The 107,824-nt window shown below is 37.7% G+C and overlaps 4 protein-coding genes and 1 non-coding gene across 8 annotated transcripts; 1 reads left to right on the top strand and 4 right to left on the bottom strand.

The window, feature by feature from the left end:
- Positions 1-24,817: 24,817 nt before the first annotated feature.
- Positions 24,818-27,205, bottom strand: LOC130736591 (protein FAR1-RELATED SEQUENCE 5-like). The gene has a single exon (XM_057588405.1). It carries the CDS (start codon positions 27,203-27,205, stop codon positions 24,818-24,820), a length of 2,388 nt encoding a protein of 795 aa, XP_057444388.1.
- Positions 27,206-28,335: 1,130 nt separating this feature from the next.
- Positions 28,336-35,246, bottom strand: LOC130735444 (uncharacterized). The gene is made up of 6 exons (XM_057587427.1): positions 34,970-35,246; positions 32,199-32,758; positions 31,067-31,259; positions 29,524-29,588; positions 29,142-29,352; positions 28,336-28,936 (listed from the first exon to the last, which is right to left on the bottom strand). The coding sequence occupies exons 1-6, from the start codon at positions 35,156-35,158 to the stop codon at positions 28,574-28,576; spliced, it is 1,581 nt and encodes a 526-aa protein (XP_057443410.1). The 5' UTR covers positions 35,159-35,246; the 3' UTR covers positions 28,336-28,573.
- Positions 35,247-40,859: 5,613 nt separating this feature from the next.
- LOC130738272 (50S ribosomal protein L6, chloroplastic) lies at positions 40,860-43,325 on the bottom strand. The gene is made up of 3 exons (XM_057590220.1): positions 43,168-43,325; positions 42,064-42,375; positions 40,860-41,336 (listed from the first exon to the last, which is right to left on the bottom strand). Exons 1-3 carry the CDS (start codon positions 43,200-43,202, stop codon positions 41,000-41,002), a joined length of 684 nt encoding a protein of 227 aa, XP_057446203.1. The 5' UTR covers positions 43,203-43,325; the 3' UTR covers positions 40,860-40,999.
- A 37,534-nt stretch (positions 43,326-80,859) lies between these two features.
- Positions 80,860-83,312, bottom strand: LOC130738273 (uncharacterized). Of its 4 annotated transcripts, none has more exons than XM_057590222.1 (3): positions 82,748-83,312; positions 81,732-82,055; positions 80,860-81,223 (listed from the first exon to the last, which is right to left on the bottom strand). In XM_057590222.1, exons 2-3 carry the CDS (start codon positions 81,960-81,962, stop codon positions 81,125-81,127), a joined length of 330 nt encoding a protein of 109 aa, XP_057446205.1. In that variant the 5' UTR covers positions 81,963-82,055; positions 82,748-83,312; the 3' UTR covers positions 80,860-81,124. The 4 variants fall into 4 exon arrangements, with proteins under 4 accessions (XP_057446205.1, XP_057446204.1, XP_057446207.1 ...); XM_057590221.1 differs by having other exon boundaries at positions 81,732-82,064; positions 82,748-83,311; XM_057590224.1 differs by having other exon boundaries at positions 80,860-81,220; positions 82,748-83,308.
- Positions 83,313-86,855: 3,543 nt separating this feature from the next.
- Positions 86,856-86,962, top strand: LOC130741634 (small nucleolar RNA R71). The gene has a single exon (XR_009020521.1). It is a non-coding gene; the product is annotated as a small nucleolar RNA R71 (small nucleolar RNA).
- The last annotated feature ends 20,862 nt before the right edge of the window (positions 86,963-107,824 follow it).

Here is a 107,824-nt window from a genome sequence, read left to right on the forward strand (position 1 = left end):
TACTTTCTGCGAACAATTCGGAATTCAAGGTTGTCCCAAGAAACCTAAACCCAGAAAGCAAGATCCTCCTCCCAAACAACAATGGAGAAAGAGATCTAGCAGGAATGATCATAGGAAACCCAAGCCTAGATCAAAACCCCAATCTTCGCAAATTCCAAAGAACCCTTCTGAGACTAGACCCTCTCAAGGAAAAGATGTTACCTGCTACAACTGCGGCAAGCCGGGCCATATTAGCAGGTATTGCAGACTCAAAAGGAGAATCTCTGAGCTTCATCTTGAACCTGATATCGAGGATAAGATCAACAATCTCCTCATTCAAACTTCTGATGAAGAAGAATCTAATCCTTCGGATTCTGAGGTCTCTGAAGACCTAAATCAAATTCAGAATGATGATTCTCAATCATCATCTTCCGTCAATACCTTGTCCATCAACACTGTGACCAATGAACAAGATCTTCTATTCAGGGCCATTAATTCTATCCCTGATCCTGAGGAAAAGAAAATCTATTTGGAACGCCTCAGATCTACTCTTGAAGATAGGCCTCCCAAAAGTCCTATAACCACCAATAAATTCAATCTTAGAGATACTTTGAAGCGTCTTGAGAAATCTACGGTCAAACCCGTCACTATTCAAGACCTTCAATCTGAAGTCAATTCCCTCAAGACTGAGGTTAAAAGTCTCAAACAAATCCAAAATAGTCAGCAGCTTATCTTGGAAAAACTGACTAGAAATTATGAGGAAGATGATTCTTCTGTACCTGATTCCAATCCTGCTCCTAACAACAATTGCGAAGACTTTCTGGAAAATATTAACCAGGTCACCATTCAGAAATTCTTCATTCATGTCAAAATCCTCATAGGAGATTTTATTCTCGAAATCCCTGCCCTCTTTGACACAGGGGCAGATTCCAGTTGTATCTCGGAGGGACTCATTCCCACCAGATATTTTGAGAAAACTACTGAGAAGCTCAGCGCTGCTGAAGGATCTAGACTAAAGATCAAGTATAAAATCCCCTCAGCTATCATCAAAAATGGTAGTCTTGAAATCGAAACTCCATTTCTGTTAGTCAGAAATTTGAGTCAAAAAATCATTATAGGGACCCCTTTCATTAAGAAGCTCTTCCCCTATAATACTGACGAAAACGGCATCACTGTTCAGCATCTTGGACAGCCTATCTTGTTCAAATTCTCTGAACCTCCCATAGATAAGACTTTGAACGTCATATCCTACAAGGAGAAGCAGATCAACTTCCTCAGGGAAGAAATCTCTTACAGAACCATTGAGGATCAATTGCAACAACCTTCTGTTAAATCAAGGATTGAAAATATTTTGGAAAATATTCAATCCAACATCTGTTCTGATCTACCCAACGCTTTTTGGGAAAGGAAGAGCCATATGGTGGAACTTCCTTATGAAAAAGATTTTTCAGACAAACAGATTCCAACCAAGGCTAGGCCTATTCAAATGAATGAAGAACTTCTTCATTTCTGCCAAAAGGAAATCAATGATCTCCTTGAAAAGAAACTTATTCGCAGGAGTAAGAGCCCTTGGTCCTGTGCAGCCTTCTATGTCAACAAACAAGCTGAGATAGAACGGGGAACCCCTAGGCTGGTTATTAACTACAAACCTCTCAATCAAGCCCTTTGTTGGATTAGATATCCTATCCCCAACAAGAAAGATCTCTTAGCCAGACTGCATGATGCTAAGGTCTTTTCAAAATTTGACATGAAATCTGGATTCTGGCAAATCCAATTGCAAGAGAAGGATAGGTATAAAACTGCTTTTACTGTTCCTTTTGGGCAGTATGAGTGGAACGTTATGCCTTTTGGGCTAAAGAACGCCCCATCTGAATTCCAAAGGATTATGAACGAAATCTTCAATCCTTATTCCAAATTCACTATTGTCTACATTGACGATGTTCTAATCTTTTCCCAAACTTTAGATCAACATTTCAAACATCTCAATACGTTCATCTCTATAATCAAAAGGAATGGCTTGGCTGTATCCAAGACAAAGGTCAGTTTGTTCCAAACCAAAATCAGATTCCTTGGTCACAACATCCACCAAGGAACCATCATTCCTATCAATAGAGCCATCGAGTTCACGGATAAATTCCCTGATCAAATCATTGACAAAACCCAACTACAAAGATTCCTGGGTTGTCTCGATTATGTTGCGGACTTCTGTCCTCAACTCAGTACCATAATCAAACCCCTTCATGATAGACTCAAGAAGGATCCTCCACCTTGGTCCGATATTCATACCAATGTGGTCAAACAAATCAAACTTCGTGTCAAGGTTGAGTCTGATTCTGATATTCAATCTATGAAGTCTGACGTTCAATCTATCAAAAGTATTCCGGTCAATACTGTCATTCACAATTCTAAGAATCAGTGGAGAAAAGAAACCAAGCTCTACTATCCTAGAGCTACTGCTCCTGATCTTCTTTTAGAAGAATCTTCAAACTTCAAAAGCTTCAGTGCCAACAATGTCTATGAATGGAATATTGATGGTGAAAACGAGTATGGCATCACCAAAATCCTCCAAAATATGACTATGGTAGCCACTGCCTATGTTACCGCCAACAATTGTCCTGAATCTCTTATCGTTGAAGTCTTGGTTGCTGGTTTCTGTGGCCTGCTCAAAGGTTGGTGGGATAATTATCTCACTCAAGACGAGAAGGATCAGATCTTGACCGCTGTCAAGACTGATGAAGAAGGTAATCCTATCATGGAAGATGGCAAATTCATCTCTGATGCTGTCAACTCCTTAATCTTTACCATAGCCCAACATTTTGTTGGAGATCCTTCCCTCATCAAGGACAGATCTGGTGATCTTTTGTCCAATCTTAAGTGCAATTTTCTTATCTCTTAATCTGGATATATATATATATATATATATAGTCATATTTTGGAGGATTTTGGTGATACCATACTCATTTTCACCATCAATGTTCCATTCATAGACATTGTTGGCACTGAAGCTTTTGAAGTTTGAAGATTCTTCTAAAAGAAGATCAGGAGCAGTAGCTCTAGGATAGTAGAGCTTGGTTTCTTTTCTCCACTGATTCTTAGAATTGTGAATGACAGTATTGACAGGAATACTTTTGATAGATTGAACGTCATATATATATATATATATATATATATATATAATTCAAAGCCTAACAATCAAGAGTAGGAGCAATGTGGAGATTTGCGCAACAAAAAGCAACCACCAAGCAATATAGACAGCCCCAAAAAAAAGAAACCTAGATAAGAAGGGCAAAAACCAAGCCCCACGACCTAGGAACAACCCAAAAAGGGTCCTAACCAATCAACTATACCCAACCCTCCGAGATCTAATGTTATCAGCAATGCCTTGCAAGGCAACCTCGTCAGAACAATCATAACACAAACCCATATGTTTCCCTATGGCCCAAGCCGCCCTCGCCCTCGTCATAACACTGGGAGGACCCTTCGAAATAGTAGGTTCAAAGGAGACCAATTGAATACAAAACTAATCTGCCAAAAGACCTGAAGAAGAACACAGCTCAGGCTCCACAACTGTTATCTGTTTCTTCCTCGGCCGCCCACGGGGACGAGAAGACAACGCTGCTTCCCCTGAAACTGGGGCCAATGCACTAACACACGGCCCACTAGAAGATTTGATAGGGCGGCCTCGCCGCTTAGGAAGCTTGGGAGCTTTTCAGACCTGACATCCATACCCTCAGCAACCGTTCCACAGGACATACCGGCAGAAATACACCCATCAGAACCAGAAGAATACACAGAAAATTCAGCAAGGTAAAAGGGGAAGGAAAAAGCCCCAAATACCATGGACCCATCAACCTTCCAACCTCTGATCCTTAAGGAAGAGGCCTCCAAAAACCACGCAGGGACATGATCAAAGGGAAGCAAGAAACCCTTACCAAAGGACAATGCTTGGATAGCCAAAGGAAAGAGCCTAGATTCTCCTGAGCATCCCATCGCGAAGAGGAAGTGGTAGCCCGAATCAGAGACGAACAAAGATCCTCCTCTCCACCCTCCGCCAATACACCATCGAAAAATACATTAGAACAATCAAATTTGGACCATTCCCCCGTAAGCTCAGGAAATAAATCATCATCCTGGCACCTAATGATCTCAGCCCCTAAACTACAAACCTTCAGAGAGCTAACAGAAGAAAGGATTTCAGGGAACAAAACCGCGTCTGGAGTTCTCTTGTCCTCTTCGAAGCACTACTGCACACCTTCAGCCATGAAATCATCCGCCGGCAACAACAGCAGGGGCGGCAGCCAGGAACCTTACCCACCACAACATCACACCACGAGAAAGGGAGCGATTGAGACCCCATACCCTTAGCAATCGGCTTTTGTGGAACAACAGTGTCCCCTCTCTGACTCGTGGTCGAAGCATCTGAGCCAGGATTCCGAAAAGACAGAGTTCTCGCCAAAGGGAACCTTGCCACTGCCACGGAAAGGTGCGTCCCTCCTACCTTGACACCGTTGAGTCTCACCACTGCCACCTCAGCATGATCCCTAGCAGTGAATAGCCAGAACCCGAAGCGAAATCTCCTACCAATCTTGCGCTAACGCTGCACAAACACCTTCCCTATCCTCCCAATTTGAGAGAACATGGCCCTTATCTGATAATAGCCAATCATACTAGAAATGCCGTCGACAAGCAACGCAGAGCACTCCGAGGAAAGCTATCCACTCCTTCTCGACGCATCCTCTTCCTCCTCCTCCGCTCTGTCTTCGTCCGCTTCTCCACATTCAGGCGCGTTGCTCCAGCCACCGTCGCTTGAAGCTGCTAGTGGAGGAGAGACAAGGCATCGAGAAACCTTAGTAGAGGAGTCAAAACGCGTTTCCATATCGATACCTTGTTTTGGAGCGTGGGTATTTTATGGTGGGTGTTTGCTGTGGTGCCCGCAATTTTCAACATGGGTAGATACAGGAATTTGACTGACCACTAGTATTTAAGCACATGATCTGAACTTACATAGTGTTTTAATATATCCTTATACTTTCATTAATTGTGAAATAGCCCCAATTTTATTTTACTAATTAATACATGACCCTAGTAAAATTGAGGTTACCTCAGTTAAAATCATTTTCACCATTTGCTTCTGGAATCAACTCGCGAGCACGGAGAAGATGAACATGGCTGTGAACCATTAGCGAGCTGACTCGATCCTCCACCTCTGTTCTCTTCTTCATCTTATTTCCTCCTCATTCGTTCGCTGAGTTAAGGTAAGATTACTTTTGTTTTCTTTGTTAGACAGTTTGAGTGTTGTCAGTTAGTATATGTGAGATGTCTCGTTCGTCTCCGTTTGGGAATTTTGGATCTAGCTCCCCTAAATTAACGATTAATTTGTTTAGTAGTAGCTTCCATATTATGTTGGTGTTGATTGTCATTTTTAGAGACATTTGAACCCTAATTTTACTGTTATCCGAAACCTTAATTTGTCGGTTGGGGAACATTTGGGATTTATTGGAACCCTAATTTTTTTAGATGACAAATTAGAAATGGTAGGGTTGAATTGGATCGTTATTGGTAAAGCATAAGTCACGATTTGTCCAATGCGTACAAATTGGGGCTGATTTTACTGTTATCCGAAACCCCAATTTGTCAATTGGGGAACATTTGGGATTTATTGGAACCCTAATTTGTTGAGATGAAAAATTAGAGACGGTAGGGTTGAATTGGATCGCTATTGGTAAAGCATAAGTCATGATTTGTCGAATGCGTACAAATTGGGGCTAATTGTACCCAGATTTGCGAAATTGGGAAATTAAGGTTTATAATTTATCGAATTGGGTGTTTTGGATTTTTAAATTCCCAAATTTTAATCTGAAAAGGCATATTATTGGCATGCTAGAACTTATGTGTGGTATCCTATTTTTAGTAGGTGTTACATGAAGATCATGACATCCCAATCACATAGCTCCCCAGGACCTTGTAGTCATGTTGATTATGAAAGGTTATGCAAATGTGGTCTGTTAACTTCGTTTAGGACATCCTGGACAGATTTGAACTATGGACGTCGTTTCTATAATTGTCCTGCAATGGTAATCATCGTTTCTGGTTGCTAACACGAATTCTTGATTCAAGTTGTTTGAATAACATATTTTTTCTTTTCTTTCTTCATTTTTACAGAAGTGTGACTATTTTGTCTGGGTTGATCCTCCTCGACGCATCCAACAACGAACTAGTAAACAACCAAGGAATCAAGCGAGTACATGTTTTGTTAATCCAGTAGCTGAAGAAGAAGAGAATAGTGGCCATGAGAATGAAGATGCCAAAATTCAAAAACTGGTGGATGGAATGAAGTCCAGGGACCAAATGTTGTTGACCGTAGTTATTGGAATTTTTGTGGTGGTCCTAATTACGTTATTGCTTGTTATTTTGAAGTTGTAATTGTTGTGTTTATTGTCTTCGAATTCTTGTATTAGACTAAGTGTGGATTATGCTAAATTTTAGCATTTTGGTGGTTAAGTACATTTTGGTGGCTATAAGTTAAGTACATTTTTTTGGTTATAAGTACATTGCTAAAGTAATATGTTTATCATTGTTAGCCCTAGATGTAAATGAAACTTCATGGAAAGGTTATTCATCTTCAGCAATGAATGAAAACATGGTACAATTTTTCACAAGCTTCATGGAAAAAGATTTATCTTATCTCCACAGTTAATCTTGAATCTTAAACAGAAAACCTGGATACAGTGAAATGAAGTGGAATGAAAACTAAACCGAAAAAAAAAGAACTTGGGCCAGGCCCATTTCCTATGACTATGAGTGAGCGAGTCTACCCAAAAACTTCAAAAAAATCCTAACCTTTGCTCTGTTTTTATAGGACAATAGCATGTGGTGAGTTGTATCTGTATGACCCCATACATATCAATAAGGATAAGCATTTCACAAGTAAAGAACTTAAAGATGTAAAATCAGCCATTAAAACATTTTCCAATCTTAACAAAATGCAAATCAAACCGAAATTTGTCATAAAGGCCCAAAATGATTGTCAGCAATGCCCAAAAATTACAAACCATGACATAAGTAGCCATAAAATTGTCATAGTCATAATGATAACAACAGAAATAAACTTAATTTGGTTATGAAGGTGATCCAGGAAAAATTCTCTTCCTCTTCCTTGTACTGAGACATGAAAAAGGACTACCAGAGGTTGAAGTAGGGTCAGATAAATTAACAACGCTGGATGTGCTTTCATTGTCCCCACTGTTATCATCTGGATCAACAACATGTTCATCTTCAGCATCTCCAGCACCATCATGATCATCTTCAGCATGTGCAGCAGCAGCATCCAATGCAAAATCATCATCATCATCATCATCATCTGCATCCCTTTCAGACTCTGGGCGCTCCTCAGTGCCAACACCTCTGCATTCAAGAAAGGCAGATGACATCTGCCGTGCTTCTTGTCGAGCAAATTGGTTCCACCCAGCAAAGTGCATCGGTTCCATATATCGCAGGTATAGAGTTATCAGAAATCCATAAGGAATGCCCATGGAGTTATTTGCTTGGACACGCCTCAAATGTTGGTAGACGAGATTAACAGGGTCTAACTTAATTTTCTTCAAGATGTGATAAATGATGAACACATCCAGATCTGTGATATAGTTATGTTGAGATACCCTTAGACAGAAGACGTTGACAGCCATAAGGAAAACAAGGCTGGCAGCAGGGGTCAGATATATGACGCGGGTAGCATTTGCATTGGAGATTTTCTGAGCGCCATACACAGTTTGGCGAATATCATCCATGTCCTTCCCACGTTTCCAGTCCTTATCATATATTTCCCCTCCAGTTGGGATTTGTAGAAGATCGGAGATTCTGTCAATGTCAAATGACAAATCATAGTCCAGAACCTGCCCTTTCAAAGTCCCTGTTTCATCGAACCGAGCATCGCCCCAGAATTCTCTCACAAGCTCTGGAAAGATGGTTTCCTCAGCAGCAACATAATTTATGTGCATAAGCGAACTAGAATGAATACATTTGGCGCCTGGTATGTTCCACTCCAATAAGTCATGGGTGTCAATAAAATATGGCTTGCAGATGGGTCTATTTGCCATTTGAGCCTGGAATCAGAAATGTGAGAATTTACAAGGGATCAGAAAATGTAGATAATTCACAAAAAACCGCCATCTATATTCATATATAAGAAGCATTAATAGGAAGCAATTATGATTTATTTGGGAAAAAAACTCTGAAAAGGGGTAAACATTGAAAAACATACATATACTGGTTTTTGTGAATCTAACACACATAAAACAGGTTTCCTCATTACAAACTACTCAAACATGTTAATAATAACAATGTTAAATAAACGAAATCATCAAACTCATAAAACATTAAACAGGTTGAACTCGAAGATGAAGCAGTTTTGAAGATTATAGCCCTAATCTATTATAAATAGAGTAGAAGAACAATTGACAATACCCATAATCGTTTGTAATCCAAATCACACAGAAAGCATTATACTTCATGATAGAGAACGAGAAATAAAGCCCTAATTTCTAAATTGAGTAATTGACAAAACTCTTACAAGATTCTAACCGAAACCACAAAGAAAGCAATCGACATGATGATAGATGAGGAAAATTAAAACCCTAACTTCTAATTTGAGAAAAAAATGGAAAAAAATGGTGTGTACCTTGAAATTCCGCAGGTGTCGAAAAACCTTTGCAGTGGTTGTGGAAATCTCTTCATATATTCAAGGGGTAAGGCATCGTGTGTTGATATTGCACCGGTTGAGATGCTCGAGTATGGTTTCAATTCTCGTGTCCGCAGCCATTTGGCAGAGTGCTAAAGAGAAAATTGAATACCTTGATGGTTTCCAATGCAGTGATGATTAGGGTGGCTGATGCGTTTTGGGAAGAAAGGGGCTAGGTTTGATTTTTGATTTCCCAATTTCAATGAAAGCTCGAGAAAGGGATACCAGAGGACCAATTTGTGAGTGTGTGTATTTTGTTAGTGAGGAGAATAATATTTTTTGATTTTCATAAAATAAAAAATAAGCATGTTTGGAAAAATAATAAAATAATCGCTTTAATTTTTTATTAATTAATTTAGTTAGAAAAAAAAGTAATGTATGCTTCTTTTGTTTTAAAAATTTAATTATGCAAAAATTTTATGCTAAAAGTCAATTAATTTATGCTAAAATTTGAACTGCATAATTAATAATAAATCAATTGTTAATTTGAAAAATAAACGGAATATTTTGGGGAAATATTCAATAGGAAAAGTAAACGCTAAAATTTTAATTTCAAAAGCTAAAATTTTATTTTGGCGTTTCCTCATAAATTTTAATCTGACAAATTTTCCTATCAATTAGTAATGTGAAAAATATATGGAAAAATTATGAGGAAATACTTGATAGTAAAATAAAACGCTAAAATTAAAATTGATACATCATATAATTGATATATCAATTGTTAATGTGGAAAATATATGGAAAATTTATAAGGAAATACGTTATAGAAAAATTATACGCTAACATTGTATTTTCATACTTGAAATATCAATTGTTTGGAAAAAATAAGGGAACATTTTGAGGAAAAAATTAATTTTACGAACTATATGATGAATGCTTCGGGAAAATTATTTGAAACAGTACAGGTTTTTTTTTGTGACTGAAATAGTAATATAACCTAACACCTAAATTCCTTTGAAAACATTTTGATACTCAAATTTTTTTTTTCTAAAATAAATGAATGGTTCGGCAATAACGCATAGCAATATTTAGTTCAACCATTCACAGGAAATAGTAGATATAAAAAGACTACATAGCAAAATTATAGTCATTTAACCACCAGCAGTCACAATATTTAGTTGTCCAAACAAAATAACCGGGATAAAAAGTCGAAAATGATCAAGAACAGAAACAGGACAAGATTCAACACACGATCAAGCAGTTAAATGTCAGAAAGTAGGTGCCCAGAAAGTAATGAAAAATCTCAAGTTGTTGACACAGCTGCATCCTTGCATATGTCCATGCAGGTCAAAGCTTTTTTGGTAAGGACATCATACTTGTTGTTAAATTGACTCATTGTCAAGTCCAGAGCTAGCCTCAACCTGGAACCTTCATCAACCTGCGTAAATACCGATAAATAATTAAAAATTTGAAGCAAGTAATTTATAAAATATTTAAGTATGAAATTCTTATTTACCTCAATCTTGTAGTCAATGAATCCATGGTGTGACATCCATTTAGCCACAAAGATTCCACAATCATTCCTACAGGCACAACAAGAAGTTAGTTTTATAGCTAAGTAAACATTTTTAATCAGAGATGGAGCACTTGAAATCTAACTTACGTTTTATCCTTCTGCATGCTCAGCCCTTCTGGAATAACAATCTTAAATTCCGATACTTTAGGCCTTGCCATTCCCATTGCATAGAATGATTGATCCATTAACATTCTTTCGATAAAAAGAGCCTGAGAAAATGATTGAGTGATATAAAGAGGTAAATATATTAACAATATGTTGGTATCTAATACAATGTAGTTGATAGTTATTTACTAACCATGTGCTTTATGTCCAACACTCTAAAATCAAGCCTGTGTGGATCTGGGCAGGAGTCAAGCAGCACCAAGTTCTTGTTGACAAAGTCAACAACAAGTAAATACCAGTGGCAGCCAATGTCATTCATAGGGATGTATATCTACAAGAGTAAAACACACATTGAGACTACATGTAATGGATATTTTTGTTAATTAATTTCATACAGCATCATTGTACCTTGGTAACATAGTTGATTTTTCCCATAAAATCCTTCTGGTAAAACTCGATCATGTCAGCTGATTCTACGGTCCAGGACTGGACAAATTGCTGACATGATAACAGTGCAAATAGTATGTCAAATTTTAGTTATGAATCACTATAAACAAAACCTAATATCGGTTCTTCATATATATGAAAAAAACTCATTGCAAATGCAGTAGGCATGAACCATATAGATGGGTAGAAGGTCATTGCTCGCTCTTTCAGTGTAAGTATGTTGGCATGTAAGGTCAATATTTGGACAAACTATATAATCAGATTAAATTAATTTATCCCCATTTATAATCTTTAGATTATAACTCACCTCATCCTGAAGCTTCCCTCTTGGTTGAAGACATAACATATCCTTTCGAAGGGCATAAGCATCCCTGCATTCAAGTTTCACAATCTCTTCTTCCCTTGAAAAAATATAAAGTCTATAATTAAGGGCATGCAAATGATGTTGGTCTAAATACAACCACAAACCACATAGTATTAAACTTACAGTGGAGCCCCTGTTTTATGTTTTGGGTTGAAGATGTAATTTGCAACAGCAACCTCAAGATGATTCAAATGCATCACATTTGTATTCCCAAACATGGAAGGAAGCCACTAATAAAAAAATGTTGAATGACAATGTAAATTAATGAACTGATTTAAGTGTATCAATTAATGACAATGTTCAGGTTAGAAAAAAAATGACTCTAACAAAATATAGCAGTAACATGAAGCAGTAATATTATATTTCACAATAAAAATGACAACAAAGTCATGCAACTAAGACATAACCTGAAAGAACTTAACTTATGCAAACTAGCCTAAAACTTCAAACTAGATTCATTAATCATCATTGATTTTCCCCTTCATCCTTTTAATTTCATTTTTGTCATCATAGTATCTTAATTATTTCTACCAGTAGTGCTTCAAGAGCATATTGGTTTTGGATCACTGGAAAATTAAAAAATAAGTTTTAAGAAACCTCATAATCAATCAGCCAATTTGAGTTATTTTTAAAATTCGTTAATTTAATCTCCATAAATATTTGGAAAGGTTATAGAGGACATATTATGACTGTCATTTTAGGGTTTAGGGAAACTACTGTTGTGTTGTTGAATTAAAGCTATAAAAGATATGTAAGCTAAGCACACAATATATCGTAGAAATGCAAAAGGAAACATCTCATTGCAGGGACCTTAAGATTCTTCATCAGTCAAAATTTAAATGTATCAATTCATGACAATATTCAGATGAATTAATACTTACATCTGGAACCGAGAATGGTGATGCAGGAGGGGTGCATACTATAGGTCGATGTCCAGGTACAAAGTTATTGTCTTCATCCATTGCATGTCGGTTAAAAAGCTTCTTCACCAATCCCTTTGCCTTGGCCCTTACACGTTCTTAATTGTCATTCGGAGCTTCTTCATCAGGTTGCATAAACTTTTTCAGGATCGTTTCAGTAGCAATCATTTGTTCAGACACTGTGCAATTGTTTGGTGAAGTAACACAAAGGGGCAACAGAGATGATGAAGCCAACTGAGTATATTGTTGAGGGCTATGAAGGGCCTGGCTAAGCATGCCTACTGCTAGAAAAACCTTTTCCAATTTTTCATCTAAAGCAGAGAACTGTGAATTAAGACATGAAGAAAAATAAAATTATTGTTTTGTACTGAACAAAACATGGTATCGTGATAACAATAAACAAAAGAAACAGAATCAAAAAAGGCAACTTGTTCGACCTTATCTTCTTGATTCACATTGGCATCCTTCTCTTGACAGTCTTTCATGGTAGGAGACTCATCGCATAATACACCTACTTGTTTGGTATGGAGCTCGGTTTCTTGGTTACTGGAAATAAAAGACAATTTTGGTGAGGTGGGTTTCTTGTAAACATTAAAACATTGAAAAATTTTGGATTTCAAATGTTAAATTGAAAAAACATTGAGCAGAACTTGTATTGCAAAAAATGTGAACAACTAAACTAATCAGATCATAAACCTTTTTTGCACCGCATTATCGATTACATAACAAATACCTTGAGGATAGTATTATCAAAGACGGCAGCTTCTCCTTTTTGCCAGCATTGGCTCGAAGGGCTTTTTCAACCCTAGGACTGAACAAAGGACCGGACACGGATTGACTGTCGTCAATTCCCCATGGACGCTTTCTGAGATGATTTCGTCGAGGGTTCTTTCCCTTGCGAGCCATGACTCATTCAAATTGGTGTTCGAGGTTTGATGGTAGGAGGGAAATTTGGGGAAAAAAAGTTTCAAACGAAACCCTAAAATCAGCATTTTATATCTCTTTGGATATGTGATGCCCATTAGGAATGTGTTGAAGAGAATAATCGACACCACTACATTGCATGCGTCTGGAAAGAAGGAAGAAGAAAGAGAGTCATTTAGGCATCGAACCCTAGGGCTTGCAGAACAGACGTGGGTGTGGGATTTAATTCGCAGCCTTTGAACAAAGTGCAACTTTTTCCTTTTTTGATGGTGACACATTTATTAGGGTCTATTTAGGTGGGATTTCTATTGAAGGAAGGAAACGAAGATGCAGTCATTGTTTGTGAGCTGCGAAGTGGAGGAGCTTGATGAATTGTGTGTTACAACACCGTGTAACAATTAATATTTATTATATTGAATTTTGTTGAGGAAGAAGACAATGATCATGCGTTGTCTAAGTGGCCAAGTGATTTTGTTTGTGGTTTAAGGTAGAAGGTTCAAATCCTAACTGAACCTTTTTTTAATAATATTAATCATATTTTATTTTTCTACCTTGTAATGAATTAAAAATATCTCACCATTGTCACCAAATTATACGTTGCTTATAAAAAAAAAATCGGATCATACGTTATTTTATTTCATCATCCTTTTTGCATAAAACGTATATTATAAATGCTCATATTATGGTTCATTTATAAATATAGTAAAACGTATATTATAAATGCTGATATTATGGTTCAATGGAAACTCTTATAACCCAAATCTATACAGTCTTGGGTTCAACTCCTGCCCAAAGCTTTTTTTCTTTTTTTTTTGTTATAAAAACGGAAAAAAAAAATAGAAACATGGAATCGAACCCAGGCAAGGATGGATATAGGGTTAACTAAACAAAACAACCAACGAACCAGTACTTAAGTATGTTACTTTTTGACCCGTTTTAATTTAATAAACTAAGTATGTAGTTTATTTTTAAAAAAAAATAAGTGCATATAATCAAACTGGGAAAAATCATCAAATCAATTTAGCCAACTGTAACTTTGCTTCCAAGTACACAACCACTATCTGCAAAAATCAATTTATAACACCCACAACCACCACTTATAATGAAAGTAAAATCATAAAACCATAATCAAAATGATTAAGCAATTTAGCACACAAAACACTTGCATAAATTGAAACCTAACATAAAACCATTGTCAAAATATACAATACTAGCTTCCATCTGGTTGACTATTGCCTCACCAGAGGAAAATGAAACATAAATTTGTCCAAACACTTGTTAAGTTACAGACCAGAATTTTAAATTATACTAAAAACAACAACAGAACACATCAGCATCAACCCTACTCGTCCCCATCCTCTGAATCCATACCAGCATCCTCATCATCTTCATTGTCATCATCAGGAAGTGTGATACCGTTCCACAGAAAGATATCCTTGTTCATAACCTCACAACTTAGGGGATTGAAGTGGCTCCAACCTGGAAAGGGGTGAGACATCATTGCATTCAGAGACCGTGTGATGAGATAGCCGTATGGAATTGCATGTGCAGTGTTGGCATGCACACTTATAAGGTGATCATAAACTAAGTGAACAGGATCTATTTTGACACCCTTCAGCATATGGTACATTATGAAAACGTCCTTGTCATATACGTAGTCATGGAAGTTGAGCCTCGAGCAGTAGACATTTGTGATCAAGACATGAATCACTTTTGCAGCCTGTGTCAGATTGGTTGCCTTTGTGGCTTCAGAGGCAGAGAGTTTACCATCTTCAAAAACAGTGCTTCTGATATCATCATCATCAGACTCAAACCTCCACCCTCTTTTGTAGTGTACTCCTTGACTTGGAACCCCTAGCACTTCTGAGATTATCTTCATGTTGTAGTTAAGGGCATAGTCAAAAAACTCCCCTAACAGTCCATCATGTTCAGTCAATTTTGCGGTCCCCCAAAATTCCTGTACAATTTTTGGGTAAATATGGCCAAAGGCAGCAGTGTTGATTGCATCCAGTGATGAAAGTATGATCAAATCAGCAGCAGGAAGTTTCCAAAGAGACAAGTCCTCTGGATCATAGCACATGTGTGGACAGATAGCTCTTTGAGGCATCTTGTGAAATATGGCAGTAACAATTTCTGCAAACAAATCATAATGTAGACAATGTATACATCAGAAAGCAAAATCGGGTTTGAACAAAAGGGGTTTGTTTGTTCAGTTTAACAATAAACTTAAAGTATGTCACCAACAAAAAGTATGTTTGAAATAATTTAAGGGAATAACATCAGCAATCATGCACTAAACAAAAAAGGCAATATCGATGCTACAACAAGAAACACGCATCTTAGAAAGAAACAGATTGCATGTTGAATTCGAAGATGATACAGAATTCAAACAATGCATGTTTTTCTTGAACACTCAGTTATTAAAAGTTGAAAATTGCACCTTTACACTCAGTTAATAGAATATGTGAGGGAATATACACCACTACATCACTATATATAGGCCAAAAAGGGGGAAGTTATCAAACGGTTTGCAACCAAGTTACGGTGTGTGTGTGTGTGTGTGTGTGTGTGTGTGTGTGTGTGTGTGCGCCACATCATTCCATAAAAATAAACTGCAACTTGATTCAAGTAACTGCATGCAATGGGTGTCTAAGGCAGTTGAGAGCAACATTGTAAATAGGCCATTTCAAAAAAAAAACATTGTAAATAGGCAAATAAGTATCAAAGCCGAAAATAGAGGATGAGCAAAGCTAAAACAAAGGCACAATATGGTTACTTATTGATGAAATAAGATAAACTAAAAATCAAATCAAGCATATGCAGGAAAATTTGGGGAAAAATTGAACCTGAAAACCTAATTAAAAAATAATTAAGCCAAAACAAGAGTCAAAACAGGAACAAGAGTGCTTGATGGTTGGATGAGAAATTCGTGAGAAAAAAATGCAGAAACCCTAACAAATGCCAAAAGGGGCTAACCTCAATTTCCTAATCACTGCCTTTGAAATCCTGATGGTTGGATGAGGAAAGAGTGAAAAACCCATAAAAATGATCTCTGAGGTATTTATATGGCGTTTTCAATTCCTCACAATGGCCAGTAGAGTTTTAGGCGTGTGTGTGGATTCAATCTGCAGCCTTTGAATACTGTGCAAAATTCTTCTTTCCCAAAGCCGGAATCATTATGTCTGACCCTAACATTTATTAAAAGTGGGATTAGTTGGGTCATGATTTGTAGTAGGAAAACGCTGATAAACTAGGGAAGGAAGAAACTATCTTCTGGCGCGTAATGGAGATGGTAGAGAATTTGTGTTTAACAGCTAGTAAGACCATTTACTCAGATATATCTATTTTCAATTCAATTACTACTCAAACAATTGTCTTGGTTCAGTGGCCAAATTTTTATAAAATTTATAACATGTTAAGGGTTCAACTCCTACATAGGACCTATTTTTTTTTATATATATATATATATATATATATATATATATTTTGCAAATTCAATTCTTTTTAGGATGACGCCTTTAAACTATTTTCATGGTTCCAAGTTATTCAAAAAAAAAAAGTTATTCAAATCGCTTACTCACCCTCGGGCATGACTCACACAACGATACAGTACGAGTCATGCGTATCACATATTAGGGTTAGCGTTATGGTTCATTGGCCTAACACCATTATTCCCACCGAACGACGAATCAATGCTTCTTAGGTTATGTTAGATGATGTAGGGTTCCCGCGATATAGTGGCTCACACCAAGCTATCCAAATCGCTCGCTCACCCTCGTGCATGGATCACACAACGATATAGTGTGAGTCATGCGTAACACATATTAGGGTTAGCGTTACGGTTCATTGGCCTAACACCATTAGACCCACGCAACGACGAATCAATGCTTCTTAGGTTATGTTAGATGATGTAGGGTTCCCGCGATATAGTGGCTCACACCAAGCTATCCAAATCGCTCGCTTACCCTCGTGCATGGATCACACAATGATATAGTGTGAGTCATGCGTAACACATATTAGGGTTAGCGTTACGGTTCATTGGCCTAACACCATTATACCCACGCAACGACGAATCAATGCTTCTTAGGTTATGTTAGATGCTGTAGGGTTCCCGCGATATAGTGGCTCACACCAAGCTATCCAAATCGCTTGCTCACCCTCGTGCATGGATCACACAACGATATAGTACGAGTCATGCGTATCACATATTTAGGGTTAGCATTATGGTTCATTGGCCTAAGACCATTAGTCCCACCGAACGACGAATCAATGCTTCTTAGGTTATGTTAGATGCTCTAGGGTTCCAGCCACACCAATTTATTCATGAGCGTAACACCATGATTAAGGTTAATTAATCTATGACAAAAGAAAAGATATTTATTGCCAAAAATAAAATATATTATTTTTTTATATAACTAAATTTAAAAATGTTAACATATTAGTAAAAATAAAAAAAACTGTCCAAGTTTAGATTTGAACCTTGGACCTATGGTTAAATAAGTGTAGCATTAACCACTTTGACAATGATTGTTTTTAGTTATCTGGTCAACTCAATACTTATATGTCCCATATATTAAAACAGAACTTATAAAAAACCAAGAAAACAACTTTTCGTCTTTCCCACTGGTCTGTTACGATCATTTAATGATTAGGTTAAATTTATTTCTTTGATACATACTATTTATAGAATAAAAGTCATATAAATTCATAACGTCTCCCTTGTCCTAGTGGTTTGCACACTATCTATTCAACCTTGTTTGGTAGGGTTCGATCCCACCCAACCTTTTTTATTTTTTAACATTTTCGTATTATTTTGCTCCATCTCTTTAAATATTTACTTTGGGATTTTGTTTACATCTAATTATTTATCATTAAACTTCAAGTATAACAATTTTAAATAGAATCTTTAAATATTTTTATTGGGATTTTATTTACATCTATTTATTTATCATTAGTATTTAAGTATAACAATTCTAAATATTATCTTTAAATACTAATTTTGAGATTTTATATACATCTATTTATTTATAATTGTCATTTAAGTATAACAATTTTAAATATAACCCAATTTATTTATCATTACTCTTTAAGTATATACTCTGTAACTCTGTTGTCCAAGTTCCGCCACTTGATGCATTAGGGTTCATGTGCTAGAGTGTATTAGACATTTAGACTATATAGTACGAGTATAGTACGAGTCATGCGTATCACATATTAGGGTTAGCGTTACGGTTCATTGGCCTAACACCATTAGTCTCACGCAACGACGAATCAATGCTTCTTAGGTTATGTTAGATGATGTAGGGTTCCCGCGATATAGTGGCTCACACCAAGCTATCCAAATCGCTCGCTCACCCTCGTGCATGGCTCACACAACGATATAGTGCGAGTCATGCGTAACACATATTAGGGTTAGCGTTACAGTTCATTGGCCTAACACCATTAGTCCCACGCAACGACAAATCAATGCTTCTTAGGTTATGTTAGATGTTGTAGGGTTCCTGCGATATAGTGACTCACACCAAGCTATCCAAATCGCTTGCTCACCCTCGTGCATGGATCACACAACGATATAGTACGAGTCATGCGTATCACATATTTAGGGTTAGCATTATGGTTCATTGGCCTAAGATCATTAGTCCCACCGAACGACGAATCAATGCTTCTTAGGTTATGTTAGATGCTCTAGGGTTCCAGCCATGATTAAGGTTAATTAATCTATGACAAAAAAAAAAGAGATTTTTCGCCAAAAATAAAATATATTATTTTTTTATATAACTAAATTTAAAAATGTTAACATATTAGTAAAAATAAAAAAAACTGTCCAAGTTTAGATTTGAACCTTGGACCTATGGTTAAATAAGTGTAGCATTAACCACTTTGACAATGATTGTTTTTAGTTATCTGGTCAACTCAATACTTATATGTCCCATATATTAAAACAGAACTTATAAAAAACCAAGAAAACAACTTTTCGTCTTTCCCACTGGTCTGTTACGATCATTTAATGATTAGGTTAAATTTATTTCTTTGATACATACTATTTATAGAATAAAAGTCATATAAATTCATAACGTCTCCCTTGTCCTAGTGGTTTGCACACTATCTATTCAACCTTGTTTGGTAGGGTTCGATCCCACCCAACCTTTTTTATTTTTTAACATTTTCGTATTATTTTGCTCCATCTCTTTAAATATTTACTTTGGGATTTTGTTTACATCTAATTATTTATCATTAAACTTCAAGTATAACAATTTTAAATAGAATCTTTAAATATTTTTATTGGGATTTTATTTACATCTATTTATTTATCATTAGTATTTAAGTATAACAATTCTAAATATTATCTTTAAATACTAATTTTGAGATTTTATATACATCTATTTATTTATAATTGTCATTTAAGTATAACAATTTTAAATATAACCCAATTTATTTATCATTACTCTTTAAGTATATACTCTGTAACTCTGTTGTCCAAGTTCCGCCACTTGATGCATTAGGGTTCATGTGCTAGAGTGTATTAGACATTTAGACTATATAGTACGAGTATAGTACGAGTCATGCGTATCACATATTAGGGTTAGCGTTACGGTTCATTGGCCTAACACCATTAGTCTCACGCAACGACGAATCAATGCTTCTTAGGTTATGTTAGATGATGTAGGGTTCCCGCGATATAGTGGCTCACACCAAGCTATCCAAATCGCTCGCTCACCCTCGTGCATGGCTCACACAACGATATAGTGCGAGTCATGCGTAACACATATTAGGGTTAGCGTTACAGTTCATTGGCCTAACACCATTAGTCCCACGCAACGACAAATCAATGCTTCTTAGGTTATGTTAGATGTTGTAGGGTTCCTGCGATATAGTGACTCACACCAAGCTATCCAAATCGCTTGCTCACCCTCGTGCATGGATCACACAACGATATAGTACGAGTCATGCGTATCACATATTTAGGGTTAGCATTATGGTTCATTGGCCTAAGATCATTAGTCCCACCGAACGACGAATCAATGCTTCTTAGGTTATGTTAGATGCTCTAGGGTTCCAGCCATGATTAAGGTTAATTAATCTATGACAAAAAAAAAGAGATTTTTCGCCAAAAATAAAATATATTATTTTTTTATATAACTAAATTTAAAAATGTTAACATATTAGTAAAAATAAAAAACTGTCCAAGTTTAGATTTGAACCTTGGACCAATTGCTAAATAGGAGTAGTATTAACCACTTAGATAGTGATTGTTTTTTGTTTTTTTTGAGACTCAAAATTTATATATTCAGTAAAAAAGAATTAACTCATCAAAACACAAAGAAACTTTTTCACCAACTTTTTATATTTCCCATATGATCGATTACGATCATTCAATGCTTATTCGATTATTCGATTATCAAGAACAAAAAACCATCACAACCCACTCATAGGAGAAATCGAGAGGGTAGACATTCTTTCAAGCAGTGGACGGCGATTTTAGGGTTTTTTTGCACGGACATGTGAGACGCTTGCAGACACTCATCTCTGGTAAGATTATTTCAATTTTACAGAATTTTCACTCCATTTTGATACTTGATATTCCTGATTTCTTTTTGATATTCATGAAACTTGGGTCGCCGATTTAGTTGTGCATGGAAAACATTGAGTTCACAAGTTTTTGTCAGATTGAATCGCTTTCCGTTTCCCTTTCCCCCCTGATGTTCATGCATGTTCTATTTCTAATGGGTATTGATTTCTTTATGAAACTTGTCATTACGAATTTTCCACCCTTCTTCGGTATGATAGTGACCTTTGCCTGCAGTACAAAAGAACTAATTATGTTTTATGTTATATGCCATGGTCCATCACAAATTTTTCATCTTTGTTGAGACTGACAGCGACCTTTGACCATCTGATTATGTCTTTATGGTATATGCCATATTCATGTTCAAAGTTTCCACCTTTTTCAATACTGATAGTCTCTTTTCCATTTTTTACCAAACATTTGTTTATGACAAATTTTTACTTAAATTACATAGTTCCAATTGTAACTCATTTCCTGTCAAATTTAATACTTTGCCTTTTTTCACTTACTGTGAGATTGAATATTTTGCCATTCTCCCTTTCCCCTGATTTTTCATGCTTGTTATACATCTAATGTATTACTCTTATCTTACTTTCCCTCTTCATTGTGATGAAAATCATATTGAATAATCTCTGTCCAATAGAATACTTTGTGTGTGTTTGTCCTTTACCCTGATTTTCATGCATGTGCTACTTTTAAACGATTTATTATGTGCTCTTTTCTTACTTTTCCTCTTTAATGTGGTGAAAATCATATGATTTACTTCATGTTTTTTTGTGCAAACATGTTTATAGAAGCAACTACTGTGTTCTACCATGGCACCCAGTCAAAAAAGGATCCCCGAGCACGATTTCGTTGCATGTCATGAACAAGTTATGGTAATATTCTGTATTCTAATTAGATACTATCTGATCATACACATACATGTATATTTTAGTCTGATGATTTCTTATTTGGATTTCCTCTTTGTAGACTCACATAGAAGTCCCTGAGACATTGGTCAAGATGGGCAATTACCGGGTGGACTGCACTTGGTATCTGACTGAACCTCTAGGTGTAACACACAAAGTTAGGTATGAAAGATTGCATGGAAAAGGGTACTTGACAACAGGATGGTCACGGCTACGCAATGTCTTTTGTTTCACTGGTGTGTGCTGGTTCCTCTTCAAATGTGTGGGCAGGTCAAGATTTAAGATTGTTATTTTCAATGCTAAGCATAAGCAAATCAAATATCATGGCTGGCCCGTAAAGACAGAGGAAGATGATGTTAATAAGCTTCGTGAATACCTGTCTGTACGGGTGTTCGCGGTTCGGTTTGGACCGGTTTTAGGTGAAACCAAAAACCGATCCAATCAAAATTCATTGGTTCGGTTTCGTACGATTGTTAACAAATAAAATTTCAAAACCGAATCGAACCAAACCGATGATGAACGGTTTGGATCGGTTCGGTTCATCAGTTTCACAACTTCTTTTTCTTTTTTGTCAATATCAATTTCACAACTTTAAATATATAGCAACCACATATGATTCACAACTTAACAATGCATAAAAATGTCAAATCAATAACTCACTCATAGCTTAATCCATAATCAACAACTTAAGTCCTTAACAATGTAGAAATGATTAAATTAGTGTTTAATATTATTACCATTACAAATTAATAATAGTAAACGAAAACATAATAAGTCTAACATGAACAATATTTCTTCGAAAATATTCTTTATAAAATACATACATACATATATATATATATATGCATATTAAAATATTTCCTAAATATATATAATTGGTTCGGTTCATCGGTTCATTGGTTTTTTATTTTTCAAACCATGAACCGAACCAATCTTCATTGGTTTTTATCGGTTTGGATCGATTTTGAACCGAATAACAAAAAAAACCAATCCAATTAATTTGGTTCGGTTCGGTTCGTCGGTTTCATCGGATCGATCCAAACCGATGAACACCCCTACCTGTCTGTTCCACCACCTACAGTAACACCCCCTTTCAAGCGTATTCCCAACTCCACCTTTGTGCTATTTAACCATGAATCTGATAATCCCTCCTTCACTGTTACCCTCAAAGACCATCATGCCGAAGGAAGCCAACTGGTAACTTGCTGTTCTTTCTATATTTATTTTCATCAGCATTTTTAATTCTTGTACCATGTAAGCAAGCATATAACCCATGTTTTATGCAATTTCTTAGGACCTACCCGTGAAAATTGGGAAGCACTTAAAGAAGTTTGGATCTGATCCAGTGTTTCTGAAAGGTCCATATGAGGGTCCAAATGATAAACTGGTGGAATGCAAACTCATTCATGGCCAGGCGAAGAGCAAGTTTGGTAGTGGCTGGAGGGAATTCGTTAGAAAGTATCAGCTTGCAGAAGGGGATGTCTGTGCTTTCAAGTTTGATTACATGAATCAGAGAATTGTGGACATCATGATTGCCTTTGCTGATTAGGGTGGAGTGGAGATGGAAACTGGACTGGCTGTGTTTTTTTTTTTGCTGAAATTTATAATTTGAACCTATGCTATGTTGTTTGGTAACCGTACTTTTATGTTCACCGATATGTTCGGTGACGTTTTGGAACAATTTCGGTAGCTTTTGCTGATAATCTTGGTTACTGTCCTTAATTATTAGCGATAATTTTACGTTTTACTAGTATAATTTGTCATGTTTGAAGTTGATTTATACTGATGAAATTTTCTAACCGGACCAAAATGAAAACCTTTGGGGACTATAAAAGGATCTAAAACGCAGTTTATATTGATCAATGGGCTAACAGACCAAAAATAAAAATTTCATTGCTGGTCTTCACAACAAAAGGCCAAATAAAAAAAGTTTTGGGTTCAACCAATTCTTAATGTGAACAAAGGCAGCTTTAATGCAATCAGTGATCAGCTTTTTTTTTTTTGGTTGTTGTAATCTTATTGTTTGATCATTTTATTTTGAACCTCACTTGTAACAGGCTCCTGGTTTTTGGGCTTGACCCTTTTGTGAGATGAACAACACTCTTTGACCCAAAAAAAAATGCATGAAAAAAGTGCTTCACATATTGTAAAGTCTGCACTTATATTGTTTTTTCAGAAGATGTTTTTAAAATATAATTTAATAATTTTTTTTTCACACAAATACATGTTAACGCTACATCAAGTTACACTAATAACTGTTACAATCCAAAACCATAATTTGTTCCAATATCAAAATCAAACTGACTTAAAATGAAGGTGCCTAAAATGAAATGCTTTCAATTATTTCCTAAACTTGAATTTCTATTGTGTCTCCTATCGACTGCCGCCAACGTCGATGAGAATGTCGGGAGTAAGCCAGAAGGTCCAGCTTGAAAAAGCGTTTGCATCTGAACTCCTTGGTAAGGAACCTGGACGTTTTGGTGCTGTATAAACTGTGGAAACACCTGAACTCCATCAGTCATATTCACGGCATAAGTAGGTTGCAAAAATGGAAGTCCAGCTGAAGCACGAACAACAGGATAGTGGACTTGTTGTACAATAGGCTCCATGTTATAAACCTGTACCTACCCAGATTATGTCCACGAGAAAACAATTTAATGAGGAACTTGAGTAAACACCACTGAAGGGAAAATAAATAAATTATACAACCATTCTAATTACCTGATTCACAGATGCTTGGGTCAAAGGTATTTCCTGTGGATGCTGGGGCAACAAAGTAACTCTGTTGTTATCCACATCACCGCGACCTGCATTATTCGGTGAACTCTGAGTCTGCACAGGTTATGACCAGGAATCAGAGACTCACACATTGATGCATTTAAGTAAACTAAAAAATAAGAAGAAAATGGAAAATACTCACCAATTCATTCCCAGATACTTGGCTTGAATGTATCATGACTGGGACTTCTCGCTGCTGAGACTTACGCTTATTTTGTTTTCTCGACCCCGGGTTCTGATTTGAACGCAAATTCTGCACAGATTGTAAGCACCAATCACTCTAAAAAGAAAACTTGAGCACAATGCAAGAAAATTTAAGATGAATGACAAGCATTTCATTTACAGATACTTGGGTGGATGACGACACATTTCCGTGCTCTCGCTGCTGAGATTTAAGTTTACTTGCCACCGAAGCCCCATTATTTTGCCGATCTAAGCTGCCAACGTTGACCTGTAAATCATTTCAATTTAAGCAACTATCTATCCAAAATGCACATGCAACATGATAATGCTAAGCACAGGCAATAAATATGGTGAATATCACAATCACCTCGTCGTGTAAGCTGTCCTCATTTCCTTCCTTCAGTTGCAGATTCACCTCCTTCAGTATTAGGGACTTGATCAGAATAAAGCAAAGCCGGACACGTACGAATCGTGCGTCCAATACCCCTGCAATTTGAGCACTGCCTTCTCTTGGTGCCAGTTTTGTTCTTCTTGGGGGCACCTCTAGCCGGTACAACAATTGGATCACCCACATCAAAGGCTGCACTGTTTGATGTACAACCCGGTTTGCGACTCTTCTGAACATCCCTCAACAGTTTATAAATGCCTTCCATTACACTTGCATATTCATCATCCTTTTCGCATGCCATTTCTGCGAGATAGTTGCATGCGGCAGACATAGCTCCTTTTCGCAACAATTTCAAATTCTGTGATTGAATACTAGGCTCTGTAATTGAATACACATGAGCAGACTTGGCTGATTTCAACCACCTCTTAGAAACTAGATTGGTTGGAAATTCATCAATATACTCACTTCTCATCCCAGCTATTATGTGAGAACAAGGAATAAAAAAATACTCATAATAACCACAATCACAGACAAACTTTTTCTGGTTCTTATCATAAACCACAATATATTCTTTTATGTGATTACTAATTTTTCTCATTTTCATCATCACAATATTGGACACCTCCTCACGCTCCACATTTATCCCTAGAGCATCTTCAATTTGACTCTTAACTTCCCAGAACATATCCCCGGTTAATATTTTGGCAGCTCCATACTCAATGCCACTAAGTGCAGTTGTGATAACAGGCTCACCATAAGAAGACTTAAAATCAGAAACCAACTCATTGTGCCTGTATTTCTTCAAAGCCCGCTCAAAATTGAAAAGAAAATCCAACAAAGAACACTTACAATGCAGATAATTCTTTATGAATGAGTTAATACCTTCACATAAAGACGTTGTACGAATACCAGCAAAAAATTTGTCTTGCATGAAGGTGCTTGCCCAAGAAGCTCTTGTCTCATACATCATCTCAATCCATTCGTTGTTGGCTAGACCATGTTTCTCAATCAGTTTATCCCACTTCTCTCCAAACCTGTTAGGGTTCAAGTTAGCATACACAAATAACTTGAATTCATCTGCAAAATCAGTATTTCTAGTCTTTTTTATAGCATTCTGGTGAATGTGCCATGCACATTGACGATGCGTGGTATTCGGCCACACAACTCTAATAGCTTCCTTCATTGCTTTATCTCCATCTGTAACCGCCACCTTAGGATGTCTGTTAAACATTTCTTCAGTCAAGGTTTCCAAAACCCATTTGTAAGTCTCCGTTTTCTCATCATGAACAAGTGCAGCAGCAAAGATAGTTGTTTGCTTGTGGTGGTTGTATCCACAAAAAATCACCAAAGGCTTATTATACTTGTTCTTCTTGTATGTGCTATCAAAGGCAACCACATCACCAAACACATTATAATCAAGTCTACTAGTGCCATCACACCAGAGCAAGTTAAGGAGATTACCTTCTTCTGATTTGTTGTACTTGAAGAAAAATAGTGGGTCACTGTCACATTTTCCTTGTAAATAGGGTAGCGCCGCAACTGCATCACCATCTTTGATTCTCTTCCTTTTTTCCTTGTCTAGGTGGTTGGACAAGTCCTTGTTGGTAAAGCCTACAGTCTCAGCCCCCCCTTTTTGGCCAATTATCACCTCCATAATATTGCGGGTCCTCACACCAACCAGGTTCATACCATCTCCTTGAGCTTTGTCCCCTTCGCTCAACTGCCGGAATTTTGGAATCAAATGAACATGCTTAAATGGTGTTAATGGGTGATTGTGCTCATCGCAAAAAAAAACAACTTTCCACCTTTTACTGCTAGAAACACAACGAAATCGAATTATAGCAAGGCAACAGACTCTAGTAATAGGCTTAGGTTGTTTTGTTCTACCACCATTATGCATATGCTTCTGATGCCTTTGACCAGCCCTATTGCACACTATCTGACGTGAGATAATATTGCCATCAGAATCCTTGTAAACATCATCTTTTCTTGGAGAGAATCCACGGAAACGAGCATATTTGGAATAGAATTCACATGCTTCCTCCTCAGAACAAAAATCCAACTCTCTAATGTCGTCTGCAGACAATTCAGTAATCATTTTCATGACTTTAACATCTATATCAGAGTCCTTTTGACTGTCCTGTACAGTCTCAATCATCTCATCGACATCCACAAAATTTCCACCTTCATTATCCCCTACATTCACATCAATCAGATTCTCACCCTCCTTCAAACCATTTTCATCCTCCTTCAAACAATTTTCATCCTCATTCCCATCGTTCTCAGGATCGTTGACAGGGTTAGAATTCAGACTTTCATCCTCATCGATGATACAAAGGTCGTCATCAAACGGATTAAGCCAATTATCTTCTTCAGAATCATTCATTTTCCCAACTCTGAAAAAAAAACAGAACCAATGATTCATCACAATGCTACCTAACCGACGAAATTACTGACGAAAAATAAAATATTAATAAAACCATATTTAGGATAAGAATTATTAAAAATCATACCAGTTCAATTAGTCGCAAATATCCACAGACAACTTCGATCCCTGCTCAATAGATCCAATCACCCGTTTCAAAATCTAACAGCGACACATCAGTGAACGCACAATCGGAGAAGCATCCACCTGTGAATCCCTCGAAATCACACAACCCAAAGCCTAACCAATGACGACAGTTCAAATCGATGAAAAGAAATTTAGAAATCAAGCTAGGTGACTTCAGAAACAAACCCTATCTCATAAACCCTAAACACTAATCTAAGCTTTCATAAACCCAGTATGTAAATTTCCTTCAAGATTTTTTATACTCAGCTTTTGTTTTCTTTTACCTTAGCCAAGGGACCAACTTAAAAATAAATGAAGTTAGGGGGTAGAATCATGATTTACGAAAGGCTATTGCTATTATCCAGGATTTAAATAAATCAAAACAAATGAAATAATGTGATTGGCCAGTCAAATTCCTGTACGCTACCCATAAAAAAGTTGCGGGCACCACAGAAATTGCCTTTATGGTGATGTTAAAGTAACTTTTTTTGACAAAAATCTTAAAGAGACTTAACATATCATATAAATTATTAATTTTTAATATTAATCTTCTAGCTTTTCGAAGAGTGAAATCATTTATGAGTTTTATAATAAATCAATTCTTATATTTTTCTTTCAATAGATAAGATAGTTAACTCGTTATATCTACTTGTAACATTGTTGACCTTAGATATGGTTTAAGCAATTTAATTTTGAAAAACTTCTTTTATCAATAGCAACCGTTAGAAGCAGGATTGTAATATATATAAAATAATACTGAAAAATAAATGAAAATTTATGAACAATAGAACATAGAATGCAAGGAATGAATGAAACAATCAGAGATTTTACAACACTTTGATATCAAGTATGTCATTTAAAGAGCAAACTTATACAATACTATAAATATAAGTAAATAAAGCTAATGAGATTATGAGTAAACACAAATTAATTTTTCAATTTTAGGAATGTGAAAATAACGGATATTTTGTTTATTAGTTTTTCAGAAAATGTAAATTTATCAATACAAAATACTACTAATAACTGACAAAGCTGCACTTCTCAATTCTCACGTTGTATAATTTACGTTGCAATTAATACGACATGATTTTTAATTGTTTAATTACTTCTCTCAAATCTTAATGGTATATATTATTAGGTAATAATTTTTTTGGGCCTAAGGCAATTGCCTATTTGAACTTTATGTATTGGACGACCCTGGCATTAAGATGTCATATTTTGTTTCTCCCAATATCTTGTCTCCCATGATTCCACTTGTTGAATTGTACCTTCCTTTCTCCTTAATTGTTCATTGATAGATGGAGGATCATAAGGGGGAGGCAAGGTGCATGGCATGGTGTTTTTAGGACCCTTGACCAATGATTCCATCATAAATTTCTTTTCAAATCCTTCTGCATTACAAACCATTGACTCCACACATAGCTCAATAGCTTGAGCACTAATGGATGGTTTGTATCTAAAGAGTTTAGCATAAGAACTTAGGAGGTGAAACATGTAGTCATACACATAGTCCATCTTCAACTCTTCTTGAATGAAATCACTTGCCGCTTTTCCAATTTTCTGTGCCTGATAAACACCAAAAACAGCCATGAAACATGAAGTACAAGATTAGGATAATGCTAAGCTTCTTCACCAAGTACATAAAACTTGAACCCATGACCTTATTCAATGGAAATCAACCATATACCACTTGAACTAACTGCTTGCTGGTAAATCCTTTTAGTAAGAATTAAATTATTGTTGTGGTGACTAGGCAAAACTTAAAGATTACCTTTTCCTTGTGACTATTTCCCCAATCCACTGCAAACTTAATGGACTTGCATTTATCATCTTCCTTGATGGGCCAGTAGTGGTGCACTGGTATTAACCCTCTTGTGAAAAAGTCATAGTAATGGGGTTTTACAAATAAAGTGACAGAATCACATGCCAGAATGTATTTTTCACTGACAGACCAAGCAGAACCTTCAATGTAAACCTTATACCTACACACATCATGATTGAATTAAAACAATAGCTTGTTGATAACTGCACAATAAATATAAAATCACTAAAAATTTATTACTACACAGAACAAAAGTATAATGCAAGCAAGAAATCAAACTTGTGGACTTTTTCATGTTCCATAGAGAGAAAGCAAAGTTTGAATGCTATACCTATGATTGCATTGGCTTGCCAAGTCTGATTGCTTGAACCCTTGTTGTGTTTCACGAATCCAATCCTGGAAGAAAATTTTCATTTGTTAAGAGGCTTGCTGTAAGTTTCATTGTTAGACAATAAATCCTTATAAAGGAATGAATAACTCTCACTCCTAACCTAGTTTTCTAGTAGAGTTAGATCTAGTATGAATTATAAGAATGTTCTAGTTGTTCAATCTTGGATATGAGAGTGTGTGTCAAAGTTTCAGAATGACTAAAGATATGGCTAGATCAGTCTACATATATTTTGAGTTAGTGTTTTGCCAAGCACCTTTTCTAAGATCATGCTCATTAACTTTTTTACATCATGCCATGTTTCCAAGCCAATAATCGAATATTTATGTCGGATATGTTATAATCCTATTTATCAGCATGCTAAGCAAATCATTTTAAATCATATTTATCATGCCATATATGTTTCCAAGCAAATCATTTTACTGATAAACCTGCAGTATGTTTAATGGTTAATGTGTTGGAGGAGATAGGGTAGCTCATGAGTCGAGGTGCGAAGAGATATCGACGTCACATTTTAATCCAAAACCTTAAAACATTAGATTTATGGGTCACATCTCTTATAAAGTTGTCTCTTCACCCATACTTAACCAATGTGGGACACCAACTCACACTTGAATTCTCAACAATCTCCTATTCAAGTGCGAGTAACCACCACATTATCATGGCCCCTCCGCGGATGCTATCCACAATTGTACGGTCATTCGCTGCGTCAACGGAACCCACCGCCTAGCCACACTGCTGGGAAGACTTTCGACATAAGAAGTCGTTACCATGATCTCACGGACTATCGGCTTTGATACCACTTGTTGGGGAAGACAAGAGAGCCAATGGGTCGAGGAGCAAGACACCAAGAGATATCAACGCTACATCTGAACCCAAAACCTTAAGGCATTAAGTTTATGAGACACATCTCTTATAAAGTCTTCTCCTCACCCATACTTAACTAATATGGGGACTCTAACTCATACTTGAATTCTCAAAAATATGGAATCACAAAATATACAACTGTAAGTGTATATTTCTAAAACAATTCACTCACTAAATTATTCCCTTGAAGAACTAAACTATCACCACATTCATCCCTTAAAGAATGTAAGGTTTTAACTTTTTATGGACTGCTTCAGTGACTAAATTTGTTTTCGGACTAATATGGTAAGGTGTGCAATTTTAGATGACTAAACTCCGATTAGGCCCTGAAAGAGCTCATTTAAACTTATTTTATAGCATAAGCGCTTATGCAAGTGTTTAAGAAAACTTATGTGAATAGGCTACATATAAGTATAAGTTGTTTAGATTTGCTTATGAATAAGCAATTATGCTATAAGCTCTTATTAACGTAAGTGCTTAAATAAGTTGTTTACTCAAACATACCCTTAGTACATTCACACTTTGGATGTCTACCCTCCATGCGTGTACACTTACCATTTCCTAAGGGAATGGATTTTCTGCACTCACATAGAACCTAGCTAACGAAGAAAGTTGATACCTGGGCATATAAACGAGCATTCCAATCTTGTTTGTCAGAAACATTGCATTTCATGAGATCTTGTCTAGTTTCAGCAACAGCGGGATTGCCTTTCCAGTAAGCATGAGACTCTCTGTTCATCCATGTTGTCTTCTTGTTGACCTCTTTTAACTCTCCCAACAAAACTCCCCATGGCTTTATATTAACCTCAGGCCTATGCAGCAGAGATCGCACAATATGCCATCAATATTAGTATGTTAATAATTTAATATCATAATTACAAAGTTTCATAAGGTAAGATCTTCTTTGATTCCCTTCTCGTTTTTCATAAACAAAATTTAAATCTATTTTTAAAAGAAAAAAAGAAAAAAACACCTTGAATCAGATATTTTGCAAAGCTGATGTGACCTGAAACTAAAACAAAAACAAAAAAAATATTTTTGAGCTATATTGGGATTTCAGTCTTAAAATTGAAACTAGAACGGATTTTAATAACAATTTCTAGAAATTGCTTACATCAAACAAGTTTTTATTTTTCAAAACAACAATCGCATGCTCTAATTTTTTTTTTTTTTTCGAAATTTCAACTTTTGGAGTGTAATTTTTTTTTTTCTTTCGGAAGTGTAATTAGCAATTCTTTATTTCTTTTGAAAGTGTAAATTTTTTATTTACAAAAGTGTATCATCTTCTACTTCAGGAAAAAACATTTTACACTTCTAAAAATTATGTTTTATTAAAAATTCACTTTCCACTTAGAAATTTCAGAAGTGTAAACATTTTTTTGGTACATTGAAGTGTAAACATAAAACTGAATAAAACATGCATGTAACTAATTAATTTTATTAAAAAACTTTTAGAATTAAAAAATTAAAATTCTTAAAAGTATAAAAAGAGGATTTTCTAAATGACTCAAGTAAAAGATTGAGTTCATCATTTTAGCCCTAGGTTGACAAATGATATTTAAAGTAAGTGGATTAGAAATTTCATATTTTATCATTTATCTTAAATGTCCTTGATCCATTTAGGACTAGGTGATGTCACCTAAACTTTACCTAGGGTCGTTTAGGCATCTTAATAAAAAGTTATTTAAAGTGTGCAAAAGGAAACAACTCTAATTTTTTTTTTCATAATAGGGAAGAAAAAGGTTACTTACCATCCCCAAAAGGACCAATCAGGGAAGACAATATCCAACGTGGCATCATTCCCACAATAACGAAAAACTGGTGGCGGGTTCTTAGCACTATCCCCATCAACTGAAACCACAGGCCAATCCACACAATCAAACATGAGCTCCAAATCAGGCACCATTCCAGGATACCTTCTCAACAATTGCAAAATTCCCCACAAAGTGAAAACATCCCTGGTCTGAAAAGACTTCTCATACCACTCCAAATAAGCCTTCCCATTCAATATTACTAGTTTGAAGTTTGCTGTTGCTCTTGCTTTCTCCACCATCTCCTTTGTTATGCCTGTCTGGGCCCACGGTCGTAGATCCTCGTGGATCCAACGGAAGTAATCGGGACACATGGGGCTCGATGAACGGTCCTGATTGGTCCATGAGAAGGGGTTATATGCAGGACATGTTTTGGTGATGTTGTTGTACCCACTGCAATTTAGTGGTATCTCCATTTGCTTCTGGGATTGGTTTGGTACGTCGTGTGTTGTGGTGCTAAATAATGTTTGTTTGGGAGATGAATCTGCGGGAAGGACCTCCTACACACAACACAATGTGGTGATCAACCATATTAGTAAACAATATTTTTCTTTGATGAATGATAAACTTCTCAAAATATTAGATTTGTCCAAACTTACTCCATCCTATTTTGTGGCAACACTAATTGAATGCATTGTTTAATTATTTAATTTAGTAATTAATCAAGAAAGAAACATAGGTAAAACATATTGTTATGAGGAAACTATGCAATTTGAAGTGATCATTGCCTCTAGAATAATTAAGAATATAAAAACTTGCATCTCTTCATAATATTTTATAGGTATGTGAGCATATCAATATTATCCCCTTAAGCTTAAAGTATCTTTTTTTTATGTCTCAAGATTTTCGTTTAACTTCTTTTTTATCTTCTAAACTACACCCTTAATTTCGACTATATTTAGGATTTAATTAGGATACACTTTTAATGTAAACAGTTTTATGTTTTATGCAGATTGCCATTTGCCAATCACATTTTCTTTATCTTAATTTTCATATTTTTTATTTTAATTTGATTATATCCAAAACTTATTTGCTTCGTCAGTAAATTATTATTCAACAAAATATTTTAGAAAATATTAGCAAATATTCTTACACATTTTATTTCAAGCACAATTTTAGTCATTATTAAATGAAATTTGATGTTAATGTCGTAGATAAAATTTAAGTTCATTCTTCACTAGATAATTCCCCGTTGATTACATTCAGAAGGGCAACATCAGTCTTTCAAAGCTAAGAAGGGTTTAAATTCTAGAAAAAAATGTTAGTCACCGAGGGTTAACTTAAGCGGTAAGAGTTAGATGACATAAGATTGGGTGAGATGAAATGTGCTCTGAGAATAGAAAAATTTATTAAAATAACTAAAAACTAACATTTACCTATAAAGAAAAACACGCCCAACAATGCAACGTGGAAGAACCTAGTTAATAATGTAATGGAACGTTACGTTACAACTTACAACTTATGGTCCCAAGTTCCAACCCAACTATGTACATAAATGCTGCAACAAGTGTCACAAAATGACAAGGCTCATGAACAATAATGTTACTTACACACCTCTAATTTGAGGTGGAAGAGGTGGAATGAAGAGAGAGATAGAAAGAAAAGAAAAAGTATGAGAGAGAAAGTATGAGATGTGATAGATGATAAGATGAGAGAGATAGAAACAAAAAGAGGTGAAAATAAAGTGTTTAAAAAATGAGGTGTGTATATATCATTACTCGCTCATGAATCATGACTAGTAAAAAGTCACAAGTGGGTCCCCGTTGCTTTTTTCAACTTATTATAAAAGGAGGTGACCCCTAATGTGGACCACTTTTAAAGTGGTCTAATTTTAGACAACTTTTTTTAACCTGCTATAACAGGTCAACACATCTGTTTTTAAAGAAATTTAATATATGATAAATTTTTAATAATATTTTTTCTTAAAAAAAAATAATGTGTTGACCTGCTATACCCAGTCAAAGTAGGTGGTGTAAAATTACACCCCTAAAATTGGTGCATAGGTTCACCCATAAAAGGAATCTTGTAGTATTATATAAAATTCATTTCTTGTGTGTTAAGGTAACTCAAGTGTTCAGAACTGAATACATGAGTTTCGGAGAAGAATATTCTTTGAAGATGTAGTTTATCTTTATGATATATAAAAAAAAACTACATTCACTTATTAAAAGGATAAAAAGAATCGAGAACAATATTATTTAACCAATTCTTCGAAGGATAGTTCAAGCTCAACACATATTAGTTTGAGGGGGAAAGTTCATTAATCAATCCTAAGAGTGTAATTTATCTTTTCTATATAAAAAATAATTAATTTTTTGTTATTGTCATTTTTTTTATAAAATTTTCATTTTAATTAATATTAAAAAATAAGAGTTTTTTTATGATATAGAAAAAAAAAAGAGTTTTACGTACCTCTAATAATATTTCACCATATAATCATTTTAATTGCAAATTACCATTTTAACATGCAAATCACGATTTTCATACATGCTTTTTTACACAAGCCACACAAATGAAATAGGGCTAGCTAACTAGATTGAGCAAAACGACAATGTCTTTTCATTGGTTGTAAAAAAAAATGTTCTCTGTTTAGGACAAAATGCAACGTGGGAAACAAACAACCAACAACATTGAAAAAAAGAACACTCATGGATCCAATCAACTTCGGAGGCAAAGGAAACAATAAGATGTAAATTATAAACAGAACTCACATTCATGTCGATGGAGCGCGTGTACAACAGCGCGCCGATGATTAGGACGACGGGGAAAACCAGGATCACAGTAGATCTCGGCAATGATTTGATGAATGTGTGCCAGATTTCGTCCTTGTGATGACGAAAATGCCCTGATCCGAAATTCTTCTGCTCTTGTCCAATGGTCATGTTGTAATTATCTCTCATAATCTGCTTCTGTGAATGACTATGAGTTCAAATTGTGTGTCAAGTTCAACCTACCCTATTGATGTTTCAAGCTTCTTATCCTTGAAAATTGGTAAAGATGCAAACTTTGAAATGCTTCTTCAACTGGGTCAAGTCTACTTTTATACTAGTAGTATAAAGAAGACTTTAAACTTCACATTCAATACATTAAGTAGTAAAAAAAATTGGTTTGTAAAAAATACATTAGATAATAAATTAAAAACTAAAAAAGTTCCATCCACTTTATAATTCATTATATTTACTGTCAAAATATTTCATTATATTTGTTAAACTTTTCAATTTCCCATATTTTAAAAATAAATGTTAATATTGTAAATCTAATTATTAATTACAATTGAGGAAATATTTTAAATAATAATAATAATTGAAGTTGACTACATTTACATTATAATAAAATTATTATATATATATTTTGAAAGGAGACATGATCCTCAGCATTCAGTGCATTAAGTAATAAAAAATTTCTTTGTATTAAATACATCAGATAATAAAAAAATAAAAAATAAAAACTACGTCCACTTTACTATTCATTATATTAATTACTATTTGTTAAAATTTTTAATTTCCCATATTTAAAAATAAATTTTCATATTATTAAAATTTTCATAGTATTTCAATTTTAATTTTTTTTGAAACAATTTTAATTAATAAGGACAATTGTTAAATAACAACAATTAAATTGAATAACTTTACATTAATAACAATATCAGATAGTAAAAATAATTTTTATATTTATAACTTGTTTTAAAACTTTTCAATTCCTTATATATTAAAATTAAAATTAAGATTATTATCATAATTTTAATTATTAATCACAAGTTGGCGAATTATAAAAAGTAACTAATAAAACTTCTTACGTATAAATAAAAATTAAATACACAACATGTTAAGGGGGTGTGATAAGGTCATTGCTCTCTAGCATGAGATTGGGATCCATGTTGTATCTTTTATATTTTTATCAACTCATCCACATGAGAGGATTGTTCTCATGGCTTATCTTTACTATTAATATAATCTTTTTGTTCTAAAAAAAATTAATAATAAAAATTAAATACTAAAGTTGGACATCATCTTAATAATTTAATTATATTTTATAATTTTAGTATATATTTCAATATCAATTAATCATTATATATATGTAAAGTAGAATATATCTATTATTAAAATTTATTATATCTATTATTAAATACACAACACTCGCTTTAACACTTCCACTATAACACTCTCATTGTCCCTGAATGATAGCTCAAATGGTAAGAGCTAAGGCCTAAGGGACATATGAGTTGGGTGTGAGAAGTTTGTGATCAATCTCTGAAGGGTGTGATTTATCTTTCCAATGTACGAAAACAAATTGTAAGGCTCTCATTAACACTCATTTATGTGGGATTTAAAATACGAGTCTCACTTTCAGTTTGTTAGGACTTAGACAAGTGAATGAGAAGTATTAAAATGAGTGTTGCTAGTATTTTTTTTAATATTAATATTAGTTACAAAACTCAATAGCCTTAGCATGTTGCTGCGGGTGATTTATAAGAGAAACAATATTAATATAATAAAAGAGTTAATGGTCATTTTAGTCCCTAAATTTGTAAATGAATTTAGTTTTAAGCTCTCACCAGATAAAAAGTTGGGTCATTGTCCTTACGCTTGTGCACTTTTTGGTTTTAAATTTTTAATCCTCACCTAAGGGCAGAGCTCCGGTGAGGGTGCTGAGTGACAGGAGAATGATGGGCATTCGTTTTGACACCCCCTCAATTAATCTCCCACCCTCCTTTATGCACTAAAATGTCTCAAATACCCTTAAAATTTAATTTCATTCCAAACATATCCCTTTTCCTACCTTATCACTACCATCATCTTTGTTTGTCACACCACCCTTCACTTTTACTCTCATCTCATGGTTTCCTTCGTCGCCACTTTTCACACTTAATATATGTAAAAATATTTTATACTTTGTAATTGTGAACCGAGGTATGTTCATTCTCTCTTCACCTTCTTCCTTTCGTTTTAAGTGTTTCACACTCAGTGAGGGTGAAACATTTTCACACTCAGTGTTTCACAGTTAGTAAGTGTGAAAATTTCATTTTATCACTGTTGTTCGTATTTCACACTTTAGAGTGTGAATTTGGTTTGTAGTTCACACTTTGAAGTGAGAAATAGTTGTTCATTTCACACTCTAAAGTGTTAAATTTACTTGTTTGTGAATTTTTCTTTTTTGATTCTTACACTTTTCCATTTCAGGATAGCTAATCATGTCTCATGTGCTCGTTGAGAAAGTCGATAATGTGGCTGAAGGGGATCATATCAAGGTGGATCATGTGAAAGAAGTAGATAATGAAGTGGATGCTATGAAAGAATGAGGTCATATATTGAAGGATGATGAAGATTTAATGAATGCAATTGATGACATGAATGCATCATCTCCTGTTGTTATGGTAGATTGTACAGAAGCCTTCACCACTAATAAGGTTCACATATCTCATGTGCTTAATGTGATATATACAATTGATTGACTTTATTAAATAATAAACTAACTGTGTTTGTTGTTTGTAAAAATTCCAAAATTGACATGAAAGTATTTGAACCTTGAACAGGAAGGAAAGTTTGACATTAGGGTGTGAGCTTGCATTTTTGAAACTCTTGAATGTGAAATTTAATTATAAAAAAGTGAAATATTTAAAAATAAAAATAAAATTCTTAACAGTTGGTTCCTTCACACTCTTGAGGGTGAAATTTAAAAATATTTCACACTCTAAGAGTGTGAAATGAAAATATAAAAAAACCAAAAATTATTTTTAAAAATAAAATTATTAACAACTCACACTCATGAGTGTGAAATTTGTAAATATTTCATACTCTTGAGTGTGAAATGAAAATATAAAAAAAACACACCCGATCTTGAGTGTGAAACTGAATTGTGTTTCACACCCTTGAGTGTGAAACACAATTGTGTGAATCAAGTATGTTCATTCGCTCTTCACCTTCTTCCTTTCGTTTTAAGCGTTTCACACTTAGTGAGTGTGAAACATTTTCACACTCAATGAGTGTGAAACTGTTTCACAGTTATTAGGTGTGAAAATACTATTTCACACTTTGATTATCTCTTTATAAGATAGGGTATTAAGGGAATTTAAAAAATAAAAGAGGGTGTGAGATTAATAAAAAGGTGTTAAAACTAATGCCCAGAATGATAATGTGGCTTTATGCACATCATTTTTAATTTAATTTTAATTCCACATATATAATTAATAATGAAATTAAATCATTAAAAATTTGAAAATAAATCCTAATTTCTCTTTTAATTAACCTTAATCTTTTTTCTTTATCTTCATCGTCACTATCATCTCTATCACCCCACCATCTCCATCATCTTCATCATTATCGTTTTCACACCATTATATTCTTCAACCATTTTCCAGAACCTTCATGTTCTTCACCATTTTTTCTAAACAAGAATCCAGAATCCATCATGTTCTTCACCATCTTCATTCTCCATATTCTTCAAAAAGAACTAAACCTAAAAACTTAAAAATCAAGATCAACCGTCCCCCGAACCCATAAAATTTACCCACAACCCATAATATCAAAGCCATACCCGCCAAATCCTGAAATATCAGAGCAAGAACAAAAAATTTACCATTGACGGTCAGAAAACCAAAACACTCAAAAAGCCCAGAAGACAAGAATAAGAAACCCCATTGATTGAAGAAGAAAATGGTTTGGCTTCATAACTCGGTTTTTCACATCATACACTCTTATAGATCTCACAAATTCATATCTTCACTAAAAATGAGAAAGGAAAAGGAAAGAGCCACTACCAAACCCAGAAACCCACCCCACCCTTAGCAAACCCAACAACCTAGAAGCCCTCACCCACACCCAGTGAACCAATCAACCACAAAAGGGGAAAGAGAGAAGATGTTAGAGTGGAAAAATCAAAACTTGTCGTCGTCACTTGCACCAACTCTACCCTTGCTCCGACTCGAGTTTTCACCCACACCAACAAAACCCATGCCACGACAAAACGGGGAAGAGGTGGAACTCATGGCCGGGAGCGGTACTCCATGGAGGAATCTTGTAAGAAACAACTATGACAGGTTGGGCGTTCGAGTAGAGTTGTCTTCGTCGGTCCAGGTTGAATCAAGAGGCGGCGATGGCAGTTAAGGTTCAAGGGAATCTATGGTGGTGGACTCGTTTCAAGGGAATCAGTGGAGGATTTGGGGTTTGTGAAGGAGGATTTGGGTTTGTTGGAGTTGGAGGATTTGGGGGTTTCAGAAGGAGGATTTTGATTTTTCGGGAAGCGGAGGGTTTGAGCATTTGAGATTCTCTGATTTAATTTCCTCTTATCTCAATCCGGTTGTGAGGAAGATGTTGAGTAAACTATGATGTTGTGTAATATGGATATTTGAATTTGCATTTCTAAGTTTTTTTATTTCAATGGAGGATTGGTTTAGAATTTTAAAGGATTATGGATTAGGGATGAGGAAGAAGATGAAGATTATGTTGACATAGAAAAAATGAAAATTTATGTTTTGTTTAGTTAATGTAACATTTAAATAAGTTTAATTAATTAGGATTTAAAGTTTTTTGTAATTAAATTTAATTATTAATAATGTATGTGGAATTAAAATTAAATAAAAAATGACATGGATAAAGTCACGTCAACCAGTCACTCACTCTTATTGGAGCTCCACCCTCGGGTGAAGACCAAAACCAAAACGTGCACAATAACAGGGACAATAACCCACATTTTTTTCGACAAGGAACTAAAACCAAATTCACTAACACAAGGACTATTAGAGCATCTCCAATGCAAGGTTCTTAGTTCTTATTTTGGAGTTAAGAACTAAGAACTAAGAACTTTACCATTGGAGGTGCTGACATGGACTCCTTAGTTCTTAAAAATAAGAACTCAGTTCTTATATAAGATGTTTTGCTTTTTGAGTTCTTAGCTTAAAATATTAATTATTTCTCTCTCATCCAAATTACTTTATTACTTTATGAGTTTTGTTTTATTACTTTATGGAAAAAAAAGTATAAATAATGTGGTTGGTGGGACCAAATGAATAGTAGTAAGAACTAAGAACTAAGAACTCATGGTTGGAGTAAAATTACTTGAGAGTTGCTTAAACACATGTGGCAATACGGGCCCACATGAATAGTGCTAAGAACTAAGAAATAAGAACTAGCATTGGAGATGCTCTTATGACCATCATCCCTACATTAAATTCACTTACCATTTATACTCCCCACGTTTCTCAAACATTAAGGAAAGAGTGAAAAATGAGTGATATACACGTGATGTGATGAGAAATGTAGAGAGTAATATGAAGAAAAATAAATGCTAAAACAATATATACTCAAAGAGAAGATTAAAAGATAAACACGGTTGTGGCTAGTTTAAATAGAGATAGACTAGTATTAAAGCCTAGCTCTAGGCTTGTCAAACAAAGAGTTAGGCTACCAGAGGACCTTTTTAATTAGCTAGCTGGCTGCTTGGGAGGGGGGGCGAACACAATGTTCTCAGTACCATGTATTGTCATTTTTTTAAATTGTGGGGGGCGATCGCCCCTTTCAGCTAAACCTGGGTCTGTCTCTGATCATGGCCATAGTATAATAACAGTTTTTATTATAGCTGACTTAAAAGAGAGAGAGAAAGAGGGAGAGACGAATAAGCAATTAATATTATAGATTATCTTAATACACATGAATTTCCATTATCCGGTTTGCACAACATTTCCATTTCCAAGAAACGAGGAAAAACAACAGGAGATAAATAAAAATGGAAAATTGGAACGGCCATTACTTCTTCTTCCCTGCTTTTCCTTCCTTTCTCCTCACTATTTCATCAGCATATTTGACACCCTTACCTTTGTATGGTTCTGGGGGTCTCCATCTCCTTATTGAAGCAGCAAACTGGCCAATCTCAGACTTGTCATATCCACTAACTGTGATTCTCGTGTTTTCTTCTACCTTCACTTTGAGGCCATCAGGGATTGTCATCCTAACAGGATGAGAAAATCCAAGATTCAGGACTACATCATTTCCTTCTACCGTAGCACGATACCCAACGCCAACAAGCTGAAGCTTCTTTTCAAAACCTTTAGATACTCCAACAACCAGGTTGTCTGTAAGTGTCCTAATAACATTTTTGCAAATCACATAAGAGTCAAACATGGATCTAATATAGACAGGTGAAATATAATTAGAATTAAGAAGAGATATTTGTATAAATGCAAGCTGTGATGCACAGCTTAAGCTTTGAATGGTGATTGGTGAAACCCATGATTCTGCGCATACAAGCAAACTTTTATTCTGTAATGGAAGTATAAGTGTATAACAATAACAAAAAGAGAAACAACAACAACAACAACAACATTATGCCAGGCCTAATAAAATATAAATTCTAATCATATAATAGTTTCTCAAAAACAAATGACCAATGAAAAGACAACAGAATCAACATCTCAAAATACCTAAATAACAATTATAACAAAAAACCTGAATTATCGTGATTAAGAATAACCAAATTTATAAGCTCATCCATTTTGCACCACTGTGTTCCTGTCTTAAGTGAATGCTACGAAAATACAAACTATCAATACCAATATCTAGCTCAAATAATTTATTGCCATGACTTATGAGAAAGCAACACCGATAGATGAATCAAAGTTTATAAGTTTACATCTATCATTATACCAGTAGCATTGGCAACATCCGTTGTTTCCAATAAGGAATAAATGTTATTCCCAATGTCTTTTAAGTGTGTTAACAAAATAATTTTAACTAAGGCATATAGATTCAAAGGTATTACATGATATTGAGACAAAAACAATTGATAAAAAAGGGTCAGTAAAATGAAGTACCTAAAAAGCCCATGCATTTGATTCGCCCTTCTAGTTTCGACGGCCTTCTTAACTCTTAGAGCTCCTGACTCTTCCCTCTCAACCAAGACTTCTCGAGGATAAGATAATGCAAGTTCCCCCAGAGGACCTTTCACTGCTATATCCTGCCCTTCCAATTTGATAGTAACATTAGATGGAACATCAACCGGTTGCTTCCCGATCCGTGATTCCTTACATTCTGTAGTCTTTCTAGAGAAACCAACATGAGCAGCAGAAGGAACACTTGAACCTCTGAATTTATTTCTCTCACCCAAGAAACCAGACTTCAAATTGCTGAACATCAATGATTAGTTAGATTTCTCAAATTTGATAAGAGTTTACTTTGAATTAATGAGATTTTAATCAACTAAGAAAGTCCATCAATCATATGTATACATGAAAACAAGAATAGAAAAACAAAATCAAGAGCATCCGAAATAGATACAATGCATGGTAAACTTAATGCTCGGCAGCCTCGGCTTTTACTCAGAACTAACTTTCCATTCCGTATGGAAGTTATTTTCCCCTCCATAGCCTTATGGTCAATATTAAAATTGACAAAACAATTTAGACTCCTACTATAACATAAAACATGCCTCACATCAACGCTTTGCATAAAAGAAACCAACGAAATGTGTGAGCCAGACAATAATCTCCCAAAGCAAAACTATTATTAGTTAAAGCATGAACATATTCCTTATGAATAATTTCGTCCAGAATTCCCTGTTGGACTACTAAGCAAGGACGCTCATTGAAGCATTTCATCAAACATCCTCAGTGCAACATCTATTTCATCGAAATCCAAGCAAATATTGACAAGATTATACATTATCTACAAGTGACAACCAGAATGAGACCCACAAATTGCTTGAGTCAGCATAAAACCCTTTTGACCCAATTGAGACATAAAGGAGCTGAAATCCGAAATGGGTGTTTTTGCTTCTTGATGAACCATGTTAACATTATTGAACAAGAGAAAAGTGCAATGTAACACATGAAATTCAGATGCCTCAAAAAATACAGGGAATGAAGGAAAGGAAATGCATAACTGAACCAAAGAAGAGAAAAGAGAAAGGTGTTCCTGACCTGATTTGGAATGAGGAGGTGACTGTGGAAGCCATTGTTACGCAGTGAGTGTGCGAAATGCCGCACCCAAGGAGGAGAAAGCCTTATCCAAGCAAAATAAAAAGATAACTCTTTTGTTACCTGTTGCATCTTATCTACTAGTCTTTCTATCAGCAATTACCATTTTTCTTAGTTAACGGTCAATTTGATCAACTTTCTGTCATCAAGAACTATTTTACACTGAACCTTGGACTATTCTAGTCGTGGCCCAAAAGCCCAACATCAATTTAAGATTTGAGTAATAATCCTGTAATGCATAGGGTTTTCGTTTAACTCGTGTCCGCTAGGGTTTATTCCGTGAGCTGCAGCTTCTCTCCCTGGGGGATTGTCTTCCTTCATTAGGGAGGTTTCTTTACCTACTGTTGTTAGGTTTTCTTCCCACATTAGTTGGGTTTCTCTCACATTAAGTGAGTTTTGTACCACTTTAGGTGGTTAATTTACCCAAATAAGTGGGTTTTCTTTCTTTCCCCTTGTCTTTCCACCACCATTGGCCTCCATCAGTTTCCTTTCCACCACAACACATCCATCGTTGGAGCAGATCTGCCATCACCACTGAACACTCGCCACCTCGTCTTCCACCATCAGATCTGCGCTCACCTCCGCCATTTCGCCGACTGTAGCAGCTCTGGGCCACTGCCAATGCCTCCGCTACCCCCTCTGCTTTGCCGCTAACACATCTGTGCCACCACCATCTTTTCGCCGTCAACAAGTTTGGGACACCTCCACCCGCCAGTCGTTTTCCTCCGTCATCATCAGATCTGTGGTCACCACCAGTTCTCACCGTCTGGCCACCTCACATCTCGTCCTCCGCCGCCTCCACCCACTGCGGTGGTTCCCTGCTGCAGTCACTCATCTTGTGTGACAAAAGGGGGAAGGTTGGAGCGCAAGCTCTAGCCGAATTTGTGGTGGAGTTAACGCCGGAAACTGGCGAGAGGGTATGTACACAGTGGACGCTGTTTGTTGAGGGGTTGTCGAATGAGAATTGAAGCGGGGCAGGAGTGACGTTGGAAGGACCTGGGGAACTAATACTGGAGCAATCTCTGAGGTTTTAGTTCAAGGCGAGCAATAACCAGGCAGAGTACGAGGCGTTAATTGCAGGTTTAAAGCTAGCTATCGAGGTTCAGATTGACAGTTTGCTGGTTGGAATAGATTCACTGTTAATTGCGAATCAAGTGAATGAAGTGTTTCAGGTGAAAGAGTCTATTCTGATGAAATATCTGGAGCGCGTGCGGCTCCAGATAGGACAACTGCAGGAAGTGGTGGTTGAGTTTGTTCCAAGAACGAAAAATCAGAGGGCGGATGCCCTGGCAAAACTGGCAAGTACTCGGAAGCATGGGAACAATCAGAGTGTGATTCAGGAGACACTAGCCAATCCAAGTATAGGAGGAGAACTGGTGGCCTGCGTTGAACGCCAGAAACTTGGATGGACCATATCGTGGGCATCTTGGCAGGGGAACCAAGTGAGGCCGTGAGATACACGAGGGAGCAAAGGCGAAAAGCGGGACACTACATGCTGTTGGACGACACGCTATTTCGAAGAGGATTTAGTTCGCCCCTCCTAAGGTGTCTTCCACCTGAAAAGTACGAGGTCGTCATGGCAGAAGTCCATGAGGGTGTTTGTGGCAGTCACATCGGGGGAAGGTCCTTGGCATGCAATGTCCTCAGGGCGGGTTTCTATTGGCGGGTTTCTATGTAACACCCCGATTTCCAGGTGTCACATTAGTAACCAAAATAATCTTTACGCGGAAAACAGGTAATTTTTTTTCGTTTGATTCCTTTTAAATAAAGCGATAGGAAGTAAAGGCATAGCCCAACCACTAAACTAACCAATATACAAATATATACACATGTACAGCCTCAGCTGCACTCCCATGTCACGCGCCCTCGCAGTGACTCCAAAGTGGTGTGCCCGCAGGAAAGTATATACAAAACCATAAGTGTGAGTAAGAAAGTTTATAATTACAACCCACTAGGAGAAAGTCGGCCTCAAAATGGCCTAAGCAAAGACCCCTATGGTCCGACTGACTCACTGTGATCCCTCAGTAAGAGAACCACACAAAAAGTCATGCGTCGGGAACCTACCCTGTCCCAAAAGCAAAACGAATCAGAGCTCTACACAAAACATGACGCCAGCCTAAACCTACCCTTCCAGTACCGAGTCCACATCGAACTGAATTCGGCAAGTTGAAGCTCCGCTCCATGCGTCGTAGAACTCCTTTCGTCAGACGTCCACGCTCGTCAGTCCGGTCCTCCTTGACCCTTCCCCGGTACGTCGCCTGATGACCAGCAACAACAATCACCCAAGCGGTGGGGGCATCACGATCCACCAACTCATACCTGATCCCCCCCGAGGGAGAGACCATCGAAATCCAATCCACCGTCGACATCTGGCAGCAGGCCGACCGCCCAAACACAATCATACAAACAAAGCCAAGGCGCTAGGGTCAACTCACAGAAGTAAGTAGATATACACTCAACATACTCAACATGTGATATGGGGTATAGTTACATATGTTGCTATATAATCATATAGATAATCCTAGCATGTTATGGCTCTAACATTGCTTCAATAAATCAAACAGCACACAATCTCAATCAGCATGAATGTATGCGTGAAATGCAATCATGATCCGGATTTGTGACGCGTTCCCGTTCGCCACAAGTAAAGCATTCCCGTTCTTCACTATGGATGAACCATTCCCGTTATTCATCCTGGATGAACCATTCTCGTTATTCATCCTTGGTGAACCATTCCCGTTATTCACCATGATATGCACAGGTGAACCATTCCCGTTATTCACCCGATTGATGCAATATGGTTAGCCAAACAACGAATCGTCCTTACCACGAAAGTGTCTAGCTCACAACCCAATCTCAACAAAACCATGAGTTAGTGTCGGTCAATACAACACAACTCGGAGTAAGTGTCGGTCAATACAACACAACTCCACCAATAAGAATACACAAGGGTCTAGTGTCGGTCAATACAACACAGCCCAAACAACAAGAGCACTAAGTGTCGGTCAATACAACACGGCTCCAACAACAAGATAACCCAAGGGATTAGTGTCGGTCAATACAACACAACCCCAACCACAAAACCCAAAACCAAAGCCAGAGTCAGTGTCGGTCAATACAACACGACTCGAACAACACTCCCAAGAGTACTAAAGTACTCGGTGACTTTCAATCATCACCATAGCTCACCTTAGTGGCTTTCCCAATTCCAATAACTCTCCAAACCCACAACAAAGTCGACTTTTCCCCGTCTTTCGTAAATATTTCCCCCTTCAGTTCTCCTATGCTTAAACGTTAATGAAAATTGTTTCAATTCGAATTAGTCAAGTTATGAGTTTATTTCTCAAAGTCTAAGTCTCCCAAAGTCTCTAGTTTTCGAAATTCTATTCATTCTAGGTTTTCCGAAAACCAACCACCCAAAAGAAGTTTCCCGGGGAAAGTCTGAGTAAACCAACGAATACCAACAAATGGCTAAGTCTCAAACCCCTCGTTTGAACTTGCCTAGGGTTGTTCATCCAACCCAAAATATCAAAGATCACCAGATCAATGAATCTCCACTCCGAAGTCGCGTCAAAACGCACAATCCAACAAAAGCACAACATCACAAGTTATGGAAAACATCATAACAACAACTCATCATCATAAACAACATCAGATAAAGCATAAGTCGAATTTATCGACGCCTATCATGCAATCATAGCTAAATATAGTAAGTTGCCCTAACCTCGAGCTGCTCCAGCCTCGTAATCAAAGGTTCCTTCACTCAAATGCTTTGAAGCTCCTAAAGTTCCTTCAACTGAACCTCGGAGAAAACAAAGCAGAATCCACACAAAATCGATTAGTTCGATCGTAATACAATACATAAACGATAGACAAAGCATTAAAGCTTCAGAATACGACAATCGGGTACCAAAAGACAAGTTTTCGAAAACGAAAACTCCCTCCCCAACACTACAAGGTCACGGCCACAAAGGAAAAAGGGCTTCGGCTCTTTTTCTTCGACCAAATCAATTCACAAGGTAGTTTTAGGGTAAAACTAAGGCAAAGAAACTGTCGGAACAATTTTCGGACAATCGGGTCGAAATACGACTATCCAGGGGCATTTTGGTCCAAAATAAAGGCTCAAAACTTCAAAGTTATCAGTTCTGAAAACAAATTTGACAGCAATGATCCTAACGACATCCGTGACAACAAATCCTAAAGGCACGAAGTCAGATTATGACTTTTCGGCAATAAAGTTTCGAAATGTGAGACAAAAAGGTTTTGAAACAGTTTTTCAGATCCTGGACAACTGAATCGCAATCGGCGATTACTGACAGAGGTTTTAGGCTCATGGGAACGTAAGGAACATAACCCAACCAAGAAATCGAAGAAATCGGACCATTTTAGAAAAAGCTCAAAACTGTGAGCACAGAAACGACTTCAGAAACGCAACAGAAACAGTAATCAGAGGTAGGAATCGTGCTAGTTACCTCAATACCTAGAAGTAGGGACGAACTGCGCGAAGATTGGTCGAGTTTCGGCGAAAAACGATCTCCCCCTTGCTCTCCTCAAACCGCGGCCCAAATAGAAAGAAAATGAAGATATTTTGCTTTTTCGCCTATTTATAGGCGGGTGAAATCGCGGGAAAATGAAAATTTCACGATTCCGATTTTTGCAGCACGTTCACCAATGAATTCTAAGAGAGATTCTGGCGTCAGAATTCCATAACTCAAAACAAATCTCTGACATTTGGGAAAAAAGATATCTAAAATCCCAAAGGCGGTGTAAGTTAATCTGTCCCGAAAAACTACTTTTTGCTGTGATGCTCAAACGACAAAACTTCCTTCTGAAGAAAGATTGGAAATGTCGAAACAAATCCGGCATCGCGGACGGAAACTTCGTTAGAAGTCCCGAAAAGAAAAAGTATTCATCCATTGCTCGAAAATAGGGTTTCGAGGCAAAGAAATTAGCGTCGGCGGACTTCCGAAAAATAAATACTATCGTGCGTACAGTCCAGAGTTCCGAAATGAAACGCTGGTCGAAGGAAAAATAAAGAGAATCTTTAAATTTTCCAAGGATTCGAAATCTCACTTAATACGTTGCTCTAAAAGCGAAATAGCCGATTCTGGACACGCTCGCCATAAAGCAGGTGTGCAGACGACTCGTACTAACTTCGAAAGCAACTACTCAACATTCCTCAAGTAATTCCTGAACTTTCTTCTTCATTGATCTTTCTCAAACATCCAACTCCTGTCACGCTTACACTGATTCTACGCGTGAGTCGGAAATTAACTTGTTCTGAAAATCCAGGTCTTACATGGCCTGCGTTGAACGCCAGAAACTTGGATGGACCATATCGTGGGCATCTTGGCAGGGGAACCAAGTGAGGTCGTGAGATACACGAGGGAGCAAAGGCGAAAGGCGGGACACTACATGCTGTTGGACGACACGCTATTTCGAAGAGGATTTAGTTCGCCCCTCCTAAGGTGTCTTCCACCTGAAAAGTACGAGGTCGTCATGGCAGAAGTCCATGAGGGTGTTTGTGGCAGTCACATCGGGGGAAGGTCCTTGGCATGCAATGTCCTCAAGGCGGGTTTCTATTGGCCCACAATGAGGAAGGACTGCTCGAAATTTGTGAAAAAATGCGAAAAGTGTCAAGTGTTTACGGACTTGCCCAAGGCACCGCCGGAGCAGTTGGCAACGATCAGCGCGCCATGGCCCTTCGCTATGTGGGGAGTCGACCTGGTCGGACCCTTCCCAACCGCCAGGTCACAAATGAAGTTCATTCTTGTGGCAGTGGATTACTTCACAAAGTGTATAGAGGCGGAGCCCCTTGCAAGTATCACCGCAGCCAAAATCGTGAACTTTTACTGGAAAAGAATTGTGTGCAGGTTCGGGGTTCCAGGGCGATCTTTTCGAACAACGGAACGCAATTTACAAGCAATCAGAAAAGGGAGTTCTGTGAGGAAATGGGCATTCAGATGATGTTCTCTTCGGTGGAGCACCCCCAGACCTATGGCCAAGCGGAGTCGGCAAATAAGGTGATCTTGTGGGGCTTAAAGCGCCGACTCTCCGAGGTCAAAGGGGCCTGGCTGGACGACCTTTCGGTCGTGATTTGGTCTTACAATACGACGCTGCATTCAACCTCAAGGGAAACGCCCTTCAGGATGACTTACGGTGCGGACGCCATGCTGCCGGTAGAGATAGACAACAGCTCCTGGCGGACACAGCCATAGCTTGAGGGCGAGAACTCCTCCAACATGGTGGTAGAGCTGGACCTGCTATCTGAAATCCGGGAGGACGCACGTGTCAGAGAGGCAGCGATGAAGCAGCGGGCTGCGGCAAGGTATAACAACAAGGTCCGCCCGCGGGCGATGCAAGAGGGAGACCTGGTTCTCAAGAGGCGGTCTGGAAACGTGGGGAACAAGTTGAGCCCAATTTGGGAAGGCCCTTACAGAATCTTGAAGGCATTAGGGAAAGGGGCCTATCACCTCGAGAGCCTGGATGGGAAACGAGTGCCACGATCTTGGAACGCAGCGAGCCTGCGCTACTACTACAGATCAGGATTGAAGAAAAGGAGCAGCTTTGTGTAGAGGCGGTCAAGAAAGCAAGACTCATGATAGTTGCCGGATCAAAAACAAAGACACGTTCTTGTTCTCCATCTCGGGAGTTTGTTGGCTAAAACGTCTAAATTGTAAAAACAAAGACACGTTCTTGTTCTCCATCTCGAGAGTTTGTTGACTATAACGTCTGATTGAAAATACAAAAATTGTATCAATCACACTGAATTGTAGCGAGTGCTAGGTGGGAAAAATTCCCTGAAGATGGCGATCCCAGCACGACCTTGATGTCTCCGGAAAACCCGACGCTGCTCGCCGTCACCTGTTGACGGCATGTGCGAATAAGCTTCTTATCCAAAAAGCCTCCCCGAAATATGGGCGAGCATTTCTAACTAGGATAAGCCTCGGGCAACCCACATGGCCATTGGGACCCCAGCCACCCTAAGTCCTCGCCAGGAAAAACTGGCAAGGCCACACCTGATCTTACGGGAAAAGTGTGTGAACAAAGCCTCAGTTAAAAAACTGAGTAAAAGTCCTAGTTAAACCTGACACACCACCAATGTCGTCAAACGTAATTCAGATTTAAGAATGAAGCGCGGGGAATAATGCGGAAAGAACATCAAAAATAAGTTTAAAATAAAACCAAACTAACTAATTTGGCGTGAAATGTACATTAATCATGCATAGGGGGAGAAGACAATACTTGCATTACAATTTTCAGTTTTAAAAAAATTAACACTATATTCTCTTTCTTATTCCACATCTTCCTCCATGTCAACAATGGCAGCCTCTGGTGGATCCTCCGGACCTTCCAGCCCAGTTGGGGTAACCTTCTTGAAAATTCCCATAGGACCAAGGTCGACAGAAGGATGAAGGAGCTTAACTTGAGCTTTGGCGATGTGGAAGCCGCGCACGCGCTCTTTGGCCGCCGCCTGGGCAGCTTCTTCCCTCATTTTCTTCTTGAGCACCTCGGCCCAGGCATCCACCTCGGCCACGAGTCTACCTTTGGACGCCAGATCCAACGTGGCCTCAGCAAGAGCCTTACCCTTGCTCGCCAAATCGTCACGCAAGGAAGCAGTTTCCTTGTCTTTGGCGGGAAGAGTTTCCTCTAAGGAAGCAGCAATACCTTCTTTGGCGTCAAGATCTCGTTGCAGCTCCTGAACGCGGATCTGAAGTTTCCCTTCCTTCTCGTTGGCCGCTATCAGCCCCGACTTCACCTTGGTGAGCTTATCAAGGATCTTCTTCGTTTTTCCATCTTGAGCCGCCAGTTGGTCAGTCAGTTTAGTACAAGTCTTGTTGGCCTGAAGGTTGTCAGAGCGGAGCTTCTCCACTTCTCGGCAAAGTTCAGCGACCCCAGCAAGGTGTCGTGAACGCTGGGCCACCTGGGCAAACAAGCACCCAACGCGGAGGAGGCTTGATACAGCCTCTTGGGCCACATCCTGCGAGTCCTGATCTGAGGCCTCCCTCAACTTCTCCAGGTAGGGGAGAGAAAGGAGGAATGTCAAAGGATCACTGAAAGAACCGGCAGGGGGGCCCTTTGGTTGGTCCACAGAGGGACCTTATTTTTCACCACCAGCCCCGAGAGGATCATAAGTTGGCGGGCCGTTGGTGGTCTGATTGTTAGGATGGGAAGGAAGCGGTGATGAATTCTGCCCCTCCGACGGAACGACGACAGGAGGGGCGGTGGGAAGTATGGAGGCACCCGTCTCGCCAGGTGGATGAGCGAGGCCGAATTTTTGAGTAGGAGCTGAGGAACCCTGGACATCATGCGGAGGGGGAACCATGATGACAGCCTCGAGCACAACAGGTTATTCACCCGTGCCTACTGTTGGGGCGGCCTGGGGGCTTGGACCACCCGAGTTTCTTTTCTTGGGCGAACAGTTGCCAGAGGCGCTCGCCTCGCCAGAAGCACCCGCCGACAATCGTTTTCTCTTTCCCTCGGTGTTGGCGGAAGGATGCATTCAGGCGTTCGCAGTAGTGAAGGCACTCAAGAGCTCGGCGGTGGAGAACTTCATATTCTCTGAAAGTCAAAGGAAAAGTTGTTAGAAGCAGAGAAGTCAAAAGGGGGACATAAAATAAGTACAAAAAGTGACCTAATCGCGGTAGTAGTAATTTGGAGCCTGGAGGGGCGCTGAGTAGCTCGGCATAGTTGAGGGGAGGAAGTCGGGAAATGAGCCCAAGGGCAAACTTTTCCTTCGCAGGCAAGGACGCTTCAAGAGGATCGGCTAAGAGGCGGGGACACTCGGTCCAATAAAATGGGAAAAAGGCGGTTATGTCCTTTCGTGTAAATGATGTGGGGCAAGTTGGGTGAGCGATTACTCAAAAGTACCAGCGAACAAGACAAGGTTCGGAGTCGATCCAGTAAGGGCCAAGACGTTCGCGACCGGAGCGGGGCAACAACAAAACCCAGCCACGAAGTCGCAAAGGTTGGGGATCGACTTCAAAAAGAAAGAAGAAGAGGGCGGTTGAGGATCTCGAAGCATCTCAAGTAAGCCCAGGCGTTGGGATGTAATTGGCAAGGGGCAGCGTTGATATCGCTCAGCACCTGGCTAAGGAACGGAGAAAAGGGGAGTTTAATTCTAAGATCAAGAAACAGATACTCATATACGAAAAAGAAATGAGAATACTTGAAGTCATTAACCGCGCGGTGCTGCCACGGGCGGTCTTGGCTTTGCCAGCCTGCGGTACGGAGGAGGTTCTCTAACAACGGGGTGTGGCAAAGCCCGCTGGCTCTGCGGGCAAGGTCGGTAATAGAGTCGAAGGAAGAAAATTCTGATGGTTGGTTAAGAATTTCTTGGTCAGGAGCATCCTGAATCGGGGGAGGAAGGGTAGCAAAGGTCTTAAGGCAGTGAGCCTTAATCTCCTCCATGGAGGAAAGGGTTCCTATTGAAGAGGTTTCATGGTAACGCTTTGAAGACATCGTGAGAGAGGAAAAAACGGGAAAACGCAAAAGCGAAATAAGGAAACAAGGTGGGAATGAGGAGGCTCACCGGGTGGAAGTTGTGCTGGGACGAACAAGGAAGTTGGAGACGGCAGGGCAGTCGCAAGGAACCGACAGGGAACTTGAGGGGAAGGCAGAAGTAAAGAGGTGTAAAAGTTTGAGAAGAATGTGGAGGTTGCTAATAGCAAGAAGAGGGGGATTAATAATGCGAGGAGTGGAGGGACACTTATAAAGATAAATTGAAGATCGTGCCCCATGATGACGAGGTGAAATGATTACTTTAGGGAAAAGGACGTGGATTTTGGGGAAGTGGGAGCGGCACATTAAATGGGAAGTCACAACGGCTGATTGGTTCAAATTCAAATTGGCAGGCTTTATTGGGATTTGAGGGGACGTTTTTAAGACCGCGGTTGAGATTCTGCAGCGGTTGGGATTCTATAGATTTGCTGACCTTTGCATTTCTTCAGCATATTACACGCGGCCTACATGTTTTTAGCCTCTGCGACTCACGGCGGTCACAGCTGCATCTGGGCGAGCGAGATAAACGTTGTCGCCGCAAGCCCACTTGTGGACTCAAAAGGATCTGTCGAGCAAGTAAAAATTTAGTTGTAACTTTATTTACCGCGCCATGCTGGCGACTTATCTTGTTTACTAGCCTTGATATTTGTTATCCTTCCTTATGCTTGTCGCCCTTGTTCTAAAGACACTCTTAGCTCTCATGCTTCGAGCCCAGTGTCTTGTGGACTTGTGGACTGGGCGAGACCCCGGAGGCCCTCGCCCAGGGATGCTTGCCCCAAGGCGAGGCGCAAAGACGGTGTTTGGGCCTCCAAAAGGCCCAACCGACCCACTAAGGACAATTATGATATGTAAATAAGTAACACAAGAAAGGGGGGGGGGGGGGTTTGAATTGTGTTCTTAAAAATTACTTGTTAAAACTTTAGTTTATGAAAAGAAGATAAGTTCTTAAGAGAATTGTTCTGGTGACTTTTCAAAAACTGTTTAGTGCAGCGGAAGTAAGTAAATAAAGCAGAACGATCAACACACAGGAATTTATACTGGTTCACCCTAAACGATTGGGCTACGTCCAGTACTTGGCCACCACCAAGATTTTCACTAGCAAGTATCAAGGACTTCTCCAATACAAGTATTAGACAGGACTTCTCCAAGCATTATCACGGACTTCTCCAAGTATTGTACAGGACTCCTCCTAGTATTATCACGGACTTCTCCAAGTATTGTACAGGACTCCTCCTAGTATTATCACGGACTTCTCCAAGTATTGTACATGACTCCTCCTACAATCAACAAGATTGTTTGGCTCTACAAGAAATCTCTTCTCAAAAGAGTTGGTGTAGACTATTTATGGCACTGGAACTCTCAAGTGTTTTGGGTTCTGAAAGGACGTTGGAACACACAAGAGTTCAGAATCTAAGAGAGAAGTAAGAGAAGAGGTTTGACTCTTTTAAGGTTTGGTATTCTCTCTTGATTTTGCAGAGGTATGAGATCGGATTTGACTCTTAGGAAATCTGCTGTGAGCTTTTAATGCTTTGAAGAATGTTTGGAGTAACTGCTCTGAGTTTTTTCTTTTCTTGCAATAAAAATTTTTCTCTTCTTATCTACTTCAATCTTCAGATATGTCCTTTATATATGATCTTGCTAGTTGTGTAGCCGTTGAGACACAAAATCTGGCCGTTGTTTGTAGCCGTTGTGAGTGTCATCTAACCATTGATTCAAATCTCCGGTTGGTAGCTTCATTAAATGCATGCTGCTGTTCAAAGCTATCCTTTAGCCAAAAAGGTGTACTTTGTCAGCTAGTAGGTGGTGATAGCTTTGGGCTACTTTGCAGAAGAGAGACATTTTGGAAAAGTGATGTTGACGTGTTGTCCTTTTTCCTCTTCATTGGTCATCGAGACTTCTCTCTTCAAAGGTAAATCAGTTTGCACGTGACCAGATTAGTTTCCTTCTGACTAAAGCATGGGGCAAATAGTTGAGATACAATTTTGACTTTCCCGCTCAAAGGCTTCTTCTGAAATTCTGAGGTATGACGTGGCATGAAACGATACAGAATAAGTGTCTTCCTTGTTTACTGGACGATGCGGTCATATCTTGCGTAAACTTCTCTTTCCTTATAAGGCTTAGACATATTCGTTGAAGCATGCGACCATATAATATATATTTCCTGAAAAATGTCATTAACATCTGGAATTAGATTTTAGTAGAGAAAAGTATTTATAAAAATTGTTAGGATCAAAATAAGATTGAAACACGTTGTAACACGTTTGAACTTAACAAATTAGACAGGCCCAACCCCCAGCCTATAAATAGGGGGCGGTTACCAATTGTAAAAGACTCTTAGCTCATTTCATGAATAGCAAACTCTAAATTCAGTTGCACTTTCTCTCTCTAAGCGGTTACACGCTCTTTCTCTCTAAATTCTCTCATTGCAATCCTCTCACTCTAGGTACTATACCTACTTTCTATGTTCTTGGCCGGAATAAGTGGTCTCTTTGATTGATGATCTATCAAGTTTCACCATTGGCCATGATAACCTTGTAAGGTCGGCTGGCAACAACAGATCTATCTATGACAAAAGTGGTCTTGGTCATGATGAGGAGGACAAGTCACAATCCAGTGATAGATCGTCTAATATCACATTTATATCATCTGCATAAACATCATCTTATCAAAAGTTGTAGATTGTTAACTTTAAACTTGATCAAACAAAAGAAAGGCCCCCTTATAAAACGAAGGTGCCTTTTAAACCTATAACCAGTGAAAAGCGACATGTCACGGTAGAAACCCTAATTATGCCCTGAATATTAATTAAGATGGAAATTTATTTTTTACTTATTATTATGATGATGTGTGCTTAATTTCATGAATTTTGACTGTAATTTTTCTTGGGTTCATTTTCGAATCTTGTTCAAAGTTTCTTGCTCGGAAGTTTTCCTTTTAGATAAGCTTCTCGCTCAGCAGTCTATTTAGAACATAATTACACTATTAAAAGGGAACCAAGGGACCTTTAGGCCTTCAAACATCAATAGGCATCCAAAAAATAATTAAAGTATACAAATGAATAAAATATTATGAAATGTATCAAAAGGTATTTTGACCGGAATTAATACTTTTTGAACTGAATTTTACAATTATATATATATATATATATTAAAATTTTACTAAAATTATATGTATATATTAAAATCATATTATTATTATATTATAGTTTTTAATATGTATGGGGTAGGATATTTGTATTGGTTGTCTATTTGCTTTCTTGGATTTGGGTACTCTTTTTCTTTCATTGTGTTGGTACATGTTGTCTTGTATTTTGTCAAAAATAACCGATTGTCGAAGCAGATGCCGTGACATCTGATTCTGTGAAGCTAGGACATCCGTCCTCAGTTTGAGTTTTTGTTGTGGGCCCTTTGGAGTTTATTTGAAGATATGTTTTCGTGTTACTTGAGGGTCAAGTAACTATTCCATAAGGGTTTTATCTATGGGTTGTTATTTGTTGAAACAATCTTTGTTAAAAGATTGGTTTCTATCTTTTCTTGTGCAAAAAGTAACAACATCTTTCAAGATTGCATTTTGAATTACTGTTGCTGCAATCTGTTACTTCAGCCCATGCTAACCCTAGAGCCCATGCTGCCGCTGCTGAAGTCTATAAAAGGATGAAGACCTAAAACTTGAAGACCATCGAAGCTATAGAGAGAGAGATCAAGTGTTTTAGGATTTGTTATTGTGCTTTGTCCTTTGTTAGTTGTGAATCCTCTTGAAGGTATGAAAAACGATAGAAAGGGGGGGGGGGGGGAGGGGGGTTTTGAATAACGTTTTCAAGATAAAACTTTTCCCACTTGAGATTTTAACAAATCTCTTCAAACAAAGAATGCAAAGTGCTAAGATAAGAGTTGAGGAAAGCACACAAGGATTTTATCCTGGTTCACTTGATAAATCCCTCAAGCTAATCCAGTCCACCCGTTAAGGTGATTTCTTCCTTCTTAGAATGAAGGCAATCCACTATTCAGAGTTTGTTACAACTGCACTAGCAACCTGCTTAGTGACAAACAATACAATGAACTAGTAAACACTAAGATTCACTCTCTTAGTCTTCTCAAGGATACTAACCAACCTTGGTCCCTTAAGGAAAAACAAACTAACTGTTTGAACGTTTGGGTTTACAATCAAATGCTTCTCAGAAATCTAAGGTAAACACAATAAGATCGGTTTGAAGAAAGATTGCTAAGAGAATATATAAATATTGCTTGAGCTTGAGCAAGGTTTCTTAGGCGGCATATTTCAACTTCAGCCTCTTTATATACTCCAAGGATTAGGGTTGTATCCGTTGCATGGATTGCTACCATTGGAGGACAAATCTGTAACTTCCAGATTCTGCTGTGGCTTAACGTCTTAGGTAAGGTCGTCAGGATAGTACAATTGCTTTTGTACTTTGGATAGTGACACGACCTTTATCCTAGTTGACTTCTGATCAGAGTGACGCTTCATGTTGGAACTTGTGAAGCTTGGTGATCAGAGTCAGAGGGAAGCTTGGATCCTCTGACCTTCGTAACTTCTGCTTCTGGACCTCAGAGTAGAAAGTACTTGGTCTTCAGAGCCAGCTTACTCTTGGACTTCAGAGTCTTCACTTCTCAGCTTCTGGACCTTCATAACTTCTGATCCTTCAGAGCCTCTGGACCTTCAGAGCTTCGGGACCTTCAGAACTTCTGGTCTTCAGAACTTCATGTGATCTGAATCCATATCAGAGCTTGTAGACTTTAGAACTTCTGAAGCATATACTACTGTTCAAAAGAACATAGTGAGTGCGAAAGCGTTGCACAGGTTACTCTTTGGGCATATTGTTTCTGATTAGTATGAGTAATGACCAGAGTCAGAGCCTGTCACATAAACACTCAGAAAACAACGTTAAAGTACCATAATTGTTCATACACAATAGTTAACATGTAATCATCAAAACATAGAGTTGTACTACATGATCAATTCTTGATCTTAAAATCTCTCCCTTTTTGATGATGACAAAACCAAGTATTTTGATGAACAATTCTTAAACAATAAACTGAATTCACTCAGAGTTTACAGAGTAGAGATAAACTTATCCTGAGATGAATGGTTTATGCCGCTCATTCTGAATCCAAGTCACAGCTTGATTCTGAGCTTAGCTCCCCCTGAATCTAAGACTTAATAAAAACATTAGTAATATCTAGATTCTGAGCTAAATAGTAAAAGAGACCAGAGTGAGAATTTATGACATAGATAATGTGTGAATATCAAAGCGCATAAATATTCAGAGTCATGAGCAAGGTAAAGGTAACAGAGTCAACCGATTGAGCATACGATCACTTCAGAAGAAGTGAAAATGTATTCCTTGTATGTTCCCAGTGACAAATCTATGGTCATAAAGGTGGAACTCTTGAATTCTCCAAAAGAAAAAGAAATCACACTAACATAGCTTACACATCAAAAACTGGGTTGTACTCCCCCTTTTTGTCATAAACAAAAAGAATGGGGTGTGAAAAACTTAGCTTGAAGTACAAGGTACTCCCCCTTAGAGAAGGTCTAAGTTTATGAAGATGGAGAAAATAAATAAAAAGATTAAAGAAAAAGTATTTAATTAATGCATATGCAGAAAATTAAATGAGAGAGTGGATCGTTTACCACCGGCCAAGGAGTTATCCTTGAGAAACTGCTTCAGCATTAACTACTGGAGACTGAACTGAGCTTATAAATAGCGGTTAAAGCATAACAGTCTTCACATCGTATTTTCTTTTGAAATCAACATTGCAATGACATCCTTGTGCGGCATCCAGAGGATCTGAGTATCTATAGTCTGACAAACCAGCTATTAGGCATGAGCCTAAGTCCAGAAATGGACAACATCCTCAAAGGGTTCCTTGCGTTTGTAGAGGAGCTTCAAGATCTTTTCCAGCGAGAGCTGGATAACTCTGCCAAGATACAAGCGGTGGAGACTGCACTGGAGACTATGGCGGAGGATCCTTAGAGGCAGGAAGTGCGCCAGAGCTTGATCCAATTAGAGTATAGGCAGCATCGTCTGGAGCTTGAGAAAGCAGCGATGCGTAGGCAGTTTAGATCATTGAGGAAAAATCCTCCTTTTTAATTGTATGAATGAAAATGTATGAAAGATGTTTTTAATAAAAGAAGCTTGTTTGTTGATTAATGCGTATGAGTAAAAACTAAGTAACAATGAACAAGTAATTATGCAAGCACATAAGAAATAAAGACAAAAATCGGATAAAAGAAACAGAGTTAACGAAAAGAAATTATAAAAACATAGTAACATAGTAATAAAATCAGAAGAAGGGAGAGTTCCTAGAACTAAGGTTTAGGTGTCCTCTTCAGAAGTTCTGCGCACATCTCTTGAAGACTCTGGAGAAGAGCTTCTTGAGAATTAAGTCTTCTTTCAATGAGATCAAGTCTTGAGTCTGACTGAACTGGAGTAGACGGAGCAACTTGATCAGAGTGAGGAGCTTGTGCAGAGGTTGAGGCGATGTTTTGGATCTTAACATGAGCGACCATTTGAGCTTCTAATCTTGTAGCCTGTTCTAGAGCATCAAGCCTAACAGACTCATGTAGAGCTGCTTCAAGCCTTGCAACAACTTCTGCTTGCTCTTTCTTCTTTAGTGTCTCTTCTATTTTAGTGTAGAGCTTTTCCCTTAAGCGTCTTTCATGTAGAGCTTGTCTTCTTCTGTTTCTGGCTTCAAATCTCTGTCTAGCAGCATTAATTCTGGCCTCTCTTTCTTCATTGTAGTGTAACATCATCTCATCAATCTGGTCATGCATCCAATTGCACAGACGATCCCAGTCTTCAACAACCAAGTTAGGTTTCTCACTGTGGTCAGTCTGACCATACAAGTTGCGAATGCGTGTTGATGCTTGATCATGAAATAGGTTGAGGCAATCAAGCAGAGTGTCTGGTTTAGGGTAAATGTAAGGGATGATGGACAGATTGGTTTCAGGTGAGGGAGGATGATTACTGCTAGTGGCTTCAGAGGTACCTTGAGGAGAGCCAATATTCAGAGTTTTAGGAACATTGGTATTGGTCTCAGGGTTTTGGTTTGAGGTGCCAGTGTCAACATTAGGAAACTCAAAATCAGCAGATTTGACTGAAGAGAGATTTGATAGGGACACTTTGGAGAGATCCTTTTTCTTCTGAGGAGGAGGAGAATGAGGAGGAGAAGGAGGAGGAGGTGGTGCTGAGTTCAGAGGGACCGCATTGATTGGAAAATCAGACGCAATCAGAGGTTCTGGTCTAGGTCCAGGGTAGCGGTTTGGACTTGGAACATTGATGAAATGTTCAGGAATCTCTGAAATCCTTTCACTGGCAATTTGAAAGAATTGGCGATTGGATTCACATTTGTTGGATGGTGAGAAAAATTGAGTATTGGTTGGAAAAGAGACAGATGGAGCGGGAGAGAGATTTTCTCGATCAGAGTGTTCAGGTGATTTTGGTTCAGAGTCTGGCTTTTCAGAGGCTTGTGTTTCAAAAGCTTGTGTTTCAGAGGCTTGTGGATTATATGGAAGGATAATATGTGAGGTTGGTTCAGAGGGTTTGGGATTGTGAAGCATTTGCCAGAGGGGTTCTTCCTCAATAGAAGGTTGAAAGAATGAAGGCTTAGGTGGTGAGATGTGAGTGGTTGTTTGGACAACAGGTGTGGATTCAGGAATAGGAGAAGGTATAGCTAATGTTGGAGTGGGGTTAGACACAGCATCAACAGCCTCAGATTCATCTTCATCAGTAAGAACAATGAACTTACTTGAATTTCTGACTGAAGATCTGGTAACTCTGGAAGTAATTGCTGCTCGAGTAGGTTCCAGCTGAATAACCTTTGTAGCAATTCTGACCTTCTTTTTCTTCTTCTGAGGTGGTTGCTCATCATCATCACCATCAGAATCATCCTTTGTTTCAGCAGTATCCTCTTGCTTCCTCTTGGTCTTCTTCTTCTTTGGTGATTCAAAATCAAGAGCTTCTGGCAGAACTCTGAAGAATTCATCCACATCAATTTCAAAGCCTTGCCTCTTCAGATCATCAAGATAGTACATGATTGCCTCTGGATCATCAGCCTTTGACTAGAGGGGATAGTCTGTGAGAGGGACTCTTCTTTGTCTGACTTCATCTGTTGTGGCAGCAGATTCAGCTTCAACTTTCGTATCTATCAGACCCATCTTCTTCATTAATGTAGGAGTAAAGGCATCTCCAACTGTAGTTGAGAGATCTTCAGTGCATCCTGCCTTGGTCAGAGCTTCTATCAACTTACTCTCAATGAAGAAATCAGATAGTAGCCTTCCCAAAGGAATGTACTTGATTGAAGGCTTGGCTGAGGTTTTAGTTGTTCTTGACTTTCTGATGCAGTCCTTGAGATAGGTGAACAAGAAATAAGGAAGACAAATTTTCTTGTGTTCCTTGATGAAGTACATCATCACCTTCTGATTGAAGTTGATATAGTCTGGAGAACTTCCCTTTGGTCTGGGATTGAAACATTTCAGAATAATCTTGTGTCAAATCCTCAGATCGGGATGAAGATCCTTTGTCTTGCAATCACCCTTGCCTGGTTTCCATGTAGAGTACAACACCTTGTTGATTTTGTCTTGGGTTCGCTTGTCTGAAACCTGTAGCCATTGATGGTTTCTGCACCCAGAAGCAGAGCAATAGATCTCTTAGTGATGATGATCTTTTTGCCCAGCACGTAAGAAACCACTTGAAGATCATCACAATCAGCATGTTTCCAGAATTCCTTCACCAATTTGTGATAGACTAGACCAGTAAGTCTAGTGAAGTACCCTTCCCAGCTTTGAGCTTGCACTTCAGGACGAAGATCAAAACCATTTGAAGCAATGTTGTTAAGGTCAAAACGCATCTCTGAAAGAACCTGAAGTTCTTCTGGAGGAGAATTGTAGGTAACTGCACAACCTCTCTGAGCAATTGGGATGACATTCCCAGTTCCTTGATTTGCAGCTTGAGTAGACTCAGTGGATCTTGAACGAAGAGTCGGACCAACTTGACCCAGTGGAAGACCCACGACCAAATTCGGAAACACTCTTCCATCAGCAGAATCAGCCCTTTCTGATCTATCCATGGTGATTAAGGTTTGGGTAGAGAGAAGGATGAACGAAGGAGAGAAGAGAGAATGAAAGAGGGAGGTTTAGGTTTTTGCAAATAAGATAGAGAAGCAAAAATAAAGAGTGGTGGAAATCGTGTGTGCGTAGTGGTTTTGAAAGTAACCATTGGTGGTTGTAAAACAAAAGTAAAATCAACGGCTAGAAATTAAAGACATGATTATGAAAAATTAATACACAAAACACACGGTGGAAAATAAGCACATCTACACTCATTGCAACAGATTGTCTAGAGGGGCACAAGGAACGAGGCATCAGAAAGAATTGCCACACGTTTGCTGTCTTGTCTCTGAGTAAGCACCAATGGGTACTCAGCATCTGACAAGGTTACCTTCTGAACTAGACATCTTCTGATAGAGAAGCATCATAGCCAGAGGTTCTGATCCATCTTCATACTTGACATAAGTCCATATTCAGATTTTTCAGTATAAAATTAAATCTATCCTCTGCTAAGGGCTTTGTAAAGATATCTGCCCATTGATGGTCAATATCAACAAACTTCAGAAGAAGTACACCCTTCTGAACATAATCTCTAATAAAGTGATACTTTACCTCAATGTGCTTGTCCCTTGAATGTAAGATTGGATTCTTACTAAGCGAGATAGCAGCAGTATTGTCACAGTAAATTGGAATATTGCTCTCAAGGATTTGATAATCTTCTAATTGATGTTTCATCCAGAGCATCTGAGTGCTGCAAATAGCTGCTGAGATATATTCTTCCTCTGCAGTGGATAAATAGTTGATTGCTTCTTACTTTCCCATGAGACTAAATTATTTCCTAGAAATTGACAATTTCCAGAAGTACTTTTCTTTTCAGTCCTATCTCCAGCATAATCAGCATCACAGTAACTTGAAAGCTTATACTCTGATGTTTTCTTATACATCAAGCCAAGGTTAGTGCTACCTTTCAGATATCTAAGAATTCTCTTAACAGCAGTTAAGTGAGTTTCTCTCGGATCTGATTGGAATCGAGCACATAAGTGTACACTAAGCAGAATATCTGGTCTAGATGCAGTTAAGTATAGAAGTGAACCTATCATACCACGATAGATCTTCTGGCACACTTTGCTACTACCATCTTCTTACTCCAGAATGCATGTAGGATGCATTGGAGTTTTAGCAATTGTAGATTCTGTCATATTGAACTTCTTCAGAAGTTCCTTGGTGTACTTGCTCTGATTGATGTAAGTTGCTTCTGGTTTTTGATCAACTTGTATTCCCATAAAATACTTAAGTTCTCCCATCATACTCATTTCAAATTCAGCCTGCATCATCTTAGAAAATTCCTTGCAAAAAGATGGATTAGCATATCCAAATATAATATCATCAACATAAATTTGTACAATTAAGATATCATCTTTGTAAGTTTTTCAAAAGAGAGTTGTATCTACTTTACCCCTTACAAACTCATTTTCTAGAAGGAATGAGCTTAGTCTCTCATACCATGCTCTGAGAGCTTGCTTCAGACCATAGAGAGATTTCTTCAACTTGAAGACATGGTCAGGGTTCTTCTCATCTTCAAAACCAGGAGGTTGGTGCACATATACTTCTTCTGAGATATATCTATTCAGAAAAGCACTTTTAACATCCATCTGATGAAGAATTATGTTGTGATTCACAGAGAATGAGATCAGCAGTCTGATAGCTTCCAATCTTGCTACTGGAGCAAACGTTTCAGCATAATCTATCCCTTCTTGCTGACTGTAGCCTTGAGAAACTAGCCTTGCTTTGTTTCTGACTACTTCTCTTTTCTCAGTGAGCTTGTTTCTGTAGACCCATTTGGTTCCAATGATGTGAACATCTTTGGGTTTCGGGACAAGATTCCAGACATCATTCTTGGAGAATTGATTCATCTCTTCTTGCATAGCCAGAATCCAGTCCTTGTCTTGAAGGGCCTCATCAACAGACTTTGGCTCAATCAGAGACACCAATCCTTTCAGACTTAGTAGAGTCTCTTCAGAGGGTCTGAATGCAAATCTGGTTTTGACGGGTTCATCTTTGTTCCCCAGAAACAACTCCTTAGGATGAGAGGCAATGATTCTGCTCTTCTTCTGAAGCTGTGAATCAGAGGGAGCAGCTTCCTCTAGATCATCTGCCTCTGGCTCAGCTTGCTATGGAGCTTTTCCTTTATCAGAAATAGCTATGCTCATATTTGCAAACTTATCTATTAGCTTTGACTTGTTAGGGTCAAGCTTATCATCAAATCTAACGTGAATAGATTCCTCAATAGTTTTAGCATCAGTATTATAAATTCTGAAGCCTTTAGAACGATCAGAGTAACCAAGTAATAGACATTTAGAGGATTTAGAATCAAATTTATGCAATCTATCCTTAGTATTAAGAACATAGCAAACACAACCAAAAAGATGGAAATAAGAAATGTTGGGCTTTATATTCTTCCACAATTCATAAGGAGTCTTATTCAGAATTGGTCTGATAGAGATTCTGTTCTGAATGTAACATGCTGTGTTTACTGCCTCGGCCCAGAAGTGCTTTGCCATGTTAGTTTCCTGAATCATGGTTCTAGCCATCTCTTGAAGAGTTCTATTCTTCCTCTCAACAACACCATTTTGTTGTGAGTTCTAGGACAAGAGAAATCATGTGATATCCCGTAGGAATCAAACAGACTCTCAAACTTGTCATTCTCAAACTCTCCACCATGATCACTTCTGACACGCACAATCCTGCAACTCTTATCGTTTTGCACTTGGGCAACAAAGGTAGAGAACACAAAATGAGACTCATCCTTGCGGGATAAGAATTTTACCCATGTCCAGCGGCTATAGTCGTCAACAATGACCATCCCATATCTCTGGCCACATATACTCAGTTTTCACTGGTCCAAACAGGTCGATATGCAGAAGTTCCAACGACCTTGAGGTGGAAACAACATTTTTTTCCTTGAACGGGACTTTTGTAAATTTGCCTTTCTGACATGCTTCACAAAGAGCGTCTGAAGGGAACTTCAGAGTGGGTAAGCCCCTGACAAGGTCAAGCTTACTCAGCTGAGAAATCTTTCTCATACTGGCATGCCCTAACCGTCTATGCCATACCCATTGCTCCTCATTAACAGAAAGAAGACATTTTACTTTCTGAGTTTCCAACTCAGACAATCTGATCTTATAAGTGTTGTTCCGTCTCTTGCTTTTAAACAGAATAGAGCCATCGATCTTACTTACAGCCCTGCAAGACTTTTGATTAAAAATAACATCATAACCCTTGTCAGCTAATTGACTTATTGACAATAAGTTGTGAGTTAAACCATCTACCGACAGAACATTATCAATACCAATAGTACCAGAACCAACAATTTTACCCTTCTCGTTGCCACCAAAGCCAACTTCGCCTCCAGGATTAAGTTTTAGCTCTTGGAACATACATCTTTTCTCCCGTCATGTGTCGCGAGCATCCACTGTCCAGATACCATGATTGGTGTTTCAGTGGAGCGATCAAGGATATCTGCAACATAGATAATCTTATCCTTAGGGACCCACTTTTTGGGTCCTTTCTTGTTAGTTACCTCAGACGTTCTGACAACCTTGGGTTTCCCAGCATGATATTTCATAGGAATCTGAGCATGATATTTAGTCATAGAGAAGGTTCCCTTTTTGAGAGGGGGTTTAGCAACTTTAATAGATAATGGTTCAGGCAATATAGTACCAGAGGGTACAAAATGTTCATATAAATATTTTGCCTTAGGCATAGGAGGCTCATTTCTACTGGGTCTAGAATAGCCAATGCCATACATTCCATTTCTGCTTACGCCAAAGATCATTGAAGCACTGGCTTCTGTCTACGCTTTTAGCCAGGAATCTTTGAAAAGATTTTTCATATTTAGATTCATTCTTACTATCAGAGGCATCACAAGCAACAACTTCTTCTAACTTAACAATATGGTTTTTGAGCACAGAGTTTGAGTTTACTAAAGCATGATTACTTTCTTTCAATTCAGAAATAATTTTCTCATGTTCAGTAGAAGTCTTAGAAACAGCAGAGAAATCCTTTTTCAACTTTTTATGCTTAGTCAAGAGAGAGTTATATTTATCCATAATATTAGACAAAGCATCTTTAAGTTCTGAGGTTGAGAAAGAAGCGAATACCTCATTTTCATCATCAGAGTTTAGATCTTCCTCTGATGCAGGTTCAGAGTTTGTTGCATCTTCTGACTCTGCTTCTTTGTTCTTGACAATAGCCATGAGTCCTTCAACAACTTCTCCATCAGAATCAGCTTCTTCTGACTCTGATTCATCAAACGTCACCATCAGACCTTTCTTAGCTTTGAAATGCTTCTTTGGCTTCTTGTCCTTTTTCAGCTTTGGACAGTCACTTTTGTAGTGCCCTGATTCTTTGCATTCGTAGCAAGTGACTTCCTTTGATGAAGACTTCTTCTGACTAGATGAAGATTCTTGCTTTCCTTTGGTCTTTGCTGAGCCTTTGTACTTGCTCTGCTTGTGCTTCCAGATGCGGTTGAGCTTTCTGGAGATCAAGGTTAGCTCATCTTCATCCGAATCTTCAGAGGTTTCTTCAGACACTTCTGTAGCTGCTTGGAGAGCTTTAGCCTTTTTAGATTTGGATTTCAAGGCTATGGACTTCTTCTTGTGCTTCTGATGTTCAGCACGATCTATCTCATGACACTTCAGCATGCTTATGAGTTCTTCCAGACCCAACTCTTCAATGTCTCTTGAAAACCTCAAGGAAGTTATCAAGGGTACCCAGCTTTCAGGAAGACCTCTAAGGATCCTCTTAACATGATCAGCAGTGGTGTAGCTTTTGTTGAGGGGTCTTAATTCAGCAATAATCAACTGGAATCTGGAAAACATATCCTCAATGGATTCATCAGGTTCCATTTGGAAGGATTCATCCTGCCTGATTAGAGACAACGCCTTTGTCTATTTCACCCTTTTGTTTCCTTCATGTGTCATCTTCAAGGAGTCAAAGATAGACTTAGCATACTCATGATCTGTTATCTTCTGGTATTCTTCATAAGAGATAGCGTTGAGAAGAATGGTTATTGCTTTGTGATGTAACGAGTACAGCTTCTTCTGCTCAGCTGTCATGTTTTCTCTGGAAATCTTCTTGCCATCATCGTCAACTGGACGCGTGTAGCCATCCACTATGATATCCCAGAGATCTGCATCGAAGCCCAGAAAAAAGCTTTCGATTCTATCTTTCCAGTACTCAAATATTTGTCCATCAAAGACAGGAGGCTTTGCACTGAAAAAATCCTTTTGCACATCATTGGTGGTAGCCATCTTAGTTTTTCACATCGGCCCGGATCACTGAACACTGTTAGGGTTGGTAATCAGAACTTGCGCTCTGATACCAATTGAAGGTATGAAAAATGATAGAAATGGGGGGGTTTGAATAGCGTTTTTAAGATAAAACTTTTCCCACTTGAGATTTTAACAAATATCTTCAAACAAAGAATGCAAAGTGCTAAGATAAGAGTTGAGGAAAGCACACAAGGATTTTATCCTGATTCACTTGATAAATCCCTCAAGCTAATCCAGTCCGCCCGTTAAGGTGATTTCCTCCTTCTTAGAATGAAGGCAATCCACTATTCAGAGTTTGTTACAACTGCACTAGCAACCTGCTTAGTGACTAACAATACAATGAACTAGTAAACACTAAGATTCTCTCTCTTAGTCTTCTCAAGGATACTGGCCAACCTTGGTCCCTTAAGGAAAAACAAACTAACTGTTTGAACGTTTGGGTTTACAATCAAATGCTTCTCAGAAAGCTAAGGCAAACACAATAAGAACGGTTTAAAGAAATATTGCTAAGAGAATATATAAATATTGCTTGACCTTGAACAAGGTTTCTTAGGCGGCATCTTTCAACTTTAGCTTCTTTATATACTCCAAGGATTAGGGTTGTATCCGTTGCATGGATTGCTACCGTTGGAGGGTAAATCTGTAACTTCCAGATTCTGCTGTGGCTGAACGTCTTAGGTAAGGTCGTCAGGATAGTACAATTTCTTTTGTACTTTGGATAGTGACATGACCTTTATCCTAGTTGACTTCTGATCAGAGTGACGCTTCACGTTGGAACTTGTGAAGCTTGGTGATCAGAGTCAGAGGGAAGCTTGGATCCTCTGACCTTCGTAACTTCTGCTTCTGGACCTCAGAGTAGAAAGTACTTGGTCTTCAGAGCCAGCTTACTCTTGGACTTCAGAGTCTTCACTTCTTAGCTTCTGGACCTTTAGAACTTCTGATCCTTCAGAGCCTCTGGACCTTCAGAGCTTCTGGACCTTCAGAACTTCTGGACCTTCAGAACTTCAAGTGATCTGAATCCATATCAGAGCTTGTAGACTTCAGAACTTCTGAAGCATATACTACTGTTCAAAATAACATAGTGAGTGCGAAAGCGTTGCATAGGTTACTCTTTGGGCATATTGTTTCTGATTAGTATGAGTAATGACCAGAGTCAGAGCCTGTCACATAAACACTCAGAAAACAACGTTAGAGTACCAAAATTGTTCATACACAATAGTTAACATGTAATCATCAAAACATAGAGTTGTACTACATGATCAATTCTTGATCTTACACCTCTTTGCTCACTGATTCTATAAAGCAAAGAAGGGTTCTGTGTGTTTGATTGCCTTCAAACTCTGATTGTTGATTGTGTTCACTAATCATTGTGGCAGCGATTGAGAGAAAGTGAGAGGGTCTCTCATACTTAGGTTGAGATACTAAGTAGAAATACACTGGGTAGATTAGGAGGTGAACTGTTGTGTTCATGAGTGTCTGTAATTCCTGAATCTTGAGATAGTGGATTTCCTTTCTTTGGGTGCAAACCGTCCAGACGTAGGTGAAAGTTTTTCACTGAACTGGGTTAACAATTCCTATGTTTTGTTGTTTCTGTTTTAGGTTACTGTTTTACTGTTAAGCGATTGTCGAACCAATTGTCCCAGCATCGTGCATGACATTCGTTCTACAGGGAACCTGAATTACACATTGGTTTTTTCCCACTGAATTTTCCTTAGAAGGTTTTGATGAGGCTAATTCCTAGTGGTGTCATTCTTATTTGTGGTGGGTTTGTTTTATGGCTACGTTGGAGAGGCTTGAACTATTTAAAAAATAGTAATTAAATAAGTTTAAATTGGAAGAATATTTTTTTTATTAGAAATCAAGAGATCCTTGGAAACTGATTCAAGACCTCAATTTAATTGATGCACTATGTGTAGAGGTGGACTGTATTAGCATAAGCCACATTTATCGGGAACCAAATCCTTTAGCTGATTATTTAGCGAAATCAGGATGTTGGAGAGAGCTGCATATCTGGTCCTACTTTGCTGGTTTAAATACTTCTAATGAAATCATAAGGCCATGACTAATTTCCAGGTTGAGTCCATCCTTGGTGAATTTGAGAGGCCACTGGTACTTGGAAGCTAGCTGCGTGTGTTGCTGTGCATGTGTTTTATTTATGCAGCTAACTTTCTAAATGTAGTGTAGTGGACCATGGTACTAGATGCCTACTGTGTTGTACAAGTACTGATTTTCGCAAGAGGTGTTGCTCCTAGCTGCTGGCTTGCTTCATTTTCACCTAAGGGTTGCAATCTTGGAGCGTGTGGTACCTTATTTGCACATGCTCACTATTGCTAGCTTTCTTGTTCTTTTCCTTTGTAGTTATTTCTCTTTAGCTGTTATGTAGTTTCCTTTGTTTCTTTTTCCTTGCTTCGTTGTCTTTTTCTATCTTACTTGGGAGAGTTTGTTCCCAAGGCTACTATTATCAATGATTATCCTTTCTCTTTTCAAAAAAAAAATGATATATTAATCAAAGTAAAAAAACAAGCCCTCTCGACAATGTACGATACAGCGAAAGCACGGAAAGAAACGAACAGAATCAAAAAACAGCAACGAAAAACATAAGCACCTGCCTAAAACCAACATTCACCAGAGAAACCAAATTAATAAAAAAACGAGCCCCCAAAGTAAAACCAAACCTCGACCAGCAAAAATAAGGCGCTATCCACCACCGTATCTCTCCGAATGAATATTTCTTTATATTATCGTTAATATTTGTAATGTTAATATAATATATATTCAACGTAAATTTTATTATTTGAAATTCATCTATGTAGTCGTTAACAAAATATACATGTAATAGAATAAAATATTATTAAAGGTAATTTGACTGAAAATTTAGATAAATAATTTCAAAATTAATATTTTAATAGTATATCTTAATTTCTCTTTAAGCTATTGCAATTTTCTATGATAATATTATAATTTTAATGTATATAGTATTATATATTCATATTAAATTTCTTTAAAAAAATATTTAATATATCTAAATTTTCATTTAATTAATAATTAACTAATATAATCAATAATATTTTTTCAAGTACTAGCACTGATGATGAAGGGTAATTTTAATATTTGAAATTTACACAAGAAAGTTTATAAAACTTAATATATTTAATAGTATATAAATGAATATTTTTTTAATTGTAAAAGTTAAAAAATTAATATTATAATTAATATTTTCTCAAGTGAATATTAGGAATGTATATAAGTAATTTTGAATAATTAACTTATATAATTCTTAAAAAATAATTAACGAATATAATAAAATATTATTGAATATATTAAAAGGTATTATGACCAGCATTAATATTTGGTCAAGTACTAGTACTCATGAAGACCAATTTTAATATTTGGAATTTACAAAAGAATATTTTTAAAAACATAATATGTTTAGTAGCATAAATATGAATGTTTTTTCACAGTAAAAGTTAGAAAATAAATATTATAACTAATATTTTCTCAAATGAATATTAGGATTATATGTAAGTAATTTTGAATAATTAATTTATGTATTCTTACATAATATTTAAAATAAAAAATTATGGAATATATTAAAAGCTATTTTGACCGGAATCAATATTTAGTCAAGTATTGATGGAAAGGAATTTTAATATTTAGAATTTATACAAGAAAGTTCTTAAAAACTTAATATATTTAATAATTTAAATTTGAATACTTTTTAATTGAAAAAGTAAGATAATTAATTAGTATAATTAAAATAAATAATATATTTCCAGAAGTGAATATTGGGAATTTGTATAAGTAATTTTGAATAATAAATGTGTATATTATTTAAAAATATAATTGACGTATACCATAAAACGAAATATTATTGAATATATATAGATTTTAGAATGTATAAATTATACATATCGAATAATAGGCAAAGGTACAAAAGCCGGCTCGAAAGGAAAAAATGACCTAAAAATAAGGCCAAAAAAACGAGATAAACAACCGGCCCCTCAAAAAGACCCCATTCTTATCATTTACTTTTTGTCATTTGAACAACTTCATCACTACACTTGATTTTATTTTTCTCTCTCGTTCTTATCAAGAGACAAACGAACCACCGGGATAGCTAGCCACCACCCTCCTTCACCTTTATTCTTCCGTTCGACAATCCGAACTACCACCTGAATCGTTACAACGTTCCAATCGTTCTTATAGTTTTATTTTCCCCAAAAAATCATTCTAAATCCACCATGCAAAGTAATTTTTGTGTATGATCTTTTCTTTCTCAAACCTTTTTCTTGGTCCTTCCTTCTTTAACCAAGCTTCGAAGCTTTTCCCATCATCACTCGTTAGGTTTCCATATGGTCGAGGTAAAAAATTCCACTTTTTGTATTCCCACTCTCATTGAATCAAAGTTTCTCAATGAATAAATCCTCGATCATTTTTTTCGTCCATGAGAGAAAACTCAGTGATTTCAAATCTTTGCAGGTTGAGAAGCTACTACAAGAACAAGTTTGGAGCGATACAGAGGTTTCCAAAGGTTAAAACCGCTTTAGGTGTAAACATCACTTTTTTTTTTAGTTTATGCTTGTGTGTTTTATTTAGATTTATCAGTTGAGAATATTTTTTGAATGCTTTGTTGATATCAGGATTTAATATCAAGCTTGTCGGTGTGTTTTGCTGAGTTACACTTCATCTCAGTAATTGGTAGTTATGTTGAATTTATAATTTCTAATTAGAAATATCATATTTACAAGTATTTGTGAATTCTATGTTGTTCTCTTAAGTATATAAGAAATTGTGTTTGATTCATTGATCATCATAGTGTGAAATTGAAAATCCTAGAATATTAATTGAATTCATGTTGTTACGATAATGTTTACATGGTTTTCACCTTTGCAAACGCTCCTTATTTTTATGCATCTAACCCTTCCATTATGAGACCTCAAAAATTCTCAAAAGAATCTCCACCTAGAAGGCCTGACAGAAGAGTTAAGGTATCTCCTCATAAGAGAGTAGGTTCCCAAATATATTCAATGGAAAAGATGCAATGGAGGGAGTTAACTATTAAACCCTCCGGTCTTGTAAATTCTACTTCACATATGAAAGAGGATCCATGGGAAGAATAATAGAATGAGAATTTCTAAGAATTAGTTAATGAGGGGTAGATGTTTTGTATAGCATTCTATTTTTTTCTTGATTGTTCATTTCCATTTAACCTCTTTGATGTTATAACTATGTGATTGTTTATGTTTATTTATTCTTAATTTTTCGATGTGGATAACTTACTAAGGACATTTTCTTAGTTAATGTTTTCTCACTTATATATGTGTGAAATGAAATACTTGCTTGTAAAAACATTTTGAATAAGAATAAGTCTTTTATTAGTTAAATGAACAAATTTACAAAATTACTTATCTTCACCTTTTAGTTGATTTTCTAAACTAGTGTTGTTTAGGGACCCCACGCTCTGTGTTTGTGTGAATAAGGTGCTTATACTTTTCTAAATTAAGGATTTTTAATTTATTTTGATCAAAAGCTTATAATTGACTTAAGAAATGGATCCAGATTCATCCGCACTGGTGTTCATCGAAGCTAAGGAAACCATGGATGATTTGCTCTCCATTCAAAAGAAGGAAGAAGATTCGTCTGCAAAGCCAGAAGAGTTTTTTACATCACCATTGATTGAAAGTGAATGGGTAAGCCTTCCTATTGTAATTTTGTTTCTTAGTCTTAGAATAACTTTTGCGCTTTATGATTTTATTTTTTTCATTGTTGCATGATTTGTGTTAGTGGTAGAGCTTCATTAATTTTTTGTTTTTGTTTTGGAGGGAGGGGCAAGACTTACTAAAATGAAAATTATTATTTTTGTTTAGAAATGACTTATTTTAATTTATTGGATGATAAAAGGTCCATGAGAATAACCCTCTCATGATAGAGATAAGAAAGGGGGAACCACACTGAGGAATGAGTCCCATTGAAACCTTACTAGGAAAATCACATTGGGATAAAAACCTAGTAAAGGAAAAAAAGTATCACATTCACCAAGTGCTTTAAAACATTTAAACCTCCAGAAATTCCAATACATCTACCATAGAATCATAGCAATACAACCCAGATAGTAACCCAAAATGCCATATCCTAACACTGCAGCCAAGGCAAAGCACCAAGCAAATCACTAGCCACAAAGAAGCATTCCTTCATCAGTACAAAGAATGCAACACACTAACATTACCACCCTGCCTTTTTATCTGATCAACACCTTTTCCTACATAACCTTTCCCATTGCTCCGTGCCATCCAATATGTAACGACAACAAAATCCATGAATGAAACCTTCGAAAATCAGCACCAACACATCGCACGAAGACCATCCTTCCGTTGACAAGGAATCAAACATATGAAAATTAAAAAAACAATAAAAAACCAGCACACGCATCAAGCACACCACACACACCATTACTAGCTAATACCTTGCACAAGTAATGACCAAACATCACACCATCCTCTCACCAGTAAAGTCTTGTTTAAACCCCACCCCCCAGCAGATAACAACAAACCCAAAAACATGAAGCCAATAAAAACGTAACACAGAACTACAAACACTAACAATAACCCATAGCAGTACCAACATAGCTCACAACACACACATGACCTGACATTCAATGCCCTGACCCCTTTCAACAAAGCACACCACACCACATAAACCAACCCCCCTTATTACTGAAACTTCTCTATACTATTCCTCTTTCTAATTATAACGTTAACTCTATATATATTTTCTACGCATCGACTTGAATCTCGTAACGACTTTCCATTTAAAAATATTCATTTACTACACTTCTAAGTTTACAGTTCTAAAATCTACTGTTATGAATGCCCAAAGTAGATTTGAACTGTAGATTTAAAAATATTTAGTTACTATACTTTGAAATTTATATTATGTTCCAATTTATTTCTAACATAACTAAAAATAAAAATTTCTATGGATCGATTTAAATCACCATTTGACTAGTCATTTAAATTATTTATGTATTACACTTGATTAAACGTAAGTTAGATTTTGCAATTCATTTTCTTTACATTATTTTTTCAATAAGTAATCTATTTTCTCATTTATGTCATGTTAATCTTGAAGAAGTTTCCCAAAAAAATTCTTTAATGCCAACACAAACACACACCACATGAAGTGATTGCAGATCTATTACCTTGTAATTGACTGAACCTAACATTATAACTATAGAGAAGGCACTGCCTATTGAAATTATAATAAATTCATCAAAAGATAAGGTATTTGATTACAGACCAACGATTACTACATGAAAAAGGAGAATGTCGACTAATAAGTCCGAGACTAATACCCTAAAAGATAAGGAATTGATTGATGAGCTTGACAATAATTGCAGAAACAGAGAATGTATGTATGAACAATTATATATTATCAAACTTATTTTTCTTTTCAAAACCTTTTTAGATCTAATCATGTTTCCCTCTAGAACTGTTGTAGATTTTTCATTGATATGGTTTTTCATCTTATATACTTCACATAAATAATATATTTTCTCATGTATATTATGTTTAGAGTGGGGAACTTTCCAAAATGAATCCTTTAATGCCAACACAGTCAGAAGATGCAATTGATGTAGATCCAATATCGTACATGTTTCCTTATGAAACCATGGATAAGATATTGGTTGATGTACCAAAAAATAGTACTCCAAAAGATGAGGTATTGATTTATGAATCTAACATGAATACTCGAAATGAAAAAGTATGTATGAACATTTCTAAATTGTCAAGTTTCCAATATTAATTAAAAAAATTGATTAATATGTTCTTTTCATCTTTATCCTTCAGAATAATATGGTTCTATCATTTTTGCAAAAGTAATTAACTTTATCTTGAGACTAATGGTGTAAGAATTATTCTAAAGAAGTTTTTAGTTGGATTAACATAAATTGGCCTTGATGAAATTTATGCAGGATCAACTTTGGAATTTATGTTATGTTCCATTTTATTTCTAACATTACTGAAAAATATATGTTTTTTGTGTATTGATTTGAATCACTCATTTGACTTGTCATTTAAAAATATTTATGTGTATTACACTTGATAAATCTACATTGAATTTTGCAATTCATTTTTTTAACATTTTTTCAATAAGTAATATATGTTCATCTTGAAGAAGTTTCCAAATTTTTTTTTTAATGCTAACACATACACACACAAACCACACGAAGTTATTGTTGTTCCATTAGCTTGTATTATAATTATAGAGAAAGCATTGACTCTTGAAATTCGAATAAGTTAATCAAAAAATAATGTATTTGATTACGTACTAAACATTAATACATGAAAAGAGAGAATATCCACTAATAGGTCTGAGACTAGTACCCTAAAAGATAAGGAATTGATTGATGAACCTAAAAGTAATACCAAATAAAGAGAATGTATGTACGAAAAATTATTTGCTATCAAAGTTACAATATTTTATTCAAAACCTTGATTGGGTCTAATCAAGTTTCCCTCTTGAATTATTGTAGATTTTTCACTGATATGTTTTTTTCATCTTTATATACTTCACATAAATAATATATTTTCTCATGTATATTATGTTTTGCTTGGGGAACTTTCCGAAATGAATCATTTATTGCCAACACAGGCAGACGATGCAATTGATGTAGATCCAATATCTTACATGTATCCTGATGAACCAAGCAAGATAACAACCAAAGAGATTTTTGAACCAAAAGAAATTTTTCTGGTTGAAGTACCAGAAACTAGTACTCCAAAAGATGATGCATTGATTCATCATTATAACATGAATGCCATAAACGAGAAGGTATGTATGGACATTTCTAGATTATCAAAGTTCCAATATTAACCATACTTTAGCATTGATATCTTTTCTTCATTTTTATAAATTCTACATAGATAATATATTTTCTCATGTATGTTATGTTTAGCTGGAGAAACTTTATGAAACAAATCCTTCAACGCCAATACAATCAGATGAGGCGATTGATGCCGATCCAATCGCATACAAATTTCCGGACGAGTCTAGCACAATACCAATAGAAGGAACATTGGTTCATGTACCAGAAACTAGTACTCCAAGAGATGAGGTATTAACTCCTAAATCTTTCATGAATACCGTAAACAAGAAGATATATGAGAATATTTCTAGAGTATAAAGGTTCCAATAATAATTAAACTTTAATAACATCTAATCATGTGTTTCCTCTTAAAATCTAGTTGATATTTCATTGAATTTTTGTTTTCTCATATATAATTCATGTGATTATTTGAGTCATATTATGGATTTAGAATGGTAGTCGAAGAGGAAAGTCGATTTCAAAGTCAAGAAAAAGGACTCGACCTGAACAAGAAAAATGGAGGGCCAATTGGTATTGTAGACCAATAACTCGAAGAGACGGAGAAACAGTGGACAAGGTATGTGGTTTGAAAATTGAAATGATCATTTGATAATCATTTGAATTCTGATTAATACAACAAAAAGCCTATTATTAGGCATTTCCTGCTCATCCCACAAGCTTCCATATAAATCATTTGCCTATGTAACCATAAGTTTGTGTTAGAATAAATTTTTAGGTATATTATATGAGTGAATGAAATATATGGAAAAATTTATTTTTTCTCAAGTGGATTGTGTTAACAAATAAGTAAAAAAATACTGGTACATATATAGAACAATTGAGTTGTTTTTACATTTGCAGTAAAGTATATTGATCCATAATGATTTTGGATTTATTATGCATACATATGAAAAAAGAAATCTTTATAGCTGTTTATATCACGTTATATTATATATGAAGAATTTCAATTTTATGTTTTAATAATGAAAGAAAAAATTAGAAATGCTTCTAATATTAGTTGTGTGCCTTTTAAATATAATAATCAATTTTCTTATCATTTATTTTGATATTTTATTTCTAGGATTATTTTCCCTTGAACTAAGAAGGATGCAAGAATATCAACATCTACTTTTCTTCATGTTTTTATTTAACACTCAACTTATCTTACTATGTTGATTTCTCCATGCACTAGTCATTCAATCATTTTTTTTTTGTAGTACTATTACCTTAAAACAAATGAAAGAATTAAGTGTCGGTCATTGAAAGAAATTGAGAGATATGAAATCCATGGGTGCAAAGGAAAAGGAAAACAGAAGAAAAACACTGCAGAAGGTTTTAAAGTAAGCTTATGAATGTTTAGCAATGTACATGTTTAATATTTATTTTTTTACCATTCAATATTATATTTTAATGTTTATTAATAACCTTTCAGAAAATAGGTGATCGCAAGGTTGAGAAAACTTTGTCAGGTAAGAAAAGAAGAGAAGCAGAGACGACCATTGTTGAAATGTTTCTTGCTGATTCTTATTATTATAGATGTCACATCTTTAATGGTAAACAACAACAACCAGAAGGTAAATTAAAGTTTCAATGTTATCACTAAAAGAACTATTTGTTCATGATATTTATAGACAATTGGCTTTATATTTTAAAAATTTATTCAACATTAAGAAATATTATTTTCTATCATTCAATTATGTATAAATTAAGTTTTTAAAATCCGAGACTCGAAAGATTAATGTAATTTTGGCACCCAGAAAGTCAATAAAGATTACTTGTTAGGATGATCAATAATATTTTATTTTAAATAAATATAATTATCGACACATATACTTCTTTTTATTTTAGATGAGATAATTTTAAACTTAATCCGTATTTTGGTTCTGATATAAGAGTCTTAATTAATATTGTGTTTTTATTTTACCAGATGATGAGTTGAATCTCCATAGGGAACTTGTCCCTTATCAACCAAGTGTCGCAACACCTGAAATCATTGATCTTAACCCATCTCCAATTGAAACTATACATGTTCCTGCTGAGTTTTATGTGAACTCCCCCCTTCTAGACTTCTGTGATCCTACTAATGCTCCAGAAGTAGTTATCTTAGATGAAGTGGTGGAGCATGTCTTTGAGGAAATCAAGATTGAGAGACTTGAGCACGCTATTCAACAAATTCAACGGGAACAAATGGTTCTAAGAGATTCTATTTCTGTTGAAATTGCTGAAGCAACAAGTTATATGAATCAAGGGTTCCAGCAGATATTAGCCTATCTAAAGCCCATTATAAAAGTTCACCCAGAAGAATCAAGGAAAAAAGGAGGAGTTGAAGTTGCAAAGAGGCTTCGCCATTGTCGTTTTCCAAATTGTGGTGGAACTAATCATGACTCGCGAAATTGTCCAAATAAAAAGAAAAATATTGAACATTTGCCTTCTGAATCTCCTAATAAGTAAGTTTGAAGCAATGCTTTATTTTCTTTAAGTTTATATAGTTATTAAATATTATCATTGACTAACTAAGTAATTTTTCCTTGTTTGCTCTTATGCTTTGATAAGGTGACAGAGGGACGTTAGAGATATTGAGCATACAAGTTGGTCTTTTTTAGACCTTCAAGTTTTATTTATGATGCTACTAGGTGACTTACAAGTCACCAATAAGGAGCGAAAACCCGCGACACTTGATGGGCTTCTTTTAAACCATTATTGCTTTTCCATTTTGTAATATGTATTTAATGAGTGGGGGATAGGCTCATACCTCACATTTAGTATATTTTGCTTCCTTATTTTACAATATCAACTATCTTTTACTGGTTATACATTTCAATAAACAATGGCAGAGATGTTCAGTTATGAGTTCTATTAATGTTTTTTTATATTACTTTTATCACATTCTATTTTTCGTCAATATAATGTCGATACTTAAGTAGAGTCATAAGGTATACGAAGTCCAAATAATGAATTAAATTTCTACAACAAGTGACTTGAGAATTACAATAAAATGTTAATTTCATAATTACATCGTCAAAATGAAAATTACAATGGAATTTGAGACATTGCATTATTAGTGCATTACAAGAAATAACATAGATATAAAGTTAATATTCCAACAAGCTGTTATGGTGTGCTCTACTCTCTAGTCATATATGGAACCAATTCTGGTGCACTTTCCTCTACTTCAGGTTTCGTGCTATTGGAAACCAGTTCTTCATTTTCATCTTGATTCTAATCCTTCAAATTCTTTTTCCAACCCCGTGCTCACTTCATTCTACCTGTCCTTGATGCAATCCAAAATAACTTTTTAATTTTTATCTTTTTTGGTGAAAGATATCATCTTCCTGCACCTTTTCTCCCTGCTCAATGAATCCAAGTTATACTCAATTTCTACTTACATGTGCAATCTTATAAAGAAATCAATGTAAGGCTATTGATATTTGTTAGTTAATTAGCAAGTGAACATATTTCGCCCGGTTTTATTATATTGAACCACAAGGATTGTGAGTGAAAAAATCAGTTTTAGGTTTGAAGAACAAAAGCAATAAAAACCATATTTTGAGATTTGTTGTTTGCTGCAATAAAACGTCGAGGTAGCAATGATGAATTGTAGAAATCAGATATGGAAATGCCTTGGGTTCTGACTTGACTAAGGTATTTAAGAAAACCTATTCTAACCATGTGAAAAACTGAGTCTCTCCTTGGTGCTCTAATCTAAACAACTACCTATCGATGTCTCACATAGATAATACTCTCAAATCAAAGGATATGCACAATTCCTTACCAACTTAAACAATTGTTTGAGGCTTTAAGCGTGCAATTTTCAGACCAACTACCTGCACACTTCTTACCACATGAGCAAGGTAGGAACCTTGCACAAAACCTTTGGAACAAATCCTCCAAAGAGACAATATCAACTTGAACATCAAACCAAGACTTCGCTTCCCCCTCAAAGAAATAAGGGAAAAGCTTGATCTTAAAGTCATCACTAGTCACACCTTCCATTTTTACCAAGTGACTAGCTGGAGTGAATCGGACAATGTGGGCATGGAAATTTTCATCTTTAGACCCCCTATACTTGCTCTCACCAACAAGCTTGATGAGAGCTTGGCTGAGCTCAACATCTTGTTCATTTCCTTTGGGGAGGGTCTTCTTTGAAGACATGGAAAAGCTCTTGATAACATCACAAACAAAATCATTGTCAAGGTTAGGTTGAATCAAAGAATTGAAAACCGAAAAACTTACCTTGTCCTTACCAACTCTGAGAATAAGCTGACCCTTATCAACATCAATCACTACAGCATTTTTTGCCTTCAACCGCGGACGGAAAACCGCGGGGCAATGTGAAAAAACCGTGGCAAAAAGCTTACGCCACGGTTTTGCCACGGTTTCCTTGTCGTGGGTTATGTGGCCGTGGCCAAGTTCAACTGCCACGGTTTTGACAAGTATAAGCCACGGTTAATTAAAATACGTAAGGCCGCGGTTTATGTAGTACCGCGTGTCTTAAACCGTAGCTTTAGACATTTAGCCACGGTTTACACATTACTCTAATGCCACGGTTATTTTCTCACCACCAATTCGTAACCGCGGCCTATATATTTCTGCCACGGTTGTACATTAACTCTAGAGCCACGGTAATATTTACTCCACTTGTTTGTAACCGTGGCCAATAGCTTTAGCCACGGTTGTTGTGGAAGCTTAAAACCACATTTTGGGAACCATCTGGTTTGCTTCCATAATATTTTAATAACCTAATTTATTAAAGTATTATAACAATAACAAATGTACTCATCAACTAAAATAATTACAATCAACTTTTCTTTCATAAGTTGATTCATTTAAAAGAAGCACAAGATTAGTTCAACCAATATCAAGAGATAGAGTCGTTACAAAAAACTGAATCGCATGAAACTAAGACCAAATCTTAATTAACACAAATATTGTATTTAGAACACAAAGAGCCAAAAATAAAGGTACTACCAAAAAAAATGGCATGTCTAATCATGTTCAACTTGACAGCTTCTAGTCAATTCGTGCCAATGTTAAAATCAACATAAGCATCAACAAAATAAAATCTCAACATGTCATACTAAGTTCCAAACAACCTTTCAAAATAAGAAAATACTATAAATTCCAAAAGCAATCAATATTCTTTTTCTCCTTCTCCTTCTCCTTCTCCATCTCCATCTCCATCTCCATCTCCATCTCCTTCTTCTTGAAAATCATCATTCTCCCCATTCTGCTAAAATGAAACACAATACACATAAATTAGTGAAATAGACAATCCAGATAATCATTTCATATTAGTGAAGAATATAGCAACCAACCAATGGAGAAAAACAACAAATTAGTCAAAAAAAGCACAAAGGCAAAGAACACAAATACAAAATTAAAGAAATAGCTAGATAGGCAGCCCTTGCAACATGATGAGACAACCCAAGGTGAGTAAATAAGCTTCGGGCAGCAACAAAAGCAGGGAAAAACCAGCAAACCGCACCGAGTGCTTAAGGTAAGGCCAGAGAAACAGTAAAAAAGAGGACAGCGACAACATAACATACTTGAACCAACCAACATCATGTAACACTAATCAACACAAACCTGATCTACTAAAGAGAGCCACAAGGTAGCCAAGCATAGAGAGCAAAAACAGCAGGGTCGATGCAGATGAATGAAAGTACATTAAACACCCCCTTTTTGGTGCAAATTTTCCCACAACGTACCACAAATTTTAGAAAATTAAACAAGTATACCTTTTCGTGAGGGGGAACATAGATCGATGCAGACAAATGCGGAGCTACACTATTTTCATTGCCTAGAGCAGCTTCCATCATATTAGAGATCTCTTCTTCATCTAAATTTGGGTGTTGTAACTTCAGCATGTTCCTTACAAGTAATGTTAATCCATCCATCTGCCTCTTCATACCAGTCATTTCATCTTTATGTTGCTTCTTAATAGCAGAAATTTCTTCATTGTTTTTCATCGTGGATGGTGTTAACGTTCTTCCATAGCAGCGAACTCGACCAGATTTTTCCTTCCCAAACAAAGACTTAAACGTCTTGGATTCATTTGTGTTCTGAATTGGCTTATCCTCACAAGACAAAAATTTAGTTAAAACGAACAAGCCCTCAACTTAAAAATAGGGAAACAAAAATAAAATAACAATTAAACCCCAACACTGAAAAATCATTTAAACCCCACCATCACATTTATCATCAAAACACCAACCCAAAGTCTATTTTATTCATTAGGAAGGAATAGTTTAGAAGCATATTTACTAATCCTTATTTATCCTTTTTCTTTGTTAAGGCAGATATCCACTTGTTCCTGACAATACTAATATAACATATAGCTTCTCTATGGTGCAAATATAGCAGCAAAATTGACAATGCACCGTTTCCATGAACTGACTAGAAGATTAAATTTCAGAAAAGAACTGGCAATCCAAACAAGAATGCAACAATGTCAGTTCATGGCCAAAAAAAATAAAAGGATCAGCAGCAATATTTTCATATAGCCAGTACCAGTTTTTACAGCAGCTTCAAATTGACTAGATCATTGGCTTATCCTCACAAGACAGTTTATTTTCCCTTAATAGAAAATACCAGATTTTGCAATAGAATGAGACAATGCTGTAGATCCTCATGCTACAAAATTTATGAACATATTCTCATGCAGCAAAATTCTATGAACATGTTAGAGAGCAAACAAAGACATTAGAACCCAAACGCAGGTTAATCAACATGAGAAAAAAAGAGAGGGCTGCACCTATGAGAAAAAAGAGGGCCCAATATACTAATGTTGCTCTGCTTGTCTTTTTGGGGGATTTCGTCGAACACCTGCTGTGCAATGCGAAGAGAAAATTTGGAAAGCGTTAAACAGAATCCTGCGAACACTCGCAAATTGGGCAAAACGTGTTGTAGAGCAAACGCTGAAGCATGACTCGAAAACACCCACAATATGGGCGCAAAACAAGGTTGCAGGACTCCCAAACGGCGTGATGAATGACACAATTTTCAGGTTGAAGGGCGCGATCGGCGAAGGTTTCGATTGGGTTGAAGGAGAACTGGAGCGCAGAGAGGACGATGGAGCCCGAGAAATGCAAGGACGGAGAACAGAGGGCGGGAGGAACCCTGCACACGATAGACAACGCCTGGACAATGAAGGGCAGCGCCGTGAAGGTGGAAATTGGAGGCGTTGTTGTGGGTGACGGCGGCGCTAGGGTTGCAGAGAAGCAAACGATGGTTGCTGGCCCCTTGAGCTATACAGTATATGATTTTTTATGTTTTTTTAATGAAAATCAATCCTAGTTGTGCCAACACTCTAAACACACGCGCGGGATTCACGAAATTTTGGCGGAAGGAACTTTTTTAGTGTTAGGCCCAGTTTAATTAATTAATTAAGATGAAGATTTTTATGCCACGGTAATATTTGTAGGTTTAGGTTGTCGCGGTTGGAAAGCTGTAGCCATGAACAGTCCACAATTGTGGAACCGTGGTATACACCGTAGATTCCACGGTTTTTTTCAGCTGTGGTTATCATGTGTCCACAATTTTTGAACCGTGGCATATACTCTTGTTCATTTCCTTTGGGGAGGGTCTTCTTTGAAGACATGGAAAAGCTCTTGATAACATCACAAACAAAATCATTGTCAAGGTTAGGTTGAATCAAAGAATTGAAAACCGAAAAACTTACCTTGTCCTTACCAACTCTGAGAATAAGCTGACCCTTATCAACATCAATCTTAGCCCTACTAGGGGCTAAGAAAGGTCTGCCTAGAATGAGAGAAATTTGAGAGTCCTCTTCCATGTCCAGCACCACAAAGTCCACCGGAAACACAAACTTATCCACCTTTACCATCACATCCTCAACGATCCCATAAGGTGTTTTTAGGGATCTATCCGCCATTTGCAAAAGATCATTGTTGTGCTAACATCACCTAGATTTCGCCTCTGGAACATACTAAGTGGCATCAAGTTGATGCTCGCTCCTGGGTCACACAGAGCCTCAACCTCCGACAACCCCTCAATCTCCACTGGGATATTAAAACTCCTAGGATCTCTCCTCTTCCTTGGCATTTTCTTTTGCAAAAATCGTAGTACACTCTTCAGTCATCATAATGGTCTCATCAATCTCCCTCAACTTCCTCCTTTTACTCAAGATATCCTTCATGAACTTAGCATAAATTGGCATTTGCTCCAAAGCTTCAGAAAAAGGTATATTGATTTGCAACTTTATGAAAACATTCAAAAACTTTAAGAATTGTTTTTCCAAATTCTTTTTAACCACAACTTTGGGAAATGGAACTTTGCTAAGTTTAGGAGAAGAAACACTCACCACTCTTGTTTTCACAGGCTCACTGATACGCGTCCTACAAGTGTACAGAATGCTCGAAGTAATATAAAAGATTTTCGAACCACAGAGATTGGGGAAGAGTCGATTTACAAGAGCAATGGTTGCTTAAATCAGAAGTAAGAGTAAAAAGATAAATAATAATTTGAGTGGTTGGTTGTGAAATTAGCAATCTGAAGTAAGAGGTAGAAACAATGTTTGAAAACTTAGCATTTGGGTTAGTTTCACCAAAACAAGTGATGCCTTATAGAGTCTGAATGCTTATGAAATAAAAGATAGTTTATATGTTTTCTATTGTTGATCTAGCCTAAGTCTCTAAATGTCGATTCCTCGAGTTCAAAAAGAGCTTTCAACAGACTTCACTGATTCATTCACCTATGAGCAGTCTAATTGAAGATTAAGTTCATTTCATGTTCAGGGCATCAACTACTAGTCGTTCCCCTTATTCCTAAGGCGTAACTGCTCTAATAATCGGACTCCTAGTTCCCCATTTCTAAACCAAATGACAATTTTTAAAAAGAAAGGCAAAATAACTTACGTCGACTCAAGTTCATATTATCATAGTAGGGTAGACTCATAGAAATAAAACTACTTTATTCCATAAGAAGATCCAGAAAGTTAAAACAATAACAAGTAAAGGATCCACATCCCAAATGCTAAAAGAAACTTAGCCAAGCTTGGCTAAGGTAACATGTTTCTAACCTGAGGAGGAACTTTGGAAGGGCTCCTAACTCCTTGAACAAGCTTAAACTTCAAAAAAACTAAGATACTAAGAAATGATCTAGTATGCTAAGATATCAACTATGATTACAAAGTGAGGTATTTATAGCAAAAAACTGACCCCACACTTGTGCGTGCAGGCATAGTGCCCGCACATGCGTGCCTTGCCCTCAAAATGCCAAGTTTCTGGCCTTCCACTCATGTGCGTGAATCCTGGGGCACGCACATGCGTGCATACGTTGACAGCTCCAACCTTCTTTCGTAAAATGGCCTGTGTGGCTTCGTTAACTGTTGGATTGAGCTGAAATTTCGATATGTTATTCAAAACACATAGATCTTCAATCTGATTGGTCGAATCTTCAAGAAAATACCTGTTATATGAGATAAATTCCCCGCAATACACAGCTCTAAACTTACATCAGCTCAAGTTCTAGTCATTAATGCACTTAAGGGCCTTCATGACCTTTGCAACTCCTTTCCAACAGCTCTTTTGGACTTCATTGCTCACGTATGAAACCTACTAGCCTTTATGCTTCATCAACCCTTTGTTATTCTTCATACATAGGATTCTCTTGATAAGAGAATCACCATCAAAGGACCTTACCTCAAGGGCTGCACATTAAACACACATCAAGTCATTCTTTGTAACTTAAAACCTCCTAATATCTTATAATGTCATGAAAGTTTAGATTATAAGTTACAAGGTTCCTTCCAACAATGCCCCTAATTCCTCTAACAATCTAGACCAAGGACTTAAATGCAAAAAGATTCAATTACTATGGACTAAAATGCAATAAAAGACTCAAAAAGGAATAATATTCAAATGATGACTCTAAAATACTAAAAGTACTAATTGCAACTAAAGACTCTATTAAAACAACTAAGAAGATAATAAAACCTAGGAAAAAGATAGGAAAATAAAGGTAAGAATACCCTATAAATTCCTATCACCACTCACTTCCTCCTCCACAATTTCGTCACTTTTTTCTCCCCAAACTCTCTTATAAACCTCACTCAAAAATCTAACACTTCTCGTGGTAATTGCAGAAGTATTTTCTTGCTTAGGATTAGGAATAGTGTTAGAGGTAAACTTACCTGGAGGTCTCTGCTACTTGCTTGGCCAGCTGGCCAAATTGGTTCTCCAAGTTCTATATAGTAGCCTCTTCATTCTTGAAATTATTCTCTAAACAGTTGATGAAGCTCTCCACCAAATCCTCCAAGCCATTTTTGGCACCACCGTCGCCGCCTTGCCCTTGGCCTAGTTGAGGACACCTAGAGCCTTGGCCTTGGAACCTTTGGTTGAGTTTTGCCTTTGAAAATTATCACATGTCCACTATTGCCTTTCTCCCTCCAAGAGAAATTGGAGTGGTTTCTCTATCCCGGATTATACGTGTTGGAAAACGGATCATTTCTTGCTTGACCCAGAACTTTGATTTCCTCCTCTAAGCTGGTCTCGGTGAAACTTTCACTATCATGAGGCCCACCACAAGTCACACACTCCAACATGACAACTCTCGCACCAACTACCTTGGTCTCCTTCATCTGTTTTTGCATGTCCGCCATTTGTTTGGAGAGTTGCTTGTTAAAGGACAAAAGTTGATCAAAAACTTCAACCTCAAATAGACCTCTTCGGGATTGGCGATCAGTATTGGAATTCATGGCCCTTATTTCCATTTTCTCAATCAACTCCTGACCGGCTTGAGGAAGAAGAGCATCAAACTCACCATTAGCTGCTGCATCCAAAGTGGATTTTGCAGAATACAATAGACAATCATAGAACCTTGCTACTTGTTCTTCTTGGGTTAGGTTGTGTTGCAGACACTTCCTCAATAGCTTCTTGAACCGCTTCCAAGCTTCATAGAGATTTTCCGCTTCAGATTGAGAGAAGATCATGATGTCATTTCTCAACTTTCTCAAGAGGGACCTTGGGAAGAACCTTGTAGTGAACTTTTCAGCTAGATCATCCCAAGTGGTAACGCTACCTTGAGGCTGTGAATTAAGCCACTCCTCTGCTGCATCCCTCAATGAGAATGGAAATAGGCTCAACCGAATTGTGTCGCTGAGAACATTGATCACCCTATACGTGTTGCAATTCCGGATGAACCGCTCCATGTGAGCGTGCGGGTCCTCAAGAGCACCTCCACCATATTGGTTTTGGCTCACCAAATTGATAAATGCTGGCCTCAGCTCAAATTTCCCCACTTCGTTGGGAGAAACTATGCTTCCGGAATAGTCATAGGTCCAAGATGCCGAGGTGAGGTCCCGTAGAGACCGATACTTATCTTCGGCCTCCCATTCTTGAAACCTTTGGGAAATTCCCTCTCGAACTCTTGCTTCAATATGGGCTTAAATCTACTCCTTCGTCATGCGTTCACCCATGGCAACAAGCGCATCAAGTCTTTTCTGTGCTAGACGACGAAGAGTGCATCCAGGCTCCACATCAATTAGCAATGGATACAGATCGATCCTACCTTGCATAAACTGTAACAATGGAATAAAGAATGTTTAGTAACACCAATTCAAAGCTCCAAACAAAGTAAAAACTTCAAACTTAAAACTTAAATTAGAAATCACAAACAATCCCCGACAACGGCGCCAAAAACTTGTTAGCTAATCCGCAAGTAACACAGATTTCACACGATTGTAATATATCGAACCACAGGGATTGTGAGTGAAAAATTCGGTTTTAGGTTTGAAGAACAAAAGCAATATAAACCATATTTTGAGATTTGTTGTTTAATGCAATAAAACGTCAAAGCAGCAATGATGAATTGTAGAAATCAGATATGGAAATGCCTTGGGTTCTTGCTTGACTAATCGATTTAAGAAAACCTATTCTAATCATGTGAAAAACTGAGTCTCTCCTTGATTCTCTAATCTAAACAACTACCTTTGTTGCCTCGCATAGATAATACTCTCAAATAAAATGATAAATACAATTCCTTGTCATCTAAAACAATTGTTTGAGGCTTTAAGCATGCAATTTTCAGACCAACAAACCCCAACCCTTTCTCTCTTCCTAGTTTAAAGCATAGTGTAGTTCTTTTGATTGGCTGCATTTTGCTTAAAACATGATGTGCAACCATATGTTCCAACATCTGGAGCAACTTGATGTGTTTACGTATGTTGGTGGTTCAATCGCTGAAATCAAGTTGTTTGTTGGGCTGCTGACTGTAAGGGGATTCAGAAGATTTATCCTATGTTGTGCGTTTTATCTTCTGAAGGCGTGTTTGTTTTAATCTTGGCTGAAGTAACAAGATTGATAACGTGTGAACCAAGTCTATCTCAAAGTTTGAATTTCAATTTACTTGGTTCTGTTATTTTATTATGGTAAGATTTGATTCCTTGAAGATTCTTTCCAGAAGTGCTTTTGTGGACTCTTTGACGTGCGGCCTGTAAGATCAAGTTTTGATCTAGTAGTACAACTCTATGTTTTGATGATTACAAGTTAACCTTTTAGTATGAACAATTATGGTACTCTAACGTGTTTTCTGAGTGTGCTCTTAACAGGCTCTGACCTTGACACAATCTCACACAAATCAGAAGCACTCTGCTAAAATAGTGACCCTAGCAACGCTTTCGCAATCTCTATGTTCAGTCTGAACAGTAGAAAAGCTTCAGAAAATCTAAAGTAAATCAAGCTCTGGTAAGGACTCAGCTCACTTGAAGTTCTGATGATCCAGACGTTCTGACAACCCAGACATTCTGAAGGCTCAGAAGTTCTGATGGTGTAGAAGACTCTGAAGATCCAGAAGCTGAAGAGTGAAGACTCTGAAGTCCAGAAGCAACTGGCTCTGAAGACCAAGCACTGATCCTCTGAGTTGAGAATCAGAAGGTACAACGGTCAGAGGATCCATGCTTCCCTCTGACTCTGATCAACAAGCTTCACAAGTTCCAACACGAAGCGCTCCTCTGATCAGAAGTCAAACGAGGTTAAAGGTCAAGTCACTATCCAAAGTACAAAAGCAATTGTACTATCCTGACGACCTAACCTAACATTCTCAGCCACAGCAGAAGCTGGAAATTCCAGAACTGCCCTCCAACGGTAGCATTCTCATGCAACGTTCAAACCCTAATCCTCGGAGTATAAATAGAGGCTGAAGATTGAAAGATGTGGCTAGAAGAATTACACAAGCGCAAGCTATATTCAAACCTTCTAAGCATTCTTTCTTCATTGAATTCATTGTGTTTACTACAAGCTTTTTAGAAACAATCTCTTTGTAAACAAGGTTTCTTAAACAGTTGTTTAGTTACCTTTAGGAGATCAAGGTTGATCGGATCCAAGAGAAGACTAAGAGAGTGAATCTTAGTGTGAGCTAAGTCAGTGTATTGTTAGTCACTTGTAGGTTTTAAGTGCAGTTGTAACAATTATCTGATTAGTGGATTACCTTCATTCTAAGAAGGAAGAAATCACCTTAACGGGTAAACTGGATTAGCTTGAGTGATTCATCAAGTGAACCAGGATAAAATCCTTTTGTGCTTTTCTATCTCTTATCTTAAGCACCTCTTGTGTCTCGAAAGATTTGGTAAAATCTTAAGGTGGAAGTTTTATTCTGAAAACGTTATTCAAACGCCCCCCTTTCTACCGTTTTTCATACCTTCAATTGGTATCAGAGCGCAAGTTCTGATTACCACACCTAACAGTGTTCAGTGATCCGGGCCGGTGTGAAAAACAAATGGCTACCACCAGTGAAACACAGAAAGATGGATACAATGCAAAGCCTCCCATGTTCGACGGTCAAAGGTTCGAATATTGGAAAGATAGAATTGAAAGTTTCTTTCTGGGCTTCGATGCAGATCTCTGGGATATCATTGTGGATGGCTATGAGCGTCCAGTTGATGCAGATGGCAAGAAGATTTCCAGGTCAGAGATGACTGCCGAGCAAAAGAAGCTTTACTCACAGCACCACAAAGCAAGAGCTATTCTTCTAAGTGATATTTCCTATGAAGAGTACCAGAAGATTACAGATCGTGAGTTTGCCAAGGGCATCTTTGAATCCTATAAGATGTCTCATGAAGGAAACAAGAAAGTGAAGGAATCAAAGGCGTTGTCCTTGATTCAAAAGTATGAATCCTTCATCATGGAACCTAACGAGTCCATTGAGGACATGGTTTCCAGATTTCAGTTGCTTGTAGCTGGAATAAGACCTCTCAACAAAAGCTACACTACAAAAGATCATGTCATAAGGGTCATCAGAAGTCTTCCTGAAAGCTGGATGCCTTTAGTGACTTCAATAGAGCTTATAAGAGATGTTGAGCATATGAGCTTAGAAGAACTCATCAGCATACTGAAATGTCATGAGCTGAAGCGCTCAGAGATGCAAGATATGAGGAAGAAATTTATAGCCTTTAAATCCAAATCTGAGAAAGCTAAATCTGAGAAGTCAAAAGCTCTCCAAGCTGAAGTAGAAGAATCTGAAGAAGCATCAGAAGATTCTGATGAAGATGAGCTGACTCTAATCTCTAAGAGACTCAACCGCATCTGGAAGCACAGGCAGAGCAAGTACAGAGGCTCTGGAAATGGAAAGGCCAAAGGAAAGTCTGAATACTCAGGCCAGAAGAAGTCTTCAATCAAGGAAGTCACATGTTTCGAGTGCAAAGAATCAGGGCACTATAAAAGTGACTGTCCAAAGTTGAAAAAGGACAAGAAGCCAAAGAAGCACTTCAAGACCAAGAAAAGTCTGATGGTGACTTTTGACGAATCAGAGTCAGAGGATGTTGACTCTGATGGTGAAGTTCAAGGACTCATGGCTATTGTCAAAGACAAAGAAGCAGAGTCAAAAGATGCAACTAACTCTGACTCAGCATCAGAAGAAGATCCTAACTCAGACGATGAAAATGAGGTATTCGCTTCTTTCTCAACCTCTGAACTAAAACATGCTTTGTCTGATATAATGGATAAGTATAACTCTTTATTGACTAAGCATAAAAAGTTGAAAAATGATAAATGATTTCTCTGCTGCTTCTAAGACTCCTTCTGAACATGAGAAAATTATTTCTGAGTTGAAAAATGATAATCATGCTTTAGTAAATTCTAACTCTGTGCTTAAGAACCAGATTGCTAAGTTAGAAGAAATAGTTGCTTGATATGCCTCTGATTGTAAAAATGAATCTAAGTATGAAAAGTCTTTTCAAAGATTCCTGGCTAAGAGCGTAGATAGAAGCTTAATGGCTTCAATGATCTATGGCGTAAGCAGAAATGGAATGCATGGCATTGACTATTCCAGTTCTAGTAGAAATGAGCCTTCTATGCCTAAAGCTAAATCATTGTATAAATGCTTTGTACCCTTTGGTACCATATTGCCTGAACCATTACCTACTAAAGTTGCTAACCCCCCTCTCAAAAAGGGAACCTTCTCCATGTCTAAATATCATGCTAAAATTCCTTTACAATATCATGTTGAGAAACCCAAGGTGGTAAGAACCTCTGGGGTAACTAACAAGAAAGGACCCAGAAAGTGGGTACCTAAGGACAAGATTATCTATGTTGCAGATATCCTTGATAGCTCCACTGAAACACCAATCATGGTATCTGGACAGTGGATGCTCGCGTCACATGACGGGAAAAAGGCGTATGTTCCAAGAGCTAAAACTTAAGCCTGGAGGCGAAGTTTGCTTCGGTGGCAACGTAAATTGTAAAATTGTTGGTACTGGTACTATTTGTGTAGATAGTAGTCCATGCATTGATAATGTTTTATTGGTAGACGGTTTAACTCATAACTTATTGTCTATAAGTCAATTAGCTGACAAGGGTTATGATGTTATTTTCAATCAAAAGTCTTGCAGAGCTGTAAGTCAGATCGATGGCTCTGTTCTGTTTAACAGCAAGAGGAAGAACAACATTTATAAGATCAGATTGTCTGAGTTGGAATCTCAGAATGTGAAGTGCCTTCTTTCTGTTAATGAGGAGCAGTGGGTATGGCATAGACGGTTAGGGCATGCCAGCATGAGAAAGATTTCTCAGCTGAATAAGCTAAACCTTGTCAGGGGCTTACCCACTCTGAAGTTCTCTTCAGACGCTCTTTGTGAAGCATGTCAGAAAGGAAAATTCACAAAAGTCTCTTTCAAGGCAAAGAATGTTGTCTCAACCTCAAGGCCGTTGGAACTTCTACATATCGACATGTTTGGACTAGTGAAAACTGAGTCTATAGGTGGCAAGAGATATGGGATGGTCATCGTTGACGACTATAGCCGCTGAACATGGGTAAAATTTCTATCCCGCAAGGATGAGTCTCATTCTGTGTTCTCTACCTTCATAGCCCAAGTGCAAAACGAGAAGGCATGTAGGATTGTGCGTGTCAGAAGTGACCATGGTGGAGAGTTTGAGAATGACAAGTTTGAGAGTCTGTTTGATTCCTATGGAATTGCACATGATTTCTCTTGTCCCTGAACTCCTCAACAAAATGGTGTTGTTGAGAGGAAGAACAGAACTCTTCAGGAGATGGCTAGAACCATGCTCCAAGAAACTGGCATGGCTAAGCACTTTTGGGCAGAGGCAGTAAACACAGCATGTTACATTCAGAACGGAATCTCTGTGAGACCAATTCTGAATAAGACTCCTTATGAATTGTGGAAGAATATAAAACCCAACATTTCTTATTTTCATCATTTTGGTTGTGTTTGTTATGTTCTTAACACTAAGGATAGATTTCATAAGTTTGATGCTAAGTCTTCTAAATGTCTATTACTTGGTTACTCTGATAGATCTAAAGGTTTCAGATTTTATAATACTGATGCTAAAACAATTGAAGAATCTATTCATGTTAGATTTGATGATAAGCTTGACTCTGATCAGTCAAAGCTAGTTGAGAAGTTTGCAGATTTAAGCATAAATGTTTCTGACAAAGGCAAAGCTCCAGAGGAAGCTGATCCAGAGGAAGATGATCAAGAAGAAGCTGGTCCCTCTGATTCACAACCTCAGAAGAAGAGCAAAATCATTGCATCACATCTTAAGGAATTGATTATGGGCAACAAAGATGAACCAGTCAGAACAAGATCAGCCTTCAGACCCTTTGAAGAGACCTTGCTTAGTCTGAAAGGATTAGTGTCATTAATTGAACCTAAGTCCATTGATGAAGCTCTTCAGGACAAGGACTGGATTTTGGCTATGGAAGAAGAACTGAATCAATTTTCCAAGAATGATGTTTGGAGCTTAGTGAAGAAACCTCAAAGCGTTTATGTGATTGGAACCAAATGGGTTTTCAGAAACAAGCTGAAAGAGAAAGGAGATGTAGTGAGAAACAAGGCAAGGCTAGTTGCTCAAGGCTACAGTTAGCAGGAAGGAATAGACTATACTGAAACATTTGCTCCAGTAGCAAGACTAGAAGCAATCAGACTGCTGATCTCTTTCTCAGTAAATCACAACATAATTCTTCATCAGATGGATGTTAAGAGTGTCTTCCTAAATGGTTACATATCAGAGGAAGTCTACGTTCATCAACCCCCAGGTTTTGAAGATGAGAAGAAACCTGACCATGTTTTCAAATTGAAGAAATCTCTCTATGGTCTGAAGCAAGCTCCCAGAGCATGGTATGAGAGACTCAGCTCATTCCTTCTGGAGAATGAGTTTGTAAGGGGTAAAGTAGATACAACTCTCTTTTGCAAAACTTACAAAGATGATATTTTAATTGTGCAAATTTATGTTGATGATATTATATTTGGATCTGCTAATCAATCTCTATGCAAAGAATTTTCTGAGATGATGCAGGCTGAATTCGAAATGAGTATGATGGGGGAACTCAAGTACTTTCTAGGTATACAAGTTGTTCAAACACCAGAAGGAACGTACATCCATCAGAGCAAGTACACTAAAGAACTTCTGAAGAAGTTCAACATTACAGAATCTATAATTGCTAAGACTCCAATGCATCTTACATGCATCCCGGAGAAAGAAGATGCAAGTGGTAAAGTTTGTCAGAAGTTTTATCGTGGTATGATAAGATCACTTCTATACTTAACTGCATCTAGGCCAGATATTCTGTTTAGTGTTCATTTATGTGCACGTTTCCAATCAGATCCGAGGGAAACCCACTTAACTGCTGTTAAGAGGATCCTGAGATATCTGAAAGGCACCACTAACCTTGGCTTGATGTATAAGAAAACATCAGAGTATAAGCTTTCAGGTTATTGTGATGCTGATTATGCTGGAGATAGAACAGAGAGAAAAAGCACTTCTGGAAATTGTCAATTTCTGGGAAGCAACTTATGTAAGATCAAGTTTTGATCTAGTAGTACAACTCTATGTTTTGATGATTACAAGTTAACCTTTTGATATGAACAATTGTGGTACTCTAACGTGTTTTTCTGAGTGTGCTATTTACAGGCTCTGACCTCAACTCAATCTCACACAAATCAGAAGCACTGTGCTTAAAGAGTGTCCCAAGCAACGCTTTCGCATTCACCATGTTCAGTATGAACAGTGGAAAAGCTTCAGAAGTTATGAAGTTATACAAACTCTGATGTGGACTCAGTCACTAGAAGTTCTGAAGATCCAGAAAGTCTGATAACCAAGAAACACTGAAGGCTCAGATATTCTGATGGTGTAGAAGACTCTGAAGATCCAGAAGCTGATTAGTGAAATTCTGATGTCCAGAAGCAAGATACTCTGAAGACCATGTACTTCCCTTTGAGTTCAGAATCAGAAGAAACAATGGTCAGAGGATCTGGGCTTTCCCTCTGACTCTGATCAACCGGCTTCACAAGTTCCAACATGAAGCTTTCCCCTGATCAGAAGTCTCCTAGGTTTAAAGGTCAAGTCGCTATCTAAGTACAAAAGCAACTGTACCTTCCTGACGACCTACCTAACAGTCTCAGACACAGGAGAAGCTGGATTTTCCAGAACTGCCCTCCAACGGTAGCATTTCCCATGCAACGCTCAACCCTAATCCTTGGAGTATATAAAGAGGCTGAAGACTGAAAGAAGCGGCTAGAAGCATTCACATACGCGCAAGACAAATTCAAATTCTTCTAAGCTTTCTTTCATCTGAAATTCATTGAGTTTACTATTAGCTTTTTAGAAGCAAATCTCTTGTAAACAATTCTTTGATAAACAGTTTGTTTAGTTCCTTTAGGAGATCAAGTTTGATCGGATCCTAGAGAAGACTAAGAGAGTGAATCTTAGTGTGAGCTAAGTCAGTGTAATACTTGTAGGTTTCAAGTGCAGTTGTAACACATTACCTGATTAGTGGATTGCCTTCATTCTAAGAAGGAAGAAATCACCTTAACGGGTGGACTGGAGTAGCTTGAGTGATTTATCAAGTGAACCAGGATAAAAATCCTTGTGTGCTTTTCTATCTCTAGTCTTAGCACTATAGTTCTCGAAAGATTTGTCAAAATCTTTAAGGTGGAAGTTTTATCTTGAAAACGTTATTCAAACCCCCCCCTTTCTACCGTTTTTCATACCTTCAATTGGTATCAGAGCGCAAGTTCTGATTACCACACCTAACAGTGTTCAGTGATCCGGGCCGGTGTGAAAAACAATGGCTGCCACCACCAGTGAAACTCAAAGAGATGGTTACAATGCAAAGCCTCCTATGTTCGACGGTCAAAGGTTCAAATATTGGAAATATAGACTGGAAAGTTTCTTTCTGGGTTTCGATGCAGATCTCTGGGATATTATTGTGGATGGCTACGAGCGTCCAGTTGATGCAGATGTCAAGAAGATCCCAAGGTCAGAGATGACTGCAGATCAAAAGAAGCTGTACTCACAACATCACAAAGCAAGAGCAATTCTTCTAAGTGCTATTTCTTATGAAGAGTACCAGAAGATCACAGATCGTGAGTTTGCAAAAGGCATTTTTGAATCTCTGAAGATGTCTCATGAAGGAAACAAGAAAGTTAAAGAATCAAAGGCATTGTCTTTGATCCAAAAGTATGAATCCTTCATCATGGAGCCAAATGAGTCCATTGAAGAAATGTTCTCCAGATTTCAGTTGTTGGTAGCTGGCATACGACCTCTCAACAAGAGCTACACAACAAAAGATCATGTCATAAGGGTTATCAGATGTCTTCCTGAAAGTTGGATGCCTTTAGTGACTTCAATAGAGCTCACGAGAGATGTTGAGAATATGAGTTTAGAAGAACTCATCAGCATTTTGAAATGCCATGAGCTGAAGCGCTCAGAGATGCAAGATCTGAGGAAAAAGTCCATAGCCTTGAAATCTAAATCTGAAAAGGCGAGGGCTGAGAAGTCAAAAGCTCTTCAAGCTGAAGAAGAGGAATCTGAAGAAGCATCAGAAGATTCTGATGAAGATGAGCTGACTCTGATCTCCAAGAGACTCAATCGCATCTAGAAGCACAGGCAGAGCAAATACAAAGGCTCTGGAAAGGCAAAAGGAAAGTCTGAATCCTCAGGTCAGAAGAAGTCCTCACTTAAGGAAGTCACATGCTTTGAGTGCAAAGAATCAGGGCACTACAAAAGTGACTGTCCAAAGTTGAAGAAGGACAAGAAGCCAAAGAAGCACTTCAAGACAAAGAAGAGTCTCATGGTGACATTTGATGAATCAGAGTCAGAGGATGTTGACTCTGATGGTGAAGTCCAAGGACTCATGGCTATTGTCAAAGACAAAGAAGCAGAGTCAAAGGGAGCTGTTGACTCTGACTCAGAATCAGAAGGAGATCCTAACTCAGACGATGAAAATGAGGTATTCGCTTCTTTCTCTACCTCTGAACTGAAACATGCATTGTCTGATATCATGGATAAGTATAACTCCTTATTGTCTAAGCATAAGAAGCTGAAAAAGGACTTATCTGCTGTTTCCAAGACTCCTTCTGAACATGAGAAAATTATTTCTGATTTGAAAAATGATAATCATGCTTTGATCAATTCTAACTCTGTGCTTAAGAACCAGATTGCTAAGTTAGAAGAAATTGTTGCTTGTGATGCCTCTGATTGTAGAAATGAGTCTAAGTATGAAAAGTCTTTTCAAAGATTCCTAGCTAAAAGCGTGGATAGAAGCTTAATGGCTTCAATGATCTGTGGCGTAAGCAGAAATGGAATGCATGGCATTGGCTATTCTAAACCAATTAGAAATGAGCCCTCTGTGTCTAAAGCTAAATCGTTGTATGAATGCTTTGTTCCCTCTGGTACCATATTGCCTGATCCTTTACCTGCTAAAGTTTCTAAAAACCCTCTTAAAAAGGGATCTTTCTCTATGTCTAAATATCATGCAAATATTCCTTTAAAATATCATGTTGAGACACCCAAGGTGATCAGAACCTCTGGGGTAACTAACAAGAAAGGACCCAGAAAGTGGGTACCTAAGGACAAGATTATCTATGTTGCAGATATCCTTGATAGCTCCACTGAAACACCAATCATGGTATCTGGACAGTGGATGCTCGCGTCACATGACGGGAGAAAGGCGTATGTTCCAAGAGCTAAAACTTAAGCCTGGAGGCGAAGTTGGCTTTGGAGGAAATGAAAAGGGTAAAATTGTTGGTACTGGTACTATTTGTGTAGATAGTAGTCCATGCATTGATAATGTGTTATTGGTAGACGGTTTAACACATAACTTATTGTCTATAAGTCAATTAGCTGACAAGGGTTATGATGTTATATTCAATCAAAAGTCCTGCCGGGCTGTAAGTCAAATCGATGGCTCTGTTCTGTTTAACAGCAAGAGGAAGAACAACATTTATAAGATCAGATTATCTGAGTTGGAGGCTCAGAATGTGAAGTGCCTTATGTCTGTTAATGAAGAGCAGTGGGTATGGCATAGACGGTTAGGGCATGCCAGTATGAGAAAGATTTCTCAGCTGAGCAAGCTAAACCTTGTCAGGGGCTTACCCAATCTGAAGTTCGCTTCAGACGCTCTTTGTGAAGCATGTCAGAAAGGAAAATTCACAAAAGTCCCTTTCAAGGCAAAGAATGTTGTCTCAACCTCAAGGCCGTTGGAACTTCTGCATATCGACCTTTTTGGACCAGTGAAAACTGAGTCTATAGGTGGCAAGAGATATGGGATGGTTATCGTTGATGACTATAGCCGCTGGACATGGGTAAAGTTTCTAACCCGCAAGGATGAGTCTCATGCTGTGTTCTCTACCTTCATTGCCCAAGTGCAAATCGAGAAGGCTTGTAGGATTGTGGGTGTCAGAAGTGACCATGGTGGAGAGTTTGAGAATGACAAGTTTGAGAGTCTTTTTGATTCCTATGGAATTGCACATGATTTCTCTTGTCCCAGAACTCCTCAACAAAATGGTGTTGTTGAGAGGAAGAACAGAACTCTTCAGGAGATGGCTAGAACCATGCTCCAAGAAACTGGCATGGCTAAGCACTTTTGGGCAGAGGCAGTAAATACAGCATGTTACATTCAGAACAGAATCTCTGTGAGACCAATTCTGAATAAGACTCCCTATGAATTGTGGAAGAACATAAAACCCAACATTTCTTATTTTCATCCTTTTGGTTGTGTTTGTTATATTCTCAATACTAAGGATAGATTGCATAAATTTGATGCTAAATCTTCTAAATGTCTATTACTTGGTTATTTTGAGAGATCTAAAGGTTTTAGATTCTATAATACTGATGCTAAGATTATTGAAGAATCTATTCATGTTAGATTTGACGATAAGCTTGACTCTGACCAGTCAAAGCTAGTTGAGAAGTTTGCAGATTTAAGCATTAATGTTTCTGACAAAGGCAAAGCTCCAGAGGAAGCTGAGCCAGAGGAAGATGAACCAGAGGAAGAAGCTAGTCCCTCTGACTCACAAACTCTGAAGAAGAGCAGAATCACTGCAGCTCACCCTAAGGAATTGATTCTGGGCAACAAAGACGAACCAGTCAGAACCAGATCAGCCTTCAGACCCTCTGAAGAGACCTTGCTCAGTCTGAAAGGATTGGTGTCCTTAATTGAACCCAAGTCCATAGATGAAGCTCTTCAGGACAAGGATTGGATTCTGGCCATGGAAGAAGAATTGAATCAATTCTCCAAGAACGATGTTTGGAGCTTAGTGAAGAAGCCTGAGAGTGTCCATGTAATTGGAACAAAATGGGTGTTCAGAAACAAGCTGAATGAGAAAGGAGATGTAGTCAGAAACAAGGCAAGGCTAGTTGCTCAAGGCTACAGCCAGCAGGAAGGAATAGACTACACTGAAACATTTGCTCCAGTAGCAAGACTAGAGGCAATCAGACTGTTGATCTCTTTCTCAGTGAATCACAACATAGTTCTACATCAGATGGACGTGAAGAGTGCCTTCCTAAATGGTTATATTTTAGAGGAAGTCTATGTTCATCAACCCCCAGGTTTTGAAGATGAGAAGAAGCCAGACCATGTGTTCAAATTGAAGAAGTCACTCTATGGTCTGAAGCAAGCTCCCAGAGCATGGTAGGAGAGACTCAGCTCATTTCTTCTGGAGAATGAGTTTGTAAGGGGTAAAGTAGATACAACTCTTTTTTGCAAGACTTATAAAGATGATATCTTAATTGTGCAAATTTATGTTGATGATATTATATTTGGTTCTGCTAATCAATCTCTATGCAAAGAATTTTCTGAGATGATGCAGGCTGAATTTGAGATGAGTATGATGGGAGAATTAAAGTACTTTCTGGGAATACAAGTTGATCAAACTCCAGAAGGAACATATATCCATCAGAGCAAGTACGCTAAAGAAGTTCTGAAGAAGTTCAATATGCTGGAATCTACAGTGGCCAAGACTCCAATGCATCCTACATGCATTCTGGAGAAAGAAGATAAAAGTGGTAAAGTATGTCAGAAGCTCTATCGTGGCATGATAGGTTCACTTCTATACTTAACTGCATCTAGGCCAGACATACTATTTAGTGTTCATTTATGTGCTCGTTTCCAATCAGATCCAAGGGAAACCCACTTAACTGCTGTTAAGAGGATCCTAAGGTATCTGAAAGGCACCACTAACCTTGGCTTGATGTATAAGAAAACATCAGAGTATAAGCTTTCAGGTTATTGTGATGCTGATTATGCTGGAGATAGAACAGAGAGAAAAAGTACTTCTGGAAACTGTCAATTTCTGGGAAGCAATTTAGTCTCATGGGCAAGCAAGAGGCAATCAACCATTGCACTATCCACTGCAGAGGCAGAATATATCTCAGCAGCAATATGCAGCACTCAGATGCTCTGGATGAAACATCAGCTGAAGGATTATCAGATCCTTGAGAGCAATATCCCAATCTATTGTGATAACACTGCTGCAATCTCATTGAGTAAGAATCCTATCTTGCATTCAAGAGCAAAGCACATTGAGGTAAAGTATCACTTTATTAGAGATTATGTACAGAAGGGCGTACTTCTTCTGAAGTTTGTTGATACTGACCATCAATGGGCAGATATCTTTACAAAGCCCTTAGCAGAGGATAGAATTAATTTTATTCTGAAAAATATGAACATGGACTTTTGTCCAGAGTGAAGATGGATCAGAACCTCTGACTATGATACTTCTTGATCAGAAGATGTCTAGTCCAGAAGCATTGGTACTGACTCTGAAGCTGAGATAGCAACACGTGTGTCAGTATTTCTGATGCATAGTTCCTTGTGCCCGTGTGACAGTCTGTCATGTTGCGTGTAGATGTGCTTCTCTCCTGTGTGTGTGATATGTGTATTTACTGTTACTATCTATCTTTAATTTTCAACCGTTGATTTTAAATTGCTTTTTGAATCAACAACGGTTATTTGTCAAAACCCACTATACACACACGATCTCCTTCACTTTCGGTTTTTACTCTCTCTCTCTTCTGCAATTTCAAAACCGCTTACCCTCGATTTCTCTCTCGATCTCTCTTCATCTTTCAACCTTCATCTTCTACCTAAACCTTCAACCGCTCCAAAAATGGTGAGTCAAACCAGAAGAGCTACTGCAGATGCAACCCAGTTCCCTCATATGGTAGTTGGTGTAGCAACAGGTCAAAGGGGTCCTGAGAATCCGAATCAAGATCAAGGTCAAGCTCAAGAGCAGATTATTCCGATTGCAGAACGGGGCTGTGCCGTTCACTGCGTATATGCTCCTGAGGAACTTCAAGTACTGGCAGAATGGAGATTCGACCTCGACAACCTTGCTACAAATGGGTATGATCTTCGTCCTGAAGTCCAAGTTCAAGGCTGGGAAAATTACTTCAACAGGCTTCGAGGACCGGTGTATGACAAACTGGTCAAGGAATTCTGGAAGCACGCCGACTGCGATGATACTCAGGTGGTATCTCACATTCTTGGAAGGAAGATCATCATTACAGAGAAGTCTTTCGTAAATCTGCTGGGTGCAGAAACTGCTCTTGGGTATCGTTTCCAATTCACTGAATCGAAGCTGAAACCCAAGACGAAGGATGAGACCAACAAGGCCCTGTACACCAATTACAAACCGGGCAAGACTAATTACAAAGTGATGGACCTTCATCCCAAGCTCAGGATCTGGCACAAGATTCTGCTCAACTGCATAAACCAGAGACCAAAGGGCAGTTCCCCAGACTACATCAACTTCAACCAGAAGGCAATGTTGTTCTTCATCCAAGACAAGAAGAAGATCTGCCTTCCCTACTTCCTGTTCTCCTACTTGAAGGAGTGTATCCGGAAGTCTAGGACTACTGCCTCCATCAAGTCAGCAATCAAGTATATCCCCTTTGGGAGACTGTTGTCTGATCTCTTCATTGAGAGTGGCCTCATTCAAGATCTGGTCAATGCTGGATGCACAGAGGATCTGACCACCATTGTCAGTGATGTCTTCACTGCGAATTCTCTAAAGAAAATGAGCCTAGTCAAGAAGAAGATTGCTCCTGCCCATGAAGACACATCTTCTGAAATCAGAAGTAGAAGGGTGCCTCTGAATGACTACCCTCTGTGGACACAGGCAGACAATCCTGAAGCCATTAGGTGCTATGTTGAAGACCTAAGGGCTCAAGGCTATGAAATTGATCTCGATGAATTCTTCAGCAGACTGCCGCCAGCTCCAGAGTTTCCTTCTCCTATCAAGAAGAAAGTTCAGAGGAAGATGATCCTAGAAGAATCTTCTGAGGAATCAGATGTCCCTCTGACCAAAGGGAAGAAGGCTGGTCAATCCAAGAGAAAACATGATGAAACCAGCAAGCCAGATGATGGTGATGATGGTGATAATGAGGATGGTCCTCCTTCTCCTAAGAAGAAGAAGAAGCAGGTCAGAATTGTGATGAAGCCTACTCGGGTGGAACCAGCTGCTGAAGTGATCAGAAGGATTGAAACTCCTGCCAGAGTGACAAGATCATCAGCACAATCAAGTAAGTCTGCAGTTGCTTCTGATGATGATTTGAATTTATTTGATGCACTCCCCATATCAGCCATGCTCAAACAATCTTCAAATCCACTCACTCCCATTCCTGAGTCCCAACCAGCTGCACAAACCACCTCTCCACCACATTCCCTAAGGTCTTCATTTTTCCAACCTTCTCCTACTGAAGCACCTCTCTGGAATTTGCTCCAGAACCAACCCTCTAGGCTAGATGAACCAACCTCTCCTATTACCATCCAGTACAACCCATTAACTTCTGAACCCATCATCCCTGACCAACCAGAGCCCAACAAAACAGAACCTGGTCCCAGAACCTCTGATCACTCTGTCCCAAGAGCATCAGAACGTCTGGCTCCCAGAACCACGGATACAGACTCTTCCACAGCCCTTACACCTGTATCCTTCCCAACAAATGTTGCTGACTCTTCTCCTTCCAACAACTCTGAATCCCTTCGAAAATTCATGGAAGTTAGAAAAGAAAAGGTGTCTACCTTAGAAGAATATTATCTTACTTGTCCAAGCCCTAGGAGATATCCTGGCCCTAGACCTGAACGTCTAGTTGACCTAGATGAACCTATCTTGGCCAATCCTTTACATGAGGCAGACCCTTTGGCTCAACAAGCTCACCCTGCCCCTGACCAACAAGAGCCTGTTCAACCAGAACCTGAACCAGAACAATCTGTGTCTAACCACTCCTCAGTTAGATCACCCCATCCTCTGGTTGAAACTTCAGAACCTCACCTTGGAACCTCTGAACCAAATGCTCAAATGTTTAACATTGGGTCTCCACAAGGTACCTCTGAAGCTCACAACAGCAATCATCCAGCCTCTCCTGAAACCAACCTCTCTATAATTCCCTACACTCACCTCCGACCCACATCTCTCTCTGAGTGCATCAATATTTTCCATCATGAAGCTTCATTGATGCTACGCAATGTGCAAGGTCAGACTGACCTAAGCGAGAATGTTGAACATGTGGCTGAAGAGTGGAACAATCTGAGCACTTGGCTAGTGGCTCAAGTTCCAGTTATGATGCGGCTCCTGAATGCAGAGGGAAGTCAGAGGATCGAGGCTGCAAAGCAAAGGTTTGCTAGAAGGGTGGCTCTTCATGAACAAGAACAGAGACATAAGCTACTTGAAGCTATTGAAGAAGCCAAAAGAAAGAAAGAACAAGCAGAAGAAGCTGCACGTCAAGCAGCAGCTCAAGCTGAACAAGCCAGATTAGAGACAGAACGACTTGAAGCTGAGGCTGAAGCTCTTAGATGCCAAGCACTTGCACCCGTAGTTTTTACTCCTGCTGCTTCTGCTTCCACTCCAGCTCCTCACGCTGCTCAGAATGTTCCTTCTAGTTCTACACAGCCAAACTCGTCCAGACTCGACATTGTGGAACAACGTCTTGACACTCATGAGTCTCTGCTGATTGAAATGAAGCAAATGATGATGGAACTTCTGCGTCGATCTGATAAACCCTAGCTTTAGGATCTCTTCGTTTTGATTTCTTTTTCTTTACCTGTGTTTTATTTCGTTAACCTCTGGCTCTTTCTTGTTAATCTTTACTTTGCTCGTTTGTGATTATCTATGCATATATATATATATCTGACATTATGTTTGCAATTTTTTTTTATTATTCATCATAACCGCTTTTACATCATACATTTTTTTTCTTTTTCCTAAAATCCTAGAATGGAGGATCCCTCCTCATTCTTCTGCACTCCTGGCGCTGCTCTGACCTCTCCTTCTCCAGACGCTCCAGTGCATACTGGATGTTGTTGAGCCTGTCTTTTAGCTCATCCCTCTCCAGAATCTCTTCTGCAGTCTTGAGCTTCTTTTCCAAGATCTCTTTTTCTTCCAGCAGCTTTAGTTCAAGCTGGCTGAGTTCTTGCACCTCCTCCACGAAGGCAAGAAATTCCCTCAAGTCTCTCTTCAACTCTGGACGCAGGTCCTCCTCCAGCAGTGTCCGTGTTAGCTCTGAGATGGTTGTTGTACCCTCTGGATGCCTAATGTTGAGAAACAAGTCCTCCTCAAAGACTCTCTTTCTCAGCTCCTCTAATGCGATCATGTATGATGCCATTTTTCTCTGGTATGATGTTGTGAAGCTTACCCCTCTCTCCAACGCTTTATATAGGCTTCACTTTCTCTCTGAAAGTTAATGCTCCTACAGTTTCTCGAGGTTAAGTTCTTGGTAACTGACCCTCCTCTTTACTCCCTTGGCCGGTGGTAAACGTTCTTCTCTTGCATTAACTCTTCTATTTATTTCGCCTAACTCTGATTCATGCATCGTTTTAATTTTCTTTAAACTTAGACCTTCTCTAAGGGGGAGTACCTTGTACTTCAAGCTAAGTTTTTCACACCCCAAGCTTTTTGCTTATGACAAAAAGGGGGAGTAAACCCAGTTTTTGATGTGTAAGATGTGTTAGTGTGATTTATTTTTCTTTTGGAGAATTTAAGAGTTCCACCTTTATGACCATAGATGTGTCACTGGGCAAATACAAGGAATACATTTCACTTCCTCTGAAGTGATTCTAATTTGACTCTGATACCCAAGACTCTGATACCTTGTCCGTGACTCTGATTACTTATGCGCTCTGATTACTCTATTTTCATCTATGTCATAAGTTTTTCACTCTGAACTCTTATATAATTTAGCTCATAATCTAGACTTTACTAATGTTTTCATCAAGTATTAGATTCAGGGGGAGCTAAGCTCAGAATCAAGCAGTGACTTGAATTCAGAATGAGCAAGATAAACTATTCACATCAGGATAAGTCTTATTCTATATCTCTAAACTCTGAGTGAATTCAGTTTAATGTTTAAGAATTGTTCATCAAAAATCTTAGTTTTGTCATCATCAAAAAGGGGGAGATTGTAAGATCAAGTTTTGATCTAGTAGTACAACTGTATGTTTTGATGATTACAAGTTAACCTTTTGATATGAACAATTGTGGTACTCTAACGTGTTTTTTCTGAGTGTGCTATTTACAGGCTCTGACCTCAACTCAATCTCACACAAATCTGAAGCACTGTGCTTAAAGAGTGTCCCAAGCAACGCTTTCGCATTCACCATGTTCAGTATGAACAGTGGAAAAGCTTCAGAAGTTCTGAAGTTATACAAACTCTGATGTGGACTCAGTCACTAGAAGTTCTGAAGATCCAGAAAGTCTGATAACCAAGAAACACTGAAGGCTCAGATATTCTGATGGTGTAGAAGACTCTGAAGATCCAGAAGCTGATTAGTGAAATTCTGATGTCCAGAAGCAAGATACTCTGAAGACCATGTACTTCCCTCTGAGTTCAGAATCAGAAGAAACAATGGTCAGAGGATCTGGGCTTTCCCTCTGACTCTGATCAACCGGCTTCACAAGTTCCAACATGAAGCTTTCCCCTGATCAGAAGTCTCCTAGGTTTAAAGGTCAAGTCGCTATCTAAGTACAAAAGCAACTGTACCTTCCTGACGACCTACCTAACAGTCTCAGACACAGCAGAAGCTGGATTTTCCAGAACTGCCCTCCAACGGTAGCATTTCCCATGCAACGCTCAACCCTAATCCTTGGAGTATATAAAGAGGCTGAAGACTGAAAGAAGCGGCTAGAAGCATTCACATACGCGCAAGACAAATTCAAATTCTTCTAAGCTTTCTTTCATCTGAAATTCATTGAGTTTACTATTAGCTTTTTAGAAGCAAATCTCTTGTAAACAATTCTTTGATAAACAGTTTGTTTAGTTCCTTTAGGAGATCAAGTTTGATCGGATCCTAGAGAAGACTAAGAGAGTGAATCTTAGTGTGAGCTAAGTCAGTGTAATACTTGTAGGTTTCAAGTGCAGTTGTAACACATTACTTGATTAGTGGATTGCCTTCATTCTAAGAAGGAAGAAATCACCTTAACGGGTGGACTGGAGTAGCTTGAGTGATTTATCAAGTGAACCAGGATAAAAATCCTTGTGTGCTTTTCTATCTCTATTCTTAGCACTATAGTTCTCGAAAGATTTGTCAAAATCTTTAAGGTGGAAGTTTTATCTTGAAAAAGTTATTCAAACCCCCCCCCCCCTTTCTACCGTTTTTCATACCTTCAACTTAGTCTCATGGGAAAGCAAGAGGCAGTCAACCATAGCACTATCCACTGCAGAGGAAGAATACATCTCAGCAGCAATATGCAGCACTCAGATGCTCTGGATGAAACATCAGCTGGAGGATTATCAAATCCTTGAGAGCAACATCCCAATCTATTGTGATAACACTGCTGCAATCTCATTAAGTAAGAATCCTATCTTACACTCAAGGGCAAAAAACATTGAGGTAAAGTATCACTTTATTAGAGATTATGTTCAGAAGGGCGTACTTCTTCTGAAGTTTGTTGATACTGACCATCAATGGGCAGATATTTTTACAAAGCCCTTAGCAGAGGATGAATATGGACTTTTGTTCAGCATGAAGATGGATCAGAACCTCTGACTATGATACTTCTCTATCAGAAGATGTCTAGTCCAGAAGGTAACTCCATCAGAGTTTAAGTACCCATTGGTGCTCACTCTGAAGCGGAGACAGTAAACGTGTGTCAGTAGCCCTGATGCATAGTTCCTTGTGCCCGTGTGACAGTCTGTCGTAATGAGTGTTGATGTGCTTCTCTCCAGTGTGTGATTTGTGTATTATCTGTTGCTATAATGTCTTTAATTTCCAACCTTTGAATTTACTTTGCTTTTTCAATCAACAACGGTTATTTTCAAAAACCAACTATACACACATGTTCTCCATCACTTCTGGATTTATCTCTCTCTCTTCAGTTTGCAAAAACACTTTATTCCCCACGATCTCTCTCTCTCTCTCTCTCTCTCTCTCATTCTATTCATCCTCTTCTTTTCGACCTAAACCGTCAACCGCTTAAAAATGGTGAGATCAAACAGAGGAGAAACCGCCGATGAAACCATATTTCTGGTTATGGTAGTAGGTCAAGCTACAGGTCAATCAGGTCTTGAAATTCAGAGAAATCAAGCACAAGCTCAAGCTACTGAGAAGATGATTCCTCTCGCACAAAGGGGTTGTGCGGTTACCTGTGTCTATGCTCCTGAAGAACTCCAGGTTCTTGCTGAATGGAGATTCGACTTGGACAACATTGCTGTAAATGGGTATGATCTTCGTCCTGAAGTTCAAGCTCAAGGCTGGGGAAATTACTTCAACAGGCTTCGTGGTCCGATATATGTCAAGCTAGTGAAGGAATTCTGGAAACACACCGACTGCGATGACACTCAAGTGGTTTCCTACATAGCTGGTAGAAGAATCATCATCACTGAGAAGTCGATTGTTGATCTTCTAGGTGAGCACACTCGCACAGGCTACAGATTCCAACTGGCGGAATCAAAGGTGAAACCCAGAACCAAAGAAGAAACCAACAAGGCTCTCTACACAAACTATAAGCCTGGCAAGAGTGATTACAAAGTAGTGGAGCTTCATCCAAAGCTGAGAATCTGGCACAAGATTCTGCTTCACTGTATCAATCAGAGACCAAAGGGAAGCTCTCCCGACTACATCAACTTTTGTCAGAAAGTGATGC

Source organism: Lotus japonicus, chromosome 2 (genome assembly GCF_012489685.1).
Source record: "Lotus japonicus ecotype B-129 chromosome 2, LjGifu_v1.2".
Classification (NCBI taxonomy): domain Eukaryota; kingdom Viridiplantae; phylum Streptophyta; class Magnoliopsida; order Fabales; family Fabaceae; genus Lotus; species Lotus japonicus.

Bases quoted from the DNA above. Each gene is read 5' to 3' on its own strand.
- LOC130736591 (XM_057588405.1), bottom strand. From the start codon at position 27,205: ATGAATGATTCTGAAGAAGATAATTGGCTTAATCCGTTTGATGACGAC.
- LOC130735444 (XM_057587427.1), bottom strand. From the start codon at position 35,158: ATGAGAGATAATTACAACATGACCATTGGACAAGAGCAGAAGAATTTC. The intron at 29,589-31,066 runs GTATCAACTTTC...ATTTTCTTCCAG, and splicing joins ATGCTCGTTTATATGCCCAG to GATTGGATTCGTGAAACACA. The intron at 28,937-29,141 runs GTAATCTTTAAG...GGTGTTTATCAG, and splicing joins GAAATAGTCACAAGGAAAAG to GCACAGAAAATTGGAAAAGC.
- LOC130738272 (XM_057590220.1), bottom strand. From the start codon at position 43,202: ATGGCTTCCACAGTCACCTCCTCATTCCAAATCAG. The intron at 42,376-43,167 runs GTCAGGAACACC...ATTGATGTTCAG, and splicing joins ACCTCCTCATTCCAAATCAG to CAATTTGAAGTCTGGTTTCT. The intron at 41,337-42,063 runs GTACTTCATTTT...AAATGTTATTAG, and splicing joins CAAATGCATGGGCTTTTTAG to GACACTTACAGACAACCTGG.
- LOC130738273 (XM_057590222.1), bottom strand. From the start codon at position 81,962: ATGAAAAACAATGAAGAAATTTCTGCTATTAAGAAGCAACATAAAGAT. The intron at 81,224-81,731 runs GTATACTTGTTT...GTTTCATTTTAG, and splicing joins ATGTTCCCCCTCACGAAAAG to CAGAATGGGGAGAATGATGA.